This window comes from Mustela putorius, unplaced genomic scaffold (genome assembly GCF_011764305.1).
Source record: "Mustela putorius furo isolate JIRA1106 unplaced genomic scaffold, ASM1176430v1.1 tig00003845_pilon_pilon_pilon, whole genome shotgun sequence".
In the NCBI taxonomy this organism is placed as follows: domain Eukaryota; kingdom Metazoa; phylum Chordata; class Mammalia; order Carnivora; family Mustelidae; genus Mustela; species Mustela putorius.
Window position 1 is genome coordinate 13,965,527 of NW_025421998.1, and position 138,627 is coordinate 14,104,153.

Here is a 138,627-nt window from a genome sequence, read left to right on the forward strand (position 1 = left end):
TACACTGGGATTCCCCATCATCGTAGCTGTGTTTTATTTCAATGGTAACAGTAGTAAGTGGGAAAATACCTAAATAAAGTACATTGGTTTTGTTAACCTTCACAATGAAAACTGCCAGTTATTTCACCAGGAACAGATGGGCTTATTCAGGAGTAAGAGAATTTCAACCCCAGTACAAACACACTGGGCAAAACCCTAAGCAAGTCTGGGAATGAGGAGAAATGGGGTGACTCGGGAGGAGCTGTTATGAGCCCAAAGTGCTTGCGACGAAGGAAGCTGGGAGTGGGAAGTAAGTTGTGGCCCTGGGACGAGGGATGTGTCTCTCACTCCTGCAGGTGTCGCAGCCTTGGGCATGGTCCAGTCCAGGTGAGGGCCCTGCGGGCTCTTTCTGTCGGGACAGCGATGGACCCAGGGGAAGCCCGTGAGCCCCCTGCCGCAGCTCTCCCCTCCATCTCTGGGGGGGTTTACCCCGTACAGACCTGCAGTCACGTTCATTCCAGAATGTGGTGAGGTTATAGTCTGCTGTGCTACAAGCAGAATAAACTGTGGTGGGAAGAGTAGACAACTTTGTCAAGTTGGGATAGAGTTCAAGTCACAAACGTCTCTCTTCTCAGAGGCCCTGGGACCCCTTGGCTCCCCACTACGGGCAACCACAGAGCCAGGCTGGTTGGCCAAATGAACCCAGAGAATTTCGGTGAATGACATGCCTCTACTCCATTGTTCTCAGGCCAGATTCCCATGCCGAGGGGAGTCGGGGGCTGTCCTCCACCCTCTGGCCCTGACTCACCCCCCTGGATCCTGACCCCCAGCCTCTTGCTGATCCAGATTTGTATGTGTTTGTATGAACACCCAGGGCGCTGGGTTTAGGAAGTGGGCCTTGAGACCCAGTAAGGTCACGAGAGTGGAGGCCTCCCAGATGGGATCAGGGCCCTTGTGAAAGAGGTGCCGTTTCTCACCCCTTCTACCCTGTTGGGGACACAGCGGGACGTGTGCAGCTCTCCCCAGCACGGAACCTACAATCCCGGCCTTCTGAACGGTAAGAAGTAAATCTCTGTGGTTTAGAAGCCACCAGTACTGGTGTTCATTATAGCCACCCAAACGGGCCAAGACACCATCCAATCAGCAGCCAACCTTCTCCTCCAAAGGCAGTAAAGCGTGTCTGTATTATACAACCTCCACGCCCTTGGCGAGCCGTAGCCCCTAAGACTAGCACATCTATTCCTGTCAGAAATGAAATCCTGGGGCCCTGATACCTCTTTGCAGATCAGGGACGGTTGGCCGTGGGGCCCACCAGCGGAGTCCCGAGCTGACCCTAGGTCAGAGCACCCTCAGGGGGGAAGGGTGAATGGTGTCCCCCTCCCATTCATGTCCACCTGGAACCTTATTTGGAATAAGGGTCTTTGCAGATGTCATTAAGATAGGAAATTTCAAGAAGCGCCTGGGTGGCTCAGTCGGTGAAGCGTCTGCCTTTGGCTCAAGTCCTGATCTCAGGGTCCTGGGTTCCAGCCCTGCCTCCAGCTCCCTGATTAGTGGGGAGTCTGCTTCTCCCTCTGCCCCTGCTGCTTCCCTGCTTGTGCTCTCTCATTCCTTTTCTCCTTCTCTCTCTCAAGTAAGAAAAATCTTAAAAAATAAAAAATAAAAGAAAGATAAGAAATTTCAAGATGAAGTCATCCTGGGTTAGGGTGATCCTTAAACCCAATGACTGGGACCTTCATAAGAAAAAAGGAAGGGAGGGGGTGAGGCAGCCACCAGCCTAGGCCCACCAGGAGCCCCTGGAAGCTGGAAGAGGCAGGAAGGGTCCTCCCTGGAGCCTCCAGAGGAAGCCTGGCCCTGCTCACCCCTAGATCTTAGAACTCTGGCCTCCAGAATTGGGAGAGAATAAATTCCTGTCATGTGAAGCGACTCGATTTGTTGAGAACTGAAAATGCCAGGTGCTACGGGTAAACTGTCTCCCCCACACCCCTCAAATTCCTACACTGCAGCCCTAACCCCCAGTGGGACTGTATTTGGAGACAGGGCTTTTGGGAAATTATATGGTTAAATGGGGTCATAAGGGTAGGGTCTCGATTCAATGGGATTAGCAGCAGGTGGCAAGGCAGAGATCTCCTCGAGCTCTCTACAGATCACCATCAGGCCCTGTGAGCCCAGAGAGGAAGCCTAGGAACGAAGTCTCCCTGCCTGCACCTTGATGCTGGCCTCCCAGCCTCCTGGCCTCCAGGCTGAGAGAAACGTCTGTCATTCAAGCTTTCACTGCGGTGTTTTGTGATGGCCTGAGCTGACTGAGGCAGCAGGTACCCCATACCCACGGGGTGTGGAGGGAAGCTCAGGAAGGCGCAGGGCCAGCAGCATCAGCAGTCTGACCACGTGCCCTCCGGAATGCTGCCGGCAAGCAGCCTGGAAAGACGGGAACCCAAAGCCAGGGTGGGCCCCAGAGCAGGCAGGGCAGAGGCCTGGCCCCACCGGCCAAGGGCAGGTGCAAAGTGCACCAAAGTGAATTTTTGAGAAGCTGGCCCACAGGGAGGTTTTGTGAAGGTCACCCGCAGGGACCTCTCTGAGCTGGAAATGGAAACAGGAAACAGGATTCATCTTGGAAAAATGCAAACTCACATATCTGGGCAAAACTAATCCATACCATAGGCGGGAGGACTGCAGCCCTTAGGGCGGCCGTGAGGGCCCAGGCAAGGGCCATTGGTGTAGCCTCTCTCTTTGAGGGGCGGTCTCAGCATGGGGAGACGCCCTGAGGCTGGGGACTTAGGCATCTGGGAACCCCAAGGCAGGCTTAGTGGGAGTAGAGGGCTCAGGTTTCTACTTCTCAGTGGGCCAGATGGCAACCTAATGGTCCAGGGAGTGGTGGGCAGAGACAGCACCCCGCCCAGCAGTGCTGTGGCTTTGCTCATGGGGCCCAGGCCTCCACTCAGTGGCACGGGCTCCTTCCCCCTCACAGAACCTCCCTGGGCCTGCAGAAAGCCTCATGCTCCTCAGTTTTGCAAGCTGCCAAGCGTTTGTAAATATAAATGTGTAAATGTGATGGGTCGTTAGAATTTGCCTCTGCCCCCAGGAAGGGACCCAGGTGCCCTGACCAGAGACAGAGGATATTAAGAGGGAAGAAAATGGTTTCAGGAGAGAAATGGCTGCCCCCTGAGGAGAGGCAGGAACCCACAGGTGGGGAACAAGGCTCTGATCCCTTCTATAGCCCCTGGCAGCGCCTCCTTCCCCACTGGCCAGAGAAACGGGCACAGGAAAAGAAAAAGGAGAAAGGAGCTGACGGCCAGGCCACCTTGTGTGCCAGGAGGGCAGGCTGCTGTTGGAGAGGGAAGAGACCTGCCTGAGGCACCTTCCTCCCCCAGCCCTGTGCCCACCATCTGGGACAGGAGACCTCCAGGGAGAGAAGAGGAAGGACAGGGGTGGGAACAGGGTTGCACGTGGCCTGTTGCCCCTGTTCATCTGAGCATGGGCCAAACCAGCTGCAGCAGAAGGAATCCAACATGTAGAGCCTGGAGATGAGAGAGACACTCCATACTGTCGGGATGTCTGCTTTCCCAAACTGATCTACACAATCAAAACAGTCCCGGTGTTGGAAAAGGTTTGGCTGGTGTGATTTTTGTTTTCATTGTGTTGGATATGGTTATCAAGTCAGCTTCCAGAAGTCCTTCCTACAAACTGCCAGCTCCCGCACGCCGACAGGTGCACCGGTCAGACAATCTGGTTCGAGTTTCCAGTAGGGTTCTTCTGCGAAATTCCTACCGTGCTCTTGCCAATTTTTCCATTAAATTATCGTCTTTTTCTTATTTATCTGTGGACAGTTTCACAATTACAGGAATTAGACAATTCCCAAATACACGACACTCACTTTCCCCCCTGCTGGCCTTTTAATTAATTCTTATGGCATTCTCAATTTCAGTATGGTCAAGTTTACTATTCTTTTCTCCCCCTTCCCTAGGTTTATTGTGATAGACATTAGTCGACTTTCCAGGACCTTTTTTGTTTGCTTTTTAGATTTGGACGTTTTATGCATCTGGATTTCATTTTGGTGTTAAGGAGTGACGGAGGAAGCCAACTTCTATTTTTCCAAATGGCCGGCCAAGGGTACCAAGGCCGGGGGGCGGAAACACCTTACTGGGTCTGAAACCCCTCTACCGCACGTTCTGACCTCGCGCCCCGTAGCGCCCCGCCCCGCGCGTCCAGCCCCCACCGCGCTCTCCACCCCACCCCCGTACGCCCCACCCCCACGCCCTGCTCTCCCCGCCCCTACACTCCCGCGCTCCCAGAGCCCTAACCCTAACCCTACCGGCCCCCGCCGCGCATCCCGCCCCCGCCGCTCCCCGCCGGCCTCTCCCGCCGGGCCCCTACCTACAGCGCGTCACCTCGCCCCGCCCCTCCCCAGCGCTCCTCTGACCCCATTACTCCAATCCACCCCAGCGCTCCGCAGCCCCGCCCCCGGCTCCGCTCTCCGCGGCTCCACCTTCGCGCTAGCCCAGGGGCTCGCTGGCCCCACCCCCGCCCCCGCCCCGCCCCGCCCCGCCCCCCCCCCCGCGCTCTCCAGGTCGCTCGGCGGTTTTTTACATAAAAGGCGTGGCCTCTGGTGCTATTTGCATGGAGACCCGGCCGCTGGTGCAAACGCTCGGCGGTGGGGCCCGAGGCGCCCCGAGCCGCCCGGGGTGTGCGGGGCGCGGCCCGCTCGCTCGCTCCGCCGGGTGCCACGTCCCCCGCCAGCCCGCCTCGGGCACCTTTCTTCTGGCTTCCGCGCACCTCTTCCCGGCGGCGGCCCGCGCGGAGCCAGGATGCTACCGCGGCGGCGGCGAGCGCGGACCGGCTCCCCCGGCGGCCCGGCCCTCCCCGGCCCCGCCTGCCCCTGCCCGCCGCACTTCCCCGGGGTCGCCATCCACCTGGCCGAGCCGCGCATGGGCCGCAGCCGCCGCGCCTTCCTCACGCGCCTGGCTCTCTCTAAGGGCTTCCGGGTCCTGGACGCTTACAGGTGCGCGGTCGCGGAGAAGCCTGCGGCCCGGGGCCGCCCTGGGGCGCCTGCCCGCGGCGCCTTCGTGGTTGGAGGGCGCCTGCACCAGGGGCGCGGGGCGGGTGCTGCGCCCTCAGGGCACCGAGGGACGGCTGTGCGCGTATGGCCCGGCCAGCACGGCCCGAGGACGCTGCTGCGTGGTGGGAGCCCTCATGTCGGTGCTCAGACTTCGCCGCGGACCAGCCACTTTCGCGAGCCGCGTTTCTTTTCAGCGGAGGACGTTAAGGTCTAAACCGACTCACCTGGCAGTGAAGGGGCCCGCGGTTTCGGATTCCAGTTGACCACGGCTCTTGGTGCTTTCTTGGCTTTCCCCGAATATCCTCTCCGCAGCGGGTGCTCGCGGTTAGGGCCAGGAGTGCTCTGTGGGACCAGCAGAGGGCGTGTGCCCGGGGCTCTGGAAGGAGCCAGAGGGCCGTTTGGGGTGGTTGAGGGTATCACCGGCTCACCGCCTTCTGCCCTGGGCGAGTGCGTCTTGCTCTGTTAGCCAGGCCGACCTCGCCCCTCAGGCAGAGACAGCGACGCGAGGCTCCGAGATTAGCAAAAATCCTGGGCTGGGTGCGGAGACACTGCTGCGATTAAGGAAATGGGTTCCCGTAGGTTTGAAGTTGACAGAGCAAGCAAACCAGGGGCCAGTCCCCCAGCAGCTTTAGTTCTAGTTTGTTTTGAAGTGATGTAACCATGTAACCTTTCCCAGTGGTTAGACCCGCTCAGAGGAGTTTAGTGTGTGTGTGTGGGGGGGGGCTAAACCTCTAAGCCCTTTGGCTTATGAGTTTGTTTAATCTTTGCAACAACTCTCCGTGGTAGTCACGTTGTTAACGGCTTTAAAGAGGAGGAAATCAGGGCACAGAGAATTGAGATGCAGCGTGTGTGGCCGAGCTGGGGTTCAGACCCAAGCAGCTTGGGTTCAGCAGAGGGAGAGGCTCAGGGCCTGGCCTCCATTCTCAGGGGCTGAGGGAAAGAATGGATGAGTAGACAGAAACTTGGGCTGGGCTGCAGCTCTGTGGGTGGTGGGGTGGCAGATGCCTTCATCGGCTAGGAGGGGCTTTCTGAGGAGGTTGTTGGAAGCAGGAACAGGTGCTTGCCAGACGGAGGGGACTGTGAGCCAAGGCAGAGCAAGGCAGGAAGGACCTCTGGGCGTCAGCTTTGTCCCCTCTCTCTGCCCAGCTCCGAGGTGACGCATGTGGTAATGGAACAGACCTCGGCAGAGGAGGCCAGGTGCTGGCAGGAGCATAGGGCGGCGGCCTCTCCTCCAGAGGGCACCCGCCCGGCGCTGCTGGACATCAGCTGGTTCACGGAAAGCATGGCGGCTGGCCGGCCTGTGCCCGTGGAGCCTCGGCACCGTCTGGAGGTGAGCTGGATGGCCTGGCCTGGGGCCGGCGAGGAATGCTGGTGCAGGCTGTGGCTCGGAGGGGACAGGTGACCTGTCAGCAGCACCGCCGGGCCGACAGATGAGGGGGACAGTGGGGCTCAGTGCAGACCACCAGGGGCCCTGGGAGGCCAGGCCTTCCCAGCTCCTGCTCTCACCATTGCTATGAGCTCTTGGGGTCTAGTCATTTCGAGCATCTTCAGGCCTTTCTTGTTCAAGTATTGAGATGGTCAGTCCCAGTCAGATGACCCAAGGACTCCTGGGTGGGTCCGTGGCTGCTGGCCTGTGCAGTGTTTCCTGGGGGATGCAGGTGTGTGTGGGCTCAGAGTTGGGCGTCCCAAGTTCAGACCTGGGCTCTGCCTGTGGGCCATGAGCTGCCATCCCTGTCTGTGAGGGGGACGATGAGCACTGCTAGCCCACTTGACCGAGAGGGCTTCAGGAGGTGGAGCACTCACCAGGTGCAGTGACAGGAAGCGTAGCCCCTGAGAGCCCACAGGGGCCGTGCCTGCCACTGCGGTGGGTGAGGACCCCCTCCTCGGCCTGCTCTGCCCCTCCTGTCCTTGTTGGGATGGGGCTCCAGGGGCTGCCTCGCCCCGGGAGCCCTCAGCCTCCGCATGGCCTCTGTATCACCCATCCCCAGGCAGCTGTGCCCGGGAAAGGGCCGCCCAGTCCCATGAGGGTGCCACCCTACGCCTGCCAGCGCCCCACGCCACTCACACACCCCAACACCAGCTTCTCGGTGAGCCCTGGGTTCCCAGCCTCCCCAGGGTGGGGCCAGACCTGCTCCCGGGAGCCCTGCTACTGTGCTCTATCCCAGCTTGGGGACAGGTGGGTGGGAGCTGGAGGATGGGGAGCCGGGACCCTTCCCCCCTCACCAAGGGCCTTTCCCGGCAGGAGGCTCTGGAGGTGCTTGCAGAGGCCGCAGGCTTTGAGGGCAGTGAGGGCCGCTTCCTCTCCTTCCGCAGAGCCGCCGCGGTGCTCAAGGCCCTTCCGAGCCAGGTCACGGCCCTGAGCCAGCTGCAGGGGCTGCCCAACTTTGGAGAACACTCCTGCAGGGTCGTCCAGGTGGGTGCTCCACACACTCAGCCTGGTGGAGTCGGGCGTACGGGCAGGTGGGTGAGGTGGCCTGGAGACTGTGAGCGCAGGGATTGGCAGGTGGGTGAGGTGGCCCAGAGACTGTGAGCGTGGGGGTCGGGGGCTAAGGGAAGCAGTGCAGGCCAGCTTCTGGTCCCCGGCAAGCCGCTCTCTACTCACGTTCCTCGTCTGTAAATGGGGCCACACCGTGGGGCTGGGAGGGGCCGGGCAGGACTGGTAGCTGGCATCGCCAGCGGTGGCCTGCTGTCTGGGATGGTGGACTTGACTTGGAGCACCTCCTTTTAACATACAGAGTATGTAAGAACCCAAAATGTTAGGTCCTTCGCGTGTCCCGTGAAGTGCGCCATCTAAGGGGTACACTTGCCCCTGGGAGAACATGTGGGGACCAGACGTACTTTTGAACTCAGTTAAGCTTTTACACAAAGTCCTATTGAATATGTCCCCCGTGTTTGGAAAAGCCGTGGTTTATGTATCTTGGGACCTGCCATTCATCTGAAAGGTGGCCCGTGTTCCCTGGGCCGAGAGCCATGAAGCCAGGAGCACCGATGCCTCCCCAGGCGTGGTCTGTATTTCCAAGTGGGTCCTGATCGGATGAAGCTGCCTTGCTGAGTGTTGGGGTTCTGCCTGGCGCTTGTGCCCCGCCCTTGTCTCCAGTTGGGCTGAGCCTTTTGCTTGGTCCCCCAGGAGCTGCTGGAACATGGGGTGTGTGAGGAGGTGGAGAGGGTCCGGCGGTCAGAGCGGTACCAGACCATGAAGGTACGTGCAGGGTGGACCCCAGCAGGGGCTTGGAGCCCTCCCGGGGAGCACAGCACGGCTCCATCCGTGGACGGGAAGCGAGCAGAGGGCCCACCTCGGAGGAGGTGTCATGGAGGCGGTGGCAGCTGGCTGACACCCCATGTGCATGAGGCAGCCAGGTTGAGCGGGGCGAGGGCAAGCTCGTGCTGAGCGCGGGGCAGTGCATTCATCACTCGGCAGTGCCTGTTCTCATCGGACCGTCCGTGGGACAGTGCCCAGTGTGCCATGTCCACCGGCATCTTGAATGGAGCGTGCTGGACGAAACTAACTTCCTCCCGGAGCCAACTCTACGGGCTTCCCCTCCTCGCATGGTTTCCCTCTTTATGATCTCGCCTGTCGCCCTGCCTGTCGCCCTGCCTGTGTCCATAGCACATCTGCCCCTGTTCCTCCCACCTCCGACAGGATGTGCCCAAGCTCTTGTGGCCGCCTCCATCCCGCTGCTCTGACACCTGTCCAATCAGCGACCAGCTGGGGCAGGGGGCTTCCCTGGCAGGGTGTGCCGTTGGTGCTCTGGGCGTGGCCCCGAATGTGCTAGGGGCTGATGGGGGGCTTCAGAGAGGGAGAGGAGCCATGTTTGAAGGATGGAGGGTCCCAGGTGAGCGCCCAGCAGAGAGGTGGGTCAACAACCAGAAGTTCATTGTTTAAGCAACATGGTTGGGTGGTTCTGAGCATTTTTTCTGTCGGCACTCGGACTCTTGGTTCAGGGAGTCGAGGGAAGGAAGGACTGCCAGCATAGCCCGAGAGGGGCAGGGCTGTAGCCAGAGGAAGCAGGGCTCGGGGACCCAAGGCCACCAGAGTCCTCCTCCTTTCCGCGCACTGGCCCACTTGCCAGCTGAGACGCAGTCACGGAAGCTCCTGCTCCATGGGTTACAGCCGTTGCCATGGCACAGGCCTGACCTTCTGTTTTATTTCCAAAAATTGCCAGAGAGGGGATTGGCTAGAGCAGGTGCCTATCTCCGACCAGTGAGCTGTGGTCAGGAAGGAAAGAGTGACTTGCTAGGGCTGGGGTCCAGGCCCCCCACCCATGTGGAAAGCTCATGTGGTGTCAGCTGCTCCCAACGAGAGGTTGGCCCCCATGCTGTATTTCCTTGTGGCCAGGTAGTGACTCCTGCTTGGTGTGGTTCCCAGTGGGCAGGAGGCTGTAGCCATGACTGGTGTGTGATGCTGGACCTGCATGGGCCCTGGGGAAAGAGGTTGCCAGAGCAGGGGCCCTTGGAGGGAGGTGCAGTGGGGCCTGTCTTGGCTGTTCCCTGTGCAGGCCAGCCTAGGGGTTTGAATCCTGCCTGTGTGTGCACCGTGTGGCCTCGGGCAGGCTGCTGGAACCAGACAGCCGGGCGTGGCTATGGGGCAGCCCAGGGCAGTGCTGCCCTTGCCAACAGTCGTGGCCATCTGTGTTTACTGTCAGGGCTTTGCTCCTGACCACACTGTGCTCGTCTCCCAAACAGCTTTTCACCGGGATCTTTGGGGTTGGGGTAAAGACTGCTGACCGCTGGTACCGAGACGGGCTGCGGACCCTGGACAGCCTCCAGGAACAGCTCCAAAGGCTGACCCAGCAGCAGAGAGCAGGTGAGCCTCTGAGAAGGGCAGAACCCTGGGCTGCCCGCACCTGGAGCCCTCCGCACCGGCCCACGGCGCATGCCGGGGGGCTTCCTGGACGGTAGGGTATGGGGTCAGTGCATGGAGATCCTGGGGCAGGCAGGCCTCTCTGTTTGGTGGGGTGGAGTCTGGATCCATTGCAGCACATCCACAGCAAACTGCGATGGTGACAGTGACTGCTATGATGTCCGCACCTCTTGGCCAAACCAGGAAGGGGAGACTGGGTCTCAGTGGCCAGTGCCCTATGCGCAGCTTGCCGGCACGGGGCTGGTGTCCTGGCGCGCTGGCAGATGGCATGGGGACCTGTGTAGCAGGAGTGGCTCAGGTCAGGGCCCGTGATGGCAGGGGGCCTCATGCCGTGGAATGAGTGTGAGCTTGAGAGTGGGTCAGGCCTGGGCTGGATCCTGCCTTGGCCCTTAGCTGGTGACCATGGCCCTGGGACTTGACTTCTCTGAGCCTCCATTACGTTGTCTATGAAGCGCGTGGTTCCGTGAGCAGCTCTGTGTGAGGCCAGTGGGTTGCAGGGCTTAGACACTCTGTCCTCCCCGCGTGGCTGGGGTTGCGGGCCCTGGCCGAGGTCGTTCAGCAGCCTGGCACCCACCACATCTTGGAATATTTCCCCTGGGCTGGGGGGGTGCTGTATAGGGGACCCCATGCCATGAGACCCAGGGAATCACATGTCTGTGACAGAGGAGCTGTCACTGCTGGTGCCACTCGGCCGCTCGGCCCCCATGATGTTTTCAGGAACCACCTACTGAGAGTCTGTGCCCCCAGGTGCTGTTGCTGCCCCCTGAAACCTCTCCTGACTGTGCAGGAGGTAGCGGTGCCCCCGTTGGTGCCGAGATGGGCCAGGGCTCCAGTGAAGGGGTTCTGTCTCTTTCACGTCCTTATCACCTCTGGCCCATTTTATGGAGAGAAAACTGAGGCCTCAAGGGGTAGGGTCTGCATCATGAGGGCATCCACACCAGCACCCTGATGGGATAGACAGTCATTGCCATGATGGGGAGTGGGTGGGGTACGTGGGGGCTTCTGCCCTTTCGTGCATCTGCCCACGGATTTACCGTTTCCTCTACCTCAAAGTGAGGAGGGTCCGGTGGAGAGTGCGACCGGTGGGGCGGGGACGGTCAGGGGCCCGTGCTTCTGCAGGACTCCAGCACTACCGTGAGCTGAGCATCCCGGTGCAACGGCCAGAAGCCGAGGCCTTGCAGCAGGAGGTGGAGGCTGCCGCGGTGGACATCCTGCCCGGGGCCACTGTGACACTGGTGGGCGGCTTCCGGAGGTGAGGGGGTCTGAAGGCCCTCGGGGAAGGCATGGAGCAGGCCTTGCTCCTGGGACCAGGGAGTGCATGGCTGCCACAGCCCTGCGTGGCCCGAGTCAGACGGGTTGATGGTGCCCCTGCAGGGGTAAGTTGCACGGCCACGATGTGGACTTGCTGCTCAGCCATCCCCAGGAGGGCCTGGTGGCAGGGCTCCTGCCCCACGTGATGCACCGCCTGGAGAGGCAGGTGAGGGGCTGGGGCTGCCTGGGCTGGGAGGACTGTGGGACTCGGGTTTCTGCCCTGGCTCTGCCCCGCGGCGCGGCCCCACCTGCTCGGCCCGCAGGGCCTTGTCCTGTACCACCAGCACCACCGCGGCCACCCCGAAGACGCTGCGCACCGGACCCGGCACAGCAACACCATGGACGCCTTTGAGAGGAGTTTCTGCATTTTCTGCCTTCCACATTCCCCAGGGGCCGCAGCAGGGGGCGCCCACAGGCGGGCCGTGCGCGTGGACCTGGTGGCGGTCCCTGTCAGCCAGCTCCCCTTCGCCCTGCTTGGCTGGACGGGCTCTAAGGTAAGCGTGTGCCATGGGGGCTGGGCCGGGGGCTTCAGGGGGTCGCGGCTCTGCCACAACCTTGCTCTCTCCAGCATTTCGAGCGGGAGCTGCGCCGCTTCAGCCGGAAGGAGAGAGGGCTGTGCCTGAACAGCCATGGGCTCTTTGACCCTGAGCAGGTGTGTCGCTGGGGGGACACCTGGGGGAGGAACCTGCTGGCCTTGGGCTGCCCTTCCACAAGCCCTCCCCACACCCTTCCTGAGGAAGCCCCGCGGAGGCCGTGGGGGGTGTGGGGGTGCTCCCAGGCCATGACGCCCACACTCTTGCTGTAGAAGATGCTGCTCCATGTCGCCTCTGAGGAAGACATATTCAGGCACCTGGGCCTCGAGTACCTTCCTCCAGAGCAGAGAAACGCCTGAACCTGCCTGCCCGGCCCACTCAGCGCTGGCAAGCCAGGCCCCGTGGGCTCCGGGAGAAGCTGCACTGCTGCCCCAGGCCCTTGCCCCTGCCGACCCCTGACCGGAGCCCCACTGTGCAGGGCACTTCTCGCCCCCTCCCCAACTTCCAGTCCAGCATCTAATGAAATGAGCACGTTGTCCAAACCAAGCTCTGTGTTCTGAGCATGCTGCTATGACGGGGGAGCGCGGGGCACCTGGCCCCCATCAGCTATGGGGTAATGGTTGAGGGTTGGGGACAGGGGCCACCATGGCAGGGTGCCACTGGGCCAGTGAGAACATGACTGGTGCTGTCTCCCTGGTGGGGCGGTTGAGGAGCCTGAGGTGGTGGATGGCGGTCTCCCAGGGCTCCGAGCCGGGAGATGAGGGCCTGGAGCACCCCCCGCCCCAAGAGTCTGCTAACATTTGGAGAGGGACAGGACGCAGAGCTGGAGCTGGGGTGGGTGGGGCAGAGACTTTCGGGTGCTGACCCCCACCTCCCAAGCAGGCGTCCCAGCTCTGCCTTTGCTCTCCCAAGCTCTGTCCTCAGGCCTTTAACAGCAGGTCGATCAGCGTCCCCCCTCGTTCCTCACATTCTGTAGCTCCCCTCCTCTGCACACCCCTCCCCCCGCTCTGACTGAGCCGCACACGCCTGTGGGGCCATCATGGAGGGGCACTGAGTGTGCGGAGTCCCCTGCTTGGCCCTCGGGCCTGCTCCCGCTCCAGTGCCCTCGCTGCTGGACTGTCTGCTTGGAACACTGTCCTGACGCACAGGTCTTTGTCAGGTTAGGGCTCCCCGGACCACTCTCTGGAATAAAAAATATTTTTTAAAGTAACTTGCAGTAACCTTGACTTTTTGGTGTACGGTTTGACGACTTGTAACATGTAGACGCGTCCACCTCCACCAGGCCAGCCTTGAAATAAAACAGCCAGTGGTTGTACCAGCAAAATGGGTTTCTTGGGAAAGGTAGAGGAGCCGTGGTCAGAACAGGACCAAGAGGAGGAGGTTGGGAGGGGCTGCTCTGTGCAAGTCCGATGGAGGAAGTCAGGGGCTCTGGTGAAGCCTGGGGGCAGGGCAGGCTCCCTCCCGAGCTGGTGCGGCTTCCAGACTCCTCTAAGAGAGGCAGCCTTCCCTCAGCGTGCTCAGCATCAGGATGCCCCGCACTGTCCCGTCGCCGTCACATGCTCTCACTGTGCTTTCCTGTCCCTGTGGGTGTCCTTCTACAGAATGTCCTGTGAGTGCAGGTAGACTCCCTGTGCACTTCTAAGACCAACCCCTCCAACGGTGCCTCTGAGAGTCGTCTGGGCACCCGCTGTTCCTCCTTCTACCCGCAGAGCCCCCAGAATTGGGCCAAATGCCTGGCGAGAACCTCGTGTCCAGGTTTCAGTGACAAGACACCGAGAAGCAGCACAGACTTGGACATGCAGGTTTTCCTTTGTCTCAGGTACACGGTGAGACGCAGGGTTTCCTGGGCTCATGTGGTGAGGGTGTGCCACTTTCCGAGACTGCGCCAACTTGTCCTGCAGGGCGCCCGCATAGCACCCGCACTGACGTGGTGTCCCCAGAGCCTGGCACCGGGTCCTTGGCTACACTTGCGGTGTCCCGGGGGCGCGTGGCCGTTCTGTGGGCGGGCGAGTGTTCACTCCTCAGTCCGGCACTTCCCAAGCCCACGGTTTACCTTTTATGAGGGCTGCCTTACCCCTGTGTCAGGCTGCTAGTGTCTGTCCTCATGATTTTGGGTCACGTCTCCGACCCAAGGTTACAAACAAACGTTTTTCTGTTTTCTTGTAGAACATGCATTTTACACCTAGGTGTAGGACTCATTTTGAGTTACTTTTGTTGTAAGTCTGAGGCTGAGGTTGGGCATCTGGTATCTGCACGTGGATGTCCAGGGCTCTGGCACCATCTGGCGACAAGATCATCTTTTCCCTCCCAGATTGCCTTCGAGCCCTTCCTGAGACGTCCGTTGGCTGTTTTTGTGCGGGGCCATTGCTGGGTTCTCTTCTGTTACTCCCTCGCTGTGCCTGTCACCTTGAAAGTACCATCCCGACTCGACCGCCCGGAACTGGGGAGCTGGCGAGAGTCCCCCGACTCTGTTCTCCCCACATTGTTCGGCTTCCTCCTCTCCTGACTCCGCAGCGATTTTAGAGTCCGCTTGTCTGTCTACGAAACACTACTTCGGGACTCGCGAACACAGGTTGTCTCTGCTCCTGTCTGCTTGACTGCGACCCTTCCGTCCGGGTTGTACGGTTTCCAACAGAGACCCTGGTGCACTCTGTTGGGTTTGCGCCTGACACCCCCCTGCTTGCTGCTGTGGCAGATGCTCTCGGTTTCCAGTTGGTCACTGCGAGCACTTGCAAACCCACCGACCCTGGTGCGTCGCTGTTGGCCCCGATACCAGACAGAATCACCTTTAGTGTAGATTTCTGGCCATTCCGTCTGTCCACGCCAACAGCCCTGCCGTGTGTGACTGGGAGCGATTTCAGGTCCCCTGCTACTTGCTTGTGTGGCCTTGCTGGCCTGGCCAGAGCCTCCCGGATGCCGCAGGCAGGTGTGGGCCCCTTTGTCCAGCACCCAGTTGTGGGCTTGGCGTTTCCCCACTAAGATGACGTTAGGGGTCTGGCCTCTGTAGGTGCCCTTTGTCTAGTGGAGGAAGTTCAGCTTTATTCCTAGTTTTCTGAGTGTTTTTGTCAGGAAGGGGTGTTGGATTTTGTCAAACACTTTTTTTTTCCATTCAATGAGATGATCGTGAGTCATTTCTATCAAAAAACGTAACGTTCTCCTGATACGGTATATTAACCGGATTTCAGAGTTAACCTCCCAGCATAAATGTCGTGGTGTACAAAGTCCATTTTATTTGCTACTGGAGTCTGTGCTGAAGTTTGTACACAACAGGTCCTGTCTGCAGCTGTCTCTGATGTCTTTGATGAGTGATGGTATCAGGGTCTTTGATACTGTTCACTTTGACCAACGTGCCTTATATTTATGGTGAGTTCCTTGAAGCCAGGAAGGGATTGGGTGATTTTTAAAAGTCCAGAGTATAACGTGTCTTTAATTCACCGTGTTTGCCTGTGATATTGTGATGCACAGGGCACCTGGCTGGCTCAGTCGGTTGGGCGTCCGACTCTTGATTTCAGTTCAGGTCCTGATCTCAGGGTCCAACAAACCGGCCCCGTGTCGGGTACCTACCTGCTCAGTGTGAAGCCTGCTTCTCCTTCTCCCCACTCCTGCTCTCTCTCTTTCTCTCTCAAACAAATAAAAATCTTTTTAAAAATATATTTATAATATTTATATTTATATATTTATATCTGCATGTAATATTTATAGAAAAATATTTAAATAGAATAAAAAATATTTATAAAATATACTTGGTCTTCCCATCCACCTCCTGGCCAGAGTCCTGAATCCCATGCAATGTCTCAGGTGAAAAGAGTGTCTTTTTTCCAGTGAGGCGCTCAGGATGTGGCCAAGATTAGAAGCCCAGCCCCAAGCTCAAGGGAGGGGAGAGGTGCTGGAGATGGCCATAATCAGCCACGCCACGGAAGTCCCTGAAGTGCAGGTCCGGAGAGCTGCTTGAGTGGGGACACGTCCTGTGCCAGAGGCTGGAGCACCCCAGTTCTTCAAGGTTGAGGAGCAGGTGCTGATGCAGTTGGGACCCTTCAAGACCTCACCCTACGCACACCGTCATCTTTTTGAACAGGTCTGTTACCATGTTCTTTATTGTATAATAAACTGGTAAATGAAAGAGTTGTCCTGAGTTCTGGGAGTTGCTGAGCAAAGTATCAACCCAGAGAGGGGCTTGTGGGAAGCCCGATCGGTGGCTGACCTGGCAGAGGTATGGGAGAGCAGCTGGGGCTTGCCGTTGGCATCTGAAGCAGGGGGAGTTTGGGGGGACTGAGCCCTTCCCTGTGGGGTTGAAGCAGTCACCAGGGACATGGTGTTAGAGCCAAGAGAGATGGTGGGACCCCCAGTTCTCCTCGGTGGAGAGCTGCCTGGTACGGTGTGGGCAGTCAGCGGTGTGAGGGGTAGAGTCCGAGAGTAGAAACAGCCTCGTTTCCGTTAGCTGCTGTGCAGACAGTGCCCATGTCTAAGGCCAGACCCTTCCCATTTAATGAAACTATTGCATGGTTTGGGGTTAGGTGAGCAGTTGTTCTCTGTTTCTTCTTTCCTGCCCTGCTGCTCTCTCCCTGACTGCATTTCTTTGTAGATACCATTTTTTATGGGGCTGCCCACATGGCTGTCAGTGAAATGTCAGCCTTCGGCTCAGGTCTTGATCCCGGGGTCCCAAGATCGAGTCCTGCATCAGACTCCTTACTCAGTGGGGAGCCTGCTTCTCCCTCTACCCCTCCCTCATTCTTGTGTGCTCTTGCCTGCTCATTCATTCTCTCAAATAAATAAAATCTTCAAAGAAAAGTATTTAGTGGCTCTAGGAATTATAGACACACTTTTCGTAGCCTGTTTAGGATTGACATCTCACCACTTCATGTGGGATGGAGTGCCCGCAGTGCCGTGCAGGTCTCCTCTCCCTTCCTGTTGTAGTTCGAGTCCCTCTACATACACTGGAACCCCCAGCAGTGTTAGAATGACAAATTCTAAATTTATAATTTATATATATATGCAGTTATAAATTAAGTTTATATTATACATAAAACTCAAGTGTAGGGGATGCCTGGGTGGCTCAGTCGTTAAGCATCTGCCTTCAGCTCAGGTCATGATCCCAGGGTCCTGGGATCGAGCCCCATATCGGGCTCCCTGCTCAGCAGGAAGCCTGCTTCTCCCTCTCCCTCTGCTTGTGCTCTCTCTCTCTCTGTCAAATAAATAAATAAAAATCTTAAAAAAAAAATAAACAAGTGTAGCTATGTGTACATACATATATAGCTAAACTTCACAATGAAAACTGCCAGTTATTTCACCAGGAACAGATGGGCTTATTCAGGAGTAAGAGAATTTCAATCCCAGACAAACACACTGGGCAAAACCCTAAGCAAGTCTGGGAACGAGGAAAAACGGGGTGACTCTGGAGGGGCTGTTATGAGCCCAAAGTGCTTGCGACGAAGGAAGCTGGGAGTGGGAAGTAAGTTGTGGCCCTGGGACGAGGGATGTCTCTCTCCTTCCTGCAGGTGTCGCAGCCTTGGTCCAGTCCAGGTGAGGGCCCTGCGGGCTCTTCCTGTCAGGTCAGCGGTGGGCCCAGGGGAAGGCTGTGAGCGCCCTCTGCTGGAGCTCCCCATCTCTGGGGGGTTTCCCGGTACTGATTTTCACTATATATGTGGTTTCTCCCCATTTTTAAAAAGATTTATTTGAGAGAGAATACAAGCAGAAGGGGCAGAGGGAGAAGGAGAGAGAATCCCAAGCCCGATTCGGGGCTCGCTCTCATGACGCTGAGATCACGACCTGAGCTGAAACCAAGAGTGGGCGCCCCCCAGGCGCCCCCGTATGTGTATCCTAACAATTTATGTTGCTCCTTCTGTATTCTTGATGTTCTCAGTTTCCCTACGACCCCGTTTCTCTTCTGTCTGGAGAACTTTGTTACTATTTTCTTCTAGAGCAGCTGCTCTAGGTGTGAATTCTCTTACTTTTTCTTCATCTGGGGATGTCTTTGTTCCACCTTCGTGCTCCGGGGCATTTCTGTTGGGTATAGAATTCTCAGGCTACAATTTTTGCGTTTTGACAGTTTAAAAATATTGTTCTGCTTCCTTCTAGGCGTGCATGGTTTTTGGTCTGGCAAAGAATGGCTCCCGACATGAAGTGAATCATTTTCCTCTGGCTGATTTTGGAATTTTTTCCTGGTCTTTAGCCTTCGTACGTCTCATGGTGATGCGTCCGCATGAGTTTCAGTTCTACGACACAGTATTATCAGCCATAATCACCATGCTTTGCACTGGGTCTAGACTTTCTTTATTTTCCAGACTCTCCCTATTTCCCCCACCCCCAGTCCCTGAAAATCACTTTTGTGCTCCGTTGCCTTCTGGATCGGACCTTCTTTTTTTAAAGTTCCCCGTGTAAGTCGTACCACACAGTATTTACCTTCATCGGGCTAATGTCCATGAGATAACACACTCGAAGTCCATCCGTGTTGAGGCAGACGGCAGGATTTCCCTTCTCCTGACTGAATAGTATTTAATTGTGTATCACACATACGATACGTGTGTATATGTACGATGATAAGTGTGCATCACACCTTTATCCACTCCTCCATTGATGGACACTCAATTTCCATCTCTCCCTCTTGGCTGTCACAAATGCCACAGTGAACATGGACTGCCGATGTCTCTTTGCAATTCTGTTCTCATTTTCTTCAGCTACATACTCCGAAGTGAGATTTCCAGATCATGGGTATTTTTCATGTTTCGAGGAAACTCTGTACTGTCTTCCAGAGTGGCTGTACCTGCTAGCATTCCCAGCACGGTGCACGGGGGTGTGGATGATTTCAGCAACACTTGTCATCTTTTGTCTTCTCGGTGATGGCCATTTGAACAAGTACAAGGGGATCTCCATTATGGTCTTGATTCACATTTGCCTGGTGATGACTGGCGAGGAGAGTCTCTTCAGCACCTGCCAGGACTTGCTTCCCTGGGGTCAGGATGGGGCCTTGGCTTCCATGTACATGTGGCTGCATGACTTTGCAACTTCTAGGCCCTTCTGTGATGCCCCTGGCATTTCCCAGGCCCACGTTCAGGTCTAAAATCATGATCTAGGAGGCTCCCGAACTCACTTCCTTCTCTAGATACACTAAATCCACAGGCACAGAGAAGCAGTGCCCTCTAAAAAGAAATCCAGAAACCAGTTGAACAATTACTACGAATTGGGCACATGTGAAAGTACACACAGCAATCTGTGTCACTAGTGTCTGCCTGGAAGGAGCTTGTGTGCGTGTTGCCACCCTGGCTCTGACAGCTGCCTTCCAGAGGCCACGTCCCTTGATCACCCATTTCTGGTGGCCCCATGAGGCTCGCATGCACAGGTCCCACAGGACCATTCAAAGAAGATACTGTTCTTAAACAGCTCTCTGTCCAGGGCTCAGCACAGAGTATGCAGACTGAAATCCTATCTCCCAGGTTTTCCATGAAAGAGGACTTTGCTTACTTTAAAAGCTACTGTCTGAGGCTCAGCCTTCTAATTTAGCACACATCCAAGGCTGAGCCTCCCCTTTGGGACACTGGCAGGACCTGGCACACTTTCAACCACTGGGAGCCACTGAGAAGAAAGAAGGTGGCTTGGGCCATTGCGAAGGTTTGAGAGAACCACAAGTTTGGAGTTTGGGCTGGGTTGACTATGACAAGCTTCACCCCCTCATGAGAGCCCTTTGTCAGGGTTCAGAGAGACAGTTGTTGTATCAAAGACACAGAAGCCAACACAGAGAGTCCAGGAAAATGGACAGAAGAATAGGTTCCAAACAAAAGAACAAAACTCCAGAAACAGACCTTCATGAAATGGAGATTAGTGACTTAGCCTGATAAAAAGTTCAAAATAGTGTCATAAAGATGCCCACTGAGCTCAGGAGTATTAGGCATGAACAAATGAGAATTTCATCAAAGACATGGAAACTCTTAAGGAAGTACCACACATAAACCACAGAGATGAAGGCTACAGAAATGGAAACGTATTCAACGGAGGGTTCAGCAACAGACGACGCAGAGCAGACTTGACAGTACAATGGAGCTCATCTGCTCAGAGGAGGAGAAAGAAAAATTGAAAAAGAATAGCTTAAGGGGTTTGTGGGGCACTCCAAAGAACCAGAATGGGTGTTACAGAGTCCCAGAAAGAGGAAAGAGAGTGAAGCTTCTTCGAAGAGATAGTGGCTGAAAACCCCACTACTCTGGGACAAGAACTGCGTGTCCAATCCAGGAAGCCCACAGAGTCCAAATAAGAGGAGTTCAAAAAACCGACACTGAGACCCATTTTTTTTTAAAAGATTTTATTTATTTGACAGAGAGAGATCACAAGTAGGCAGAGAGGCAGGCAGAGAGAGAGGAAGGGAAGCAGGCTCCCTGCTGAGCAGAGAGCCCGATGTGGGACTTGATCCCAGGACCCTGAGATCATGACCTGAGCCGAAGGCAGCGGCTTAACCCACTGAGCCACCCAGGCGCCCCCACTGAGACCCATTTTAATTAAGTTGTCAAGAGTTAAAAATAAGGAGTAGCTTGAAGTGTCTTAGAGTATATTACTATTAAAAGCAGTGAGAGAAAAACAACTTTTTACATGGGAGTGTCATAATACTTTCAAAGTGCTGAAGGAAAAAACAAAAACAAAAAACTGCCAGCCAAGAACACTCCACCTGGCAAAGCTGTCCTTCAGGACTGAAGGAGGGAGAAAGAATTTTCCAGAAAAGCAGAAGTTGATGGAGTTCATCATCACCAGACCAGCCTTATAAGAAATATTGAAAAGGGGCGCCTGAGGGGCGCCTGGGTGGCTCAGTGGGTTAAAGCCTCTGCCTTTGGCTCAGGCCATGATCTCAGGGTCCTGGGATGGAGACCCGCATCAGGCTCTCTGCTTAGACAGGAGCCTTATCCTCCCTCTTCCTCTGACCCACTCATGCTCTCTCACTCTCTCTGTCAAAGAAATAAATGAAACCTTAAAAAAAAATAAGATAGGGGCGACTGGGTGGCTCAGTGAGTTGAGCCTCTGCCTTTTGCTCAGGTCATGATCTCAGGGTCCTGGGATGGAGCCCTGTGTCGGGTTCGGCAGGGAACCTGCTTTCCTCTCTCCCTCTGCCTCTTTCTCTACTTGTGATCTGTTAAAAAAAAAAAAAAAGGATAAAGTTCTTGAAGCTATGCCTCAAGCTTCTCCAGAAATCCGAGTCAGGACGCAGGGCCCACCTGCTTGTGTCCCTCTGCCACACTCTCCTGTGGGGACTGGTTCTTCGCTGCCCCTCTGCCTGTAGTGCTGTCCCCCAGAGCTCGTCCTCCAAGGTGCCATCTCTACCCCCTCCCACTGCCCTCCCGGGACACAGGAAGAAACTTGTTGAGTAGCTTGAATCTTCCTCATCCCCCACTGAACAGGAGCTTCCTGCCTGGCTCTCTGCTGGGCCCCCAGGGCATGACTTGCGGTAGAGGGGACAAAAAGCAGACCACATAGTGGTGTGGCTCTAACAAGGGTAGAGCCGCAAGGCCTGCCTACATGTGGTGCTGCAAGGAGGAGGGTGGCCTCCACCCTCCCAAATCTGAATGTAGAGGTCCGGTCCCCAACACCCACCCTCGGCCCATGCTCCTGTTGGACATGAACCCGACAGCCCGTGGCTCTGTGGGGCATGCCTCTCAGATTTCTTTCTTTGAAAGGTGGTTTCGGTGGGGAGGGGCAAGCCTGAGCCTGGGTGACAGGCGGGTCGGGTGGGAGAGTGTGGCAGCAGCATCCTTAGCTCCCTTCTGGCCCAACCCCTCCATCTCCCCTGGCTGTCCTGGGAATAGTGCTGGCCGGTTCAGCTCAGCCCCCTGCCCGCACTATGGCCTCGTGCCCCTCCTGCAGGGCCCAACTGCTGGCCCCCACCCACTCCCCTGGCTCTGCCCACAGGGACCTGACCTTTCACTCCCTTCTGTTCCTCGAGGAGACTAGTGGAGGTGAGGTCACCAGGCCCACCCCTCGGCCTGGCCATCGGCCACAGGCCCCCTCGGTACTCATCCTGCGGGCAGGGCAGAGGGAGCTGGGGAGGGGGGCCAGAACTCCTGGGGAAAGCAGACCCCATGCCCAGCTGAGCAGAGCAGAGCCACCGGGGGAAGCTCCTGGCCACTCACAGGCTTGCACGTGCACACACATGCAACAAGTGACATGGACACACATGTGTACACATCACACCCAGGCACACTTGTGCCCACGCACGTGTGCACAGACGTGTACATGGGCAGACACAGACTCCTCTTTACACAAGCCAGCTGCCTTGGCGGAATGCAGGCTCGCTTGATCCCAGTTATGGTGATGAGGACCAGCCACTGGGCTTGTGGCCCCCTCCTGCCTGCAGGGAGGAGCGAGTGCTCAGAAACCAGCTGGGTTCCCACCAGCAGCACCTTCCGGGCGTGTGGGGGACTCTGCCCCTCATGCCCTATCCTGCACGCAGCCCCACCCAGCCCCGGCTGCTAGGGTGGCTGCTGGGGCTATTTTAAGGCTGGCTCTCGGCCTGCCCTCCCCCTAGGCTTTGCTACTGGCCACCTGCTGCCGCCCGTCCAGCCTGGAATGCTGACTGGCAGTTGGTGTGGGGGCGGGGGCTGCGGACAGACTGTTATAAAACCGGGTGCACCGGGGAGGCCGCCGTCCCTGCCTGCGGCCCCGGCGCCACCATGTCCACCCACCGCCTTGTGATGGTCCGGCACGGCGAGAGCACCTGGAACCAGGAGAACCGCTTCTGTGGCTGGTTCGATGCGGAGCTGAGCGAGAAGGGGGCCCAGGAGGCCAAGAGGGGTGCCCAGGCCATCAAGGACGCCAAGATGGAGTTTGATGTCTGCTACACGTCAGTGCTGAAGCGGGCCATCCGCACCCTCTGGACCATCCTGGACGGCACAGACCAGATGTGGCTGCCCGTGGTGCGCACCTGGCGCCTCAACGAGAGACACTACGGGGGCCTCACGGGGCTCAACAAGGCTGAGACGGCCGCCAAGCACGGGGAGGAGCAGGTGAAGATCTGGAGACGCTCCTTCGACATCCCACCGCCCCCCATGGATAAGAAGCACCCCTACTACAACTCCATCAGCAAGGTGCGCTGCCTGGGACACCAGGGAAGGGTCTAGGGTGGGCAGGGCCTCAGGGATGGCTCGGGTGGGGATGGGGTGCTGGCCTTCTGAGGAGAGAACAGCAGTGTGGATGACCCCAGGAGCGGCGGTATGCAGGCCTAAAGCCCGGGGAGCTGCCCACTTGCGAGAGCCTCAAGGACACCATTGCCCGGGCCCTACCCTTCTGGAACGAGGAGATCGCCCCCCAGATCAAGGCTGGCAAGAGAGTGCTCATCGCGGCCCACGGGAACAGCCTGCGGGGCATCGTCAAGCACCTGGAAGGTGAGGCCCATCCTTGCATGGGGTGTGGGCAGAGGCAGGTTGGGGGGGCCGACGGGGCACATGCCCTTGAATCACTTGGCTCTCAAGTTCTCATCTCAGCTACGTGCCCCCTGCCAGACAGCTCTGCACACGAGCACTCAGGGTCAGGAGTCAAACTGTGAACTAGGAGGACTAAAAAACCACTTAAAAAGACTACTTAGAAAAATGTTTGTTTTACTCATTTGTGTACTGGGACACTATATACAATGACTTTCCTTCTGGAGATTGAGGGTGGAAATGTCTGCTGCTCCAACCCGGGCCCAGAGGCCTGGGGCTGGCTGGGCTTCCTGGACATGAGCCTGGGAAAGATGATAAGGCCATGCCCAAGGACGCCCAGGCCCTACGGCCAAAGCAGGGCTGTCTGGCCCCAGCTCTACTGCTGTGTGGCCCTGGGCAAGTCACTTCACTTGCTGGATCTCCACCACCTTCTCTGGAGTTGGGGGGGAGCTCATTAGGCCCAGGGCAGGGGAACCCAGGCCCTCAGCTCACACCCACGCAGGGAAAAGGTAAGACCAGTCAAGAAGGTGCAGGGGTGCAGCCGTCCTCGAGCCCAGCCTGTAGCTGGGTTCCCAGTAGGGGGCCCAGTGCGCTCCTCCACTGGGCTCTCTCGGACACTCACAGATCTTTGGCTTAAGTGTGGAAAGGGAAGAAGGCCAGTAGGGTGGGGAGCCCCAAGCCCCCTGCTCTGGAGGTCAACAGGGAGCTGGCCAGAGCACAGACAGGCACGCCTCTGAGGCCTGGCCAGCCCCAGTCCACCCTCAAGACCACCTCGTGTCCCTGCTCTCCAGGGACTGGGTCTGGGAGGAGTACGGAGGCCAGCCTCACTGCAGTCTCCTACCGCCTGGAGAACAGGGAAGTGGGAGCTGGGGTGCCAGAGCCGCAAAGGTCGAGCTGCTATTCCAGGCCAGGGGCTGCAGAGGCCGGCAGGGTCAGGTTTCCCTGGAAAACCTCGCCCTTTCCACCCACAGCCTCCCCTCCGCCCTGGTCACAGGCAGCCCTGCTCGCTGTCCCTCCACCCCTGGTTGTCAGGAGCACCCCTGCTCCTGATGGCTGGAATTTAGAATGTTCTAGAAACCAAACAGAAGAGACCAACAGCACAGCCCCAGGTCTCAGTGGCTTCTGGTTCGGGGCACAAGGTCCTGGTTTACCATGCTATTTCTGCAGGCCACTCAGTCTCGCCGTCTCCAGGGGCATCTGTGTGGGGGGCTTGCTGCGGGGGATGGGAGGGCTGCTGCCTGGCTGACTGGCCAAGAGGATTAAGGACCTGTTCCCCTGGTCCAGGGATGTCGGACCAGGCCATCATGGAGCTGAACCTGCCGACGGGGATCCCCATCGTGTACGAGCTGGACCAGACGCTGAAGCCCACCAAGCCCATGCGGTTCCTGGGGGACGAGGAAACCGTGCGGAAGGCCATGGAGGCTGTGGCCGCCCAGGGCAAGGCCAAATGAAGGGTGGGTTTCTGGCAATAAAGGCACCTGCTCCAACCACCTTGAGTCTGGTGTGGCCCCAGCATGCCCAGCTCCAAGGCCCTGAGCAAAGGGCTCCACAATCCCTGCCCCAGTGCCCTCAGGCCCTGCCGCCCACCCGATTAGGTGGGAGGGGCCCAGAAACCAAGGGCAGGAGTCTCATCCCCGAGCCAGGCTATCAAGTACCTTATAGCAAGCCCTGTATGGTGACGGCCACCTGGTAACCTTGCCCAAGCATTGGGGTGCCTGGGGTAACCCAGCTGTCCCCAGTGAGTGAGTACTGAAGTGAGGACACCACCTCATGGCTAGCTTTCCTCGGGTGGGCTGTCCCTGCCGTCCCTGTAGCCCCAGGCTGGGCAGGGTGAGGTGGTACTGAGCCCCACCCCCTGGGTGTCCCCATAGCTGGGGACATGCCCACCACTGGCCTCTGAGCTGACAACACGGGACTCCTGGTGCCTCCGTAGCTGGGGGCGGAGAATCAGGGCTGGTGAGGCCTGCCTTTGCAGCCTAGGGGACAAGGGGGCCATCTACCAGCACCCGGGGCCATGGGTCCCACTGCAGCCATCACCCTGGCTGCTCCTCCCTGGCAGCTGCCAGAGCACAAGGGGAACGGCAGCTCCAGACACCTCACTCGACACTTGTGCACGCACTCCGTACGGGCAGGGAGGGCGGCCGCCAGCCCCTTCCAGAACATGGAAATGCAACAGGCTGACGTGAGTCACATCTTGACATTTATGCCTCTCCTAGTGGCCACAGTCGGCACACACACCCGCACACACCCCCACGCACCCCAGAAGGGGTCGATTTTCACACGACGGCATTCAGGCCACAGTAGGGCAGTGCTCACTCTGGAAGCAGACACAGGTGACCTGGGATGGATAGTGTGTGACAGCAGGCATCGGCCCTCTGGTCACTCCCCCGGAACCAGAATCCAGTGACAGCATACACCGGGGAAGGACTTGGGTTTGCTGATCACACAGTCAGATGGGGGTTCGGTCATCCCTGCGCCACTTCGCACAGTCTGCAGCCCCGGGTGGAGGAACCGGGAACGGGGACATAGGGCAGGACCGAGAAAGATGACCTGCTGCCCAAACCGTCACGACCCCCCCCAGACTTTGGTCCCAAACGCTAAGGTCACTGTTCCCGAAGATTGCTACCAGCCAAAGCCACCATCCCTTAGGGCCAGGAGGAGAGGAATCACAAGGCAAAGGCCCCTGCTCAGACCGCCCGGCAAGGCCACACCACGGCTTCCTGTCCTCCGCGGGGGTCAAAGGCCAAGCTGTCTGGGAGGGCCCACAGCAGCCAGAGCACGTTTGGGGATCACAGGGTATTGCTGCATCTAGAGTGATAGGCTGAGCACCCTAGTCTGAGAGATCCCAAGGGCTTGTCTTCTTTGCAGGGGGGTCCCATGCCCAGAGGAGTGCCGTGTGGCTCTCGCAGCACGCACGTCACATCCCCGGCAGTAAAAGAAGCACGCATGGGGGGGAAAGGTAGGATGACCTCGGCGCGGCCAGCAGCAGAGGACCCTCACTCAATGAGCTCCACGTAGTTGGCAGGAAACATGCCAAAGTGGCCGTCCGGACCATAGCCACGCCACCAGCCCTCGTCGATCACCTCGATGCCCGTGATGAGATTCTCGGGGTCGAAGGAGATCTCCGTGTCATCAGCTGCGGGATGGGGAGTTGGAGGGTGCACTGGAGGCTGGGGGTCCTTCCTGATGGCCACTTTCCCCCAACACACCTTCTAGCAGGACCTGACTCCAGGCCCCCTGCCTCCGCACAGCAGCCTGCTTCCTGAGCCTCCAGGCAGGTCCCCGGATTCTGGTGCGCAGGGTCCACCCACCCTCTGTTCACACTCCCGGGCTCTAGCACAACGCCGGCAACTGATATTCACGGGCAGCTGCCCAGCATAATGGGAAGGCCCAGGCCGTGCAGGGCATCCACCCCATCCTTCCCCCACCTTCCTTGAGTCCCAAGGGAGCGTCAGAAGCCTGCCTCCTGATGCGGGGCCCTGCAGGATGAGTGGCTGGGCCACTGCACATTACCTGCCTGGTAGTCGTACAGGGCCCGCGCACAGAGCCCTTTGCCGCTCAGCCCCGGGTAGTGGTCCACGTGCTCAGAGCCGGCATCTTGCTGTGGCACCTGTTCCTGCACGGGAAGAAGAGAAATCTGGGCCCCACGTTACAGGCCTACAACGGGCCTGGGGGAAGGGCACAGCACACAAAGGGCAAGGATTGCTGCCATCCTACTGCCCCCAAGATGTCCCCCTGCCCCAGGACCTTCCTGGCCAGCAGATGAGTGCTAGACCATGTACTCCCTGGGGCCACTCCAACATTGAACAAGAGAATCCCCATGCAGCGGCCGCCGGAAAGTCAGGCGTGCCTGGCATGGGTGAAGAGAGTGTTTCTGGGCAGGTGGCCCCTTCACAGCCGTGCCCCGCTGCAGGGAACCCACCATCGGGGGCTCCTCATAGACGGTCTCTTGCTCTGGAGGCTCCTCGTACACAGCCTCCTCTTCTGCCTGCACTGCACACTGTGGAGGGCTAGGCGCCAGGTCCTCAGGGACATCTGCATGGGAGGTTGCGGCCCACGCTGAGCCCGGGGAGGGGTGCAGACGCCTTCCTCCCTCCCACACCCCTACCCCCAGGCCCCCACGGGGCAGCCAAGCGCCTTGCCTGCCCTGGGCCTCGAGGAGGCCTGAGTGGGCTCTGGGCTGCGGAGGGTCTCTGGCTGGGTGAACTGTTTCTGCAGGAAAGGGCTCCTGAGCTTGCCTGCAAACAAAGGTAAACATGCAAGTGCTGGACGCGGGAGAGATGAGCTGGGTATACTGCTTCTGTCCCCTGTGCTGCTTGGAGTAGGGACCTGTCCTGGGACATAGCTGTCACAGGGAGGGGAGAGAGGGTAGGGGAACACACAGCCGCTGTAGAAACACATCACACACACAGTATGCTTCAAGCAGCCCCCCAGTGTGGGAGAGCTGATGGCAGTGCCCATCCCGTGTCCTTGGGGGCAAAGAGGGGAGTGACAGAGGCTCTGGGGCCCGGCCACCATGTGCAAGCTATTCCAAGAGTTAATGGAGTGGGGCTGGCTGGAAAGTCTCTCTCTGAAGCCATACATGGCCCTTCCTTTCCAGGTGGCTGCAGGACGAGGCCATGGGCAGGAAAGGAACACCCAAGGCCCAGCCTCCCCTCCCAGAAGCTACCCTTAGAGAAGTCCAGGCTCTCCTTGCTTCCTTGCCTCTGTCGCTACTTCTGGGGACCCTGCACTGGGACCCCAGCCTCTGCCTCGGCCTGCTCCTGCCTTGTGCCTAGACCCAGAGGAAAGACTCACCTGGCTGGGGGCTTGTGATGGATGTGGTGGACATGGCCCTCTCCTTCTGCCTGAAAATCTCACGTGGGTGTGCTGGCTGGCTGACCGGCTCCTGCAGGGGGGCACATGGGCCCAGCAGTGAAGAGAGGCTCGAGGGCCTCGTCCAGGACCAGGTGGAGGGCCATGCTGCCCACATCTTGCCCTTTACTGCCCTCTCCACCACCACCTCCGGTGCACCCACGTGTCCCAGGTTCCACTGTGCCCCAGCTGGCCGCAGGACCATACCCCCTGGCACATCAGGGACAGCCCCGGCATTACTGCCACAGACCCTCGGGGGGTGGGGGGCACGCAAGTCTCACCTGCTCCTCTCGGCTCCTTGAAACCACTTCCTGCTGCTCACTCTTCCTGCTGGGAGGGGCGGAGGCAGGAGCTGCAGCCCAGCCATGGCCCACTCGGGACCCTCCCTCCCTCTTAACTCTGGGGCCTCACCTCTGGGGCCCGGCCTCGCTGCCCTGCTCCTCCCGATAGCGCTGCTCCCGGAGGGCGGCCTCGCGCAGCTCCCGCTCCCGACGCTCCTGCTCCAGCCGCTGCCGCTCCTCTTCCGCCCGCCGCTTCTCCTCCAGCCTGCGGTTCTCCTCCTCCTTCTGCAGGGACAGCGGCCGACCTGCCCCACTGGGCACCTGCACCCTCCCATTCCTGGGCTACCCGGGCATCTGTGCGGCGCCGCCTAGAAGGGCCGCCCACCGGCCCAGCAACCAGAGCCCGCTCGGCCTTCGCCTGGCCACAGGCACAACCAAGGGCGCGTGTCCCGCGAGCTTATTGTGAGAGAACCTGAGGAACAGTGAGGATGGCGCTGCAGCACCATCTCTGAGGGGCAGCTGTGCTCCATGCGCCCCACGGCACTCACCTCTGCTTTGGCCCAGAAGCTGTCTTTGCCAACTCTTTTGATCTCAGATATGGCGTTGGTCTTCTGGTACACAGAGCCCTGCACACGACAGAGGGTCCTCTGTGGGGCTGCCCTCAGGAGCCCAGGGCTCAAGCAACAGCTGTGGGGACTGCACCGGGTCTGGTGCCCCCTCCAGAGACCAGCCAACACAAGATGGCCTGAGGGCCCTGAGAGCCACCAGACAACGTCAACGAGGGTCTCTGGCTGCACCAGGCCCCTGTGGATGGAAGCCACAGATATCTTGTTCCCTCAGATAGCCAACCACCGTGGCAGTGGCCAGGGAATCTCCACGGACCCCAGCTGTGCCCCAGGAACTGGGCTCCCCACAGCCACGGTACCTGGCGTCTGCCCCCGATGGGGAGGGGCCTGCCTGCCTACCTCACATCCCTCCATGGAGCCCACCACCCAGCACTGTGCAGGACATGTTGGTGCTGTGGCCTTGTGACTGGACTGTCCCTGGGGTATGAGAGGCTCCAGACCAGCCAGTGGAACCAGCAGGCAGCACAGAGGGCTGCTCCTCATGCCCACTAGCGCCTGCCCCACCAGGGGCAGCTCCAGCTTCCGGCTGGCACGGGGTCACCGTCGGCACCGGAATGGGGCCCAGGGACCAAAAGCCAGGCAGGCAGGAGCCCAGATACATGAGGGAGAAACCAGCCCATCTGCTGGCTCCTGCCTGCCACACTTGGGCCCAGGGAGCACTCACCACCGGGGCCTGAGGGCCCATATCCTGGAAACGGCCGCTCTCCTTGTGGAAGGCATAGTTGGCACCCGAGGCTCTGGCCACCTTCTGCATGATACACTCGGGCTCCACATCCTCCTCGGCCCTCGCGTTGATGGTCACGTGGGCCCCCTGTGGCAGGACAGCACACAGGCGTTGCAAGTCCAGGAGAGGACAAGATGCACAGCTCAGGGAGCACAGCGAGGACAACTGTCGTCCCGGGCTCTGGGCTGAGGACCTCAGGGCCGACAAAGCTCCTGAGACAAACACACTGCACTTGTCCCAGCACAGGCACGCAGTCTCTGCCCTCCGTGGCCCTGCTGCAGCTTGTTCCCAGGTGCCGGGCACCCCTGCTGCAGGCCCAGGCATGAGAGAGATCCCTTCTAATTCACAAAAGCGAACTTCAAAAAGAATCTGGAAACGCATTTTCCACAAAACGCAATTTCTTCTTCTTTCTACCCATTTCTTTCTTTTCTGAAGTTCTTTAGGTTTTATTTATTCAAGTATCTCTACACCCAACCGGAGGCTTGAACTCTCAGCCCCGAGACTGCGTGTCACGTGCTCCCCTCACTGAGCCAGCCAGCCCCCGCCACCAATTTCTTTTTGACAAGTCAGATCCATGGCGTCACTTGCTGTTAGTAAACACCCAGCAAGCCTGGGATCCTCTCCTGGCTCCTAGATGGATAAACTGAGGCCTATCTGAAGAAGAGTTGGCAGGCTAGAAATCAAAGTCCTGAGCCTCTCAGACAGGAGCCACAGACACGCGAGGTAACCTGCCAAGCAAACGACAAGCGGTTTTGGAACTGAATGATGTGCGCTGGAAAGGAACGCAGCAGGGCCAGGCAAGGGCAACTTCCCGTCTCCTCCAGCTCTTGACAACACGGCTGAACAAACCCTCACAAAACCAGCAGAAGCCAAGGCCTCGCGCCCCAGGACTAGCCGCACACGATGCTCTCTGTGCTCAAGAAGGACATAGTCATCCATCCTTCCTCCCCGGTGGAGGAAGCTCAGCTCACTGGGGGCTCCAGCCGCAGCGCAGCCTCCTGGGCACTCGCCAAGCGTGAGTGCAGCAGCCTCTGGTAGCACCTGAGTCTGGAGGAAGCATCAGGTGTGGACCCGCTTCCAGCTCTGGCTGCAACCGCACTCACACCCGCCCAGGCGCCGCCGTGGGAGGCCCCGGTGGGGGGGGGGGGCGTCCTCACCTTCAGGAAGCTGGCCATGGTGCTGACGTGGTTGGCGCACGCTCCCTTCCGCACGTCGTTCACACCCTCACCCGTCTGCAACACAACACACCCGGTGTGACTCGCCAGCTCCCTCAGAGCCACCACCCTCCCTGGGGTGCAGCAGAGGATAAGGTGAACCCCACAGCTCCAGGTCAAGGAGGTTCTTGAGGCAGGATGACTGCCTGCTTCCGCTGGGCACGGGCGGCTCCGAGCTTCCCAGTCCTATCCAGGGGTCCCGTTCTCTCTGAGCCTTCTCCAGGCCCAGGCCCCCTGCTCCCTCAGGACGACTCCTCTGATTGGGACAAAGGCAAGGGTGTCATGCGACTGCACTGTGTGCTCTGTTCCGTGGGAATGATTCTGGGCTTGGGGGCAGAGCAGGGGATTCTGCGCTGGTAACACCCTCGCAGTCCTTCAGGCCACACACACTCCAGCCACTCCCGTTCGTTCACTGCCTGTGAGCTGCCCTGAAGGCAAATCCTCCTCTGCTCCCATCACAGAAGGCAGAGGAGGAAAGAAGGCAAAGTTTTCCTGGGTCACACCCAGATGAGAACTTGGGGTCCCCCAGTTCCACATACCCAGTTGATGAGGACAAACTTGGGCAGACCGGAGTTGGGGTCCTTCACCCTGCAGAAGCCGTACATCACCTTCCCGCTGTTGAGCTCCTCCACCATCTCCTCCAGGCCCCCCTCTGCAGCAGGCATAGGGGGTGTCAACGGGCCCTGCGCCCGTGGCTGGCCCTGCACAACGCCCACTGGGAAGGGAAACCCAACCTGCCTCCGAGCCAGGGTTCTCAGGGCCGCCTGCATCAGAATCAGACTCCTGGTCCTTCCCCACTACACGGACTTACAGGAGCTGGCGGGGTGTGGGATCTGCATCTGTGACAAGGACCTCAGGCAATGGTGTACACCCCCCAGTTTTAAAACGATTCCTAGGGGCACCTGGGTGGCTCAGTGGGTTAAGCCTCTGCCTTCAGCTCAGGTCATGATCTCAGGGTCCTGGGATCAAGTCCCTCATCGGGCTCTCTGCTCAGCGGGGAGCCTCCTTCCCCCTCTCTCTCTGCCTGCCTCTCTGCCTACTTGTGATCTCTCTTTCTCTTTCAAATAAATAAATAAAATCTTAAAAAAAAAAAAAAAAGAAAAAAAACCCATTCCTATAAAACCCACAGGGAGTTCCGGGAAAAAAGGGATGTAATTTCTGCTACAAATTAGGTACCAGGCTTTCTTTTTTCAAAAAATTTTTTAAAGGATTTTATTTATTTATTTGACAAAGATTACAAGTAGGCAGAGAGGCAGAGAGAGAGAGAGAGAGAGAGAGAGGAGGAAGCAGGCTCCCTGTGGAGCAGAGAGCAGGATATGGGGCTGGATCCCAGGACTCTGGGATCATGACCTGAGCTGAAGGCAGAGGTTTTAACCCACTGAGCCACCCAGGCGCCCCTAGGCACCAGGCTTTCAAAGGGACAGTCCCTGCAACAGCCTGCCCGCTGTTTGGGGCCCCACGAAGGGCCCTGAGCAGATGGGAATGTCCTGTAGTAACGCTCGGGCTCAGCTCTTAGACCCTCCCCATAAAGAGAGCAGTGAGTGGCTCCCCAGCACTGAGGCTACTGTGGGGACGGTCATGGTAGGCTTGCTACTTGTAGGGGACACCTGCTTGCCTGCGGCTCCCTCCACGCACAGTGAGGGCTGAAATGCCAGCCGCTGGGGACACTGCTGGCTGCGACTCTCTCCCTTCCCCCACAGCTGCCTCCTGGGGCATCCAGCCCCCGTCAGCCCACTGGCATCCTCACTGGGCCATACTCACCCCCAGTGCCGGCCACACGGATGTCATTGCTGTTACCCTCATAGGTGAAGAGAGCCCTGAAACACAACACAAACTAAGCTCTGTGACCGGCGTTCCCGCAGCACCCACCACGAGCGGAGCACGGTTGCCACCGGCCCCACTGGCCCACAAGGCAGGAGCTCGAAAGGCCTCCCAGAGCTGGGGCCTCTCAGGCCTTGGCGCGGCAGCTTCTCCTGAGGGACAAACTTATGCAGGGAGCCCCTGTCTGCCATGAGAAACACCGAGCTGTGAAGGTTGTTTGATCTGAAAGACGCTCCATGTCCAACGTGGGGCTGGAACTCGCCTCTCCAAGATCAAGAGCCGCACGCTCGACTGACTGACTGGCCCGGCACCCAGGGCTGGCGAGCTGTATTGAGGCAACCTTCCACACCTTCCTCAACCCGAGGCACCCAGGGAGAAGTGGGAGCCGGGTGGGCGAATCAGGCACTGGGAAGGTGCCCCATGCCCTTGTGCAGGTCTGCTCTGTCTTCTGAAACCTGAAGATTTTGCACACCAGGTTACTCTGGGCTTGGGACTCTTCTAGAAAACCCAGAAGCCACATGGGCCATGACTCAGCATGAAGTCAGGCTCCTTACAGGACAGACTCCTTGGCTGGGCAAAATCCTCTTTCTGGGAGCCTTAACTTTCCACAGGTGACCCTAGGCTGCCCCTGACTTTTCCTGTGAGACTAACTGTTCCTAAGAACTCTGGGAAAGATGCTTATGAAGGTGACCCCCAGAGAAGTTAAGGAAATATGGCAAATTTTTTTACATCTGGGGCATGGAAAGCCCCTTGACCAGAGCAGAGGTTACCCATGGAGAACATTCTGGAAGAGCTGGCTTATCCACAGCCCACATGGAGCCCAAACATCAATACCAGCTCTGCTGCCATTCAGTTCCAGGCAGAGGGGCAGACCATGGGGTACCGGTGCTGACCCAGCAGACAAGTCAAAGGCAGAACCTGGACCAGCAGGCCATCCCCACGCTCTGTGCCCAGACAGGCTTGCCGAAGAGGGCCAGATAGGGGCTGTGGGGTGACAGTGTGACAGGAACCGGGATGCCCTGATGGCTCAGTTGGTGTGTGACTCTTGATCTTGGGGTTGGGGTTTGAGCCCTACAATGGGTGTAGAGCTCACTTAAAAATAAAATATTGGGGGGAGAAAAAAAAGAATCTGACAGGAACCAAAACAGCCTTCATTCAGCTTCCCCAGGGCCTTGGTATGGCCACCAGGCAGAGCTGCCTAGACTGAGAAGTCGGAAGAAAGGAGACCCAGGCCCTGAAGGTCTAGCTGGCACAGGGGACGCACCTCCGAGGAGAGATACCAAAAGGAACACGCAGACAAACAGCAAAAAGATGTGGGAGTTCGTGGACGTCCGGACGTCCGCCTGGAGGAAAGAAGCCCATACATCTCAAAGCCACCAAGCTCTGAGTGCAGAAGATGGGGACAACAGACAGGCAGCAGGCAGCACAGACTGCTTCCAAGAAGGGACCCAGCAGCTCGTAGGAGCCAAGATCCATGCCTGGCGCCTGCCCTCCCCTCTACCCCGGGCTCTGGCCCAAGCCACCTTCTTGAATGTTTGCAGCTCAGAGACTCAATCCCACATTCAACGGACTCCCATCCCTCTTTCAAATCACCATGGAAGAGGCGCGTGCTGGCCCGGCACAGCACACAAGAGTGTGGCGCACAGAGCGCCTGGGAACTCAAGCATCCCTTCCAAACACACATACTGAGGACCTGCTCCTTCCTGCTCCCGTCATGAAGCGTCCAGTAAATCCCCAGAGGCCCTGACCATGGACCTGACCACGGAGCTTCCTTTCTAACGGGAGACCAAAAAGAAACACACCAACACTAATGTCCTGTCAGGTAGTGAAGAGGGAGCAGGAGGGAAACAAACATGCCTCAATCTAGAACAATCAGGGGAACCACGACCGAGGCCGGTGATGGAGAGCTGATGGGCCTGCTCTCCGGCCCACCTGGCTTCAGGGCCCAGCCGGAAGCTGCCCACTCTGCCTGGGAAACCTTTCATGACCCACCAAACTGGAGACCACTTCCTCCCACTGGTATCCTCTGCCACATCTTCTGTCCCCTTCTCAGGTCGCTGTGCATGCGGGCACTGACCGCACCGGGGACAGAGACAGGGCCCACTGAAGGTGTCTGGTGCGTGTCTAGGCAAAGTCACACAAGGAGCCAGCAGTTGAGCAAGGCCTCTCCAAGAAAGCGGTGTCAGCACTGAGACGTCTGGGGAGCCCTGGGACCATGGGGAAGGTGCTCTAGAATGGGGAAGCAGCCAGAGCAAGGGCTCTGAGGAGGAAGCAGCTTGCACATCTGAGGAAGAGAAAGAAGGCCACAGTGGTGACAAAGAGGTGTGGCCCCAGTGTGGTAAGTGGGAGGAGTAGAAGGAGGGGGTCAGGAGCTGGCCCCACAGGGCCTCACAGCTGAGGTGAGATGACTGGGCTCTACTTACTGTGAAAGAGGAAGCTGCCGAGTTTAAGCACCGAAGTAGCACGATCTAGATACCTGCTCAGCTCATGAGTGGGGGCCCGCCACACATTATCTGCTGAGGTGCTTAATGGCCGTGACAGGGAGATCAAAAGCCGGGGCTCGCACCACTGGGTGTGGACCTGGAGTGCTGCCAGACGGGTAGGCTCGGGCGGGGGTCGGGGGCAGAGGCTCAGCACCCTGGGGGGGGGGGCAGAGAGAAGCTGGGTGGGTGAGTTTCAGACCAAGGTGGTAGCAGACAACTCCGAGAAGCCAAGAAAGAGCCAGAAACTGCCAGCCTGAGCTGCCAGCCTGAGCTGCCAGCAGGACTGTGGGACATCATCCCCAGAGCAGTGGTGATCCCTGAGAACGAAGAGATCGGAAAGAAGGCAGCAGGGGGCCCAGGAGTCTCGCAGGTACATCAGGAAGGGCCAGGCCAGCTACTCAGGAGCACATAAAACAGCAACACCCCAGCCAAACAGGACCGGAGGGGGCCGACATGCTGCCGGCCCAAAGGCACAAGGCCGCAGGTGGATGTGAAATGGCACCCGCCGCGTGTGAGCTGGTCAGCAGGGTTTGGAGTAACAGCAGAGGTATGACAGCCCTCGGAGAGCAGGAGACAGGTAGGGACGGGGGTGGACATTTAGAAACTCCTGGTAAAGTAAGTGCCTAAAGTGTGGGAGACCCTCCTAAGCATTGAGATGGAGAAGGCAGAGAAATCCCACTGCTCCCAGACGCACTCCCTAACTACATGCATGTGTTCCGGACAGAGGAACCACCTGGCTCCCCAGCAACGCAGCACCCAAGTCCCATCAGGGTCAGCGGTGTCCCAGGCAGGAGAGGCCTCTGCACACCCCAGCAGCAGGTGCTCTGAAGCTCTTCCCCAACAGGCCCAGTGCACGACAGCACAGGGTATGAAGCCGGCAGGGAAAGCCACAAGCCAGGAGCACCAGGGCGTGGCGATCCGCCCCGCACAGCATGCCGTCACCCCGAGAGGGCCCTGCCCCTGCCCCGGGAAGAGGCTCCTCACAGCGGGTCACCTTAGTTCACCAAACCCAGTGTATTTCTTGGGGCTGCAAGTGCTCAGAACTGGTCAGTGCAAACAACTGAAGCGAGCGGGAGAGTGACCAGCCGCTGACCCTGCGCGGGGGCTGCCCAGGGCCATCCCAGAGACTTCGGACCCGCTTCCAGAGTTAGAAAGCCGCATCCGGGGCCCGACGGCAGAGTGGAGGGTGTCCCGGGCAGGTTCAGGGATGGTGGGGGCTTCCTCCACACAGCCAGCACCGTTGTGTCACTGGTGTCCGCGCGGCTCGCACAGGAAAGGGAATCCTTGGAGAGAATCCACATTCCCAGAAAACCAGAGACCCAAACCCAGACCTCCTGGCCGTGGGGCAGGGCGCCCGTTGCCGGGCGAGGTCCGGGGCGCCCGCTCAAAGGCCTCTCCCTGAACGCGGCGCTCGGAAGACCCCGGGCCCGGTTCGCGCTCCGTCGGGGAGGGCCGCGGGGAGCCCCGGTGTGCGGGGAAGTCCCGGGGTTGGGAAGGAGAAGCTGGCGGAGCCACCGAGCGACGCCCGCCGCACAATCCGACATGGAGACCAGCCGAGGGGCGGAGCCGCGGCGGTGGTGGGGCCAGCAGCTCGCGCGGCGCCGCTGTGGGGGGAGCGGGGAGCCCCCGGGACCCCCTCCCGCCCTGGCCCGCCCCCCATCCCACCCGGCCCGGCCGGCCCGGCGCCCACCAGTCAGTCGGGGACTTCTCGGTGACCACTCGCACGTAGGCCTCCTGCAGCGCCGGCCCATTCCGGCTCAGGTTCGCAGCCATGACCGGCCCCGCAGTCCCAGCTCCGCCACCGCCGCCGCCGCCGCCGCCGCTTCCGGGCCCCGCCCACCCTGCGACCGGAAGCCCCGCCCCTGCAGCAGGAAGCGGAAGCGCGGCGGGCAGGACCGCGGGGAGAGGGTGCGGCTGGCGGAGAGTGGGCGGGGCCGTCGCGGCTGGCCGCACGGGGGCGTGGAGTGGCGGACGAAGCCGGAGCCGGGCGCTGGGAGCTGCGCTCACCGAGGAGCGCGCGTTTCTCTTTTCTGTCGCCGCAGTCAGCGCACTGGTTCGAGCGTCTGGGGCTCGTGACAGCCTCTGCGCGAACCTTCCACACGCGCCTGAGCGGCGACCGGAGCCTGCACTGGCGAACACGAGCGCTGCGTGCGGGCCGCGCCCGCCCGGGCCAAGGTGCTACCGAGCCTTCTCGCCCGCACCTGCGTTCCCCGCTCTGTTCGTGGAGGACCAGGTGGCGCGGGGAGCCCCGCTCCTTGCCCTGCACGCACGTCCCAGCACTGGTGCATGAGTCCCTGGGATGTCAGAGAGGCGGCCCCGTGCTGACCCTGTGCGCTCCGGGAGCCCTCCCTCAGGGGCCCATCCCTCAGTAGCCCATCCCGCAGGGGCCGTCCCGCAAGGCCCCATCCCGCAGGGCCCGGTCCCGCAGGGCCCCGTCCCGCAGGGGCCCATGTCGCAGTCCGGTGCGCCCACATTTCTGCAGCGACGTCAGTGAGAAATCACCAGGGCGGGCTATGGAAAGACCACAGGGCCTCGGGGCAGGTGGTCAGGGCTTCCCTCCAGATGAGAATGTTGGGTCTGATTGTGCAGATACAGGCTTGGCGGCTCCGTCTGGGCACAGACGTGGCTTACAGGTTATGTGCACGTGTGTGTCATTGCTGTAGGTCTCCGGCAGAAGCCCCGACATCCTCTGGCCAGAGCAGCCACCTCCCCGAACCCGGGAAGTCTAGGGCCTGAACAAAACACTCCTTCCCTTCAGCAGCTTCCGCCTGCGGCCCGTCCCTTCCCCAGTCCTTCCCGGGCCTCTGTGCAAGGTGCAGGTATGTTCTCCGCTCTGATGTCGCTGCTGTGTTTGCATCAGAAAAGTGAGCTCCAGCAACTGCAGGCCTCCTCAGGGCTTTCCCAATCTCTTATCTTTTATTTTCTAATTTAAATTCGCTTAGCCAACATACAGTAGTACATCATCAGTTTCGGATGCAGCACTCAACGATCCATCACTCGACACACAAGGGCCCACATCAGGCGCCCTTCTTAACACTCACCATGCCCTCTTTTTTTCTTCAGTGACTTCTCCTCTGTTCTTGTTTTCCCTCAGACGCCCTCAGACTTTCCTCTCCAGAGTCGGGGAGATTCAGCCTGCCCTCTTACTGTTCTTCAGCCTTCTTTTTGGCCACAGTGCATCTTTGTTTTTTCTCTTTCTCTGGTAATGCCCTCTCTTTGAACACCTCCTGGTCCCCAGTTTCTTCCTTGACCTGGCTGCCACGCGCCAGCTTCTGGTCCCTGGACCCCGAGGAGGTCTGGGAGCACTTTTCCACATTTCAGTCAACTTGGGGAGAAACCACCTTACCTGAATTGGGCTATGCTGCTCTCTCTGTTCTGGAAAAAGATCAACTCTGCGTGGTAGCCAGGTGCATCACACGGATGAGGGAAAGCAGGGAGATCTGGGAGAAGGCTCTTAAGTGGGGGTCCCTGGTGTGGGAAGGTGGGGAGCAGGATTCTGCTTTCTGCTCTAGGGTGTGGGAGTCTGTTTCCACTTGACAGGCTGGGAAAGGCGTCTCCGCAGAGGTAACACTGGAGCAGAGACTGGATGTGGGGTGGGGAGCACGGCTGTGGAAGGTCTGGGCAGACGTGCTCTTGGTGGAGGGAACAAGACGTGTTGGGGTTCTGAAGTGGGGGAGGCAGTCTAGTGACAGACTGACGATTGAGCACAGGGAGAAGGGGAGGGAGGGGAGCTGGATTCTGGAGGACCCTGTAGGTCAGGGAAGGACTTCACACTTTGTTCTAGGTGTAGCCAAGTCCCTGAGGGGCTTTAACCAGAGCAGTGTGATCTGCTGATGTTTTCAAATGGTCCTGCTGGTTGCTCTCCAGACGCCTCCATGACTGTTCCTCCAGCCGCCGCTTGTCTGCTTTCTTGTTTCCTCAAAGCCATCACCCTTTTTGGTCAGCTGCTCCTCCGCTTAAAAGCATGAGATGTGGGGCACCTGGGTGGCTCAGTAGGTTAAAGCCTCTGCCTTTGGCTCAGGTCATGATTTCAGGGTTCTGGGATCAAGCCCCACATTAGACTCTCTGCTCAGCAGGGAGCCTGCTTCTGCCCCCTCTGCCTGCCTCTCTGCCTCCTTGTGATCTTTGTCTAACAAATAAATAAAAATCTTTTAAAAGCATGAGATGTAAAAAACAAACAAACAAACAAAAAACAACAACCCTAAAATAAATAAATAAGTAGGGGCGCCTGGCTGGCTCAGTGCGTTAAGCTGCTGCCTTCCGCTTAGGTCATGATCTCAGGGTCCTGGATCAAGCCCCACATCGGGCTCTCTGCTCGGCAGGGCGCCTGCTTCCTCCTCTCTCTCTGCCTGCCTCTCTGCCTACTTGTGATCTCTCTCTGTCAAATAAATAAATACAATCTTTGAAAACAAATAAATTAATTAAAGCCTGAGATGTCCCCAGAGGTGATGCTAGGACTCCACTGTCTTCTTATCTGACTGACTTCTGTGGCCTTCTTGCAGGAGGGTAAGCACAGAGCTGCTTTTCTCCTGGTGGGTTCAGATTACAGATCTAGGGCACAAAACCAGAGCCAGAGCCAATGTCCTCCACCCCCTGTGGGCAGCTAACCCTGTGCTAAAGGCACCCAAGCCCAAGTGTGGGGGGAGGAGCTTGCCAGCTGACTCCCTCTGGCATGGCCATGCAGGAAGAACTAACAGCATTGAGAAAAATGCCATGACTGCTCAGTTGTGCAAAGGAAGGAAGTCCTGCCATTTGCAAGCACACAGATAGACCTGGAGGGTGCAGGGGTGAGAGGCTGGCTGAGGGGGACAGCCCTATCATTCCCCTCCTGAAGCAGAACCTGGTCCAGCCCCCATGTCTGAAAGCAGCTGGGTGGTGGATAGCCTGTGGGCCTCTCTGAAAGGCATCAAGTGAGGGTCTGGGAGAAGTGGGGAGGGCGGGGAAGGAAGGAGACATTTTTTAGGGAACTCAAGAAGTTGTTCTCTGGTCTGATAGGGTTTTTACAGATTCTCTATAGCCATTTGATTTTTGTTACTCATCAACTCCGCCAGCAGGGAGAAGCTGCTGTCATGGGCATGATGAGGCTGGCAGAACAGCCAGGGAGAGCGCTAGCTACTTCCTCCCCTCCGCAGCAGATAGCACCACACGGTACTGGGCCACCTTTGTGGGAACAGCAGCCACAGCCTCCACGGTTCAGAGGACCAGCCCTCACCCAGCGCTGCTGGGGTGGAAGAGTGTGTCACAGTGAGAAGGGCCAGCGGTGGAGCAGCAGCACAGGAAGGGGTGGGGGTGAGGGCCCATACTGACCTAGAGGCCCTCTCTCACCACCAGGGACAGACCTCAGGCCCAGAGATCTGCAGAGGAGTCCCCCAAGCACCACTGTGGTCCTTAAAGAGGCTTGCTCCTGGATTGCCGAGACAGAAACCTGCCTGTCCTTGAGCATTTGCAGGGCGGTATGTGGAATCCCACGGCAGGGACATAACACGCAGTAGTGAGCTGCTAGGTCTGCTGGATGTCTGCATCCCAGCATTTTAATCCCTTGTCAGGAGATTTTGACCCTGTGCCATATTCCTGGAACTCCTGGGTCTTCCTGGAACCTGACAAAGGACCAAGATCTCAACACCATCCAGCAAACCCAGACACTTCCGGTCAGAGTTAATAGTCATCTGTCCATGGTGGATCAGTTGCTTAAGGTCACGCATCTTCCCAAGCTCTCCGGTCCACAGAGAAGAGTAACACATCACCCCTGCAGTTGGGTTTTTGGATCTGCTCTCCACTTGCTGACCTGGGACTTGCCTTGGAACACGACATCTGAACATAAGTGATACAGGAGTGGCTGGCACCCCGGTGCATCTTGAAAGAAGGTTCTGACCTAAGAAGCCTGTTTTGGGGGCTGACCTGCACCCTGAAAGGCATGTGAGTTCCCTGAGGGAGAGAGTCCGGGGATGTGTAGAGACAGGCCTGTGGAGCAACACCGCCGGGACCTGTCCGCGGGGTGTGGCAGGTACAGAGTGGAACTCAGGCTTGCACAGGGTGAGTGATAACGCACAGTGTAGACTCTAAGGGCTGGGTTCACTCTCTCTGCTCCATCTCTCCAGCACAGAGCACAGGCTTGGGGAAATTCTCCCTGGACTCGGGAAGGTCACCAGCTTCCCGGGTCTCAAAGACCCTCCTGATCCCACCTAACGTCTCTGGGTGTGCTGACCATGCAAGTTACCCCCACCTCTCCGGCTGTCCTGTGCTTCTCCCACGCCTCCCTGCAAATATAGTTGGTTACGGTGAGTATTTGCACCACAGAAACTAGCAAGCATGAAAGTCAGGGCTGCATCTCACCCCCGAGGCTGGTTTTCAGACACCCATCACGACACCACCATTGGTTCTCAGTATCTCCTGTGTCTACATGGATCACACGTGGTCAGCACTCAGGAAGCAGAGCAGTGGTCGTGGAAGCGGTGAATTTGGGGAACTAAGGTCATGTGAGGGTACTGGGGACACATGCAGTGAGGTTCCAGACACTTCCGCAGAGCAATTTCTTTCCTGCTCACTCGGGCTCCCAGGGTCGGAAATGCGTCCTCTGCAATGCTGCATGAATGAGTGAGTTCCTTGTTGCAAGGTCCGTTGGGGCAAGTCCTGGAGAGGCAGTGGGAACCATGGGGGAAGGAGAAGCTGGCCGTTCTGCGGGTTTCCTGATGCCCGCGGCCCACCGGGCTTCTCCCCTGCTCCGGTGGTTTCCTGCCCTGAGGACGCGCGTCTCTCTTCAGGGCGGGGAGGTGGTGAATAGACACCAAGAAGGGACATTGCCTGAGAGGCCAGAAGTGGTCTCTGCCGGGACACTCCAACAAACACCAAGGAGTTTCGAAGGTTGACTGGCGTTTCAAGGGAGCACAGAGTGATTTGCCAGAAACGAATCCGCTCATGTATCGCGTTTCTGTGCCGATTGATCGAAGGCGGTTGGAAGACCCAGGTCTGAGCCGCAGCTCTACGACCAGAAACATCGCCGGGACCTTTCTGGGCCTTCACATAATTATCTGGTGCGTCGTGAGGAGGACACTTGCCTGCCGCCTGGCCAGCACCGTCATGTGGCGGCACATTCTGGGGCGTGGGTGACGTACACAGGTGTGTCCAGCACAGAGCCAAGGATGCTGGCATCAGTGCTGCGAAGGGCGGTCTGGGAAGTGTGGCCTGGAGGAGGGAGCCCCGAGCGCGGGTCACCCTCAAGGGCAACTGGGGGACAGGCGTGGATGCCAGACTCTCCCCGGAGACCCCTTTGTACCTTCTGAATTTTGAACCCATGGGAATTTATTACTTACTCAGTATATATGTAAGTATTTATACGATGACTATTGTCATGGACCCCGCCCCAGGCTCCGCCCCACGGCACATCTGACCCCGCCCACCAGGAGCGCAGTAAAGCTGTCCATCAGGCCCCGCCCCGCCCCGTCGGTCCTCTCCCTCAGGCCCTCCACCCTTCAGAGCACTGCCCATTGGACCCCGCCCCCGCCCCATATGGTCCCGCCCCCCGCTCATCGGACCCCGCCCTCAGGCCCCGCCCCGTGCTACGCAAGCCCCACGTGACTCCGGGACATGGCCCTGCCCTTTTAAGGCCACGCGGCGGCTGTCCCGCCTGGGTTCCTCGCGGCGGTCAGTCTCCGGGTTCGGCGCCTCGCGGAGCGGCGGTCTGCGCGTGCGCGCCGCGGGGCACTGTGGGGCCGGCGCCCACCGGCCGGGCGCTCCCTGTGAGGCGGAGCGGTCGCCCGGTCCAGCGCGTCCGGCCCGTCCCGGCCCTGCGCCCCGGTGTGTGCCCGTCCGCCGGGCTCGCTCCCAGGCCATGGTCCGTGCCCGTCCGCTGGGCTCGCTCCCAGGCCGCGGGGCAGTCCCGAGGGCCGTGGTTCTGTAAGTACCGCCGCCCGCGCGTGTTCTGTGTGGGCGGAGGCGCGCGCGCCGGCGGCCGTGGGCCTCGGAGCCGCTCTCTGGACCCCGCGGGCCCAGCCTCGGTCCTGCCTTCTGCCCGAGCTCGGGCGCGGCGGGGGCGGCGGCGCGGCGCGAGGGCTGCAGCCCACGGCGAGGACCGAGGGAACGCGCCGTGGCAGGACGGACGCGTGGAGGGCGGAGCCGCGCGGAGTCCGGCTCCCCTCCGCACTGGGCGCTTCGCGGGCGCCGCTGGGGTTCAGTCCTGTCCACACCCGCGGCGCGCTCGGACTTGCGCCCGGCCTCCGGAGTTGCGTGCTCGACCACGGCGCCCGCCCGCGCCCTAAACCGAGTTTCGGGTTTAGGACGTGCGGAGCGCTCACCCCGGGACGGGCGTCTCCCTGGTCCCGCAGGACGGGCTCACCCTGCTGGTGTGCGGCGTCAGAACACGGCGTGCCGCAGACCTCGCCCGGCCCCCCAGCTGTGGCTTCCGTTCCTGAACGCGCTCTCCGGTACCGCGCCCGTCTCTCCAAGGCGTGCCTTGCCCGGCCCGCTGCGGGGACCCCGCGAAGCGCACGCCCACTGGCCTCTCAGGTTCTCCAAAATCCGGCATGGTCCCTCTTGGCTCACAGTCGCCAGTTTCCGTCACCGGCCCCGTGCCCTTTACTCCCGGCCACTTTCTGCTCAGAGAGCTCGCTGCCTCCTCTGAGCAGAGCCATCGCTGACCTTCCAAAGCCCGCTCAGGCTTCACCGCCTGAGCAGCCCTGCTTGAGCCCCTGTCCTTGCTGTCTCTACGTAAAGACTTCGTAGTCCGTAAGTTGTTACGTGGCTCTCCTCCTATAAAACAGATGATCCCAAGTGTTCCGTAAATCGTTTCGTATAGCCATGACAACAGTGACTATCTGAATGGTGATTTCACTAATGATCTCAATTACGAAATTTCCTTAGAGGATTTGTATCAATTGTATAATTGGGAAAAAACGATAGTGTTGCATAGCAGTGAGAACAGTACATTTCTGCTGCGTGTTGGTAGTTAAGTGCATAGTGGTTTAGACCTCCTACATAAACTTTCGTACAGCTTATTTTGATTACTATTTTGTGCATTTCTTATTTTTTATTTTTTAATTTTATTTAAAGATTTTATTTATTTACTTGACAGACAGAGATCACAAGTAGGCAGATAGGCAGGGGTGGGGAAGCAGACTCCCCGCTGAGCAGGGAGCCCGATGCGGGGCTAGATCCCAGGACTCTGGGATCATAACCTGAGCTGAAGGCAGAGGCTTTAGCCCCCTGAGCCACCCAGGCGCCCCGTATTTTGTACATCTTTTTATCTTAATCGTTGTTTATTTTGTACCCAGTCTTCCGTATAATTTTCGATGTACAGAAGTGTTGCAAACATAGTAAAAGATTTAAAAATTGATAAATTGGACTGCAGAAAAATTTAAAACTTTGGGGTTGCAAATAGCACCATCAGGAAGCAAAAAGACAACCGACAGAATGAGAGAAAATATTTGCAAATCGTATATTTGATAAGGGTCTGGTGTTCAGAATATATAAGAACTCTTACAACCCAGTAAAAAAGACTAATGAAAAACTGAGCAAAAGCCTTGAATACACATTTCCTCAAAGGGGATAAAGATATGGCCAATAAGCACATAGAGCACAAAGGCTCAGTGTCCTTAGTCATGAGAGAAATGCAGAGTTGCAGACACAGTGCGATGGCCCTTCACACCCTCTGGATGGCTCCAGTCAAAAGGACAAATGGCGACAAATATCAGAGAGGACGTGGAGAAGTTGGAAGCCTCATACAATCCTGGCGGGAATGTAACTGCTTTGGAAAACAGTTTGGCAGTTCCTTAAGAAGTTGAATACGGAACTGTATGACCTAGCATTCCATTCTTATGTGTGTACTCAGGAGGAATGAAAAGAAATAGAATGAATGCCCATGCAGAAACTTGTACACAGATGGTTATAGTAGCATTATTTGTACTAGCCAAAAGGTCAAACAACCCACATGTTGAAGGGATAAAGGCGGTGTGACACATCCACTCCGAGGGATACTTCTGCCGGTAACAAGGACGAAGCACTGATGAATGGTGCCACATGGGTAGATGAGATGCTGAGGTCGCCGTGACAAAGGACCACAAACTGGGCGGCTGGGTAGAGTATATTGGCTCACAGTTTTGGAGCCTAGAAGTCTAAAATCAAGGTATTGGCAGGGTTGTTTCCTTGTCAGGGCTGTGAGGGTTGTGCCTCTCATCCAGCTTCTGATAGCCCCGGGCACTCTTAGCGTGCAGATGGTGTTTTCCTGTGTCTTGATTTTGCTTTAACCTCTCCATGTGTCTGTGTGTCCAAATTGCTCCTTTTTATAAGGAGTCCCCGAGTTTGGGGCCCTCCCGAATGACCTCATCATACCATGACATTGCAGACACCCAGTTTTCAGAGAAGTCACATTCACAGGCACAGGGGATTAGGACTTCCATCTTTTGGAGGGACACAGTTCAAGACACAACAATGGGTGAGGCTTGGAAATATGGTAAATGAGAGACCATTTACAAGAGGCTGCATATCATACGATGCCACTTACCAGTTGTCCAGAATGGGCAGCTCCATAGAGACAGAGCGTCGATCAGTGGTGGCCTAGGGCTGAGGGAGGGCGGAACAGAGAGTGACTGCTAAAATGCATGTGAATTTTAAGTGTAACGTTGATAAGCTGTTTAAAATAGAGTAACAACAACAGTTTGTACTTGTTTACTCATCCAGCCTGCCCTAATGTTTGCACGTCACAGAAGTGATACAATGAGCTAACCCAGAAAAGTAACATCTGCACAGAACTGTTAGCTGATTGACATACATACAGACTTCAGTCAGATTTTGTCAATTGTCCAATTATTGTCTGATGCTTGTCCTATCTCTTAGCCTTCTGCAGAAATTCTAGTCTTTTTTTTTTCATCTCTGATGACCTTGTCATTGTTGGGCAAGTATGGGAAAGTCATTTTGTAGAATGTCCTTCAGTTTAGATTTTCTGATTCATGAGACTCAGGTTATGCATTTTTGGCAAGACAGTTACGGAAGTGCTGCTGTGTCCCCAGTGCGTCATATTGGAGGGTACATGACATTAGTAAGTTTTATTACTAATTAAATCTGATCAGTTAGGTTGATTTTTTTTCCTTAAATTTCTTAATTTATTTTTAAGAAGTAAAAAATCACTCAGTGGTACCATACAAAATCAAATAATTTTTGCACCTAGTATTTTCACCAAAAGTGATCTCATGGTACAGAAATAAAACATAATGAAAAAAAAAACCGTCATTAACTTCACACCTGGCTTTCAAGCTTAGTAGAACTGAACAGAGAGTTAGGTTGATTTTTTAATTGTAAAGTTAACTTTTTTCTTTTTAAAGTAACAAATAGCTTCTGTGGGGGACTGCTGAGACCATGCACATGCATATTCACTACACTCATCCCCAAATTATAGGTTGCAGTCTTGCCTACGGCACTTATTCCTGTGGTGTTTCCCTATGCTTTTATTTCTAGTTCTCTATGCTTATTTTTATTTTCATTTATGTATTTTTTTAAGATTTTATTTATTTATTAGAGAGCATGTGTGAGAGAGCACAAGTGGGGTGCAGGTCAGAAGGAGAAGCAGACTCCCCTTTGAGCAGGGAGCCTGATGCAGGACTCCATCCCAGGACTCCAGGATCATGACCTGAGCCGAAGGCAGATGCCCGACTGAGCCACCCTTGAGGCACCCCTCTTTCAACATTTGTTAAATGGAATTATGCAGTAAGGAAGAGCTGTCTTTTCTCCCCCACTTTTATTATTTGTTTATGTATTTATTTATTATTTTTTATGTTTTATTTTTTAAAGTAATCTCTGCGCCCAGCTTGGGCCTCAAACTCATGATCCCGGGGGTCATATGCTCCACTGACTGAGCCAGACGGGCACCCTCTTTTTTTTCCTCCAGTTTTTAAATTCATTTTTTCAATTCTTTTGTTTATATCAGTATGGACTCATGGATTTTTATTCTGTTGATTTTAGTCCATTAGTGTTATTATTTATTATGTTGCTCAAATTGTCCCTGATTTGGCCATTGAGAGCTTATTGTAGGGAGCCTCTAAGATGGTGCCCAACAATTCCTACCTCCTAGTATTCAGGCCCTTGTGTAATCTCCTCTCCTTGAGTGTGGGCTAGATTAAGTGATGTTTCTGATGAATAGAAAAGGTGATGGGAAGTCATTTCCGAGATTAGGGTAAGAAAAAGACTGGCTTCCGTCTTGGGCAACTTCTTTTGCTGTCTCCTTCTCTTGCTTCCTTACTCCCTCACTCCCTTGTTCTGATGGAAGCCAGCTACCATACTGTGAGCTGTCCTATGGACAGGCCCCTGTGCCAAGGAACTGAGAGAGGCCTTTTGCCAACAGCTAGTGAAAAACTCAGTCTAGTACCCCTGAAGATCACCCTAAAACTTCACTACTATCCAGTGTTGTACTGGATGTTCTAGCCATTTCTATAAAGAAAGGAAAAGAAGTAAAATCCAGGCAGTGGAAAGAAAAACATTTTTACTCGCAGACAGCATGCTTGTCTGTCCAGAAAATTGGAGATTACAGAAAGCTTCTGGAACTATTAATGCTTTAACTGTTAACAGGTGCAAAATCATCTACAGACATTAATTTTATTTCTGTGTGCTAGCAACAATCAGAAATTGAAAAAAAAATGCCATATATGGTACAATGAAAATATTAAATGCTTCTGAATAAACTTAAGATATGGAAGACCTTCACACTGAAAACTACCAAACATTGCTCAGAGAAATTGAAGATCAAAGTAATTGCAAGATAGCCTGTGTTCATGGGTTGGAAGACTCAGTGTTGTTAAGATATCAGTTCTTCCTGAATTAATCAGTATATTCAATGTAATCAAAATAAAAATCCCAGCTGGGGCACCTGGGTGGCTCAGTCAGTTAAACATCTGACTTCAGCTCAGATCATGATCTCAGGATCCTGGGATCCAGCCACACATCACGCTCCCTGCTCAGTGGTGAGTCTGCCTCCTCAACTCCCCCTCCCCTTGCTTATGCTCTCTCAAATAAATAAATAAAATATTTAAGAAAAAAAAATCCCAGCAAGTTTTTTTGGTAGAAATTTGCAAATTAATTCTAGCCTTTATATGGATATGGTGAGGACTCAGAATGGACAGACTAACTTTGAAGAGAAACAAAGTGGGAGGACTCAAGCCATATGATTACAAAATATAAAGCTATGCAATGAAGAAGATGTGTTGGCATAAAGATAGCCAAGTTATCTTGAAAAAAATGAAAGAATAGAAAATGAAATGTGAAAATGAAAAAAGAAGAGAGAATACATAAATAAACCCACATGTTGATTTTAAAAAAGGTGCTGCCATAGACTGAATGTGTCCACCTAAATGTCATATGTTAAATCCTAATCTCTAAGGCATTAGGATGTGGGGCACTTTTCAATTAATTAGGTCATGAGAGCAGAGCCCTCATGAATGGGATTAGAGCCAGTTTAACTTTCCTCTTATAAAAAAGAAACCCTAGGGAGTTCCTTTGTCCCTCCTATCATGTCAGTACATAGCAAAAAACAGTCATCTATAAATTAAGAAGAGGACCCTACCAGATACCAAATCTGCTTGTGCCTTGATTTGGGACTTCCCAGCCTCTGGAATTGTGAGAAATAAAATCTCTGTTGTTTATAAGGTCCCCAGTCTATGGTTTTCTGTTATAGCAACCCAGATGGACTACAATGGACGTCAGAGCCATTCAATGGAGAACAGCTCTGGAACAATCAGATGTATAAAAAATAACAGCTTTACACACATAAAAAAGGATCATAGACTTAACTGTTAAATTAGTTTAGAACTATAAAACTTCTAGAAAAAAAAACCAAAATCTTTGTGACCTTGGGTTGAACAAAGATACTCTAACTATAACTTTGGCATGCGCCATACAAAAATAAAATAAAATAAAATAAATTGGGCTTTATCAAACCATGAGGAAACTCAAGTATGAAGAGAAGATGGCAGACATGGGAAGGGATCATGGGATCTGAAAATGACATGACAGTGAGTTCTCTTTTTGCTCAGTATATCCTGGGTTTGATGCTGGAGAAGCCAACAACCTGGAAATATCAAGGGGAGTTGTGGGGTGGGGAGGAGCCCCAACAGAAGCCTGTTCTTTTTCACCCAGGGACCAGGAAAGGGGCAGTTCAGCAAGACAGAGAACTTACAGGAAATAACTGCTTTACTATAGCCAAACACCATGGAACAAAATAAGGCCCCATCTGCATTATTGAAGGTTCAGTGAGGAGTCTAGACTTTGATGATAGCTGTGTTGTAAAGAGGTCATCCTCCTTCCTTGCTGGGCTGCTGTCAGAGAAGGCCCAGAGGAGATGGGATTGTCATGCCCCCCCCCCCACAGTGATGGTACTTTTTCTCTCTCACAGGGAAGGCCACATGGGGAGCAGTTACAAGGTGTTCTTAAACCTCTGTATTGGTGTTCTCTAGAGAAACTAGGGGTGGGAGTGGGGAAAGGGAGATATGTTTATTATAAGATACTGGGTTATGGGAATCCCATAACTGGCTCTGTACAAACGAGACCCAGGAGAGCTCGTGGTGTGGATTGAAGCCTGAGCGCTGGGGAACTGATGGTGTATCTGCCAGTCTGTATCTGAAAGCCTGAGAACCAGGAGCCCTGAGTACAGAAGATTGATGTCTTAGTTCAAGCATTGAGGCAGAGAGCCAGTTTAACTTTACTCCACTTTTTTGTTCTGTTCAGGCCCTCAACAGGTTGGGTATTACCATCCACATTGGGGAGGTTCTCTGTTTTATTCAGTCTATCAATTCAAAGAGTAATTTCTGAAAACACCGTTAAGAGATGCATTCAGAAATAATCTTTAACCAGCTACCTGGGCATTTTGTGGCCCAGTCAAGTTGATGTAAAAGTTGACCATCACATTCTTGTAGCCTGGTTGGTGAACTCTCATCTTCACTTGGCAGTAAAAGGTGGGGTCTTCCTTTTTGTGCTTGTGTGATGTCAGAGGAGGCCAACAACCTGGAACTGTGAGAAATAAATCTCTGTTGTTTATAAGTTATCCAGTCTATGGTAACCAAATAGGATATACTTCAAAAAAGACCATGCCAAGATGCTTCATAATCAAAATTCTGAAAACCAAAGACAAGATACCTTGAAAAAAGAAACAATACGTGGAAAACAACCCAAATTATAGCAGAATTTTTACTAGAAACCAAGAAGCACAGAAGAAAGTGGCATGGCATTTTCAAGTGTGAAGACAAAGAACTGTAACTCAGAGTTCTCTATCCAGTGAAAATATTTTTTTGGAATAAAGTGAGAATCAAGACATTGTCTGATGAAGGAAAACTAAGAAGATTTGTCAGCAGAAGATCTGTCCATTCAAAAAAAAAAAAAGGCTAAAGGAGTTTCTTCATTTTCAAAGGAAATGATAAAAGAAGGAATCTTGAAACATCAGGAAGGGATATAAAACAGTAGAAAGAGTAAATATGTAAGTTAACACGATGGGTTTTTTTTTTCTCTTGTTGAGTTTTCTAAATTAAATTTGGTGATTGAGACAAAAATTGTAACATTGTCTGATACGGATCTCAAAGCATGCAGGAGGAATCTTTAGGACAACTGTATTATAAACAACAGAGTCATTGTGCACGCCTACAGAAAGTCTCCGGAAGACATTACATTTACACCTCAGGTGATTTCTGGCACAGAGACACTCTACAACAATAAAACAAAGGCACAAACAAAAACAAAACCCAAAAGAAAATCCTAGGGAAAGAGGAGAATCTGATCTCCAGGCTTACTGTATTATTAGATTCAAACATCCAAGTTTCCAAGAAAAAAAAAAATCACAAGACACTTAAGGAAACAGGAAAGTATGACAGTCAAAGAAAAAGACAACATAAAATGTCCAGTGACAAAGGCCAGATGGCAAGGCTACTAGAGAATGACTTTGAAAAAACTGTGTTAAAGATGCTCGAAAAACTAAAGGACACATAGAAAGTCAAGAAAATGATGTATGAGCAAAGTGGAAATATCAACATATCACAAAGAAATTCTGGAGCTGAGAAATAAAAGAACTTAAGTGAGAAACTCACTAGAGAGATTCAAAGGTAGATTGGAGCATGCAGAAGAAAGAATCAGTGAACTGGAAAAGATAATTGAAATGATCGAGTCTGAAAAAAGGAAAGAATGAAGATTGAGGAATAATGAACAAAGCCAAAGGAAACTGTAGGACACCTTCTAGAAGATGATTGTACATTGTGGAAGTCCCAGAAGAAGAGTGAGCGAGAGAGAGAAATTGTTTGAAGAAATAGTGCCTGAAGACTTACCAAATTTGATGAAAGACTTGAATATAAGCATCCAACAACCTTAAACTCAAAATAAGATGAATTCAAGGAGACCCACATGGAGGCACATAAATTGTTGAAAACAAAAACAGAATCTTGGAAGCAGCAAGACAGAAGTGACTTATTACATAAAAAGGATGTTCAGCAAGACTCCCACCAGATTCCTCAGATGAAACTTTGTAGGCCAGAAGTGAGTGGGCTAGCATATTCAAAGTAGCGAAAGGAAAAAAACAAAAACAACCCCCCCCCCAAAAAAACCTGTCAGCCAAGAATCCTGTATCCACCAAAACTGTCCTTCAGAAGTGGAGAAATTAAACTAAAGCCAGTAGAGGGAAAGAAATAGTAAAGATGAGAGATGAACAAAATATAGAATAGAAAAGCAAGGTTTTGAAATCATTTCTTATTTTTTTTTAAGATTTTATTTATTTATTTGACAGAGAGAAATCACAAGTAGATGGAGAGGCAGGCAGAGAGAAAGAGAGGGAAGCAGGCTCCCTGCTGAGCAGAGAGCCCGATGCTGGACTCGATCCCAGGACTCTGAGATCACGACCTGAGCCGAAGGCAGCGACTTAACCCACTGAGCCACCCAGGCGCCCCTTGAAATCATTTCTTGAAAAGACAACCACCACTAACAACAAAAGACTAATGAGGATTCTAGGAATATGGTGGAATCAAAAGCACCAGGAATTTGTTTCTCTGCCTGGACAACAATTGTACTGGCAAAATCATCTGATGTAACTACTTTGGAACTCTGGAAACTGTTGAAGGCTTGCAACTTTCAGGGGAAGGTTTGGATAGGAAATTTCACTTGATTTCAGTTCTAGGATGGTAATAGCTACACATGCCAACCCCTAGCCACTTGGCAGGCAGCCATGTTCCTGGACCAACTTGCACACTGCTTGTGGGAGCCAAGCAAGCAAGAAGATTCTGCCCTCCAAATATCAGGGATCTTTCATCTGATCACTGATTGCTGCTTCTAAACATAGAGATGCAAAAAGGCAGGGAGCCATTATCATTGCACCTTCCCCATCTGGCTCAAGTGTCTTACAGGATATTTAAAGGGCAAGTGTACCCCCTCCTCCCATCATTCATCCCTTCATTTTTTGCTATGTTGTTGTGTGTGTGTGTGTATGTGTGTGTGTGGTGGGGAACTAGGCATTAAACACTAACATATTCAGGGGCACCTGGGTGGTTCAGTGGGTTAAGCCTCTGCTTTTGGCTCAGGTCATGATCACAGCGTCCTGGGATAGAGCCCCACATCGGGCTCTCTGCTCTCCAATGAGCCTGCTTCCCCCTCTCTCCCTGCCTGCCTCTCTCCCTACTTGTGATCTTTCCCTGTCAAGTAAATAAATAAAATCTTAAAAAAGAAAAACAATGAACATATTCAAAAACACCTGCATACACAGGGAAAATTAGAAAGTGATTGTGTATGCATAAGGAAAAAAAGAAAATGTTGTATCTATACCTTGGGCTGATCCTGAGCACAGAATGAATATAATAAAAAATAAACAAAAATAACAAAAAGCATCCAACCATGGGGGGGGGGAGAATCTGATTTTCAGAGTTATCACATTATTAGAAACAAATGTCCAGTGTTCAACAAAATATCACAAGGCAAAAAGACAGGAAAGTACTACTCATTCAAAGGAAAAAAAAATACAACAGAATCTGTTCCTGAAAAAGACTTGTTGGAAGATATAGTAGGCGAAGACCTTAAAATAATGTTCTTAAAGATGCTAAAAGAACTAAAGGAAGGGGCACCTGTGTGGCTCAGTGGGTTAAAGTCTCTGCTTTCGGCTCAGGTCATGATCTCAGGGTCCTGGGATTGAGCCCTGCATCAGGATCTCTGCTCAGCGGGGAGCCTGCTTCCTCCTCTCTCTCTGCCTGCCTCTCTGCCTACTTGTGATCTCTGTCAAATAAATAAGTAAAAATCTTTCAAAAAATTTAAAAAATACTTTTAAAAAAGAACTAAAGGGAAATGTAGAGAAAGTCAAGAAAACGATGTGAGAAAAAAATGCAATATCAATTAAGAAATGGAAAATCTAAAATGAAACCAAAATGAAATTCTGGAGCTTAAAGTTACAGTAACTGAAATTTTTAAAAAAATCGCAAGGAGTCAAAGGCAGAATTTGAGCTGGCAGAACATAAGTCAGTACTTTAAGAAAAGACAATGGAAATTATTGAGGTTCAGGAATAGATAAAGTTGAAAAATAGCAAACACAACCTGGATGTTTATGGGAAATCACCCAAAGCACCAACATATGCATTATGGGAGTTTCAAAGAAGAAGAAGAAAGAGGCAGAGGGAATATTTAATGAAATGATTGCTGAAAGCTTCCCAGACTTGAAGAAAGACATGAATATGAACATCCAAGAAGCTCAACCATCTCCAACCAAGATGAACTCCAAAAGACCCACTCCAAGACACATTATAATAAGACTTTCAAAAGCTAAATAAAAAGGGCAAACCTTGAAAGCAGCAAGAAAGAAGACAATTGTAAAAAACAAGTGATCATCAGGGATCATCTGCACATTTTTAAAAATCAGAATGTTGGAAGCTAGAAGACAATGGATATCCATTCTAAGTGCTCAAAGGAAAAAAAGAACTCTCAAACAAGAATCCTATATACAGCACTATATTTGGGCACTGTAAAACACATCTTTCAGAAGTGAGGGAGAAATAAAACAAAAATTGAGGGGGTTTGTACCACTAGATGTGCCCTGCAAGAAATGTTTAAGGGAGTCCTGGAAAATGAAAGACACTGGATATTAACCTGAAGCCATGAGGAGAAATAAGATTTCAGTAAAAATAAATACATGGAAAATTATAAATGTAGGACTATTGTAATAGCTTGTAGTTGTACGTTTTCTTTTTCTAGGGGATTTATGGTACTAATGCATTTAAATGGAAAAAAAACCTAGTTACTAGTATAATTATTACTGTAATTTTGACTTACAACTCCGGATTGTATTTTCTACATGATTTAAGAGACTAATGCATTTAAAGCAGTAATTTATATTTTGGAGCATACAGTGTATAAAGATGTGATTTGGTGACACCAACTAAAAGGGTTTGAGACAGTTTAAATTACTGAAGTTAAGCTGCTATAAATTCAATTTAGAATAAATGGGGTGCCTGAGTGGCTCAGTGGGTTAAGCCTCTGCCTTCTGCTCAGGTCATGATCTCAGGGTCCTGGGATCGAGCCCCGCTCTGCTTGGCGGGGCACCTGCTTCCCCCCTCTGCTTGCTGCTCTGCCTACTTATGATTTCTCTCTCTGTCAAATAAATAAATAAAATCTTAAAAAAAAAAAAAAAGAATGTTACCACTTTAGGATATTAAGTGTCGATCACCATGGCAGCCACAAGAAAATGACTGTAGAGGGTGCCTGGGTGGCTCAGTGGGTTAAGCCACTGCCTTCGGCTCAGGTCATGATCTCAGGGTCCTGGGATTGAGTCCCACATTGGGCTCTCTGCTCAGCAGGGAGCCTGCTTCCCTCTCTCTGCCTGCCTCTCTGTCTACTTGTGATCTCTCTCTCTGTAAAATAAATAAATAAAATCTTAAAAAAAAAAAAGAAATAATGACTAGAATATACACAAAAGGAAAGTAAGAAGGAACTTAAACATTTTGCTACAAAAAAAATCAAATACAAAAAAAGACAGGGATGCAGGAAAAGGGAGAGAAAAGCAATAGGGCATATAGAAAATAAACAGCACAATGACAGTAATATGTCCCTTCATATCAATAATTACTTTAAATGTAAATGGATTAAACTCTCCAGCTAAAAAACAGAGATTGGCAGATCAAACTCTGTGTACAAGAGACTCACTTGAGATTTCAAGATACAGACCACTTGAAAGTGAAAAGAGAGAAAGATATTCCATGCAAATAAGTAGCCAAAAGAGAGCACAAAGGACTATACTAACTTCAGAAAAAAATAGACTTAAAATAGAAAAAAGCTTACAAGAGGAAAAAAAAAAAAAGACATTACGTGTTAATAAACACTTTAACAGCAGGAAGGTAATTATAAATATTTACGCACCTAATCACAGACAATCAAAATATGTAAAACAAAAAGTGATAGAATTGAACTGAGAAACAGTTTTTTTTTTTTAAAGATTTTTATTTATTTGTCACAGAGAGAGTCAGCACAGGCAGACAGAATGGCAGGCAGAGGCAGAGGGAGAAGCAGGCTCGCTGCTGAGCAAGGAGCCCGATGTGGGACTCGATCCCAGGATGCTGGGATCATGACCTGAGCTGAAGGCAGCCGCTTAACCAGCTGAGCCACCCAGGCGTCCCAAACTGAGAAACAGTTTTACAACAACATTTGGAAACTTAAGAAACCCACTCAAAGTAATAGAACAAGACAGAAGATAAAGAAATATGGACTTAAGCAATACAACAAACCAGGTATTTCTAACAGACACAGAGCACTCCACCTAACCACACATCATACACATTCTTCTCAAGTGTATGTGGGAGATTTTCCAAGATTGACCATATGGAGGGCCACAAATTAACTCAATAGATTTTAAGAGTTAGTTGTATTCCAAGGCGTATTCTCTAACCACAATGGATAAAGTTAGAAGCCAATAACGAACTAAAATGCACAAAATTTTGGGCACTATAAAACCCACTTAAAAAAAAAGTTTTATTTATTTATTTGAGAGAGAGACAGTGAAAGGGAGCCATGAGAGTGGAGAAGCAGACTCCACTGGGAGTGGAGCTGGGAGCCCTATGCAGGACTCGATCCTGGTACTCTAGGATCATGACCTGAGCCGAAGGCAGTTGTCCAACCAACTGAGCCCCCCAGGCACCCTATAAAACACACTTTTAGGGATGCATGGGTGAATCAGTCCATTGAGCACCTGCCTTTGGCTCAGGTGATGAGCCAAAGGGATTAAGTCGTGCATTAGGTTCCTTCAGTGGAGAAGCCTCAGTGGCGAGCCTGCTTCTCCCTCTCCTTGCCACTTGCCCTGTTTGTGCTTACTTTCTCTCAAATACATAAACAAAATCTTAAAAACAAACAAAAAGAACCCCACACTTATAAACAACCAACAGATTGAAGAAGAAATCACAAGGGAACTTTGAAAATACTTAGACAAATGAAAACAAAAACAATATGTAAAACTCATGAGATGCATTGAAAGTAGTGCTAAGAGGGAAATTTTATAGCTATAAATGTCTACATTAGAAACAAGAAAGATCTCAAAACAACAACTTGAGGAACTAGAAAAAGAAGAATATACTAAAGCCACAGCTAGCAAAAGGAAAGAAACAATAAAGATTAGAGCAGAGATCAATGAAATAGTGTAGAAAAATAGAAGAGAAAGTCAACGAAACCAAAAGTTGGTTTTTTTAAAACCTTTAGCTAGATGAAGTAAGAGAAAAGGAAGTCTCAAATTACTAAAATCACAAATAAAAGTGGGGACATTACTATTGATTGTACAGAAATTTAAAAAGATTATAAGAGAGTACATGAACAATTGTATGCTGAAAAGTGAATAATATAGTTGAAACGGACAAATTTATAAGATTTATTTATTTTTATTTATTTGATAGGTAGAGATCACAAGTAGGCAGAGAGGCAGGCAGAGAGAGAAAGGGGGAAGCGGCTCCCTGCTGAGCAGAGAGCCCGATGTGGGGCTCGATCCCAGGACCCTGGGAACATGACCCGAGCCGAAGGCAGAGGCTTTAACCCACTGAGCCATCCAGGCGCCCCAAATCGACAAATTTCTAGATGCACAAAATCTACCAAGACTAAATCGTGAAGAAATAGGCAATCTGATTAGACCTCTTATTAGTAAGGAGATTGAGTAAGTAATAAAAAAAATCTCCCAACGAAGAAAGGTGCTGGTCCTGATGGTTTCACTGGTGAATTCTACCAGACATTTAAAGAAGAATACCTTTTCAAACATGTCTGAAAAATTGAAGTGTATACTTTGTAAATCATTCTATGAGGCTGACTTACTCTGTTGGCCAGACAAAGCTAGACAAAAACTATAAGAACAGAAAACTACAGACCAGTGTTCCTTATGAACATTGATGTAGAAATCCTCGACAAAATGCTAGTAAACAATTTAGCAGCATTTTAAGAGGATTTTGTAATCACAACCAAGTGGGATTTATCCCTGGTACGCACAGATGGTTCAAATTATGCAAATCAATCAATGTGATGCAACACATAAATAAAATGAAGGCAAAACACACATGATCATCTCATTTGATACAGAGAAAACATTTGTCAAATTCAACATCATTTTATGATACGACAAGAAGAGTAGGAAACTATGCAAAAATCTAAAAAATGCCATGTAATAAAAGCCATACATGAAAAACACAACAAACTTAACATTCAATGGTGAAAGACTGAAAACTTCTCTAAGATCAGGAATAAGACAAGGATGCCCACTTTCACTCCTTCTATACAACATAGTAATAGAAGTTCTAATTAGAGCTGTTAGGCAAGACAAAAGGCATCCAAAATGGAAAGGAAAAAGTAAAATCTCTGTTTGCAGATAATATGATCTTATATGAAGATCCTAAAGAGGCTGCAAAACTACTTAAGTGAATTCAGCAAAGCAGCAGGATAAAAAGTTAATACAGAAACCAGCTGCAATTCCTTACACTAACAATGAGCAAACTGAAAAGGAAATTATGAGAGCAATTATTGAGGTGCCTGAATGGCTCAGTCAGTTAAGCATCCAACTCTTGATTTGGGTTCAGGTCATGATCTCAGGGGTCATGAGATGGAACCCCATGTTGGACTTTGTGCTGGGCTTGGATCCTGCTTGGGATTCTTTCTCTCCCTCTCCCTCTGTCCCTCCCCAATACTCCCACACTCTCTATAAATAAATAAATAAATCATACCAAAATAAAAGCAATTCTATTTATAATAGCATAAAAAAGAATGAAATACTTAAGAACTAACTTAACCAAGGAGATGGAAGACTTACACCATGAGAATTTCAGAACGCTGCTGAAAGAAATAAGACATAAATAAATGGAAACCTATCCCCTGTTTGTGGACTGGAAGATGATATCGTTGAGATGTATTACTTACAGTGATCTACGTATTCAGTGTAATCCCTAACAAAATCCCAGTGACTTTTTTTTTTCCAGTCCATTCTAAAATTTATGTGGAATCTCAAGGGACAGTGAATAGCCGAGACAATCTTGAAAAATACCAAATCTGGAGGACTCAGTGTCTGATTTCAAAACTTACTACAAAGCTACAGTAGTCAAAATGGTGTGGTGTTGGTATATGATAGACATATAGACCAATGGAATAGAATAGCTCAGAAATAAACCTGTATATCTTTGTTGATAAGTGATGATGAGCATCATTTCATGTGTCTGTTGGCCATCTGTCTATGTTCTTTGAAGAAATGTCTGTTTGTGTCTTTTGCTCATTTTGAAAAATTGGATTATTTGTTTTTTGGGTGTTGAGCTGTGTAATTTCTTTATATGTTTTGGATACTAACCCTTTATTGAAATAAGTCAGTGAGTTAAAGACAAATACCAAATGATTTCACTCATATGTTGAATTTAAGAAATAAACAAGGGGAAAATAAGAAAGAGAAAAACCAAGAAACAGGTTTTTATATAGAGAACAACCTGATGGTTACCAGAGGGGAAGGGGATTAGGGGATGGGTGTTACATGAGCACTTGAAAGAATGTGTATTCTATAGATATGGAGTGTAATATTCTGTATATGTATGTTAGGTCAATTTCTTTTTTTTTCATGTATTTATGCTTATGAGTTTTGTTTTTTCTTTTGGTGTTTGTTTCTCAAGTACTGGATGATGGCAAAGAAAAATTAAGGTTGAAGATGGAATTAAGGTTGGTAATTGGTTGACTTTATTATTTTTTTAATAATGGTTGTGATTTTAAAGATTTATTTATTTATTTGACAGAGAGATCACAAGTTGGCAGAGAGGCAGGCAGAGAGAGAGGGGGGATGCAGGCTCCCCGCTGAGCAGAGAGCCCAATGTGGGGCTCGATCCCAGGACCCTGGGACCATGACCCGAACAGAAGGCATTGGCTTAACCCACTGAGCCACCCAGGCACCCCAACTGGCTGGCTTTAATATGAAACAATAATCTGCATTAGGGGAAGGGGCATTGTCATTGCCAGAGTTCATGAAGGTAGACAGGAGGCAGAAGAAAATATGAGGAGATGCAAGGTTGCTCAGTTTGAAGAATGAGGAGTGGGTTATGAAATGAGATCAACAGGCCACCTCTAGAAACTGGGAAAGGTCAGGGAATAGAATTTTCCCCAGGGGTCTTTGGCAAGAAACACAGCCTTTCCAACACCTTCTAACCTACAGAACTGGAAGATGATGATTTTTGCTCTTTTGCCATGTTACATGATGTATTCATAGGTGACAGGAATGAGGATGTGGGCATCTTTGGGAGACCATTACTTTCCCTATAATTCTTGCTTTAAAATTTTTAAAAATTTAACCCACAATACACTATTATTGTTTCTAAAGCCAGTGTTTGTTTAGATTTCTATTTTCTAGGGTGCCTGGGTGGCTCAGTGGGTTGAGCCTCTGCCTTCTGCTCGGGTCATGATCTTAGGGTCCTGAGATCGAGCCCTGTGTCGGGCTCTCTGCTTAGCAGGGAGCCTGCTTCACCTCTCTCTCTGCCTGCCTCTCTGCTGCTTGTGATCTGTGTCTGTCAAATAAAAAATAAACAAACAAATAAATAGATTTCTATTTTCTAAGCCTTTATTTCTTCATGCAGCCCAGATCTTCCATCTGCCAATTTCCTCTTGTCTAGAGTACACTCTCTTAGTTTTATGCATTTCTCTCTTATGTAACCAGGAGTTACATAACTAATTTATTTAGGGCTAATTTGTTGCTTCTCCATTTTCCCTATTATCCCATCTGGGTCCATAATTACATATATATTAGACCTTCTGACTTTATCTGCTGATTTTCTTAACCCTTCATATTTTCCTTCTCTTTGAATTTTTGCTCCATTACTGATAATCTTTTCAGTTCTATTTTCCATTTCACTAGTTTCAGGGTGTCTAATTTGCTATGAGACCCATCCATTACACTTGTAATTTCAGTTATATTTTATTTAAATTTTGATTGTTTTTAAAATCTCATCCTTTTTTGTATGTATTTCAAGGTTATCTTTATCTGTTTTAAAGTATTAAATATAGTTACTCTAAAACCTGTGTCTAATAATTCCATTTATCTGAAATTCTTTTTTTTTTTTAAAGATTTTATTTATTTATCGGGGGGCGGGGAGAGTGAGCACAGGCAGACAGAATGGCAGGCAGAGGCAGAGGGAGAAGCAGGCTCCCCGCCGAGCAAGGAGCCCGATGCGGGACTCGATCCCAAGACGCTGGGATCATGACCCGAGCTGAAGGCAGCTGCTTAACCAACTGAGCCACCCAGGCGTCCCAATTTATCTGAAATTCTTAAAGGTCTGTTCTGATTTCTTTTTTTTCTCATCCATGGTGCCTTGTTTCTGTTTGTGTTATTTTTGACTTTCAAAATTTATTTGGAATTATTATTTGGAATTTTATTTTCCTTGGAATTTTATTTCATAAATTCTCTGATGCCCAGGATAATTGTGGATCCTTCCACGATTTGAGGAAATTTGTGTTTGTGTCTGCCAGACTTTAGAAGGACTCCCAACCCAGGATCACTCTAAAGCTGCTTCTCAATTTTCAGATCACCCAGGTGGTGTGAATTCATGCTGCCCAGCCATGAAAGGGCCACTAGTGGTTCCCATATTCTCGGAGGTAATAATCTCCTAAGCCGAACTGGAGACACTCAACTCTTCTCTGGGGTGGAGGCCAGTAATTTCTATTTCACTGTCAAAACCATGGGTATGACCCTCTGGAATCCCAGCCCAAGGGAGGGAGGCTGCTCTTTTATAGCACCTGCCTTGTTTGAGTCCTGAAGGTTATTTTCTGTTTCTTAAACACCTGTGGCTGTGAAATCCCAAATGCAGGTTCTCTGGTCTGGTGAAGGCCCCCCAAGAGAAAGAAACGACTGTCGTCTCTAAGTTCACCTCTTTGCTCCTGTCACCTGACGAAGATTCCCAGCTTTCTTACCTACTGATTAGACAATTTAATTTTAAAGTAATTATCCAGAGTTTTAAATTGTTTTTAGGATTAGGGTCCATTAGGTATATAGCCTGCATTTTCTGATAATTAAAATGTAGTGAAAAGAAGGGCCATCTGTACCCCAATGTTTATAGCAGCAATGGCCAAAGTCACTAAAGTGTGGAAAGAACCAAGATGCTCTTCAACGGATGAATGGATAAGGAAGATGTGGTCCATATACACTATGGAGTATTATGCCTCCATCAGAAAGGATGAATACCCAACTTTTGTAGCAACATAGACGGGACTGGAAGAGATTATGCTGAGTGAAATAAGTCAAGCAGAGAGAGTCAATTATCATATGGTTTACTTATTTGTGGAGCATAACAAATAACATGGAGGACATAGGGAGATGGAGAGAGGAAGGGAGTTGAGGGAAATTGGAAGAGGAGATGAACTATGAGAGACTATGGACTCTGAAAAACAATCTAAGGTTTTGAAGGGGCGGGGGCTGGAAGGTTGGAGGATCCTTGTGGTGGGTATTATGGAGGGCACGTATTGCATGAAGCACTGGGTGTGGTGCATAAACAATGAATTGTTACGCTGAAAATAAATAAAAAAATTTAAAAAGTTCACTCTTTCAGACCTTTTATTTTGACAATATATTTTTAAAATTTCTGAGATTTCAAAATAGTTTTTTTTTTTTTTTTAAGATTTTATTTATTTATTTGACAAAGAGAAATCACAAGCAGACGGAGAGGCAGGTAGAGAGAGAGGAAGGGAAGCAGGCTCCCTGCTGAGCAGAAAGCCCAATGCGGGACTCGATCCCAGGACCCTGAGATCATGACCTGAGCCGAAGGCAGCGGCTTAACCCACTGAGCCACCCAGGCGCCCCTCTAAATAGTTTCTTTTCAAATTTTTTTTGTCTTGGCAAATTATTCAAAATAAAACTTACCATTGTAATCATTTTAAGTGTACAATTCTGTGGCATTCATTACATTCCCATGTTGTCCAACCATGACGTCACTATATCTAAAACTTTATCATTCCAGAGACTCTATAACTACTAGGCAGTAATTCCCCATTTCCCCATCTCTGGCCCCTGGTAACCCCTAATTCTCTTTCTGTATCTGTTGGTTTGCCTTCTCTATCTTCCTCATTTAAGTTGAGTCCCAGAATATCCCTTTGTATCTGGGTGATTTCACGTAGTGTGTTTTCTAGGCTTATCTGTGTTGTGGTGTGCGTCAGAACTCCACTTCTTATGAACAAATAATGTTCCATCTTATGTTTATGCATATTTCATTTATCTGTTCAGTTGTTGATGGTCATTTGGGTGGTTTCTGCCTGTTCACTGTTATGAATACCTACTACTGTGAGCCTTGGTGCACAAGTATCTGTATGAGTTCCCGCCTTCACTTCTTTGGGATCTGTATACCCAGAAGCAGAACAGCTGGCTCATATGGTATTTCTAATGTTTAGCATTTCTAGCAACTGTGGAACTGTTTTCCACAGTGGTTGAACCATCCTACATTCCACTAATGATATACAAGGGTCCCAGTTTCTCCACGTCATCATCATCAATACTTGATATTTTCTTTTGTTTGGTGATTGCCACTTCAGTATGTGGGAAGAGGTATCTCACTGTGCTTTTTGTTTGCATCTCTTTAATGACTAAGGATGTTGAGCATATTTTCATTTACTACAAGTATATCTTCCTTGGAGAAATGTCTGTTCAAGCCCTTTGCCCATTTTTAAATTGTGTTGTTTGGGGTTTTTTTTGTGTGTGGCTGAGTTGTATGGGTTCCTTATTTTAATCTCCTTATCAGGTATATGATTTGCAAATATCTTCTTCCATCCTGTGGGTTGTCTTTTCACTCTTCTGATAATGGCCTTTGATACAATTAAAAAAAATTTTTTTGATGAAGTCCGATTGATCAAGTTTTTTCTTTTGTTGCCAGAGCTTTTGGTATCATATCCAAAAGAATCATGGCCAAATACAATGTCATGAAGCTTTTCCCCTGTTTGTTTGTTTGTTTCACAAGAGTTTTATTGTTTTAATGTTTAGGTCTTTGATAATTTTAAGTAATTTTTTAAAAAATATTTATGTATTTATTTTAGAGAGAGAGAGAGAATGCACATGCAGGGAAGAGGGGCAGATGGAGCAGGGAGAGTGTCTCAAACAGATTCCATGCTGAGCACAAAGCCTGAGGCAGGGCTCGATCCTACAACCCTGAGATCATGACATGAGCTGAAACCAAGAGTTGGACACTTAACTGACTGTGCCACCCAGGCACCCCAAGTAATTTTTTTTTAAGATTTTATTTATTTGACACAGAGAGAGGGAGAGCACAAGTAGGCAGAGTGGCAGGCAGAGGGAGAAGGAGAAGCAGGCTCCCTGCCAAGCAGAGAATCTCATGTTGGACTCGATTCCAGGACCCTGGGATCATGACCTGAGCCGAAGGCAGACGCTTCACCGACTGAGCCACCAATGTGCCCCCCAAGTAATTTTTGCCTGTGATACAAGGTATGAGTCCAACCTCACTCTTCTATCCAGTTTTCTCAGCACCGTTTGTTGAAAAGACTATCCTTTTCACATTAACTGGTCTTAGCAATTAAGTAAAAAATATATTGGACCACATATGTGAGAATTTATTTCTGGGACCAATATTCTATTCCATTGGTCTATATGTCTGTCTTTATGTACTACACTATTTTGATTACTATAGTTTTATAGTTAGTTTTGAAATTGAGATGTATGAGTACTCCAACTCTGTTCTTTTTTTTTTTTTTTTAAAGACTTTATTATTTATTTGACAGAGAGACACAGTGAGAGAGGGAACACAAGCAGGGGGCATGGGAGAGGGAGAAGAAGGCTTCCTACTGAGCAGGGAGCCCGACATGGGGCTCAATCCCAGGATCAATCCCAGGATCATGATCTGAACTGAAGGCAGATGCTTAACAAATGAGCCAGCCAGGTGCCCCTATTCTTTATTTTTAGGAGTATTCTGGTTATTCAGTGTTCTTGAGATTCCATATGAATTTTAGGATGAATTCTTCTATCCTTTAAAAAAATGTCTTGAGATTTTGATCATGATTCCATTGAATTTGTAAATCGCTTTGGGTTGCATTGACATCCTAACAATATTAAGATTTTGAATCTGTGAATATGGAATATCTTTTCACTTATTTCTATCTTCATTAATTTTTTCAACATTGTTTTGTAGTTTTCCATTACATCTTCTGTCCATTTGTATAAATTCTTTTAAAGGATTTATTTATTCATTTTAGAGAGCACACGAACAGGGGAGGGGCAGGAAGAGAGGGAGAGAGGATGTCAAGCAGACTCCTCACTGAGTGTGGGGCCTGATGTGAGGCTCAGTCTCACCACCCTGAGATCATGACCTAAGCCAAGATCAAGAGTGGGCTGCTTCACGGGATGCCTGGGTGGCTCAGTTGATTAAGCGGCTGCCTTTGGCTCAGGTCATGATCCCAGCATCCTGGGATCGAGTCCCACATCCCTCGGCAGGGAGCCTGCTTCTCCCTCTGCCTCTGCCTGTCATTCTGTCTGCTTATGCTCGCTCTCTCTCCCTCTCTCTCTGACAAATAAATAAATAAAATCTTAAAAAAAAAAAAAAGAGTGGGCTGCTTCAGTGACTGAGCTACCCAGGAGGCCATTATTTCTACATATTTTTTTCTTTCTGGTGCTAATGTCAATAGAACTGTTTCCTCAATTTCTTTTTTTTTAATATTTCTTATTGTTAGTGAATGGAAATGCAACTGACTTTTCTTACTCTCTTTCTTATTCTCTTACTCTCTTAATTGAGTATGACTGATATTCAAAAAGCTCTACATATCTAATGTAGACAATTTGATGAGCTTGAAGATCAGAATATCCCTGTGAAGACATTACTACAATGAAGGTCATAAACCCTCTATCACCTGAAAAGTTTCTTCTCACTCTCTTTATGTATTTTATTATTTTTGTTTGTTTAGTTATTATAGGTAGTTTTTCTTTTGTGTTTAAGAGCACTTAACATAAGATCTACCTTCTTGGCATATTTTAAAAAGATTTTATTTATTTATTTGACAGACAGCAATCACAGGTAGGCAGAGAGAGAAAGAAAGGGAAGCAGGCTCCCTGCTGAGCAGAGAGCCCGATGCGGGGCTCTATCCCAGGACCCCGGGATCATGACTTGAGCCGAAGGCAGAGGCTTAACCCACTGAGCGCCTAGGCACCCCCCTTCTTGGCATATTTTTAAGTGTGCTGTACAGTGTTGTTAACTGTGGGCCCTATGCTGTCCATTAGATCTCTGGAACTTACTCATTTTGCATAACTGGAACTTCGTACCCTTTGACTAGCCAATACCTCTATTCTTCCCTCCTCCCAGCCTCCACAGCCCATGCTGTGGTTCTCAATTTTCCTATTTTAGATTCCTCTTAATAATGGGGTCACGCAGAATTTGTCCTTTGTCTGGTTTATTTCACTTAGCATGAGTACATTCATGTTGTTGCAAACGTCAGGATTTTCTGCTTTTGAAAGGCTGACCAATATTCTACTGTATTTATACACCACGTTTTTCTCTATCCATTCATGCCTTGATGGACAATTAGTTTGTTTCCATATCTTGATTATTGTGAATAATGCTGCAAGGAACATCAGAGTACAGGTATCTCTTTGAGATACCGGCTTCAGTACTTTGGGGTATATGCTCAGATGTGTGACTTTGGATCATATGGTATTTCTATGTTTAGCTTTTTGAGGAACCTCCATGTTGTTTTCCACAGGAGCTGCCCCAGTTTGCATTCCCAGCATCAGGGTACAAGGCTTTCTGTTTCTCAGCCTTCTCACCAACTTGATAATGGCCGTACTAACCGCTGTGAGCAGGTATCTTATCGTGGTTTCATTCACATTTCCCGGATGATTAGTTATGCTGAGCACCATTCCATATACCTGTTGGCCAATTTATGTCTTCTTTTGAGAAATGTCTCTTGAGGTCTTTTGCCCATTTTTATTTATTTGTTTTTTATTTATTTATTTTTAATTATATATATATATTTTTAAAGATTTATTTATTTATTTATTTGACAGACAGAGATCACAAGTAGGCAAAGAGGCAGATGGAGTGGGGGTGGAAAGCAGGCTCCCTGCCGAGCAGGGAGCCCGATGCGGGGCTCGATTCCAGGACCCTGGGACCATGACCTGAGCTGAAGGCAGAGGCTTTAACCCACTGAGCCACCCAGGCGCCCTCTTTTGCCCATTTTACAATCAGTTTTTCTAAAATAAATTACTGTTGAGTTGAAGGAGTTCCTTCTGTATTTCGAATATTCACCTCATCAGATTTGTGGTTTGCAAATAACGTCTCCCATTCTGTAGTTTGTCTTTTCATTCAGTTGATTGTTCCTTTGCTGGGGATAGTCCCACTCGTCTGTTTTTTGTTTTTGTTGCCTGTGCTTTTGATGTCTTACCCAAGAATTCATTGCCAAGTGCAATATTTAGCTTTCCCCTATGTTTTCTCCTAAGAGTTTTATAGTTTCAGGTTATAAGATTATGTCTTCTATCCATTTTGAGTCGATGTGTGTAGATGATGTGAGGAAAGTGTCCAGTGTCATCCTTTTGTACGTGGATGTCCAGTTTCCCATAACCATTTGTTGAAGAGACCATCCTTTCCTCATTTAGTGTTCTTGGCACCCTTCTCTGAGATCAGGTGACTGCAGATGCATGGACTGACTTCTGGTCTCTCCAGTCTGTTCCACTGCTGGTCCCCCCCTTATCAGTGGGGGATGTGTCCCCCTAGTGGATACCTGAAACTGGAATAATACAGAACTCTATATACACTCTTGTTTCCTGTATGTGCATACCTGTGATAAGGTTTAATTTTTTGAAAAGATTTTATTTGCTTATTTGACAGAGAGATAGAGAAAGAGCACAAGTAGGCAGAGCAGCAGGCAGAGGTAGAGGGAGAAGCAGGCTCTCCAATGAGCAGGGAGCCCAACGCAGGGCTCAATCCCAGGACCGCGGGATCATTGTCCTGAGCGGAAGGCAGACGCTTAATCTACTGAGTCACCCAGGTGCCCTGTATATTTGTTTTCATGCCAGTATCTTGCTGTTTTGATTATTGTAGCTCTATAATATATTTTTAAATCAGGAAGTGTGATGCCTCCAGCTTTTTTCTTACTCAAAATTTGCTTTGGCCACTCAAGGTCTTTTGTGGTTCCAAATGAATTCTAGGTTTGGTTTTTCTACTTCAATAAAGAATGCCATTTTGTATTTTTTTGGGGTTGAATTGAAATTGTAGATCACTTTGAGTAATTAACTTTAACAATATTAATTCTTTTGTTCAATGAACATGAAATGTCGTTCCACTTATTCGTGTCTAATTTCTGTCATCACTATTTTATACATTTCTATGTATAAGTCTCTTAACACTTTAGTTTATTCCTAAGTGTTTTATTGTTTTTGACGCTATTGTAAATGAGACTATTTTCTTAAATTCCTGTTTGGAAATATTGTTTGTGTATAGAAATGCAACTGATTTTTGTATGTGGATTTTTACTGCATCCATTTATTTTAATAGGGGTGTGTGTGTGTGTGTGTGTGTGGTCTTTAGTCTTTCTACGTAGAAGATCATGTCTTCTGTAAACAGAGATAATTTTACTTCTTTCTGATTTGGATATCTTTTATTTATTTATTTTTTCTTACTTAATTATCCTGTCTTGGACTTACAGTACTATGTTGAATAGGAGAAGCAAGAGTGGGCCTTCTTGCCTTGTTTCACACGCTAGAGGCCAAGCTTTTTCATCACTGAGCACAGTGTTACTGTGGGCTTCTTGTCGACAGCTTCTCTAGTGTTGAGGTGACTTCCTTCTGTACTTATTTTGTTGAGAGTTTTTACCATGAAAGGGTGTTGAGTTTTGTAAACTGCTTTTCAGAAGCTATTTCAGTGATCGTGTGATTTTTATCCTCCTGTCTGCTAGTAGGGTGAATCACATGGATTGATTTGCACAATTTGAACCATCCTTGCACCCAGGGATGAGTCTTCCCTAGTCATGGTGTACTTTTAATGTGCTGTTTAAACCAGCTCGCTGGAGTTTTGTTGAGGATTTATCATTCAAGTTCATCAGGGATAATTATTTTTGTTCTCTCACTTAGCTTCTTTAAGAAAATTATTTTGAGTTCTTCATTAAGTAGTTCATGGGTTTCTGCTTCCTCAGCTTTATTAGGCTTCTCTGTGGTGAAGCCTAATTATTATATCTTCTCATTATTCATGATCTTTCTAGCTTAGTGTTGGTGTCTGCACATTTGAAGCCGTTACCCCTTCCTGTTCTTATTGGCTGCCTCGAGGAGGGAACACCTGTCCGAGAGTGTGGCTGGAGATTCGGAGTGTGCTGGCCGATGGGTCTCTGGACCCACCTACTGCTCAGGTCTTCGGACATGCCAGCTGCAGGCATCTGCAGGAGCATGGCCTGCTGTTGCCGTCCCAACGGGTTTTGCATGGTGACTTTTCACATGCAACTTTTCTGAATTTGCCTATCAGGTATTATAGGGGTTTTATTGTTGGTGCTCTTTTTTTTGGGTGTGGAATTTTGGGGACTTTGTACATATATGATCATGTTACCTACAGAGATAATTTTACTTTTTCTTTTCGTTTGGGAGCCCTTTATTTCTTTTCCTAGCCTAATTGATCTGACTAGGACTTCCGGTACTGTGTTGAACAGAAGTGGCAAAAGTGAGCCTTTTCTTGTTTCTAATTTTTGGGAACAACTTACAGGCTTTCACCATCGAGTATGGTGTTAACTCTGGGGTGTTAAATGTGGTCTTTATTGTGTTGAAGAGTTTTCCAGCTGCTCCTGGTTTGAGTGTTTTTGTCATGAAGGTTGTTGAATTTTGTCAAATGCCTTTTCTACATATAATGAGATAATTATGTACTTTTTCTAAACCCTTCATTGTGTTAATGTAATATATTACACTGATCACATCGCATGTGTGGCATCATCCTTGCATCCCAGGAATAAATCCCGCTCGGTCATTGTATATAGTCCTTTTTCTGGATTCCTTTTGCTAGTATTTTGTTGAGGAATTTCGTATTGGGGGGAACTAAGGGAGACTGGTCTGTCGCCTTCTCGTAGGGTCTTAGGCTTTAGTATCAGGAGTGATGTTGATCTCATGCTCTTTAATGTTTTCGAAGAGTTAGAGAATTAATGTTATTATTTAAATGTTTTGTAGAATTCACCACTGAGGCCGTCTGGTCCATGCTTTTCCTTGTTGGAAGGTTTTTTGTTTACTATGTCAATGTCTAGTTATCAACCTCTTCAGATTTTTCTATTTCTTCATTCTGTAGTTGACTGTGTTTCCAGGAAATCAGTTTTTTCACTTAGGTGATGCAGTTTGTTGGTGTACAATCATCTGTAGTATTCTCTTATAGTTATTTTTATTTCGGTAAAATCAGTAGTAATGTCCCTAATTTCATTTCTGTTTTAGTGATTTAGGTCTTCTGTTCTTTTCTGTGAGTTTAGCTGAAAGTTTGTTAATTTTGATCTTTTCAAAGAAGCAGCTTTTATTCCATTGTTTTTTTTCTATTTTGCTCTTCTTCATTTTATTTTTCTCTTTTCTAGTCTTTATTATTTCCTTGCTGTTGCTAGCTTTCGGATGGTGTTCTCTGCATTTTCTCCCCCCTTGGCGCATACTGTTACGTTATTGATTTGAGATTTTTCTTCTTTTATGACAGAGATTTACACGTATACAATTCCCTCTTAGCTCTGTTTTCATTGTATCACATGTTCTACTCTTCCTATTTTTGTTGAAGTATTTCCTAGTTTCCCTTGATTTATTCTTTAATTTGTCAGTTGTTTATGGTGTGTTGCTTAATTTCCACATACTTGTGAATTTTCCTGTTTTATATTTTTGACGTCAGTTTCATTCTGTTGTGATAAGAAAAGATATTTTGAATAATTAATCTAGCATTGTTTAAATTATTTAAGACTTGTTTTGTGGCCTCACACGTGGTCTCTCGGGGAGGATGTTCCGTGCGCACTTGAGAAGGATGTGTGTCCTGCCGCTGCGGAGCGCGGTGTTCGGTGCGTCTGCGGGCATCCGGTCTGCGGGATGGCTCAGGTTCTCTGTTTGCTTCCTGATCTTTTGCCGGCTGTCCTGTCTCCTGCAGGAGGTGACTAGTGAAGTATCCGAGTATTATTACAGAACTAGTTTTCCCCTCAGTTCTGTGAATATCTGCTTCCTATATTTTGGGGCTCTTTATTTGGTGCATGTATGTTTATACTTGCTGTTTTGGTGAATTGACTATTTTAAAAAATATCACGTTTTCATCTCTTGTAACAGTTTAACAAAGTCTGTTTTGTCTTGGTAGCTTGCCCAGCTTTCTTGGTTACTGTGTACACGGAACACCTTTTACCATCCTTCCACTGCCAGTCCTTTTCTGTCTGTAGACTCAAGGTGAGTCTCTTATAAACAGTGTGTATTTGGGTTATTTTTAAAAACCTGTTCTGCCAATCTCTGCCTTTTAATTGGACAACTTAATCCATTCACATTTAAAATAGTTACTGATAAGGAGGAATTTACTACTGCCATTTTGCCTTTGTAAAAAAAATTATTATTTCTTTTTCTTAAAGCATTGTCTCTCTTCTCTTACTGCCTTATTTATGGTTAGCTGACTTTTTGTAATGACATGTTTTGATTCCCTTCAAATATAGACTCTTCTATATATTGTATAGAGATTTTCTTTGTGGATACCAGGGGGATTACAGATAACACCCTAAAGTTACAACAGTCCAATTTTATAATATTTTAAAAAGCTTTTATTTATTTATTTATTTATTTGTCAGTGAGAGAGAGAGCACGCACAAGCAGGCAGAGGCGGAGAGAGCAGCAGGCTCCCTGAGGAGCAACGAGCCCGATGTGGGACTCGGTCCCAGAACCCTGGGATCATGGCCTGAGCCAAAGGCAGTGGCTTAAGCAACTGAGCCACCCAGGCATCCCACGACAGTCCAATTTTAATGATTTGAACACCTCAACTACATACCAAAACTCTACAGTCATTTCTCCTTCAAGTTATTAATATCACAAATTAAATTTTTATACCTTGGCCCAATAATGTACTTTTTTTTAAAAAAAAAATTTTATTTATTTGTCAGAGAGAGAGAGCACACACAATCAGGCAGAGTGGCAGGCAGAGGTAGAGAGAGAAGCAGGCTCCCTAAGGAGCAATGAGCCCAATGTGGAACTCGATCCCAGGACCCTGGGATCATAACCTGAGCCAAAGGCAGACGATTCACTGACTAAGCCACCCAGGTGCCCCCCAGTAATATATATTTATAACATAATTATTTGTATGCATTTGTCTTTTAAGCCCCATTAAAAATAAAAAGTGGAGTTACTACTAAAATTAAAATTTTGGTTTTTGTATTCACCCATATCTTTATATTTATGATGGATCTTTACACCGTCATCCTGCTGTGAGTTATGGTCTAGAATTACGTCGTTTCAATCTGATGGACTCCCTTATACAGCCTGTCCAAGGCAGTAAGTCTGTGTGGCCTGGGAAACAGGGTCCTATCTGCTGAAGGCCAAGACTACCGCTGTCCTGGGGAAGGGGAAGGGCAATGCACATAAAAACGCCAGAAACTTTCCTGCAATCTTGGATACGTCTGTTTCCTGCTGGAGCGTTTTTGGTGTTCAGAGCAGCTACAGAATTAGTTCAGGCAGGTTCAGGCTGTTTTCTTCACTTTTCTGTGGGGAAATGAGAGCTTGGAACTTCCTAGTTTGCCATTTTGCCAAAATACTGGTTTTTAACCTATCAAATTGGCAACAAAAGAAACTGTTAAATTTATAGAACAAGTTTTGGGAAACTGGTACTATCAGTGTTGGAGAGTGTGCTGGGAGAGTAATCTGTGTGTATGAATGTGCGGATACGTGCATGTAGCATTTGCAAGTGTGTGTGTGTGTATGTATGTGTGTATTATATACTATCTGAAAAGACTTAAAATGCTGATGTCATCTGACCTAGAAATTCAACTCCTACAAACGGCCTAAAGAAATAATCATAGATGAATACTGGATGACATCATCACGGATGGGGGTATTTGCTGTCCGCATTTCGTATAATTATGGCTACTGGCAGCAATATTTGTGTCCAACAGTTGGGGCTGGTTAAAACATGATCATCCACCGGGCACAGAATGGCATATACGCACTAAAATTCATGTTGAGGAAGAATATTTCAGTGAACTTACATTTCGTTATTTTTTAGAAATATATTTTAAAATCAATTAAGTTGATTAAAAAAAAATTATCACTCCAGTAGCAATCATTACTGCCTTGAAGCAGGCCATTTAGCAGTTTCCCTTCCCCAAATTTTACCTAACCCTGGTTTCTTGGATTTATTCCCAATTTGGGTCTCACAGCCCTGTGGCTTTACTTAGCAGACTTTACAGAGCTGAGCTTAATGCAGCAATTTCTTTTTTTTTTTTTCTCAAGCATTTTTTATTTTTATTTATATTTATTTATTTTTTTTTTCAGTGTTCCAAGGTTCATTGTTTATGCACCACACCCAGTGCTCCATGCAATCCCTGTCCTCCTTAACACCCACCACCAGGGTCACCCATCCCCCCACCTCCCTCCCCTCGGAAACCCTCCGTTTGTTTCTCAGAGTCCACAGTCTTCTCATGCTTCATCTCCCTCTGATTTTCCCCAACTCACTTATCCTCTCCATCTCCCCATGTCCTCCGTGTTATTCCTTATACTCCACAAGTAAGTGAAACCCCCTAGGAGCCCCGACTCCTGACTACTGCTGAATAACACAACGTAAGGGGGATCCAAGTGCCACACAGTGCTTGGGGCTGAACAGTATTAATTTTATCTACATTTTACAAGAGGGTGACTGGCCAGCGACTCGTGCAAGACAGCACAGCAATAGCACGGTTACCGCCGGCTGCGGAGCAGTGACCACGCCTCGCTCTCCTGGACTAAAGGAAAGGCTTTTCTCAGGGAAATCAAACTCCTTCGGTAGGGAGTGTCGACTTCACCCGGTCCCGCCGCGGATCCGTGGCCCCGGGGCAGGTTTTCGGCCGGTTTGGCCCCGTGGCTCCTCTCCCGGAGTCCTGGCCTGCGGGCACCTGGGCAGGTGGGCCGGCGGGCGGGTCCGGGCAGCAGCCCGCCGCGGCCGCCCCCGCTCCCAGGGCCAACGCTGCCCGGCCTGCGCCCCGCCTCCCCTCACTTCGGCCGCTCGGGGCAACGCCGGTTCTTCTCCGCGCCCCAGCCGCCCCGGGCCCCTCCCCGGGCGCCCCCAAGTCCGCGTCCCCGCCCCGCCGGCCCGGGTCCCTCCCCGAGCAAGGCCCCCGCCCCGCGCCCCCGCCGCCCGTAGCGGCCCGGGCGGGTGGCCGTGGCCGGCGCGAGGCCCCTCCCCGGCGGAGGCGCTCGGCGCGGAGGAAGCGGAGGCGGCGGTAGCGCCGAGACCTCGCCGCGCTGATGGCGTCGCCCGGGTGAGTGCGGCTCTCGGGCCGCGCCGGAGAGGGGGCTGCGGGCCGCGCGGCGGGGGCCTTCGGATGCAGGTGCGGCCGCCGTCCCCCGACCCCCGCCGCAGGCCCCCGTCCGGACCCCCGCCCGCCGGGCCCCGCGGCCCTCCCGCCGACCTTGGGCGGGCGCGGCCGGGCGGGGGGCGCGGGGGGCGCGGGCCGAGGCGTCGGGGCCGGGGCCGGGGGCGGGGAGCGCGGGCGCGACCCGGGGGCCTGGGAGCCGCTGGGCCGCGAGCGCCCGGTGCCCGGCCGGCGCCCCCGCCCTGCACTGCGCAGCTGTTTTCCACTTGCTCGCAGGGGAGCGGACCCTGGGCTCTCCCCCGGGGGCACAGCCCGAGGGTCCCCGAAGGTCTCGCGCGAGGGCAGGGGGAGGCCGCGCGCCCACCAGGCCGGGGCTGCGGGTCGGGACACGGGCCGGCCCGGCCGCGGGCCGCTAGGGGGGCAGCCCCGGTCTGACATCACCGTCTTCCACAGCCTCGGCCTGGGCGCTAAAATGTGCTTTCTTCAGGAAAACATGCTGACACGCGCCGAGCTTGTCACTTTTGAAAAAATCCTTTCTTGCAAAATAAAACCTCAGCCATTAATTATAATTAGTTTTTGCTTCCATAATCTAACTAGTCATGCGAGCTGGAAACACAGAGGAGGGAAATGCGTCTCAAGGTCATTGCTTCAGCCGGTGAGATTCTTGTGGCACCACTGCCTGTCCGGAGGGTCTCGCAGGTGGTGGCTGTGGGAGCAGGCCCTCTGGGGTGGAGAGGGCCGCAGCCAGGCCTCTGGCTGGGGAGACTCGGCTGGGCCCCCCCCCCATCCCCCCACCCCCCAGCTGGCGCTGCCTACGGCCTTCATGACCCCAGCCAAGTCATGGGCATTCCCACCTGCCTGCAGGCTTTCCAGTCTGGGGAGCTCTGGTCACTAAGTACCCAGTACTTTGAGCTCATAAATAGAATAAACACCTGGCCCATCCCTCAGAAGGCTAGACTGACTGAACAGGAGTTCAAGGTCCCACCCTGTCCCTGCCCCTCTTGTCAGGAAAGGGGGAGGGGGGTGGCCCTGCAGCCGCCAGATGTCTGAGCCCGTGTGGGGCTGCCCTGAGGCCTGTCCAATGTGATGGTGCCTTTTGTCCAGACACACGACTTAGTAGACCTGGCTCAGAGGTGGCCTTATGGTGGGCTGCTATGAGCCCGCAGGCCTACGCCGCGTCCCCGTAATAGGTGGCATCCGTGGCAATTTGGTATCGTTCTGTTGTGAGTGACCCCATGTGTCTGCAGGTGGTGGTCAGCTGTGACGCTGTGATGCGTGCTCACAGGAAAGCTGAGGTCACAGAACTTTCAGTGTCCTCTGCTCTGTTTTACAGAGAGAACTGTGCACTGTGGCATATGACCAAGGCACGTATGCATTTGGGGACAGTCCATAGGTCCACGTGTAACCCTGACCTGTCTACACTGCAGGTTTCACCGGTAGGGCAGAGTCCAGCCAGGAAGACCCAACTTCCTGCGACTTTCTGGCCTGTCTCCGATGACCCGCAGATGCTTGGCCTCCCGGACTTGCACTGCGGGAGCAAGGCTGAGCTTCGGGGCGGGGATCGGGTGGGTTCTGTGATTTCTGCGGGGCCGGAGGAGCACGGAGGAGCCTCTAACTCTGGTTTTCTTTCCCCTGTGAATCACTGTGGGGGAGCTGGGACAGGGGAGGCCCTGACTGATTATGCTGGCCATTAGGCACACGGGCCTGGTAAGGAGCAAGGCCTCAAAGGGAAAGATACGGTGCAGGTGACCCACAGTCCAGTGGAGTTTGGGGCTACATAGAGACAAGGCTGCTGGGCCAGACTGTGGACCTGGCCCGCTGTGTGGGCTCCCTGCCCGCCACTCCTGGAGGGGTAGTCCCTATGAGAGCAGCCTGGAGGGGCAGGAGAGACAGAGCTGGGGGACCTGCTTTTGTCAGCCACGTCCTGTGAGTCTCCAGGCTTGTCTCCTGTGCTCTGTGCCTCCATGTTAGGGCTGCGCGGCTTCTGCGGCACGTGTGTGCTCATCCCAGCCCCTGTTCCCTGCCCCATGGCTTTTCCATGGCTTGAAATGTTGTTTGAGTCAGAGGTTCTTAACCCTGAGGGCCATGGCTCACTAGTGGGCTTCTGGTGTTCCTATGTCCCCTGAAATGGTGCACGGTATAGGGGGTTGGCGTGTGTGTTGCTGGGATCGGATCCGCAGCCCATCTGGAGGGGCTCAACCTCAGCGTCCTCACCGCCTCCATCCACACCCTCCTGGAGTATGGGTCGCAAGCCTGGAGTACCTGGGCTCAATAAGTACATTTTTCAGATCGTTTTTTAAGATTTATTTATTTATTTATTTGAGAGAGAGAGAGTGCGTGCGCGCGTGCGCGCACGTGTGTGCCCATGAACTGGGGGGGGGGTGCAGCAGAGGGACAGGGATGAGCAGGCCCCCTGCCCAGCAGGGAACCTGAACGAGGACTCGACCCCGGACACTGGGATCCTGACCTGAGCCGAAGGCGGACACCTGACTGACCAGCTGAGCCACCCAGGTGCCCCCATTTTTCAGATTGTTAATGGTAGGTAATTTAAAAAACAAAAAACCGTAAAACAAAATAAAAACCAAATGTAATCTGATTTCCCACAGATCCCACTTCTGCAGTCGTGGTATATTTCTAGTTGGGCTGTACTCTGACAGAGGGAGCCTTCCAGACACAGCTGGGGTGTCCCCCCCCACCGCCCGTCTCAGCCAGGCAAGCAGTCTGACATTTTCCTTTGCATTTACAGGTTCTGTTTGTTCTTTGCTCTGTCCCGCACCCCAGTTTTTTTCTTTGTTCTGGTCAGATAGACATCGTGAGGTTTGCCATCCGCACAACGTTGTTCGGGTTTTACTGGAATGCTGTCATGCAGCTCCTCAGCTTGCTTGCTTCATGCGGTGGGGCGGTTTCCGTTCTCCCCGTGGCAGAACGAGGACCAGCTCTCCCTAACTTTTGACATTTATGGACTATTGTGTAGCACGGCCCCATTACGTAGCCACAGCGTTTCTAGTTTTCTCTGTGAGATAATGCAGCACATTGCGCTCTCCCTTTGGACGTGCGCAAGAATTGGATGTTGGGGCTAGGGGCCTGTCTCTTTTAGTTGATCCTACTGAAGTGTCCTCACGGGGGGTTAGGGGGGTGTCGCACTGCCTCCCCCCCACCAGACTTGAAGGGGTCTCTGTGCCTCCCAACACCCGACGTTAGACTTGAAAAGACTCGCTCGTCTGATGGAATTATTGAGGTAAGAACTAGGAATCCTCACTCCCCTCATCTTTAAAGATGGGCACTTCCTGCCTGACCTCTTGTGTTCCCTCAGCCAAGTCTGTCCTAGGGTCTTTGATCCCGTGGTTGCCGTCAGGGCCTCACCATTGCCATCCCCTCAGGTTTTTGTTTCTGGAAGGAACCCAGTGAGGCCTGCCCTCCAACAAGCCGGGGCTGCCCCCGCCATGCACCAGACATTTACGAGTACTGAGGACCGTCTTTTTTTTTTTTTTTTTTTTTTAAAGATTTTGTTTATTTATTTGACAGAGAGAGAGATCACAAGCAGGCAGAGGGACAGGCAGAGAGAGAGGAAGGGAAGCAGGCTTCCCGCTGAGCAGAGAGCCTGATGCGGGGCTCGATCCCAGGACCTTGAGATCATGACCTGAGCCGAAGGCAGAGGCTTTAACCCACTGAGCCACCCAGGCGACCCCCGAGGACCGTCTTAACCGTGTTTGACCTTCCTGCCCATGAGGACGCTCTCCTGACCCTGTCATTTGGTGGCGAAGGAAGGGATCTTGGCCTTTGCCTCCTGGGAAGGGATAGGCTCTCCTGCCAGAGCCTGGCCTGGTCCGAGTGGGCTCCTCACACTGGCTGGAGGCCCAGAGGACGGGAGGGGATGGGTGGGGTGGAGACGCTGGGGTTCTCAGACCAGGGAACCACCCCATCAGCCATGACTGCAGTTGTGTTAAATGTGGTTACTGAGACAGAAATCTTGGTTCTCTGTGTGTGCTGTCATGTGTCCAGGGCGCGCTCCGAGTGGAGCCCACATCAGGACGAGCTCACACGGTTTGCTGGAGGAGGAAGCTGGATTCTCAGGTTGTCTGAGGCTCCGATTAGTGTTTCACAGGGACGCCTGGAGATGGAGCATCGCGGGGCTCCCACCTGGGGTTCCAGACCTGCTTGCCTGGTTCACTGGGCTCAGGATCTCCGCGTTGTGACGTTTTGTGAAATTGTTAGTTGCCGTATTTATTTTTATTTCTTAAAAGGTTGTATTTATTTATTTGAGACATTGAGTGAGAGAGAGAGGGAGCACGAGCAGGCAGAGAGAGAGAGGGGGAAGCAGGCTCGCCGTGGAGCGGAGAGGCCGGTGCAGGGCTTGATCCCAGGACCCTGAGATCGTGACCTGAGCTGAAGGCAGAGGCTTAACCTACTGAGCCACCTAGGTGTCCCCAGTTGCCTATTTTTAAAAACGAGTTATATGCACATGGTACAGATTTCAAAAGGCAGAAAAGGGACTTAGGTGGAGATGCGGGCCGGTCACAGTCTGGGCACGGCAGGGCGCTGTGTCTCCTCATTTGTTTTAAGCCCAGGAAGTGTTTTGGAGAGGCCTTTTCTTGGCGTTTTCTCATGGATTTGTAGTTCCTTGTATGTGGAAGAAATGAGCCCTTGTCATTTGTGTTATGAATACTTTTCCTCAGCCTTGCGCTTGCCTTGTGATTCTGAAGCCTTCCTGACTCTGAGTTTTAGGCTTTGACAGCTCCTTTCAGGGCATGTTTCCTTTTCCAGTCTGCACTATAAGCCCAGTCGGTACTCATTTTGGAGAAGCGAGTGGCCAGGATCTGCCTTTATTTTCCAGGTTCTTTTTTTTTTTTTTTAAGGATTTTATTTATTTATTTGAGATAGAGAGTGTACAAGTGCAGGGGGGTGGGTGGCAGGCAGAGGGAGAGGGAGAAGCAGGCTCCCCTCTGAGCAGGGAGCCCGATGTGGACTCCATCTGAGGAGACTGAGACCATGACCTGAGCCGAAGGCAGACGCTTCACTGACGGAGGCCCCCAGACGACCCCGTTTTCCCAGGTTCTTATGCCTGAATGACCCTAGACACTGAGCCCCTGGGCTGGAGACGAGGTTCCTGGCTGACAGGGGAGCATGTCTGACTGTGACAGAGCTTCATCTCGTGAGCCAGGCCCACAGCCTTGATTTCTGGCCACCTGTCCTGTGTTCTCTTCTCCACAGGCTTTGTCCTCTTTCTGTTCTGTTTCAGTATTTTCCTGATTGTTGTTATACACATATTTCTCCACAGAGTCATCTTACCTGTTTTTCAGCGTGGATGCATCTGTAAGAGCCTTCCCCGGCCTCTCTAACCTTCTGCTAGTCTACGGGGTGGCAGCAGGGTTTTGATAGTTTTATTTGCAAATAGACCTGGAAAACCACCTGCCATAATGAGGAGAATTTGGGGAGCCGGGGACACACAAGTAGTCCCTTTACGTCGGCTCCCAGCCCAGCCGCGCCAGCCGCGGGGTCGCCCGCCTGCAACCTTCCTACCTCTCGCTTTCTCACACCTGCCCGCGGCTTCCACACCACGCTGTGTGGGTGCCTCAGGGCTGCCACCCTTCACCCCGGCCCCCCAGGCTGCCATCCCCTGGGGCTGACCCTGCCACCTTCGCTGTCCCAGTGCCAGACAAGCCTGTCATCTGCACTCAGCTCACCCTCAGAGCGGAAGTGAGTCTTGCCTGAGGCCGGGAAGGCTCCATCTTACCCGTCCTGTCTGCTGCCTGGGCCCTGCCTCCCACCAGTGTGGACCCTTGGCCCCCAGCTGTGCCCGTGCTCTCCAGTGGTGTCCCCTGCTCCGGGAGCCCCCCACCTCATACCCGCAGCAGTCCGTTCCCCTGCGCCCCGGCCCAGGCTCTGGTTAAAACTTGGGTGGTGGTGTGCTTCTCGGAGCTCTCCTGGACTCCTAGGGAGTTTCCTAGCAGGGAGTAACGTGCACGTAAAACCGCGAACACTGGCTGCCTTGTATGAACCCGCTTCCCCTGCTCATCATTCCAAACGCTTACGGTGACCCAAGGAGGTGTGCGGGGTGGGGTGGGGAGGGTGGGGGGTGGGGACAGCCAGCCTTGGCCCAGAGATCGTCTGGGTGTGCTCCACGGGTGTGACCAGCTCTAGTGGAGGCTCCCGGAGATCAGGCAGAGTTTTAGGCCGCCTCCCCTTGCTCAGTGGCCCACACAGTGGGAGCCCATGCCCACACAGTGGGCACATGCCATTCCTGTCCTGGGAAGACGCTCAGCTTGCCGTGCTGGGCTGAGGTTGCCCCGGGCCCACAGCGGAGACAGCAGTGTCTGATGCCAGGGGCTGTCCTGGGGGATGTGTGTCTTTCTCAAGGTGCAGGCTCCCCTGTGCTGCGGTGGGGTTCCACTGCAGAAGAGCAGGAGGGCAGCAGGAGGCGCTCTGGCCAGTGATCTCCCTGCATGCTCCAGCACGTGTGTGGGGGCGACACTGCCAGGCTGCAGAGTCCTTGTGTCCTACCTGTGCTGTATCATCTGACCTTCTCTTGTGTCCGCCACCGCTGCCCCGGTGCCTTGTGGGGCAGCCTTGTCGCCGACATGTTTTCTCAGCCAGGCCTGCCACTGTGAAGTCACCCTGCCGCCGCCGTGGGACAGCCTCTAGTTTGGGCTTGGCTGTTGTTCCCGGTTGACTCCTGTCCCCTCCCAAACGAATGTTGAAGTCCTAACCCCGGTACCTGTGAATGTGACCATTTCTGGAAGTAGGCCCTTTGCAGATGTGATGAGGTAAAATGAGGCCAAACTGGGTTGGGTGGGCCCTCCCCTTCCCCAGTGCCCGGTGTCCATACCAGAAGCAGAGAAGAGACGCAGACAGAGGCAGGGGCGAATCCCCCTGCCTGGAGCCCACGCGCCGTGTCCGTGGCTGGAGATGCGGCTGGACGGTGTGAGGACCCCCTCAGTTCCGGGTACTGGGAGTCGCAGATGTGGGCCAGTGGTGCCTCCCGGAGCCTCTGAGAGCCAGTGTGCTCCTGCCTCTCTGCTGGCTTCTGGTGGCTGCCGGAGATCCTGGGCGATCCTGGGACTGGAGAGGCCGTGACTCTGCTGTCCTGTGTTTTTCTCCCTGCACATCTGCCCACACTTGCCTCTGCCCGTGATACCAGCAGTTGGATCAGGGGCCCAGCCTGCCCACCATCATCTGATCTTAATTTAACTAATCACATCTACAAAGACCCTATTTCCAAACGAGACTGTGTTCGCTGTACTGGGGTTAGGACTTGGACATATCTTTTCAGGGGTCACGTTTCAACCCGCAGCACACACCAGGCCGGTTTAAAAAGGTCAGTACCGTCTGGTAGGCTTTCTGGGCAGAGCACTTGGCTGCAGGCCTTGTTTTGTTTCGGGGTGGTAATGGGACGGGGGTCCCGCCAGTGCTGAAGGAGGGGTCCCCAGGCTCTCTCGTCGGCTGGCATAGGCACGGGGCAGGAGGGTAAGTGGTGGGTCTTTGAAGCTGTCGGCATCAAACAGCAAACATCCGGTCAGACCTTTTATTACTCAGAGCAATTCCTCGTCTGTCCCCGGCTGCATGACGGTCAGGGCCAGTGCCCTGTTTGTCCTGCATCCTCCTGTCTGGGGTGGTTTTCTCTGTGTCCTCAGCACCAGCTGCTGAAGGAGCTAGGTCTGTCGCCAGGCATCAGCCCCGCTCACGAGGGTCGGATGGTTTGTTCTGGTCCGGCGGCCCTGAGCTCTGCGGGGGCCGGTGTCTCTGTGGTCCAAGTCCGGAACATCGAGGTCCCTGGAATCGGAATCCCCAGGTGTAGGTGGAAAAGTCCCGCAGGCCGACCTGCTGGGCGAACGGATGAGGACAGGATGCCCGGCCACGCACCCTGGGAGACATGGCCAGTGAGGCCGCCAAGTTGCCCGGGCCCCCCTTGCCCCTGCAGACCCGAAGGGAGCCTTCGAAGGGTGCAGGCCGTAACGTGCGCTCACTGACTTAGTGAGGAAGAGCCGTTAGAAGCTCGGGGCACTTGGGGCTGTGGGCAGGTCACCCCTTGTCCGTGCGCGGAGACCCCCAGGTCTGGTCAGCATCATGGTGGGTCTCTGTGACCCCAGAGTCTGGCAGGACTGAGCTGGGCTCCATGTCTGGCTCCGCACCGTGCTCGCATCGCATGAGAAGACTGACCCCTCCACAGGGCTCCCTTCAGCCTAGGGGATGGAGGGCCTTAGGGAAGCCGGAGGCTAGAGTCAGTGGCCAGAAGGAGTGACAGCAACGTGACTGGACAAGATGGGGAGAGGATTGATTAACATTGTGAGTCATTTTCAAAATGGCAAAGGCATTTTCTTGCTACTTTTCTGTATTTTGTATTTGTCTTATTTGGGGATCAGAAAAGATACTAATGATAGTAGTGGTTCTGCAGGCCTGCTTTGCGGAAAGTCCCCGGGGCTGCGTCTGGGGCTCCGGCGATTGATCGCACTTGGCCCCCCCAGGCTTGGCTGCAGGCTGGGAGCTGGGCTGGGAGCTGGTGGACAGTCTGATTGTCAGGAGTTTTGTGATTACTGGCTACAAGTGCAAGTCCCCTAAAATCTCTCCGAATCTTAGAAGTAACGGGCCTGGAGGGAACCAGAAGACTCACGTGTGGGTCTGGCAGGGCGGTGTCGGACAAAGACTGTTTGGGTTTCACCTTCATCTGCTCAGGGCGCCATCAACAGGCCCGCCGGCCAGTTGTCACTTCAGTGACAGGAGGTGGTTTCCCACTGTTCTGGAGCCTGGATACCCCCATGGCTGTGTGGGCAGCTTTGGGTTCTCCTGAGGCCTCTGTCAGTCCTGTAGGACCCCCTCCCACTGACTCCCACCCCCACTATACATGCTGCCGTGCTGTGGCTGCCGGCGACAGATGGGGGTGGGGGTCCCGTGAGCAGCTCCAGCCTAGCATTCCAGTGGCAAGAGTCTGGGTCACCACCTGCCTGTGGGGCCAACTGGCTGTAAATCACAGGTTCCCGTGACCCCTCCTTGGGTTCCATGAATTTGCTGGCGTGACCCACAGAACTCAGGGAAATATTTTCATTACCAGATGACCCTTCTAACAGGATGTGGCTTGGGAATGGCCCAAGGGGAGCTGTGCATGGGGCCAGTCTGTCGGAAGGGGCAGGGGGCCTCCGAGCCCTCTCAGAGCCCGCTACTCACCGGCTCTCGCGTGCTCCGACCGGAAGCTTCAGAGGCCTGTCCCCCTGGGATCTGATGGGGGCTTCGTGACACGGGCATGCTTTCTTGACTCATTGGCCACCAGTGACTGGTGATTGATGCCCGGACATGGGGGGAGGTGGGACTGAAAATGCCAAGCGCACAGTTGGCTCCCCGGGCAGTGTGCCCCGTCCTTCGGTACTTGCACAACTCACGTTTAAGAGCTGTGTGCCAGAAAGGGGGATGAGGGCCCGATGTCACAGGCCCCCTCTCCAGATCCGAGATATCGGGGGCCAGGGTTTCCACACTGGGGTCTGGGCACAGTTCCGGCCGTGCGAGTGTAGCAGGTGGAGTCATCATCAAGCAGACAGCACAGGACAAAGCTGGGCCTCTGCTGTCCACTGCCAGGCTGGGCCCTGCCCGGGGCTCACAGCTCAGGGACGCGATTATGCCTGGCCTTTGCTGCTGCCGGGCAGAATTCTGTGTGCATGTCGATGAGCTCGCGCAAGTTCAGCCCGTCCCTGTGACACTGTCACCTGCGTGCTCTCCTGCGTGGGAAACAGTGGGTTGGGTTTCAGCTCCCGTCCAGGGAGCCCATGTGCTGGGGTGTGGGTGGCTAGTGATGTGTGTGCGGCTGCCAGGCCGGGCAGCTTCTGCTCTGGGGCTAGTTTTAACCTTTTGTCCTGTTGTCTCTTTTTAAGGGTTTTTTTCTTACTACAAAAGCGATGAGTATTTCTCATTTTTTAATCAGCGTCAGGGTCTGAGTGCTGCTTAGTGTTGTGCACTGGACAGGGGCTGAAAGCCCGAGCACAGGGACCGCGGCAGGCGGAGGACGAGGCACCCAGAGAACATGCTGGAAGAGCCAGCGGGGGTTCTGGGGTTTCCCCCCAGGAGGGTGGATTTCTTATGTTTTGCTGCAGAATTAAAGGGGAGCTGGGTCGCTGTGTCCATGTGGGTCCTTGCATGAGGTTCGGAGTCTGCGCGGTGCAAGAGGCCGTGGAGAACCTGGTGTTCTCGGGGCACCTGCATGTTTCTCTCTGACCCAGACCCTGCTCCCTGCATCCTTCTTGTTGCTCTTTGGGTCTTAATCAGTCAACGCTTCCTTCTGCATGAAGAAACGCAAATAGGATAGAATAAGCGCATGTGCCTGCCGCCCACTGTTACACTTCTACAATTTTTATGAAAATAATTGGCACCTAGAGCTGAATTATAAAAACAACAGGCTTCCTATGCAGAGTGCATCTTGCTGGTGCTGTCACTCACAGTCTCACTTCCCGTCCCCCACCTCGCAGTGTTTGTGTTTCTGTGGTGCACGCTCGTGCGTCACGATTCTCTAAACCAGTAGAGGGTATGTGTGCGCATGAGTGGCCCACACCTATCCGTGTCCTCCTGCCCCGACGGCGGCGCCCATAGCACCTGTGCCTCAGTTCTATCCCTGGACCCCCCTTGCGTTGGGGGACCCAGTGTGGGCTTGGGGACGGCAGCATCCTCATACGCGGAGTCCGGAGCATCTCCCCCATCCTTGGCTGCTCCTTGGTGACATTTGTCCTTGGGGATCATGTGTAACTTTCCATGTTGGATTTGCCCCCGTGGTCAGAGCAGGGCCGGGGGACGCTGTGTCCACTCTCCAGGCGGGGCAGCTGGGTCATACAGTGGCCGTCTGCGTCACCCGTCCCTGATGCGGCTCCCCAAGGGCCTGCGTTACCATTGCTAGGGCTCTTCTCCCAGCACCAGAGGAGCTTCCACGAGGGGCCGTGTTGGAACTGGGCAGCACCTTGCTTCCGGTCCACACGGTCTTCTCAGAGTTGGCGTTTGTTGGCGTTTCTGGCTTGAGCCAACCTCCACTGAGGTTGGAAGGGTTGCAGAATGACGCAGTCCTACGGCGGCGCTGCCACACGTCACATGGTCATAAGCCCCCTGCCCCCAGCTTGCCTATTTATCACCCGTGTGGACTCCCTTGTTCCTGTCTCTTGGCGGGTTCTCACTAACTGCTGTATTTATTGTGTCTGACCCGATGGCCCTGGACTTGCCAGCTCCTGTGTTCCTAGGCATGCCCTAGCTTTTTTTTTGGAGCACTTCCTTCTTTTCTTTATTTTTCTTTAAAGATTTTATTTATTTATTTGACAGAGAAGGAAAGATCACAAGTAGGCAGAGAGGCAGAGGGAGAGGGAGAAGCAGGCTCCCCGCTGAGCAGAGAGCCCAATGCTGGGCTTGATCCCAGGACCCTGAGATCATGACCTGAGCCAAAGGCAGAAGCTTTACTTGCTGAGCCCCCAGGCGCCCCGAGCACTTCCTTCTGTTCTAAAATCAGATGCTCAGACCCCTCTTACTCTCTCCCTGCCCCAGATCTGGCACCTGCCATTTCTCCAAGGAGACCTGGTGTCTCTTAGTGTGCAAGGGGTTAAAGGGCACTTGGTGTGCTCATCGCTCCTCTGTAGTGTCTTTGGTTTTTGGCCCATTCAGTGGGCGGAGCTGGAAGGCATGCGTGTAGACGCCAGTATGCACACTCATGGGCTTGTACACTAGCACGTGTGTGGAATTCGTGTGTTCACGCTGCGCCTCTGGTTCCAGCTTGGCCCTGGGAGTCCCCTCTTACTTCTTTCCATATTTGTTTTGCTCTTTTTAAAGATTTTAAAAGATTTTATTTATTTATTTGACAGAGAGACAGAAAGAGCGCAAGCAGTGGAGGGGAGTGGGAGAGGGAGAAGCAGGCTTCCCGTTCAGCAGGGAGCCCTATGCTGCAGGACTCTCTCCCAGGACCCTGGGATCGTGACTTGAGCTAAAGTCCGATGCTTCACCGCGTGAGCCCCTGGGTGCCCCACCTTCTCCCACATTCGTAGGTCCTTCTTCAACAGTGATGTGTGGCTCCTGATAAAATCAACACGTTTACTCATTCCTATAATAAACCTAAAATAGTTTATTCTTAAATGGACTACATTTACCAAATCTGCTTAAAAGAATTCAGGATCGCCCCTCCCTGCCCACACTATTAACTTTTGATGAGCCGTCCTTTTAGATCTCCTTAAAAACCTATAGACAAATACATAAATACACGCAATTTCATTAAAACGTCATCATACTGTACATTTTCTCACTGTAAATACTCATGTACTTCTTCCCACTCATATACATGCCATTAACAGCATTCCATAACGTCATCCAGCATCTTTCTGTCCACAAAATGAATCGATATGCTGTTTTCTAATGGCTGCAGGCCGAGACTCTGCCGTACTTCTCCGTAATTGGGCTTTGATTTTAAAAGGCACCCAGTTTTTCGCTATTATGTGTAAAGCTGACATCAACACCTTTGTAACTAAATCTTAATTATTTCCTTAGGGTAGAAGTGGAATTACTGGTCAAAGGGTATGTATATTTTTATATCTCTTTGAATGGCGAGTTGTGCCCAGGCCTGCAGGGGTGGCGGGTGCCGGTCTGTCCAGATTGGCGCTTCTCAGTGGCGGCTGCACATAGGAATGCTCGGGGTGCTCCTCGGAGCCGTTTTTTATGCCCAGGCCTGCCCCCCCCCCCCGCTGGTGTGGTTTCGGTGGTCTGGGGTGTAGCCAGGATTTGTAGTTTTTAAAGCTCTCCAAGAGATTCTGATATGCAGCTAACTTAATAGGTAGATTCAACTTGTAGCATTACTTCATTATTTTAATTACAACTTTCTTTTGCAATTGTTTCAGACGTGCAGATTTGGGAGAAGTGGCCCCAGAAATAAAAGCATCTGAGAGACGAACAGCAGTGGCCATCGCAGGTAGCGTGGGGCTGCCGCCCATCCTGCAGCTCTAGGGCGGGTTCTGGGTTCTGGAACGCCCGGGGTAGGGGAGCACACGCCACAGACATACAGGACTGAAGGCTGTGGTTTTTCCTAAGAGGATTCATTTCACACCGGTGATTATCCCACAGTTTACCAGGGACATATCGTCCCAATCCGAGCACGTCACAACTGCCACCTCGGGTCTGGCTTAGGGTGACTGTCTAGTTTCTGACCTGGGCACTCCTGAGTGTTGGCTTGGGACAAAGGCTGTGAACTGGGCCTGTCCCGGGCAGGCTGGGGCGTGTGCTCTTCCTGCCTGTGGTTCGTGGGGGCTCAGTGTCCGTGCACCTGGGGGCCGGGTCTGTGGCTGCTCCTCATGACTTCAGCTTTAACGTGTTCTGGGCACACTTCACACATCTTTCCTCTTAGAAACTCGTTTTGGATTTATCATTAATTCGGCACTTTGGAAAATAAGTAAGTCCTATTGGATTTAATAGTGTCTTGCAAAACACAGTCTACAAAAATAGGCAAAGGTGTTTGGATTAACCAAATTTTGTTTTATTTTATTCACTTAAACAAATATTTACTGAACAGTTAATAAGCAGGCGTTGTAGTAGGTGCTATGAGTATAGTAAACAATGGTGAGCAAAGTGGCCCCGATGCCTCATCTTCCTGGAACTTAACGTTCTAGAATGTGGGCGCTGGGGGGATTAATGGCTAGGGCAAGCCTCACAGCAAAATTGGGGTCCAGTGGCAGTAATTGGCTAAAGCCCTGCAGTGTCTCAGGATGTGTAGTATAGTAGCCACTGGGCATACGGTGCAAATTTGAGCAGTGCTAACCATTGCACTGCCGAGCCACAATCGCAGTATTTCCGCAGCTGAGGAACAAGGCACACTGTGCTCATTGGCCAGCGCATCAGAGAATGTGTCCTTTCTTACAGGCAGTTCTGTGGGAGTGAGAGTGTTGCTCTAGGGAGACTGGGGGGGACAGCTCGTGTGGCCTTAGGGGACACGGTTGCCTCCCTGGATGCTGCTGTGGGGTTAGTTATTGGGGTCCTTCATTCTACTTGGGGAAACTGAGGCTCAGACACACTCTGGTGCTTCCCCAGGTTCGTCTTCATTATGTCTCCAGTGAAGAAGCCTCCCATAATTGTTATTATTTTTTTAAGAGTTTATTTATTTATTAGACACATAGAGAGAGATCACAAGTAGGCAGAGAGGCAGGCAGAGAGAGAGGGGGAAGCACGCTCCCCGCTGAGCAGAGAGCCCGACGTGGGCTTGATCCCAGGACCCTGGGATCATGACCTGAGCCAAAGGCAGATGCTTAACCCATTGAGCCACCCAGGCGCCCACCCATAATTATTTTTTAAAAATTTTCTTCTTGAGGTAGGTGACTTCCTCTGCGGCGTGTTTTGTTAGTAAGACTGAAAGCAAACCTTTCAAAAAGAAAAGTTATACTGACGCTTGATATGCAAGTGGAAAAGTGCCCATCTTACCAGTGTGTAGCTTGATGCATTTCACAAGCAGGAATGGACCTGTTTGGAGAGCACCTGGACAAGGAAGCCGAGCATGTCATCCCCCAGGCGGCCTCTCTTCACCTGCCTCTGCCGAGGAGAAGCTCGCGTTTCCGGAAAGCATAGATGAGTGGTGCTGTGTATAGTCATCCTACGGAGTGTATTATCTTCTCTCAAGTCTGAGAATGCCAGTTACCTCATAGCTCATTCTTTCTTTCTTTTTTTTTTTTTTAAATATCCTATTAATTTATTTGACAGACAGAGATCCCAAATAGGCAGAGAGACAGGCAGAGACAGAGATGGGGGGAAGCAGGGTCCCTGCTGAGCAGAGAGCCCGAAGTGAGGCTCGATCCCAGGATCCTGAGATCATAACCCGAGCTGAAGGCAGAAGCTTAACCCACTGAGCCACCCAGGCATCCCATAGCTCATTCTTGAAAGGAGGTTTTAGAAAGCTACGATGAGGATTCTGGAGAGATGACAGAATGGGAAGCACCAGGACCCTGGCTCCCAAGCTAGACAGTTGCTCCGGCCGGAAGGTTCTATGAACTGTGCTGTGCCTTTGGAATCGGTTGGAGCTCTGCAGCTTTCAGGGGAAACCGTGGAGAATAAGTTTCCAGCTAATTCAGTCGACTTTATCTTTCAGCATGGTATCAGCGCCCGGTATCCCATTCCTGGATGAGCAGCAGGCAGCCTTGCACACACGGCGGGTGGGAATGAGCCAGAGTGGGCAGAGAGAACCCTTTCCAGGTACCAGGAGCTCTGCTGTGCTGCTTCTGGTCACGGAGGTGCAGACGCAGAGGGCCTCATGGTTGCCAGCCCCTCCTTCTCCAGCTGAAGTGACTTCCAGGGCATTTCCAGGCCAGCATCCTGCCTTTCATGAACTTTTTGCTCTGTGACTGTGTGTTCCCAAAGAAAGTCTCAGAAAAGACCTCGGAGGACCTAACTTGTACACCTCCGTTTGATCCCGGGCACAGAGATAGCCTCCGATGATCCCGCAGACAAAGACAGTAACAAAAAGCAGTAAGCCCTGGGAGAGGTGGGAGGAACCTGGTTTCCAGAGTTACCACACTATTAGATTCAGATGTCCAGTGTGCAGCAGCAGAATCCCAGGAGAAGCACGGGATAGGGAAGTCCAGCCCGCTCAGGGAGGGAGCGTAACTGATCCATGGCTGTCTCTGAAGAGATGCAGCGGCAGACGTATCAGACGAAGACTTTACAACAGTCCTGAAGATGTGGCACATCTAGAGGAAGGTGTGCAGGAAGGTAAGAACGCAACGTGTGAACAAAACCGTAGCATCGGTAAAGAGCTGGAAAGCCCAAGAGACCGAAGGAAAGGTACAGTAGCCAGAATGAAAACCTCAGTCGTGGGGTTCGGAGGCAGAAAGAGGCAGTGGGGGAAGGAATCAGTGACCTTAAAGACAGGAAAATGGGGCGTCTGGAGGCTGAGGACCAGAGAGAGGAAAGATTGAAGAAAAGCGAACAGAGCCTCGAGCCCGTTGGCTGCCATCAGTAGGTGCTTGTTGTGGGCGTCCCAGAGGGAGAAGAGAGAGACAGGAAGGGGCAAGAGAAAATTGAAGAAATATTGTCTGAGAACAACAACTTTTTTTAAAAAAAGATTTTATTTATCTGACAGACATAGAGAGGGAGCACAAGCAGGGGGCGTGGCAGAGGGTGAAGCGGGGAGCCCGATGCGGGGCTGGATCCCAGGACCCTGGGACCATGACCTGAACCGAAGACAGATGCTTAACACTGAACCATCTGGGCGCCCCGCCCCCCGGCTGAGAACTTACACAGAGATGAGTACAAAGTGCAGGAAGCTCAGCAGACCCCAAGTAGGATGAATTTGAAGAGACCTGCACGGAGACGCGTCGAAGCTCATCTTCAGAGGACAAAGCATGAGTCTAGAAAGCAGCGGAGCAGCAGGTCATCCACACCCACGGTCCTCTGAGATCATCTCTCGATTTCTCAGTCAGAAACTTTGGAGGCCGCAGACAGCCAGATATATTTAAAGTGCTAAACCAAAGAAGAAATTGTGAGTTAAGAATCCTATATCCAGCAAATATGTCCTTCCAGAATGAGGGAGAAACAAACATTCCCAGGGGAACAAAAGCTGAGGGAGACCCATGTACCCGCTCCAGCAAGACCTGAGGGAGACCCGTGCACCTGCAGGAGGTGCTCCAGTGAGACCCGAGGGCAGAAGGAAAGGGTCCTAGAGAAGGACTTGAAGCCGTTTCAAGAAGCAAAGATCTCAGTAAGGGGAAATTCCTGGCAGTTTTAATAGTTAATTTAACAATTTTAATGATGGCTCATAACTGTGCTTCCTGATTTCTTAATGATTGAAAAGATGAATTCATTTAAAGAAAAATTAAAAAATGTAGATCTAGTATCACTGGAACTTTGGTTTGTAACTCTAGATCTTGTTTTCTCTAACTTCTGAGACTAATGCCTTTGACAGAATTGTTAGTTTATGTTCTGGGCAGTCAGTGTATGAAGCTGTGATTTGTGATGTCAGCACCCAAAGAGGTGGCGACAGAATGTCAGGGGACAGAGTTTTGCATGTAAACAGGGCATAGGAAAACCAATAGCTCAATGACAGAGCAATGCCTCCTTATCAGCGATTACTTCAAATGGAAAGGGATTGCTGTCTCCAGGGCAAAGACAGAGATGGGCAGAACGGATCTCACTATGTGCTGTCTATGGAGACTCACTCGAGAGCTGAAGATACAAATGGGTTAAGAGTGGGAGGATGGAGAAAGGTCCCTCCATGCAGATAGTAACCCTTGGGTAGTAGAGAGCGGCTGTACTAATACCAGACAGAATGGAGTGCACATAAAGATGTTTTCAAGACAGCCAAGGATTTTGTGTATTAATAGAGGTCTCAGTACAGCATGAAGATATAATTAAACATTTGCACATCCAGTGACAGACCATCAAAATATTTGAAGCAAAAAGTGATAGAATTGAAGGGAGTAATAGCTCTATAGCTTTAGTTGGGAACCTTAATACCTACTCACAATAATGGCAGAACAACCAGTTGGAAGACGAGAAAGGAACAGAGGATTGAAACAACACAGTAACCCACCCTCATTGAACAGACACAGCGCTTCACCCTGGCACGCACGTTCTTCTCAAGTGTACACAGGACACTTTCCAGCGTGGATCCACCAGGTCCACAGATGAAGTCTGCATAGATGTCAGGAGACAGATGTCAGACAAAGTGAGCACAGTGGGAAGTAATTAGAAATCAATAGCATAAAACAAAAAATGTTTTTAAATTGTGGACACTAAACACAGATTTCTAACTAGTATATCAAAGAGGAAATCTCAAGAGAGTTAGAAAATAATTAGAGACAAATGAGAACAACAACACAATTTTACAACTTAAGGAACTAGAAGAAGAACAAATGAAACCCACAGCTGGCAAACAGAGGAAATAATAAAGTTTAGAGCAGAGATCAATGAGACAGAGTAGAAAAGCAGTACAGAACATCAACAAAACCAGAAGTGGGTTATTGGACAAGATCAACAACACTGACACACTTTTAGCTATGTTGACAAAAAAGGAGAGAGTACTCAAATCACTAAAATTGGATGTGGACATGGGACATTACTACCAATTCTACAGAAGTAAGAGGGATCATAATAGAGTACTGTGAGTAATTGTATGCCAAAATATTGCTTAGCCGGATGGAAAGGACAAATCCCCAGGAACATAAAACCTACTAAGATTCAATCACATAGAAATGAGCAGTCTGAGTAAATCCGTAACTAGTAAGGAGACTGAATCTGTGATAAAGCATTTCCTGACAAGGAGGAACCCTGGTCCTGAAGACTTCACTGGTGACAAATGTTTCTGCTTCTCACACTTCTTCAACAACTGAAGGGAGGGAAAACTTCCTAACTCACTCTTGACGCTAGTACAACCCTGATAACCAAAGTTGGATGAAGGAAAGGAAACTATAGACCAACATCCTTTAGGACCATTGATGCAAAACTCCTCAGTGGTGTCAACGAGATGAAGGGGAAGATAAATGATGATCTCAGTTGACACAGAAAAAGCATTTGATCAAATTCCCTACCCCCTTATTTTGATTAAAAAAAAAATGCTCTACCAAGTAGGTACCAACTAGGAGTAGATGGAAACCACCTCCACATGATAAAACCACACATGGACAACCCCCAGCAGTGTGAGACTGAGCTTTTCCTCTAAGATCAGGAATGAGAGAGGGAGGCCGCCATCACTGCTCCCATCCAGCCTCATACAGGAAGCCCCAGGCAGAGCAGCTGGGGAAGAAGAATCAATAAAAGTCATCTGAACTAGAAAGGAAGAGTTGAAATGATCTCTGTTGGCAGGTGATGTCATCTTGTGTAGAAAGTCCCAAAGATTTCACAAAAATCTGTTAAAGCTAATAATTAAATTCAGCCAAGGGAGGATACAAAGCCAACACACAAAAATCAGTTACATTTCTATAGACACTGAAGAGGAAATCACAAAAAACGTCCCACTTCCAGTAGCATCAAAAAGAATAAAACACTTAGGAATTAATCAAGGAGCAGAAAGACTCATACGATGAAAGTACAGAAGGTTGCTGCCAGAAATTAAAATAAACAAAAGCAAATGGAAACACATCCCATGTTCATGGATGGGACACCCAACTGTCCCATGTCAGTGACACCCAACGTGATGTGCAGACTGATTGCAGTGCCTGTCAACAAGCCAGTGACATTTTGCAGAAAAGGAAAAGCCCATCCTTCACATGGAATCTTAAGGGCTGGCGAAGAGCCAAGACAGTCTTAAGGAAGGAGAAACGAAACGGAACTCATGCTTGCTTCGGCAGCATGTACTGAACCAGAGGACTTACCGCTCCTGCCATCAAAGCCTACTGCAGAGCGACAGTGGTCAAAACAGTGTGGTGCTGGCATCCAGACACGCATCCAGACCTGTGAAATAGTCCAGAAACTGACCCTCAGGTGTGTGGTCAAGTGATTTTGGACCAGAGCGCCAAGAACACTCACCAGGTACAGGACGGTTTTTTCAGCACATAGTGTTGGGAAAGCTGGATGTTCACATGTGAAATATTGAAGTCAAACCCTTACCCAACACTATGGACAAGAGTTAAGGCAAAAATGGATCAGAGTCATCGTAAATATAAGCCCTAAAACAACAAAACACTTGGAAGAACACACCGGACAGAAGCTTCACGCATTTGGACACGCGGTGACTTCCGGGAGGTGATGCCTCAGAGAAGTCCACAAGAACAGAATGGGACAAACGGGACCATGTGGAAGGTAAACATTTTGGCCACAGAGGGCACTCTCCATGGCACAGAAAGGGCACCTGCAGAATGGGACACAGTGTTTGCCAACCATGTGTCTGACGAGGGATTAATATCCAGAGTATCCAGAGAGCTCCTGAAAGCCTGCCACGAAACCAATGTGATTTACAAATGGGCAAAGTACCTGAATGAACATTTCTCTGGAGGTGGTGTTTGCATGGGCAGTGAGCACCTGCAAGCCACAGTCCCCCCACGGTCCCCCCACCACTCACCCCGCTGCATGGCCACTGTCACGTGGAGTGAGACCCACCTGAAATCCTGCTGTGTCCTCTGCTGCCCACCGGTGCCAACCCAGGCTCCCAGCCGTCTCTGCCCATGGACCACGATGCTCTCCCGCCCCTAGGTGATTCCTGCAGTTCAAGAGGCGGAACCTCTGGCCACGGGCCTCCTTGCCATTATCTGTAATCTGTCCGGTCCCATCAGGGCTGTGTCCCATCCCTAACGAGGCCAGGCCTCGACCTCCGTGGGTCTGAGGTTTACTCCCTGACCCCTGCTCACAGCTGCTCTCAGGGTTCCCTGCAGCCCGTTTTGGGCTTTTCTCCCTGTCTTGTCCCCTCCTTTAACTGCTGTATTTTCTTGGAGGGCATTTTGAATTCCTTGAAAAAATTCTTCTGATGTCTTTTCTGCACTTTAGATAAAATAATCTTTTATTGCTCGATGTTGCAGTTTGATGTGTGTGAATCATCTCTTGTGATTTCCTGTTTCTCTCCCTTGTTCCTCCTGTTGGTCTCCAGAGACCCCGTCAAAGGAGACTGTTTGAAACATCTGTTTATCTGCCTGACTATATGGAAATCATGAGAGGAATTAATCTGAAAATATCAGAATCTTTTCTCGATTCATAAGCTTTAAAAATGTAATTTTCATTTTGGATTAGATGATAGTTTTACTTGGATCAGAAGTCAGAACAATATAAAAGTGCACAATGGGGCAGCTGGGTGGCTTGGTCAGCCGAGCATCCAACTCTTTGTGTCAGCTCAGGTCATGATCTCAGGGTCCTGGAATCAAAACCCATGTTGGGCCCCACGCTCAGCACAGAGTCTTGCTTGTCCCCCTCCCTCTGTGCCTCCCTGTGCTCGCTAGCTCTCTGCCCTCAAATAAATAAATAAGTAATTTTTTAAAAAAGTAAAAATTATGTTTTAATTTTGAAACTGAACCAAGGAATTTACATTGACTTATGTTTTAAATAGTTTCTAAAAATCCAAGATTAATCAACGTAAGTGTCATGAACTTATTTATATCTTATTTTCAGAAACTTCAGTAAATTCTTACAGGAGTATGTTCTGGAGAAAATTGCTGTCCTGCATGTAGCTGTCGCTACTCTGTATTGTGTTTGGGTTTGGAAAACAGAAATTTTTGTAGGAAGAACTGAAGCCAGTCCCCACACTAAAAGTAAACTTGAGACTTTAGGAAGAGAGGTCTTAGCTTGTTGACAAAATCAATGTGTGTGTGCTTTCTTGCAGATTTGGAATGGAGAGACATGGACGCAGATGACTGTGAGTCCTGTGGAGGCAGCAGGGCGGGGACCAGCTGGGTCGGGGGCAGGAAGGGGGGCGTGACTGGGGGGTGCATATTGTGAGCCGTTGGGAGAAGTTCCTGCCTTAGAAGAAGGAGCTGTGAGTTTAGCCTTCATTGTGTTGACCTCGGGCGCTGACTTGGTTGACTCGCCATATTCCTTTGCTTTTTTCAGATGGTGCAAATGAGGCTCAGGACAGTGACTTCCCAGCAGGTACGCATTTTCTCCGCTCCTGCTCCCTGTCCTGTCACAGGAGGACCAGCCCTGTGAGATTCCCTCTCGTCCCTGGCCCCATGCGCCACCCCGACCCCCCAGGGAGGAGATGGAGACTATCGTCTTTGCAGGAGCACATGCAGGACCCTGATTTTTGATGCATTCCCAGAGCGGGCGGGTTTCGGCAGCCCTGGCCTGTTCCCCGCGGGTCACTCACCGGGTGGGAGCACACGACAGGTTCCTTGGTCTGGCTCTTCCCCTCGTGTGTCACTGCCGCTGCTGAAAGGACGAAACCAGCTGTCCCTGTGTAGGTGGAGGAACCCATCATTCAGGCCACGCCCGTCATCCTGGCCACACCCGGAACTGGAGCAGTGGCGGGAAGGGTTTCCTTCTGCCCCCGGTGTCCCCGCACCGCTCCCATCTCTGCAGCAGGTTCCGCAGCCCTGCGCCGGGTGGCACGCGCTGCCCGCAGGGCCCTTGGGGAGGAGACTCCTGTGCCCAGCACTGGCTCCTGCTCGGGGGCTGTGCCCCACTGCTCATGCACCTGTGCCCCAGGGCCGGGTCCTGCTGTGGGGGGGAGGGCGTCCCGCGACTCCTCTCTGGTTTATGGGAGTGTGCACGCAGCTTCATAATGGAGACGATCCTGAACCTCCATGGGATTTGAATTTTAAACCACTCGTGTAGGCGACAGGGAGAGTATACTAACTGTGCAGTGTGACCATGGCCAGAACGGGGATCCTGGGCGAAACCTAGTGCCCGTAGGAACTTGTACTGTGTGGACGATGCTGGAAGGCCTCCGATCACGGCTGCCACAACCGTTGCCACAGCAACACTGAAAACCACATGATGGGCTTCCGATTTGTTAAAGGGTTGTGTAGCTATGATTTCTCTGACTGGATTTAATAATAACTTACAGTTCCCTTTTAAAATCCTCCCAACTTATTTATAAAAAAGAAGAGAAGATTATCTAGAAAATCCAAGTGACTCAGGGACCGTGTCCCCTGTGGGACATTCCTGGTGACAGCGTGGGGAAACCCGCTGCCGGGTCTAGGATGTAGGGACAGGCCACGGGGTCACGGGAGGGGCGGGCATCCCACATGAGGGTGAACAGTTGCACACTGCATACGGTTACAATGAGCCTGGTGGAGCTGGTCTCACAGGCTCCAAGAGAACCCAGGCATGTAGACCTTTTCACAGCATCTCCCAATCCTTAAACACAGCCCCTAGGTGTCCTCTGCTCTCTCTTTTCTAACGTCTCCCGGGTCTGGCTGCTTTTGCCTCTGTTGGCCTCAGGCAGGCCCGGGGCACCCACACCCTGCTTTCTGAAGGATGCTGTCTCCTTCCCCACCTCCAGCCGGGGCGCGACGCACAGGGTGAGTGCTGACATCTTCTGTTCTTCCCACAGTGGAGAGGAGCAGGCTGCGGGAGATGTTGTCGCTTCTGGGCCTGGACACCTACCAGGCCCACAAGCTCAGCCTCCAGGACTTCTTGCAGATCAGCAGCGACAGCATGAAGAACCGGGCCCCTCAGGCCCCCAGGGACTTGCCCTGGAATTTCCTCAGGAAGCTGCAGGCTCTCAGCTCCGAAGCCCGGAGCACCACCATGGTGCTGGACGCGCCCCCAGATGCCAGGCCCGCAGAGAAGGAGAGCCAGATGGAGGAGGAGATCATCTACTGGGACGCGGCCGACGACCTCGCCGCCGACATCTACTCCTTCTCTGAGCTGCCAACGCCCGACACGCCTGTGAACCCCTTGGACCTTCTCTGTGCCCTTCTGCTGTCCTCAGACAGTTTCCTGCAACAAGAAATCGTGCACAAGATGTCCCTCTGTCAGTTTGCCCTCCCCCTTGTCCTGCCTGACTCGGAGAACCACTACCACACGTTTCTGCTGTGGGCCCTGAGGGGTGTCGTGCGGACATGGTGGGCGCAGCCCCCACGGGGGGTGGGCAGCCTTCGCGAAGACAGCGCGGTCCTGTCGCGGGCACCTGCTGTCGCCTTCGTGCGCATGGAGGTCAGCAGCAACTCCAAGTCCCAGCTCCTCAACGCTGTGCTGGGCCCAGGCCACAGGCCACGGGACTGCTTCTGGCACCGTGATCTGAACGTGGGCACCAACCCTCGGGAGATCGCAGACGGGCTGGTGGAGGTCTCCTGGTTTCTTCCCAGCGGCCGGGAGGACCTGGACGTTTTCCCGGAGCCCGTGGCCTTCCTGAACCTGCGGGGCGACATCGGGTCTCACTGGCTGCAGTTCAAGCTGTTGACCGAAGTGTCCTCCGCTGTGTTCATCTTGACGGACAACATCAGCAAGAAGGAGTACAAGCTGCTGTACTCCATGAAGGGGTCGGCCACGAAGTACTACTTCATCCTGAGCCCGTACCGCGGGAAGCGCAACGCCAATCTGCGGTTCCTCAACAGGCTCATCCCGGTGCTCAGGATGGACCACTCACACGTGCTGGTGAAGGTCAGCAGCACCGATGGCGCTGGCTTCGTGCGCAGGGTGCGCGCCATCGTGGCTCATGTGGCGCGGGCCCCCTGCCGGAGGCTGTCCGTGGAGGAGATGGCGCACGCGGCGCGCAAGCTTGGCTTGCGCGTGGATGAGGACTGCGAGGAGTGCCAGCGGGCGCGCGGCCGGGCGGAACGCATCACCCGGAGGGTCAAGGACGCGGACGCCTACCGCAGGGATGAGCTACGGCTGCAGGGCGACGCCTGGAGGAAGGCGGCCCAGGTGGAGAAGGAGCTGTGCCGGGCCCAGTGGGCCGGGGACCCCCCGGACAAGGAGCTGAGGCAGCGGCTGCTGGAGCTGCGGGCGCAGCAGCTCGGGCACGAGCCCACCGGGGGCCTGCAGGAGTTCATCTCGGGCATCAGTGGCCCAGCCCCAGGCGAGAAGCTGTACTTCCTGAGGTGGATGGAGTGGGGGCTGGCCCGGGTGGCCCCGCCGAGGCCGCGGCAGCCACCGGAGACCATCCTTGCGCTGAGACCGAAGCACTGTGGGGCTACGGAGTCCAGCGAGCCCCTGGGCGTGGAGCACTTCCTGCGGGAGATGGGGCAGTTTTACGAGGCGGAGAGCTGCCTGGTGGAGGCGGGGAAGCTGCTGGCCGCGCAGAGGCGCTTCGCCCACTTCCCGGGCTTGGCCTCGGAGCTGCTGCTGAAGGGGCTGCCGGTGGAGCTGATAGATGGGAGCGCGCGGAGCACCCCGCTGCGCTGGGTCTCTGGGCTCCTCCGGGAGCTGCACGCGCGCCTGGAGCGGAGGCCGCGGCTGGTGGTCCTGTCGGCGCTGGGCCTGCCGGGCACGGGCAAGTCCACACTGCTCAACACCATGTTCGGGCTGCGCTTTGCCACGGGGCGGGGCCGGGGGCCTCGAGGGGCCTTCATGCAGCTCGTCTCGGTGGCCGAGAGCTTCAGCCAGGACCTGGGCTGCGACCACATCCTGGTGATAGACTCCGGGGGCCTGATTGGCGGGGCCCTGGCCTCGGCTGGGGAGCGGTTCGAGCAGGAGGCCTCCCTGGCCACACAGCTCCTGGGGCTGAGCAATGTCACCGTGGTCAGCTTAGCCGAGACTAGGGACATACCGCCAGCCATTGTGCATGCATTTCTGAGGTTGGAGAAGACGGGGCGCGTGCCCAACTGTCAGTTCGTGTGCCAGAACCTTCATGATGCGTGTGCCCCTGGGCCCAGGCCGCGAGAGAGGAGGCCGCTCCTGGATCCACCCGGTGAGGCGGGCAGGGCCTCGGTGCACATGGAGAGACCGGGTGGCAGCATGCGGACTCTGGCAGGCCTGGCCTTCTGTGACCCCGGAAAGCAGCATATTTGGCACATCCCAGGCCTGTGGCACGGGGTGCCTCCTATGGCCGCAGTAAGCCTGGCATACAGTGAGGCCATTTTTGAGTTAAAGCGATGCCTTCTGGAGAACATCCGGAATGGCCTGTCCAACCCCAACAAAAACATCCAGCAGCTCATTGAGCTTGTCAGGCGGCTCTGAGTGTCCGGGGGGAGGCCTGTTCCAGGGCCGGGGTCCTCATGGGGCCGTGCCCGGAGCCTGAACGGGGCTGGCGGCCCACCTGTGCGAGAAGGGAGAGAAGCAGAAGCTGGGAGCCTGGAGTTTCCTACACAGTGTTGAGGAAAGAGGTGACCTCACAGCCTGGGTCGGAGGTGCTCTCAGGAGCAGAGTGGCCCTTGGAGGGGGGGTGGGGGGGATGACGCAGCAGTGCTCTGTGTCCAGGCTCCCTCTCTGTGCCCCTGGAGCGCAGCCTAGACGTTGTCCCGAGGAAGCGGGGGCAGGCCTTTGGCGACTCCGTCCTGCCAGTTCGACTGCCCTGTCCCCCACGGCCGTCTGTTTACACTGTCCCCCTGCAGCCATCTGTTTACACCTCCACCACACACCACACTCAGCCCAGCACTCCCTCCTGCCCAGCTCCTGAGTCTGCACCCCCCAGGCTGTGAGCTCCTTGAGGGGAGGGCTGTGTGTGACTCCACTCTGTCCCCTGGGGCCTGGCAAGGGGCCTGGCACACTGTAGGCACTTAATAAATGTTTGTTAAAAGAATGGAATGAATGAATGTGTAAATGATGGTGACGGGCAGGTTCCTCTCTCTGTTGATTTTCCTGTTTCCTCCAAGAGGATCACAGTGTCCAAGGAGGGGTGCAGGACGGAAGGTCGGGAATGGCAGACGCCTGGGGCTAAGGTCTCACAAATGCCCCACCCCCACCCCACTTCAAGCAGAGCACCGCCCTGCAGGTGTTCCTGGGAGCAGGACTCCGCATCTTCACAGTAATACTGGGCATGGCCTTGGCCATCCCACCGTGCAGACCAGAAGGGAGGCCTAGAGCAGTGAAGCCCCCACCCATATGCCTCTGGGGGCCGGGGGGGCTGATGGGCAGGCTGTGGCCATCAGCCTTGCCTTTGTCTGGCCCATGGCTCACCCCCAGACCCCTACAACTGCCGGGCCAAACCCAGCTGGCCCATGGCGTGCCCTTCAGGGCCAGGCTATCTTCCTGATGGCGTCCATGGCCTCTGGCCACATACGAGCTCCTCCCTGGATGCTGTGACTGAATCCTGGCCGGTGCTGGCCTCACAGAGCCTGGGGGGCACCCCGCGGTCCCTGGAGCCCAACCCCAACTCTGCGAGGTCTGGAAACCTGGGGGCTCCTTCCATCTGTATGTTGTGGCTTTGGGGAAACCGGCCCTCCATGGTGATCAGGACCCTCTCCATAGTCCTGTCCCCTCTTTGCCAGACTCGGCGAGGCAGCCCTCTGGATGGGAGCCCTTTCTTGAGCCGTGAGCCCCTGGGCCGCTTTCCTGGAGCCCTGGGTCGCCACAGCTGCTGCTTCCCTGATGTTCAGAGTGTTGTTCCTGAGTCCTGGGAGCCTGGCTCAGGACGGACAAGATGCATGCTGAATGCAGTACGGGGCTCAGAAACCCTGACCTTCCACTGATGAAGCTGGGAAAACCTTCCTTCTGAGACACAGAAAGAATCTCTAACCCTTGGGCACCAGAAACTCCTCTCTTTGGGATCATTAAATCACACAGATTTTAAGATGTTGGTTCACCTGGAAATACCAAAGCCTCTCCTGCCTTCCCCCCTTCCCGCAGAGCCGGGGCTACCCAGTTGCTTCTCCAGCACCATGGGAGCATCGCCTGGGACTCTCACGGGCCCAAGGTTTGGGGAAAGCTCCCTTACGCTTGTTGAATGTCAATTCGCTTACAAACTGATGCAAGCTCTTCTTGAACCTGAACCAGGCAAGTCATCCCTAGTGGCTCTGTCCGTCACCTGGAGACGAGGGTCAATCACCGAACTCCAGAGAATTATGTGTGGCCTCTTCCCTCCCTCTGTGGAAAAAGTCTGACGCTTTCAGAAGGACGCAGGACCCGGATGGGACTAACTGCCTCACCATCAGGAAAATCACTGTATGCGAAGTTGCATCCAGCATTTGCCGAAAGTGTTTAAACTTTTGGAAACAAACCCATCTAAAGACTGGGTGTAACAGAATCTGACCACGAGGGTGCTCTGGCAGGACAGAGTGGGGGTGGCAGTGGGGGACTTGCCGTCTGACTGAGTGGGAGCAGACCACCGCCGCTCGGGTGCAGGGACTGGAGAGGCTGCCCTGGTGCCTTGGAGAGCGTCCCTCGCGGAGTTCCCCTCACCCTGTTTTAGGCGATGGTCAGTCCCAGGAGGGCTCCTTCAGACCCTGAAGTCAGCGTTGCTCTGTGATTCCAATTTCCAGAAACCCAGGTCTTGCCTGAAGCAGACCCTGAGGTTCCAAACCCTCGGCATGAGTTTGCCCTGCCCGTCCCCTCCCTATGGCCTGAGGGCCCTGCCTTGGGCCTGAAGACCTCAGGGGTTGATGATGCTTCTCGGGGGCACTGAGGGAAGAGGCCCAGGCCACCGATAGTGGAGCTGACCCGGGCTTGGACCTGCTGAAACTCCCCCTTCTTGCTGTGCCTCAGCAGAAGGAGAGCAGGGGCGGGGGAATGCAGGAATGGCATCCCTCTGGCTGCCTGTGCAAAAATGAGGGATAATTCAAGACTCAGTTCTAACTGGACTTCTTGGTGGTTTGGCTTAGTTCCCTGAATAGAGCTGATAGCCTCTGGGATTTTTTGGTGAATGGCTGTGGTCATCAGGAGAGAATGAATCACCAGGAGTACGAAGCATCAGATTTAGCAGAGGTTCACGAAATGCAAAACGTCAGCAGTTCTGAGTTAGGAGAATAAGGTTGTCTTGGCTAATCCTGCCTCCAACAGGAAGGCAGCCCTCTCTGGCTAAGGGATCCCTCCCTGAGGCTAGATTCTGGTGAGTTCCAAGGAAATACAGCACAGTCCAGGCTGGACTGCTTTCCGCAAATTCGGCTGGGCCCACAGTGTCCGACTCACGCAGGGTCGCACCCGCAGCCTGGCCAGCACTCCTTCATCTGAGACCGGTGCGCCCTGGAGCCGCGCTGGAACCTACTGGACTGTCTCCGAGAAGTCCAGACGAGCCCATACGTGCCCGCGGGCCCCTCCTCTGCCTTGTGGCCCAAGAGCAGCAGTAATGGACTAAGGCCAGGCCTCTTGGAGGTGGAGCTGCCGCAGTCTTATAGGACCAGTGGTAGAAAAGAGGCGTGAGGAGCAGCCAACAGCCCTCTCCCCAAGAAAGATCGCTACAAGTCAGGTTCTGGGAGTTGCCCACGTAAACCCATCAGTCCTGTCCTTGTGGTGGGGGCCCTCTGACTCTAAATGAGCAGAAGCCAGCATCGTGCAAGCATGAAGGCAACTCCAGCTCCTCCTGGTTATCATGGAGGGCAAAGAGGCTCTCGTCAGTGAAGAAACAGGTGTGTGTCCTCATCTTCCCACCATTCTGGCGTGGGAACCCCGTGGGCCCTTCATGTGGGTCTCTTGTTCCAACCTGTGGTCGCTCCGTCGCTAAGCCAGTCCTTAGCTTTTTGCATCCACCTCCAGAAACCCAGGCTATTCCCCCATCCCACAAGGTTCTAAATGCTCACCCTGAGACACAGGGGGTCCCCGGACAAGGAACATGCTTTGGAACAAGGAGGCTTGCTACCACTGGCTAGTTCTGTGACTCCAGGTGACTTGCTGAGCCTCCATTTTTTGTTCTGCAAAACTGCCTCCTTTACAGAGTTGAGGGGAGAAGCAAAGCGCATCATACACTAACAGGGCTGCCTGGGGGCTCAGTCGGTGAAGCGTCTGCCCTGGGCTCAGGTCCTGATCTCAGGATCCTGGGATGGGGCCCTGCATCCCGGTTCCTTGCTCAGCAGGGAGCCTGCTTCTCCCTCTGCCTCTGCTGCTCCCTCCCCCATTCTTGCTTTCTCTGTCTCCTTCTCTGGCCAAGCAAACAAAATCATGAACAAATGGAAATGACAGAAAAATGAAACATCCCATTAAACTGTTTCCACTGTGGTTTAAAACAACCTAACAATCCATACTAATGTTTAAGAAACGATTTTTCCTTTATTTTAATCACCGCAAACACACTTACATGCAACCTCCGCTCCCCCACCCCTCATCACAAAGGCACCAGCTGGAACCCCTTTTGCAACAAGGCAGGGCAGAAAGAGAGTTAGGTTAGCAGGCTGTTAGCCACTCGAAAGACCTAGGGCTGTCTGGATTTCCCTGGAGACACCTCAGACCTAAGGGAGAGAGACAGGAATGAAGACAAACCCAAATCTGCTGGTGGCATTTACCAAAGCGTTGAGGGTAGATCTGCTCGCGAGGCCATGCCTCCTGGGGCTCCAACAGAAGTTGAGTCACCTTTGCTGGAATGAGAGGTTCTTCCTTGCTCTCTTGAGGGGTCCTGTGAGTTCTTATATCTCTCCAAGAGGAGGTGCATGTCAGGCATGACAGGCAGGTTTGTTTTGTTTTGTTTTTTTAAACTCTAAACCCAACTTGGGACTCAAGCTCACCATCCTGAGATCAAGAGTCTGACTGGGCAGCCGGGCGCTCCTGGCTTTATTCTTTTTAAAGACACATTTATTAGCTGCTCACTCTGCTCTGCATTTTACAATGTAATTTTCACAACAACTGTCATTGTTCCCATCTTACAGATTAGAAAAACAAGCCTGGGAAGGTCCAGTCACTTGGCCGGAAGCTGTAATTCATATACCAGCTCCCATATTCCTCACCACTTATCTTAGAAAACTTATCAAATTATGAAATTATCAAACTTTAGGGAACCTTTAAAAAGAGAAAATACTATCAGTTTTAAAGGGTCCTTTGGGAAAAGTTGAGAGTTCTTACATTTGGAAACTATTGTGATCTCACACTCCTTCTGTCCCCTTATCTGATATGCAGAACAGTTGGAGACCATAAACATTTGGAAGTAAAACATTCTTAGTATTAGGAATATGTCTTACGGCATGAAGGATGCTGTCCCTTTATTAAGGATTTTCTGAGGACCTAGCTTCCAGTGGTCAGAGGAATCTTGACCATGGAAAATACAGTGGCCTGCAGTCAGGATCCGTGTCTTGGTCCCTCTCTGCACCCGCCTCCTGCTCCCTGGGACCTTGGGCAACTCACCAGCACCCCCCCACTTCCCCTCCACATAGATGACAATCCAGTCCTCCCTACCACCGGCAGCACAGACTTTGCAAGCAGTGTTAGGGTAGATGATGTAGGTCAAAACCAGCCCAGCCTTGGCAATTCCGTATCATTCAGCTGAACACAGCGATGAGAGCTATTTATCTGAACAGCCCTAGAGCTAGCAGAACTAATAAACCCATCTTATCGATTATGGAGCTGAGGCTCAGTTGTCCAAAGACTGTGACACCTGGGGCCGACTCCAGAGTCCATGCTTTTTCTGTTTCTGTGATGAGCTGTGAAGTAAGATACCCAGGGCTGGTACTTTTCCCTCCGACAATAATTACTGGATACCGATGACTACGACAAGTTTGGTTTGAGTATGAATTTCCCTATCATCCAGCCCTTTCTCTTACTTAAAAATTTCCTTCCCTAATGACCAGACACTAGGGTATGGTCCCATGGGAAATGAACTATTTCTCTGCCTAAGGCATCCTCAAAGAACTGGATGAAATTTTAACCAAACGAATTTCTTCTTTGTGGATAAAAGCCAGGTTCTGGGGCGCCTGGGGGTTTCAGTGGGTTAAGCCTCTGCCTTGGCTCAGGTCACGATCTCAGGGTCCTGGGATCCAGCCCCGCATTGGCGTCTCTGCTCAGCAGGGAGCCTGCTTCCCCGCCCCCCCGCCCTCCCCCGCGTCTCTCTCTGCCTGCTTCTCTGCCTACTTGTGATCTCTGTCAAATAAACAAATAAAATTAAAAACAAAAAAACCAGGTTCGTTTGTTTTCTTTCCTTCTTAAAGACTTATTTTGAGGCAGAACTCAGCAGCCCGCTTTCTAGATGGTGGGAACGCGGTCCGCTCGCAGCTGAGCACCGAGGGTCCGGGTCCGGGGTGGAGCTCAGCGGGCGCACGGAACCCACGCTGATCCGCTGTCTCCGTCGCTGCGAGCTCCCAGACAGCGAGACTTCATCTCTGCACCACCTGCATCCCGGACGTGAACCACCACACACCCCAACCGTGGCAGGTGGAGACGTGCACAGCTGGGGGCCCCGCTGCGCTGCGGGGGGGCGGGAAGGACCCGCTGCCTGCACCGCCTGGACGTGCACTGCACTACCTCTACCCACTGAGCCCACGGACCCGCCCCAGCAGGCAAGCCCCGCCCACCCACCGGAGACCCCCGCCCACCCACTCCAGACTCCCGCCCACTGCGGACCCGCTCCGACTGACACTCCGCCCGCCGATGCCTCGCGGGGTTGAGAGGCCTCCTCCCGACGGAGGCTCTGCCCCGGCCTGGAGGCCCCACCCCTCCTCGGCCCCACCCCCGTAAGCGCCCAGCGCACCTGCGCCGGTTCTGATTTCGTCTAATCCGCCGCCGGGGTATCCTGGGGGTTGACCTTTGCCCCGAGGCCGCCCCGCCTCGTTTCCCCTCGCGGCGCCGCGGTACGTACTTCCGGCGCGCGGCGCCGGGCCCAAGATGGCGGCGGCCGTGTCCTGCCGGGTCCTCGGGCCCCGGGTGAGTGAGCGGGCGACGCTGCCGGGGGCCTGCGGTCTGCGGTGGGGGCCTCAGTGCCCTTCTCACGTCCCCTCCTCCCGCAGGTGCTGTCCTGGAGCCGAGAGCTGCCGTGCTTCTCGCGCGCCCTGCACACGTCTGCTGTTTGCGCCAAGGTAAGCGCGACGGGACCTGGGGGCGGGGGGCCTGGGGTCGGGCGGCCGGGGCTGGGGGGCCTGGGGGCGGAGGGTCGGGCGGCCGGGGGTCTGGGGGCGGAGGGTCCGGAGGTCCTGGGTCGGGCGGCCGGGGCTCTGGGGTTGGGGGCCCGGGGGTCGGGGAACCCAGGGACGGAGGGGCGCGGGACCCGAGGGCCCGGCAGCGGAGGGGCCTGAGGGCGGGAAACCGAGGGCCGGGGGCGCAGAGGTCGGAGGGCGCACCGCAGCTTGGGTCGGTGGGCGCGTAGCATCACGGCCCGTCTGTCCTCCTAGAACCGGGCGGCCCGAGTCAGAGTGGGCAAGGGGGACAAGCCGGTGACCTACGAGGAGGCGCACGCGCCGCACTACATAGCCCACCGCAAGGGCTGGCTGTCGCTGCACACAGGTGAGGGGTCGCGGTGCTGGGAGCCTCGCGGATGAAGTTCTGGGTCGTGGCGTCGCAGAGACATCCGGCAAACACGGGCGAGAGGCCCGGTTCAACTCTTGCTCATTTAGAGGTTTTCATTCTCAGATTTCATATTCCCGCATCAGCACGCGACCAGGGCGGAGCCGCCGCCCACACGTGCCTCCCCCCTAGGGCACTGCTTCTCGTTTCTGTCCGGGCTGTGAGTAGGTGTCTCTCCGAGGCGCATTAGTGCCGCTCGTCTGCAGTTTGTGCTCTTGTCATGATTTCTCTGCCTTAATGGAGCCTGCTGCTGACGTGGGACGCACAGGAAAGGTGTGACCTCCGTTGGGGAGAAGATACACATGTTAATAAGCTTCCTTCCCCGCGGGGTCTAATGCCGTGGGCCGAGAGTTCATGGTTAAGCCCTGATGTGTATTAAACAGGGGTCTTTACGCAGAAACACGCAGGAAACAAGGTTATATACTGATGTGTTGACCAAACTGTCTTAGTCCAGGGCGAGCAGAAACCTAACCCCTTGAGTCCCCTAGGAGCGAGGGTTCAGTGTTCCTAACTCTTTGCTCGTGCTGACTTCATAGAACAGAACTACCGGGAACTAATGGGAATTGGCTGTCTTTCGTCCAGTATGAGGCTTCTCAGCTTGGGCGTTTTGAGATCTGTCTGTCTAGAGAACTCAAAATAATGGATTCCTGTCCCCCACCCTTTCCAGGTTCTGGTTCTAGGGTCCGGGGCTGGGTGTGGAGACTCCAGAGGCATACTGCAGCAGGTGGAGGGGGGTTTCAGGGTCTGCACTGAGAATCCGCTGGCTGAGGCCATGGCCCTGGCTGGTGACAGAGCTCATGTCCCCAGTCTCAGAAGTAGCTGGTGGCCTCATCTCTCTGGGCCAAGGGGTGGTCAGTGCTTCTATAAATGGCCCAGAAAGAGTGGGAAGGGGCTAGACAGGAAAGGGTCATACGAATTTTATGCCCTGCTAAGGCCTCAGTCTTCCCTTCCCTAAAATCAGGGTAACTATGATAATACCGACTTCACAGGATTTGGAATGCAGTGAAATAATGTATTTGAACTTTATTTATTTATTTAAAGATTTTTTTTGTTTATTTGACAGCGAGAGGGAGAGCACAAGCAGGGGGAGGAGCAGTAGAGAGAGAGGGAGAAGCAGGCTCCTGCTGAGCAGAGCCTGATGCGGGACTCGTTCCCAGGACCCCGGGATCACGACCTGAGCCAAAGGAAGTCACTCAACCAACTGAGCCACTCAAGTGCTGTGTATTTTGAACTTTACAGTGTATTCCTTTTATTCCACTTGTAGAAGAAGAGAGAAGCCAGGGTTGGGGTGGAATTGAGTAACAGGCTCCTGGAGTTTCTGCTGAGTCTTCGACGTCCCTTCTCCTTTCAGGTAACCTGGATGGGGAGGACCACGCTGCAGAGCGAACGGTGGAGGATGTTTTCCTCCGGAAGTTCATGCTGGGCACCTTCCCAGGGTGCCTGGCCGACCAGCTGGTCCTGAAGCGCCGGGCTAACCAGCTGGAGATCTGTGCCCTGGTCCTGAGGCAGCTGCCTGCACACAAGTTCTACTTCCTGGTCGGCTACAGTGAGACTCTGCTGTCCCACTTTTACAAATGTCCCGTCCGTCTGCACCTCCAGACTGTGCCCTCCAAGGTGGTGTATAAGTACATCTAAGACAGTCACCTTGTCTGCATCAGGCTCCAGCCTGCGAAGGACAGAGGCGTGTGGGAGAGGAGTGAAGCAAAGACGGGGAAGTACATCCCCTCACTGTCTGGAGGATTCCTTTCCGAAGCTGCTATTGAATAAATGGACCTTCCGTGTTGTCTTGCCTCTTCGTTTATCTTCCCTCCTTAGAGAAGAGCGCTAGGGCAGGGTTCCTTTGAGGGTGCTCCAGGGCTTCCCAAAGGCTGCCAGTTGTTTGAGGCTTGGGTAATAGCTATGGTGCAGTGAGTGTCTTGTCACTTTACCAGGAACTTTACCTGGAGCTCTTTTTCTCTCAAAGTGGAAAAATCCATTTTTAGTGATTATAAAATAATCAACATTAATTTTAAGAAATTTTAAACAGCATGGACATGCGTCAAATGAACCATGATGTTTTTTGTAATTCTTCCACAGAGAGAACTACTGTGGACAGTTTATAGCCAGATGCACTTTTCCCTCCAGAAATAAAATACCTTTATGGACACTCATCGCTTATTAAAAGCTTCAGTGAAGCACCTGCCCTGTGCCCCCCGTTCTGAGGGCTTGGAGTCCGTCCATGTACGAAACACTGTTCCGAGACCCCTGCCTTCATGACACTTAAGTCCCCATGGAGGTGGACAGGGAGGGTCAGGCAGGGCTGAGGATTCCAGGCAGGTGAGGGAGGTAGACCCACAGCTCGGTGGGAGAGCGTTTCAGGAGGTGGTGTTTGTAAAAGCTGCATGTGGTGCTGGGCAGTGGGGCAGGGATTGGTGGCCAACTTCACTGTGACACTGACCGTGACCCTGTTAGACTTAACCCTGAACCTCAACCTCACACACTCTAATTCCAGCCCTGACCTTGACTTACTACCCTGATTCTACCCTAAGCTTTACCCTCACTCTAACAGACATGCTGTCCCGATTTCTGCCCACAGCTTGATCTTCCCTTGTCCTCACCCTTACCTGACTGTCTCCCCTGGACCCTCCCTGGATCATGTCTGACTGACTACATTCCTCATGTAACCCTGACTTTCACTTAGAACTTTACTCTGGAAATACCCTCATGCTGTCTGACCCGTATCACGATGGTGACAACCTAATTCTAACATTGACCATGATCCTCCGCCAAAGTCTTATCATGACTTTGTCCATAAAACTGACAGTCCTTTAAATTTGACCCTAGCCCTGATCTTCTCTTACTGATAAACCAGACTCTGACCTTGACCCTTAAACCCAACTGTCACCCAGACTCTGTCCCCCACACAGATCTGAGCCTACTCTAAGATTTCATTTGTTTATTTGACAGTCGCAGTGAAAGGGAACACAAGAGGGGCAGTGGCAGCAGAGGGAGAAGCAGGCTTCCCGCTTACGCAGGGAGCCCAAGGCATGGCTCAATCCCAGGACGCTGGGACCATGACCTGAGCCGAAGGCAGACATTTAACAACTGAACCACCCAGGCACCCACCCTGAGTCAGACACTTAACCAAGTCACCCAGGCACCCCAGATCTGAGCCTCCTCTTATCTCTGATTCCAACACTCGGCAACCCTGGGTTGTTTGGACTGATTGTCATTCAGGCCTTGAGACAACCACACACTTCGCTGACAACACTCAACCTGACCCTGACCCTTCTGACCACTCTGGCAGTGACCCCGACCCTGGACTTATGTGAATTTGACTCTTACCCTCTTCTTGATTCTCACCTTAACACTGACCTTGACCCTTCCACCTGCAGTGATCTGACTGAACCTCAGCTGACTTGATCCTGTTCCTGACCCTCATGACCCTGCTCCAGTTACTGATCATGAAACTTCACCTAACCCCAACCTTAACCCTGAACCTTACTTGAATCCTTAACTGACAGAGGTGCTTCTCCTGTCCCAGACTGTGACCCTCGTGCACAGCCTTGCCTTGATAGTCACCCCATAGTCTCACCGGATCGTGACCTTGACCCATTTTTAAATATATTTGACATACAACATTGTGTAAGTTTCAGGTGTACATGTTGATGCATTTATGTATCTTACTGTGTTATATATCATAATGTGCTTGGACAATTAGCGCCTTTATCATAATTACATAATTCTGTCTTTTTAGTCATTAGAATAATTAAGTTCTAGGTTCCTAGCAAGTTTGTTGATAATAACACAATATTGTTGTCTGTGCTCCCTATTCATTATAAATTTATACCCTCAGGCAACAGCTGCCCTGTCCCTTCTACTCCCTGATACCTGGTAACCACCATTTTAGTCTGTTTGGGGGAGTTTTGCCTTTATAGATTACACATGTAAGTGATTTCATACAGTATTTGTCTTTCTCTGTCTGACTTACTTCACTGAGCATAACTTCCACAAGGTCCATCATGTTGGAAACGGTAGGAGTCCTCTTTTCTCATGGCTGTATCATATTCCGTTGTATTTATATACCACATCTCTATCCTTTCATCTGTTGACGGGCACGGACTGGCTGTTGAGAATGACGTTGCAGTAAATGCCGGAGTGCACATCTCTCTTCAAAGTCCTGTTTTTATTTCCTTTGTGTACGAATCCAGAAGTGGAATCACACGGGATCCTTGGTGGGTCTATGTTTAATTTTGTGAGAAGCCTTCATGTTGTTTCCCACTGCGGTTGAGTCAGTGTGCACGCATGTGGGAGGGTTCCTTTTCTCCACACCCTTGCCAGCAATTTTTTTTCTGTTTTTCTCCTAAGCATTGATTTAAAAGATGCACATGAAAGATACCTATCTCACAGCAAAGCTCCCAGTTATGTTACCCAGATTGTCCTCTGTTCTTTTTCATAAGCTAATACAACTCTGAGGGGTTTTTTGGTTTGTTTTGTTTTTTGAGTGCATACGTTTGCCCCACGGTGTGTGTTCCGCTTAATATAACTTCTTTTGTGCTTAAGCATTTGTTTGCATGACTACGAGTGCTTTGAGGTCAATTTTAAAAAATGCACAAGTTATAAATACAGAAGAGAGAGCATCCCTACCGAACCTGACCTAACAAGAACCCCCTCACCCTCCAGTTTTCCTGTCTCTTGTCTTCTTGGTAATCGGCCTTCTGAAAGGTGTGATGTCATATCTCATTGTGGTTTTGATTCGCATTTCTTTGACGGTCAGTGATGTGGAGCATCTTTTCATGTGTCTCCTGGCTGTTGCAATGTGTTCTTTGGAGAAAGGTCTAGTTCTACCCATTTTTCAGTTGTATTGTTTGTTTTTGATTTTGAGTTGTATGACTTCTTTATATGTTTTCAGTATTAACTCCTTACCCAGTTATGGCTTACAAAAATTTTCTTCCATTCTGCAGAGCTTTTTCAGTCTGTTAACGTTTCCCTTTACTGTGCAGAAGGTGCTAAGTTTCGTGGAGCCCTATGTGTTCATTTTCATGTTGGTCTTTGGTGCTGCTGGTGTCATATTGTCATATTCAAGGTTAAGGAGCTTCATCCTGACATTTATTTCTAGGAGTTTTGTTGTTCCAGGTCCTTCTGTCTCAGTCTTTAATCTGTTTGAGTGAATTTTTGTGACTGGTGTAAGACAGGGTCTAATTTCATTGCATGTGCTCATCCAGTTTTCCCCGCTCACTGGTTGGCAAGTCTGTCCTTTCCCCGTTGTGTGTTTGGCTTCCTTGTTGAATATTTTCTTGACTGTTCAAGAACAGAGCGTTCTCACTGCTCTGCCTTCTGTCTTGTTCCATTGGTCTGTGTGTCTGTTTTTGTCTGTCTGTGCAGTAACATACTGTTTTTATTACTAAGGCTTTGTAGTACATTTTGAAGTCAGGAAGTGTGATTTCTCTGGCTTTGTTCTTTTTTTTCCTCAAGAAGGACATTTTAACAATATTAATTCTTCTGACCCATGAACACAAGATATCTTTCCATTTGTTTATCTTTCCATTTCTTTGATCTCTTTCAACGAAGTCTTGTAGTTCATTGTACAGGACTTTTACATCCTTGGTTACATTTATTTCTAGCATTTTGTTGTTTTTGATGCTATTGTGAATGGGATAGTTTTCTATATTTTTTTTTTCCCGATGTTTCATTCTTAGTGATTTCTGAGTGATTTCTAAGTGATTTCTGAGTGGATTCTGTATTCTGTATTCTGTATTCTGCAACTTGACTGAAATCTAACAGCCTTTCAGATTTGCTCTATACCACATCCTGTTACATACAAATAATGATGGGACTTCTAATACCAGACTGAGGAAGAGTGCTGTGTGTGGCCACCCGTGTCTTATTCCTGCTCCTCGAGGAAAAGCTTTCAGTGTTGCCACAGTGCATATACTGTGCTGTGGGCTCCTAATGTAGGCCTCTAATATATTGAGATACGTTCCTTCTATACCCGATCTGCTGAGGGTTTTTATGAAGTGATGTATTTTGTTAGATGCTTTTTCTGCATGTCAGGATGATCATGTGATTTTTTTCCCTTTCATTTTATTAATGTAATGGATCACATGTATTGATTTATGTGTGTCTAATGATCCTTGCTTCCAGGGATAAAGCCCACTTGCTCACAATGTGCCTTTTTACTTGTTCTTGAGTTCAGTTTGCTAATATGTTGTTGAGAGCGTCTGCATTTGGATTCATCAGAGATACTGGTCTGTAGGTTTCTTTTCTTCTGGTGTCCTTCTCTGGCTTTCATATCCGGGCAATGGCAGCCCCACAAGATGATGTTTAGAAATAGTTCCTCCTCCCCCATTTTTTGGAAGAGTTTGAGAAGAATTGGTGTTAATTCTTTGACTGTCTAGTAGAATCTCCAGTGAAGCTGTATGGCCCTGGAGGAGGTTCTGTGTTGGGAGGTTTTTGAGTCGTGATTCAATCTCTTTAGTCTCTGATCTGTTCAGATTTTCTGTTTCTTCCTCATTCAGTCTGGTAGGTTGCTTGTTTCTAGGAATCAGTCTGTTTCTTCTAAGTTATCTGAGTTTTTGGCTTGTAATTTTTCAGTCTCACAGTCTGTTTCTCTGCAGTCTCAGTTGTAACATCTCCTTTATCTTTTCCTTTTCTAAAGATCTTATTTATTTATTTGAGAGGCAGAGAGAGCACAAACAGGGGAGGAACAGAAGGAGAGGGAGAGAGACAAGCAGACTCCACACTGAGCAAGAGCTCCATGCGGGGCTCGATCCCAGGGCCCCGAGATCCGGACCTGAGCCGAAGGCAGATGCTTTACCGACTGAGCCCGCAGTCGCACTTAATGTCTCCTTTATCACTCTTAATTTTATTTGAGTCTTTTCATGTTTTTTCTTAGTCCAGCTAAAGGTTTGTTGACTTTATCTTTTTCATAGAACCAGTTCTCAGTTTCATCAGTCCTTTCTGTGGTTTTTATTGTTCCTATTTAATTTCTGTCTGCTCCTACCTCTGTTTTTTACTTTGTTCTGCTAACTTTGGGCTTAATTTGTTGTTGTTGTTGTTTTCTAGTTCCTTGAGGTGTAAAGATAGGTTGCTTACATGAGGTCTCCCCATTTTCATTTTTCTTTTTAAAGAAAATTTGTATTTAATAAATACAAATAAAGATTGTATTTATTTATTTGACAGAGAGAGACACAGTGAGGGAGGGAGCACAAGCAGGGGGAGCTGGAAAGGGGGAAGCAGGCTTCCTGCTGAGCAGAGACCCCAATGCGGGGGCTCCATTCCAGGACCCTGGGACCATGACCTGAGCCGAAGGCAGAGCCTCAACCCCCTGAGCCACCCAGGTGCCCTGGAGTGATTATTGATATGTACCAACTAAATGCTGCCACCTTACATCTTGCTTCTGATTGTTTTGTAGCTCCTTTGTTATATCCCCAGTTTCTGTCTACCTTTGTGAAGTTCTGGTTTTCTACAGTGCGTCTGGTCTCGCCCTTTCCTTGTTTTGTGACTCTAGGGTTTTGCTTTGCTGTTACCATGTGGATTACAAACAACATCTGTTAGGTAAAATAGTCCTTTTGATGCTGTTAGCACCTTATTTTCATTCCCTGTAAAGTTTCTGAGCTTTTACTCTTCCCCTTTAGTTTCGATGTTAAAATGTACCTCTTTTTATGCTGCAAATTCACTGAGAAGTGGGAGTGACTTCGGTTATTTTTCATGCCCTTTTCCTTTAGTCTCCGAACTGTAATTAAGTGTTAACACAACTTCCTCCTCCTCCTCCTTCTTCTTTTAAAGACTTTATTTATTTGACAGAGAGATAGAGAGAGAAAGAGCACAAGCAGGAGGAGTGGGAGGGGGAGAAGCAGACTGCCTGCTGAGCAGGGAGCCCGTTGTAGGGCTCAAGCCAGGACCCTGGGATCATGAACCCAGCTGAAGGCAGACGTTTAACAACTGACTCACCCATGCACCTCTTAACACACCCTTCTAATATAGAGTTTCCCGTTGTAATTGTGTTCATCTTTTGCCTTTGCTAGTGTTTTATGTACTTTCATCTGCATTTATGTCACTAATAGTGCCTTTTCATTTCAGCTGAAGAAACTTTGAGCATTTCCTTCAAGGCTGGTCAAGGGGCAATGAGCTCCCTTGGTTTTGGCATGTCTGGCAAAGGCTCTGTTGCGCCTCTGTATCCGAAGGGGAGCTTCATTTCAGGGAGTACTCTGGGCTGGCACTTTCTGTCATTTAACTCTGAGTAGGTCCTTCCACTCTCTCTTGGCCTGTGGCGTTCCTTCTGAGAGATCTGCTGATAGCCAAACAGGGGCTGCATTGTAGCTGACCCTCCTTTGTTTCCTGGTGGCCTTTTCTATGATAGACTGTAGTCAGTGTCATCACAATGTCAAATATGATGAATGACCTTCCTTGAAGAATGTCTTTCTGCTTTGGGGGTGCCCACACCCAGGAGGCATGTCCTGCAATGAGGGGACTCCCGGACTCCCACAGGCTCATCTCTTGCAGAAGTCTTGAAGCGGACAGCAACAACATGTTCCTTGGTTGTTCTTGTCTGCCTCTTTCCCTTTCCTCCAGCTCCCGTCACGCCCTCACTCACTCGCCACTTTGGCTTTCCATCTGCCTTGAAGGGCAGGCTGTCATCAGGGTTGCCCTGGGGAGGGACCAACTCAAATTCTTCCTTCTCCTCTGACTCCAAGCCCATCTCTACCCTGCTTCGGTGGTGGGCCTGGTTTCCTCTGCTGGCTGGGCTTCTGCAAACTCTCTGTCTTCAGTGAGTGTCGCCCAGTTGTGCTTCCCCCAGTCCCGGCAAGTCAGGCTGTGGCAGGCTCATCCTCTTCCTGGGATCTGCAGCCCCCTTCACGGCCCTGTCCGCCTCCTTTCTGATGCACAGGTGTGTAGAAATCTGGGTGCCCTGGTGTGATGATCAGAGGCACTTTTGTTTGATTATGAATATCTAAGTAGTTATAAATAAAAGGGGAGAGGAAGAAAGGGAAGACTCTTGCAGCCACCATGCTGATGTCACACTTGACCCTGATCCTGACCCTACATTCACCTTATTGTTGGTCCTGAACATGACCCTCACCTTGGAAATGACCTGACTCTGACCTTGCAGTGTACTGTTAACCTGATTCTGAAACTGGCATTCACCGTGGTGCTGACCCAGAACTGACCCTTACCTTCACTCTGACTCTGATGTTGACTTTGACCTGAAACCTGCTCTCACCCGGAACCTGAATTGGACCCAACTCTCCCAGTAATCTGATGCTGCTGTTCACACTGAGTCATAACTTGACACCCATTCTGACCACCATTCACCTAAAACTGACCTTAACATTAACCCTGAGGCACTGATTATGACCCAGATCCTGCTCACCCTGATGCTTACTTTCACACTAACTTTGACCTTCGGGTGACCTTGATCCTCATCCCAACCCTGACCCTGCACCTAACCTCAACAGGATTCTGACCCTAATAGCCCTCACCTCCATGCTGAATTCATTCCTGCATTTGACCCTCATCTTCATTCCTGTGTGGATCAGTGTAGTGGCTTAAAGTAATTCAGGTGTATTCATCATAGTTTCGTAGGCTTTAAGACAAAACTGGGTCTTGCTGAGTTAAAAGCAAGGTTTCAGCAGAGCCACAAGCCTTTCTAGAAGCTTTGGAGATGCAGGAAGGGATTGTGAGCCGTGGATTGTAGGAATGTAGGAGTCGTCGTCCTCCACGAGGTGGAAAAGGCCTGAGAAGGGATTCTCCCCTGGAGCCTGCAGAAGGGCTACATCCCTGTTCCCCGCACTAGACCCCCGAGCTGCACAGCTCTGAGATAGTAAGTTTCTGTTGTTTAGGCCATGAAGTTTGTAGAAATTTGTTCAAGCTCCAGTAAAAAACTAATACAGTACTCAGTCTCTAGGTTAGGGTTAAGGGTTAGCTTGGGTTAATTTATTTGCCTCTTAATTAAAGATGTCAATGCTTAAATAGGACATTTTTCTTATACCATTTTATAGTGAGGAAAGGTAAGTGTGTATCCCTAAAAGTTAGAAGAACCAGTGCTCCCAAAGCAACACCTAAATGAAAACATCTCAGCATTTCTCTTTTATCTTTAAAGTTAGTAAGAAATGTCCTTGCTCTGTTGCCCTCTGCACAGATGGATTCGCTCCCCCTTTCATTAAAGTCTTGGCTTGAATGCCACCTTTGCAGAGGGGGTTCCTGGAGGGCCTCTGAATGAGAAGGCCCCCTTAGTCTTCACTGTTCTCCTGGCCAGCACTCCTTCCTACCGTTGATCCGTGGATTGTATCCTCTGCTGTTTGTAAGCTCCCAGGAGGGACTAGAGCTATACATTTGCACTAAGGAGATCCTCAATAAATACTTATTAATTGAACCAGTTTACTCTATGACATGTATGGCTTTCTTTTTAATTAAAACTGTTAATGTTTTATTAGTGATTTTTTTTTTTTTAACATTTCAGGATATATTTGGAGAAAGCTGTTGCTCCATGACTATACATCTGTCAAGGCTGTGGCTTCACTGTGTCCTGTGTCCTGCTGCCCTGAGCTGGCCGGGATGCTCATGACCCGTGTATGAGCTCAACTTCATACCTTAGGGTGAGCTCTGTGAAGGCGCTGGGGAGCATTTGGGGGGCTTGTCCTGCTGGACACCGCTATGACATCTGGGGCCAGATAGGATGTGAGCACCCCCTCTTTCCTAGCTTTTCCATCTTCTATCCTCTGTCAGCCTGTGGGTTTTCCCACCAACTGTATCTTTGCAGATGAACTCTGAGATGGCCCATGGCTTGGGACTCCACTGACATCCCAGATTCTTGTTACAACCAGTGTCAGAGGTTTCTGTGGCCCTGGCGTGACCCTTGTTCCCAGAATAGGCCCCATGAAGAGTCCCACGTGAGTTGGGGAGTGCAGGGAAGATAAGTGTGTGATTGCGGCTCTAGCTGAAGCTGCTCTGGGGTATCCCACTGGAGGCTGTCTCCAGGCTCAGTCAGGCTCTTCTGCTGATGTCCAGTACGACCCAGGAGAGTCATGTCATTGGAGCCTGAGGCCCATGCTTTCTAAAGTGAGGACATGGTTTTAGAGGCATTGATTCGTGCGAGACGATGGAATGAACTCCCAGGAAGTTCCGGGCAGTCTCTAAGGTGGATTCCATCTCAGGAGTTCGACTCCCATCATCCCCGCTCCTACCGAATTCCCCCACTGGACACAATGGCTATTGCATGGAAATTCCCCAGGATGACACTGGACTAGCATGTGTCTTCAGGGCGTGCCCCCATACCATCCAATGTGTCTGAGGGGCCATGAGCCATTCTGATCCCAAACCCAGGTTTTGGCTGTGCTTTCGTTTTGCACGAAAGCAGCAGTGCCTGGGTCAGGCCTTCACTGCAACTGCTGGGTCGGCTTAGTGAGGACCTCACCCTGGACACTAGCCCCGTGACACTGTGAGGGCATTCGGGGTCCACAGTGGAGTCAGGCAATGCAACAAGGGATTCTACATCAGGGTAGATAATGCAAGGGTTAGTTTTAGAGCAACCATGACAAAAAAAGATTTAAATGACAGAATAGAAAGTAGTTCAATGTACTCTGTATTATGGCCATGACGGGAAAAGTGAAGGATGGGGTCAGAAAGGGGAATGGGAGTTCCAAGAAGCAGGCTGGAGTCGTCAGAGGGTAGAGGTGTCTCGGGGAGGAAGGGACCAGGAGACTAGTCACGGGTTCCAACAGTGCAGCATCAGGGTGTGCGCTGGGCCTGACCCACGACCCCGGGGCTAGACTGGGGGCAGTCTAGCTCCAGAGGCTCTCCAGAAATGCAAACTGGCCTGCACAGAGCCTTCCTGGTCTGTCTTCTTGGTTCCTGGGTGTGGCTCTTTCTCTGCTTCTGGAGGCTGAGGATTCTCCTTTGTTTTCTTCTGAGCTGCACTATTTTGTGTGGATTCAGTGCTGTGAACGGACACAGACTCTTCCTGCAAAGAAGTGGAGTAGAAGTCGTCCTTGTGTCCTAGGTAGACCTGAAGATTCAACAGTAATAGACTTTTCCCAGGTCCCTGGGCCTTCCTCTGCTAGCCAACTCTGAGAATTTAGAAAACATCTTATATTCTGAACAGGTTGAAAGAATTTGTTTGGTTTTAAAAAATTCAGCAAGGTCAGACCTTTCATAATCTCTACCATGATCTGTAAACATTGAATGAACAAAATTTGACAGGATGAAGGGAGAACTGGTTTTGCAGTGGGGTTTGGGGCACTGTGGACTCCCTGTTGCCCCCGTGTGGCCACTCTCCAGAGAGCAGGTGGCCAAAAGTGTTCCCATTTACCAGCTTCTAGGGGGAAGACAGAAGAGGGTTGGTCCCTGAATTCCTTAGCTCCTAAGAACCATCCTCTAATTGGTGAGAAGTTTTCTAAATCGAGTGTCTCTTCACTAGATATTAGGGTCTGGGACGAGTTACATGCATTAACTAGGGATGACTTTGTGTATGTCAGTGTTAATGCCTAAGGCGTTTTTAAAAAATACAATGGGAGAGGATATAGTCACGAAAGCACTGAGCACATGCCCTGTCCCCAGAAATAAGTCATCACACATAATGATGGTTTCATCTTAGCTGAGGACTGGGAGCTGGTCCTACAGGTCCTCAGCAGGTAGCATCTGTAGCCAGTTGGCCATCTTCCCCCAACACCCACACCCAGCTCAGCCCATCCTCTACTCTGCTCCAGGGCAGCAAACAGACAGACCCGGTGCAGGAGGGGCTCCCTCCTGTCAGGCATGGCTCGCTTCCAACAGGTAGAGAAGTGGGCCAGCTAACATGCACATGCCGTGTTCTTTTGGTTCCGTGCTCTCGGCCTCCCCTCTCCATCATCCTGGTCCTGAACCTTTAGCTCCTGTGAGAACTTGGGTTTGCAGATTTCTGTTGACATTTGAAGTGTAGATCTGTGTTGCCTTTGTACCCTGTGCTTCGGTTGGAGATGAAGGCAGGAAGTCATCATACTCTGAAAGCAGGGTATGAAATATCCAGTGTGCTCTGTCCCTAGCACCTCAGGCTTGAAAGCGATGGCCAGCTATATACTTGATGTTCCACACAGTCAGCTTTAGGGACTCACAGATGCATGTGATGGGAAATCGTACTGAAATGACTCTCGTTACCGAACTTTTGCCTTGTAGAAGACAGTTTAGGGACACCGCACCTCGCCCCCGATGTCATTTCCGTCTGGCCAATGCCCAGTCACACTGACATGTGTAGCCACACAAGGGCACAGCTGCCACACCTTCCCGGAGCACTCCTGGTCCCCCTGCCACCCCGATCTGGCCAACCCGGCACACCCCCAGTCCTCCTCAGTCTCCCCTGTCATGGCACATGTCACACAAGGCTGTCAGTTGTGTCTCGGTCTGTCCTTCCTGCTTGGAGTAGGTCTCTCTCCTAGATTGCTGGGCTGGATGACGGACCCATGAATAGTTTTGGGATCTTCTGTCCCAGAACAGCAGGCATCCTTCAAAAAACCCTGGGCAGTGGAATTATCTGTCCCTCTGAGTGCCCCCAGCCTCAGTGGAACCTAGTGTCCAGGGCAAAGGACTTGGGAGTCCTCCCAGATGAAGTATGTTCTATGAAGGTGGCTTCCTTCCGAGATCACTGTACAACCACAGGCCTGGCCAGCCATTCCGTGGGACAGAAAGCATGTTACTATATTGTATTCTCTGTGCACACTGTGACTAACAAAGAGAAAACACATGCTCACCCTCACACGTTCACACTTACACTTCCGTTTCTGAGCATCACTACCATGAAATCGACAGTGAAGTCCCGTTGGGCTGCGGATCTGTAGATGTGCCATTCTAGCTGTCAGTAGAGGAGGATGGAGATGGACTTCTGGCTAAAAGGATGGAAGTCCTTGCCTCTGGAGGTGAAGCAATTAGATTTTACCAGAAAGCACTAGGTTCTACTCAAAGAAGGGGCATGATCCTGGGATCTTTGAGACCAGGGATCAGCACAGACTTTTCTGTAAAGCATTTGTGAAGATTTTCTGTTAGGTCTTGCAGTCCATGTGGTGTCTCTGACAATGACTCCTTTCTTGCATTGTGGCTTGATGGCAGCCAAAGACCATCCATAACTCACATTCCTGCCACACTTGATTTAGAGAATATGGGGGGAGTTCCATTTGGCCCATGGGTGGTAGTTTCCCATACCCTGGGTCTGCAACATGATGGATGATGGGGGAGAGGGCTCTTCTTTTCCAGTGGCAGAGTGGGAAGACACTGGAATCTATCCTGCCTGACCATGGCTCCTCCTCTTGAAAGTTAAAAAAAATGATAGTGTGATTGACCGAAAATTAAGTCCTCAGGATCTCCTACCTTTCTTTGTAGACCTCGAGCTTCCCCCAACATGTTTGTCTGAGGTTGAATTCCATGTAGGTACTATTTGGCAGTGTAAGGCCCCATTATCAGGCGGGTATATCTTGCGGCTTATATACCACACAGGCAGTCATCTTGTTCAGGCCAAGACCATGAGCACATTGGGGTTTCTCCTGAGATAGCAGAGAATCAATCCTGTGTGGGCTTCAGGATGAGTCTAATCCAGTCATCAGCAATATTACGGAGCACCTGGCTTCCTGGGCCCTCTGTGACACTGGTACGGGCCTCGCCTGCTGCTTCTGCAGTCCTGATGGAAAAGCCCCTGGCCTGGGTGGCCCACCCCATCCCTCAGTTCTGCAGGCTGAGACCCAAGGTTCCTCCCACCTCATTGGCTGGGACCAGGTCACATGCCCATGAATGAGCCAATCCCTGGAGCCAGGGAGTGGAGCCATGGAGATTGGCAGAGATTGGCAGAGGTTGTTAGGACCTCTGTTGTAATGACTTTTCTAATGGCCGTGGCGGCAAGATCTTCTGGAGCTCATCTGTTAATAAAACAAATCTTAATTTCTGATAGTAAATTCGTCCAAGGTTCTGGTTTAGCACCCAGAACTTCAGTTCCAGAACCTCAGTGCTACTGTACTTCTCTGCAGAGACAATGGCTGGAAATGAACAAGGTGAATGAAAACTCATTTGGAGTGCACAAAGGGAGGATGTGTGTGTGTGTAGAGTGTTGGGGATAATAGCTCTGGCCAAGCTGTATCTCTGATTCACCTAGGTTCAAGAAGGTGCGGGGAATCCATGGTGTTTCACTGTCCATCATTTTGCAGATGAAGAACGTTCCTGTGCATGGAGTTTGGCAAGACTCTTTCCAAGTCTTCTCTAGCTGGTGCAGAAGTCGGAGAGAGCAGCGCCCTCCATCTGCTAGGATCATTGTGAGAGGCGGAGTGCTCTCAAGAAGGTGTCTGGCTTTTGCAGGGCTCACTGTGAGCCTGCACACAGGACTGACAAGGACAGTTCGCAGTTTTGCTCTGAGGATGGCATCTTGGAAGAATGTGGTGCCCCGTGTGATCCCAGGCAGGGGACAGACCTGGAATCCACTGTAGAGCTACTTTGTGGGATGTGGGTAATCTGCAGCCTCCACTTCATGAGGTCTGTCCTTTATTGAGTTCTGGGTGTGGTTTTTGCGACTTTATCCTAATTGCTGGGATTCCAAGGGGAGGGATTTTTTGGTTTCACGGTAAGAGTTGGTCCAGAAGGAGAGGGCAAGTCCCCTTCTGCTGCAGAGAAGTGAGTCTCTAGCGTGGAGTGTGTATTACAAGCCTAGAGGTCAATGGTGAGGTGGTTACAGCGGTCAGCAGGCTATTGTTATTGATGATTTTTATGGGTGAATTCCACAGGATGAGATGTTAGATCTCATGGTTAGGGATCCTCATTAAGTACCCATCAAGGGTGCTTGTTCTGAGGTTCATATTCAATATCTTTTTATTACTCCTAATAGCCCTTCTTGCACTCGGTATTCCAATGAGCAGTGCATTACAATGTTGCCTGCATTTTACCCATGTGTTGATGAGGATTTGAGAGAGGAAAATGTTGTCAGTGCTTCCACAAATTGTACAGTGGAACAGCCAAATAATAAAATTTTATTTTTGACACAAAGTAGGAAATATCCTGCTGTGATTCCTAGTTTAAAGCAGGGAAGGGGGCCCTCTTTCAGTACAGGTAATGAGGACCATAGTACTTCCTAGGGGACATTATCAGATTCTATGGGAAACTTGGTCTTTGCTATTGTGGAAGAATTAGGAGTCGACCAATTATTCGTCTCCTGTTTCATTTTCTACGAACAGGTCCACAATATTTGGATTCGCACCGCTACCATAGTGAAATTATCCAAACTTTGGGAGCCGCTCACCCTTCTCTGCCAAGGATTTGTTTGAACCAAGACAAAAGCGATTTCTGGGTGACTGGGAGACCCTGGTATGTTTGCTGTCGGTACGGAGTTACTGAGATCTTAAATTCTAAACGAGCTCCTGACACCCAGATGAAGTGCATTTCAGATTTAGAAACTTCAGATAGAAATTTTGGATCCATGATGACAACTGAAGAAAATGTTTCATCCCTAAACCTAACCTTAACCCCTAACTTTAATGCTGAAACCTAACCTGACCTTAAAGCCCAGTCTGGAGCTCTCAAACCCAAACCTAAAATTGAACCCAAAGCTTTGACTCTGAACCTGAGCCCTGGATCCAAGCCCTGAATCACGAACCCATACCCTAAACCAGAACGCTGATGCATGAACCTGAACCCAAATCCCAGCATGAATCCAAACCCCAAATTTGACCTTAGACTTTATCCCAGAAGTCCTGAGTCTTAAACTCTAAATCATAAACCTAAAGCCCTAAACTCTAACTGTTCCCTCGCCCCTCACTCTGAATCCTCACCCTGACCCTAAACCCAAACCCTGATCTAGAACTCTGGCTGAAACCTGACCATGAACCCAGACCCAAACCCTTCACCAGAGTTCATTTATGCACGCACCACGGATGGGTATTTGCAGTTTCTACCTTCGGTTCTTGTGAACATTGTTTGGGTTGGGGGCTGGGATTAAGCTCTTGGATTGGGTCAGGCCCAGGCTTGAGTGCAAATTGAGGTCAGAATGTGGGTCTGGTCAGGGCCAGGGTCATGATTGGTGCCACCGTTTGGGTCAGGGACTGTTGTCATTCCACACTGTTTCCAATTCATTGCTCCTTAGGTATTTTTGGAGAAGTCGGGGCATACTGGGCTCCATGCAGCTGCAGTTTCCAGAATGAAATGGCTTCAGGGGGACCCAGGTGGGAGCAGGTGCTTCCAAGGAAGGGTGAGCCCCCCCAGTCCTGCACTGCCCTACACCGCCTGCAGAGGGCGCCAGACCGCAGCTCCGCCCCGAGCCTGGCCCGCGCAGCAGCAGCTGGGACCGGTGCCCGCCTCCTCAGGACCAGCTGTGGAGGCTCCTGGAGCACATGCGGCTGCTCCCACGCTGACAGGACCAGCTGTGGGGGACGTGGGTCCGCGTCCACGCCGACAGCCGTCCAGCCCCCTCAGGACCGGCCTCTGGAGCAGGAGGTGAGCAGAAGCCGCCGGAGCGGGCACTGCCGAGGGGGCGAGTGGTCTCAGGACCCCCGGGGGAAGGGCGCGCGGTGTAGACCGTGGGCTTCCGCGGTTTTGTGTGCGGCGCTGGCGGCCTCCCGCGGGGCTGAGCGCGGGGCTGTGGGGTCCCCCCTGTCCGGGCTCGGATGTGTCCCGGGTCGAGGCTGTGTCCGTGCGCCGCGGACGCGGCTCCTGCGGCTCCTCAGACGGTCCGCGGTCCGGGCTCGGCCGCCCCCTCGGGGCTCGCGCTCCCCCCGCCCCGCCCGCCTCGGCCCGGCGCGTCCTTCCTGCGTCCGCACCTGCCGCAGGGCCGGCGGGAGTCCCGGCGTCCGGGAGCGAGGGCGGACTGTGTAGACGGCGGCGGGTACCGTGGGTGTTTCCTGAGCCCCGAGCTTCTCCGTCTCCGCGCGTCCCCGCCGTGTCCGTGGTCAGCGGCAGCGGCTGTGAGAGGACCAGCCTGCACCCCCCGGGTCGGGGCTCCCAGTGTCTCGATCTTGCGGACGCGGTGGCGGACGAGGCTGCCCCGAGGTTCTCCCCGCCGGTCGCTCCGGGCCGCGGACACGCCGCGGGTCGCGGACGCTGAGGCGTGAGTATGTCCGCTCGTCGCCTCGCGCTGCGGCCCCGGCTCCGGGCGGCTCCGCGGGCGCGTCTGGGGGCGGCGGGCGGCGCTGGGAGCGCGGACCGACCGCGACCTCACGGAGGAGACGGCGGCCGGGAAGGCCGGTCCCGGGAGGACGACAGGCCGGGCTCGAGGTCGGGGAGGCTCACCGGCGGCGGGACGGCGACTAGCTGCGGGACGTGAACCGCCGCTTCCCGGCGGACCGGGACGGGGGCGTCTCTCTCGCGGCGGCTCCTGACGCGGGTCCGGGGCGGACGGTCGCTCCCGGGACGGACGCCGAGCGCCAGCCGCCCCCTTCCCGCCGCCGCTCTGGCTCCCCCGGCCGCCGTCCCGAGGCCCGACCAGCTTCCTCACGGCTCCGACCGGGCTATTGGGGCGCCGCGGTGACGAGGGACCCCGAGTCCCGCCGCGTCTGACTCGGGCCCCGACTCAGTCCTCCCGCGAGTCTCGGGCCGGCCGCGGCCTCCTGCAAGGGCGAGTGGCCAGTCCACGCGGGGGACCTTGACCCGGCGGGCTCGGCCTCCCTCCCGGAGTCCTACGTCGTTTCTGCTCCTGTGACGTGGTGCCGCGGGGGTGCCGGGAAGCGCCGCGTCCTCTGCGGTGACCTCGGATCTGCGGAACCGGGTCGCCGCCGCACAGACCGCGTCATCCCCACACGGGTCACTTCCGAACCACGTCTGCGCGTCGCAGGGGCTGCTTCGGGGCGTCTGACCCCACACAGGGACACCGTCCCGCGGAACCCCCACGGAACCCCAGGTGAGGAATGGCTGACAGCGCCCGCAGTGGCCCCCAGACCGCAGGCCCACGTCAGCGGCCACCGCCTGCCGCCCTGTCCGCTACGTATTCCTGCTCTCGGCCAGTTTCTCCTTCTGGAGCTACGTCCAGCACGTTCCGTACTTGGGATCCGGACGGACTTGCGGGGCGCGGAGGACGCCGTCCGAGCGTGGTTTCCATATGGCTCAGTCCCCGGGCTGTCTTCAGTGTCCGTCCGCGCTGTGACACGCGTCCGTCCCTCACTCGCTTTCCACGGTGATAAACAGAAGAACATCGGCCCCTTAAGTCCCTTCAGGTGCGCAGTTCTCGGCCTTCGCTGAGTGCCCCGTTTGCACCTCGTTCTCCAGAACGTGCCCGGTCCCGCGAGGGGGTCGGCGCGCACGAAACACCCGCTCCCCGCTGTCCTGTCCCCTCAGCCGCAGCCCCGTCCAGCTTTGTGTCCTGGACGCGCCCTCCGAGTGGGATCATCCAGCATCTGTCCTCCGCGACGGGCTAATTTCACTCAGCCCAAAGACTTCCGGTTCTGCCGCGCTGTGGCCCGCGTCAGAACCAGCTTTGCTCTTAGGGCTGAATCGGGTTCCGCGGTGCAGGCGCTGCAGTTCCTTTGTCCGCGGTCTGTCCGTGGTCACTGGGGTGGCTTCCCCCCTTCGGCTGCTGTGGGAAATGCTGCTCTGAACAAGGCAGTTCTACTTTCTGTTTGGGGGCATATAGGCTGCAGTGGAAGTCTGTGTTTAATATTTTAAGGAACCACCATAGTTTTTCCCACAAATGAGGCATTTTACTTCATCCCTTCATAGTGCAGAACAAGATGGCCGTTTATGGATCTACCTCCTTCTGTTTGTCCTTTTCCCCATGGATGGACATTTGCATCGTTTCTGGGTTTTACCGCTTGTGAACACAGCTGCTTGAATATTCCTGCACATTTTTGTTTGTTTGAACCCGTGTTTTCGTATTGGGGGGGGGGATACATCTAGGAGTGCAGTTGTTGAACCATATGGTAGTTCTGCTTTGATCTCTTTGAGTAAATGACAAACTGTTTTATACCCGGACTGCACCATTTTTCACAAGCGAGGTATAAGGGTTTCCGTTTCTCAACATCCTTTTATTATTTTTAGTTTTCTTGATCATAGTGATTCTGTGTAAAAGGACATCTAACTGGTTTGAATCCTCATTTCCGTAAAGACTAATGATGTTTAACATCTATTCATGTGCTTTTCACCATTTCTATGATTTCTCTGGAAAAGGGTCTACCCAAGTCCTTCGTCCATTTTATTTTTATTTTTTAAAAGATTTTATTTATTTGACAGAGATCACAAGTAGGCAGAGAGGCAGGCAGAGAGAGAGAGAGAGAAGCAGGCTCCCCACTGAGCAGAGAGCCCGACACAAGGCTCGATCCCAGGACCCCAGGATCATGACCCAAGCCAAAGGCAGAGGCTTAACCCACTGAGCCACCCAGGAGCCCCTTGAGTTAATGTGTATATGTGGTGTGAGGTAAGGGTCCAGTTCCATTCCTCCATACATGGATAGCCAATTTTCTAGCACCCTTCGTTGAAAAGACCATTCTGTCTCCCCAGTGTAATGTTGTCCCTCCTTGTCAAAATTCAGAGGACCATAAATGAAGGGCTGTATTTCTGGGCTTGCAGTTAAATCCCACTGAACTGTATGCATACTTGAAAAAAATTATTTTATTTATTTAAAAATTTTTGTAAATTTAGTTTCAGGGTGTATACATACCTTTACAACTATATCATAATGTTTTATTTACTGTTGCTTTGTATTAAGATTGAATTTTGGAAGTATGACCTTTCCCCTTTGATTTTCTTTTCCAGAATGGTTTTGGTTATCTTGTGGACCCTTAAAATTCCATTTAACTATTACAATTAGCTTGTGCATTTCTTCCCAAAAGTGAAATTTCTTGGGAGCGCATTCAGTATCCACATTGCATTGTGTACTGTTGCCGTCTTATCAATAGTACATCAGGACACTGGGGGTGTCCTCAGATTGATTTAGGTTTCCCTTGCTTGCTTTCAGCAATGTTTTGTAACTTTTGGTGTACAAGATGTACACCTTGATGACATCTGTTCTTAAGTTTTGGTCAGTGTTGATCCCTAAAACAAAATTGTTTAGTTCATTTTGGACAGTTCACTGCTAGTGTATACAAACAAGAGAGATTTCTGTGTATTGATATTTAGTCCTGTAACTTTGCAGAATTAGGGAACTGGCTGTGATCGTTTTTTGTTGATTCTTAAGGAAGCTCTGTGTATAAGATGCTGCCGTCTCTGGTCTCTGAATAGACCTAGTTCTACTATTTCCTTTCACATGTGGATTCCCTATTTCCTGCTTTACTGTTCTGGGCAGAGCTTTCAGTACAATACTGAGCAAGGAGAGGAAGCGAGCATGATGAACTCGTTAGTGATTTCAGAAATGTCAGTCCTCAAAACTGAGCGTGATGTTTGATTAGGGTTAGGGTTAGGTTTAGGGTTAATGCTTAGGGTTAGGGTCTCCCTGTCCTCCGCTTCTTCTCCCGTAACCAGAATGATCTTTTCAGAACATAACCTTTGATCCTCTCTGTGATCTGCTCCCCAGCTGCCTGTCCTCTCCAGCCTCACCTCTCCCACCATATTCACCCCTCCCCCATGGGCCTCCCAGGTGTGTGTGATCCCACATGTGCCTTGGGCCTGACTCTGAGCCTTGACCTTCTCTTTGCCCTCTGCCAGGAGCACTCTCCTCTTCCCCTGCTTCATGTCTGGCTTGTTCCCCCATTGGCTGGACCTGGATTTGCCCCCCCCCCCACCCGTCACCTAACTTTTCTCTGCTGGGTGTGTGTGGCCTTGTCCCTTATTTAAATGTAGTGCCCCACTTTCCCTGTGGGAGTGATTTACTAAGATGCCAAGTATGGGGCAGGCACAGGGAAGTAGCCTTAATGCATATGTGAAAAAATCAGTCTCAGGGTGCCTGGGTGGCTCAGTCATTGAGCATCTGCCATCGGCTCAGGCCATGATCCTCCTGTTCTGGTATTGAACCCCACCATGTCAGGCTCCCTGCTCAGTGGGGAGCATGCTTCTTCCTCTCCCACTCCCCCAGCTTGTGTTCCCTCTCTAGCTCTCTCTCTCTCTCCATCAAATAAATAAATAAAACCTTTAAAAAATCAGTCTCAGAGGGGGCTCACCACCTTGCTGAAAATGGGGGACCTGCTGTCCCCACAGGCAGTCCCCTCAGAGAGACAAGACTTCCAACTTCTTGGGGCTGGGGAGATGTACACCTGGACCTGGAAGCTTCCACCCTCGGATTCATGGCTGCGGCCAAAGCAAGCCCCCTCTTCTTCCAGCGGTGCTCCTTCCCCTTCCCTGCCCATGTGCTGGACCTGGTTTCTGATCTGGGGGAGTTTGAGGGTGGCCCTAGGAATAGCAGTGGTTGACTGATGGACCGTGTCAGCAAGAGGCCCTGTAGCCTTCATGGGAGGGCCCTATGGGGGTGGAGACAGCTCTGCGACAGCCCACTCCAAGCCAAGTGGGGCAGGAGGCCAGCCGTGCTGATGCTAGCCAGTTTGTAGGCCACAGAAAGGAGGGCTGTGCCCAAAGGTGCTCCTCTCCTGGCAGGGGCTTGGCCAGGGGAGGGCACCTGCAGGGTTTGCCTGGGAACTTGGCATAGGGAGAGTGTTCCTGGCTCCAGCATGCTGACTGTGGGGTTGGTTTCCTGACTCTGAAGCCTCAGGCTACCCTTTGTATGATGGGGTGCCGATGGCCCCCATCTCTGGGAGCAGAAGGTAGGGAGGCCCCATGAGCAGACTTGCTCGGGACAGGCTGGGAGAGTGGCTATTGCTTAAAGCAGCACAGGACCTGCCCCTGTGAAGAAGGTGCACACGTCCATGGGCCCCAGCTCTGGGGTCCTGCCGCCAGCCTCTGACAGTGACCTCTAGCCTTGTCCCTTGTCCCTGAGGGTAGGTGGTCTTCTTGGACCTGTTCCTGCAGAGGGCACAGAAGCCCATCATGGTGGGACACAGGGTCACCTGCTAGGTCTTCACGGACCAGTGGGCTGCCAGGCCCATGTGCCCTCACCCCCTGGGAGGGCTGGAGGGTGGTGGTCCTCGAGGTCCCCGGTGTGCCGCACTACAGGATGTCCGTGCAGTGCATGGTGATGGTCAGCTGCCTCTGTAAGCAGCGCTTCCTCGGTGTGGTGGACGACCTGGTGTGTGCGGATGTGGACATGAAGTTCTGGGACCGTGTGGGTGTGGAGATCCTGTCCCCCTCTTTGGCACCCTGCACCCCGGTTTCCATCGGGTGTCCCGTGAAGACTTCAGCTACCAGTGTTGGCTACTGTCCCAGGCCCATACCCCCAGGGACCAGGACAACATTTACTACATGGGGCCCTTTTGGGGGGGGGGTTGGTGGTGGAGGTTTACCAACTGACCTTGGCCTGTCACCAGGCGATGGGGGTCGACCTGGCCGAGGGGATTGAGGTTGTGTGGTGTGACGAGAGCCATTGAACAGGTACCTGCTGGGCCATAAGCCCAGCTATCCCCGGAGGACCTGTGGGACCCACAGCAGCCAGGCTGCCCTCCACGCACCCCACCCCACCATGAAGAAGCTGCGATTCAGGCCATGCCCAAGAATCAGCTGGACATCTGGGACTCATGAGGGGCTGTCCTGTCTCCTTCGTAGGGTGCTGTCTTGAGCAGAGCTGTCAGAGCAGGTTCCTACTCCTGTCCCCTTGAGGGAGACTGTGGAGCCCAGCCCTGCGCACACGGACATGTCCAGGGCACCAGCTGCACCCGCACACAGGAGGCCCGCCTGGGGACACAAGGTCTTCTCTTTGTGGCCACTATGATCTGATAACTTCTGGGTCATTTGCAGCTGTGAACGGCTCAAGTTTATGGCAGATGTTTTTCTGTGTCAAGACTGAGCAACCATCTTTAAAAAGAACAATCGAGGGAAAAGGTTTCCTCCCTGGTTCTAGACAGACACTGCCTGGTGGTTGGGAGTGGTCTTGCAGCAGCCCTGAGCCAGGATGGCCTCTGGCCGGGTCTTCCCTCCCAGTCCCTGCACCTTGCCATGGCCATGGGGCTTGGGGGTGAGGGCTGTGCAGAGCTACCTGTCAGATCCCCAGTCCCTTGACCACCGTGGCCAGTAGCTCAGCCTCCAGGAGCACGGAGCCCTCTGGGTTATGTATGGTTTCTGCCTTGGTTTTATTTTTTTTTTTAATTTAATTTAATTTTTAAAGTTTAAATTCTTTGCCAATATGTAGTACATCAGTAGATTTTAATGTGTTCAGTGATTCATTAGTTGCCTATAACACCCAGCGCTCATCACAGCACGTGCCCTCCCTAATACCTGCCAGCCAGCTACCCCATCCCCCAACCCCCTCCCTTCTGTGACCCTCAGTTTGGTTCCCAGAGTCCAGAGTCTCTCATGGTTTGTCTCCCTCTCTGATTTCTTCTCATTCAGTTTTCCCTCCCTTTCCCTATGGTCCTCCACACTATTCTTTATGTTCCATGTATGAGTGAAACCATATGATAATTGTCTTTCTCCGCTTGACTTACTTCATTCAGCCTAATCTCCTCTAGTTCCATCCGTGTCGATGCAAATGGTGGGGATTCATCCCTTCTGATGGCTGAGGAATGTTCCACTGTATATATGGACCATATTTTCTTTATCCATTCGTTTGTTGAAGGACATCTAAGCTCTTTCCACAGTGTGGCTATTGTGGACATTGCTGCTATGAATATTGGGGTGCAGGTGGCCCTTCTTTTCACTACATCTGTATCACTGGATAATTATCCAGGCGTGCAATTGCTGGGCCATAGGGTAGCTCTATTTTCAATTCATTGAGGAAGATCCACACTGTTTTCCAGAGTGGCTGCTCCAGCTTGCATTCCTGCCAACAACGTAGGAAGGTTCTCTTTTCTCCACAACCTTGCCAACACTTGTTGTTTCCTGTCTTGTTAATTTTAGACATTCTGATGAAGTTCTAGAATCTAGGAGAGGTTCGGTGGGGTGAGGTCCAGAGCCGATGACCAAGAAATAATTCTTGAGACATCTTTGGTGCAAAATGGTGGTTTATTAAAGCACGGGGACAGGACACATGGGCAGAAAGAGCTGCTGCTCTGGGGATGTGATGAGTGGCTGGTTATATACACAGGAGTTGGGTAGGTGAGGATAAAGGGGTATTCAGAAGGGCTATTGGGGTAAAGAAGACTGTCAGGATATTGAAGGCCTGGTTACTATCAAGCCAAGGCCACTTTCCCTCTAATGAGACACTAACATAAAGACAGTTGGGAGTCTCCTGCTGGAATGTCACATTCCTGCTATCAAGCATCCTTGTTAGTGAGATTTAGGTTTAGAAGAAATTTAATTTGATTTACTTTTCCTTCTACCTCAGCCTCCCTCAGTTTTGTTTATGGAGGGGAGGGTGACATTAGGGCTTGAGGAACTGAGTTATGTGCCTCTGGAAATTGGGCTGTTGATAAGGTAACTTCTTTGTTGTAAATCTCAAGGACATTTGTAAACCAAGGGAGACTCCTGCCTTGCAAGATTGTGATCTCTACAAGTTAACTATTTGTTTTTCTTTTAGGGCAGTCAGGGGTGCCTGAGGAATGTGATGCATATTACCGAGGGGAACTGATGGAGCTTTTGCTTTGTCCTCAGCCAGCCTCCTGCTCCCTCATCAATTCTAACTGGTGTGAGGTGGTACCTCATAGTTTTAACTTGTATTTCCTCATGTTGAGGGCTGATGAGCACGTTTTTATATGTCTGTTGGCCATTTGGATGTCTTCTTTGGAGAAATGTCTGTTCATGTCTTCGCCCTATCTCTTGATTGAATTATTTGTTCTGTGGGTGTTGAGTTTGGTAAGTTCTCTCTAGATTTTGGATATGAGCCCTTTATCTGATATGTCATTTGAAAATATCTTCTCTCCTTTTTGTTGTCTTTTGGTTTTGTTGACTGTTTCATTTGCTGTGTTTAAAGCTTGCTATCTTGATGAAATCCCAATAGTTAATTTTTGCTTTTGTTTCCCTTGCCTTGGAGACGTGTCTAGCAAGAAATTGCTGTGGCTGAGGTCAAAGAGGTTCCTGCCTGAGTTCTTCTCAAGGATTTGGATGGATTCCTGTCTCACCTTGAGGTCTTTCATCCATTTGGATTCTATTTTTGTATACAGGGTAAGGAAATGGTCCAGTTTCATTCTTCTGCATGTGGCTGTCCTGTGTTCCCAGCACCATTTACTGAGGAGACAGTCTTTTTTCCATTGGACATTCTTTCCTGCTTTGTTGAAGATTAGTTGACCATAAAGTTGAGGGTCCATTTCTGGGTTCTCTATTCTGTTCCTTTGATCTATGCATCTGTTTTTGTGCTGATACCATACTGTCTTGATGGTCACAGCTTTGTAATACAGCTTATGGTCACCTGCCTTGGTTTTAAATGGCTATTTCTGTGCTGGTGCTTGTGAAATGTGGACACTCACTCAGTCTGGATGCATGTCCCATTGAGATTCCTCAGCGCCCACCGGTGGGTCTGCACTTGTGCCCTCAATCTGCCTGCATGGAGTCTTACCGAGCATTCACTGAGTGCCAGCTGTGAGCTCCAACAAGGCACAGAGTATGAGTGAGAACTAAGATACAGGATCCCTGCCCTCCTGGGACTTGCGATGGCCCTGTCCTCCTGACTCACGCCATCCTCCTGCCTCACCCTGTCCTCCTGCCTCACTTCTTTCCTATTGTGCTATGACTGATGTACAACTGATATCGTTAAGCACATTTCAGGGTCCAATTCAGTGGCGATAAATACACTCACTGTTCTGCACCTGCCACCTCCGTCCATCACCACCACTTCTTCATCATCCCAAGCTGAACCTCTGCCCAGGAGACCCGAATCCCCATTCCCCTCCCCAGCCCCGGCCCCCAGCAGCTCCTTCCACCTCTATGAGCTGGAGCGCTCTCTGTCCCTCACTAGTGGCCTCCTCCAGTATCAGTCGTTTAGGGACTAGCTTATTTCACAGAGCACAGTGGGCCCAAGTTCTGTCCACATGAGCCTGGAACTGACACACTTTCCCCCCAAAGAATTGGCTCAGCTCTTTCCTGTCTAAGCCGAGCCTCCTCAGTCCTCTCTGCTCCCCTCATTTTTCTCCTCAGCCTGAAGATGATCCCAACCAATCTGCAGCTTAGAAGACCAGTTCAGCCCAGATGCAGGAACATACCCTGGGGGGCTCGGCCTTACCTACCCCATCTGTCCTGTCCACACCAGGTGCCTGCACCCCCCCCCACCAGCTGGCCACCTGCTCTTCTCACAGATGTCCCCACCTCAGGAGAGGGACACTAGTCCAGACCCTTGGATTCCTCTGTGACTTGTTGCTTTCCACCAACTCTCCCAGTAGTGAGGTGGCTACTGGAGGACATTCAGGGTCCAAACCATTTAAAGGCATATGAGAGTCTCTGCTGCCTAAGGCTATGGATAAGAGTTGGGGCAAAGAGAAACCAAGCAGAATCACTGGAAGAAAGGCTGAGTGATGAGGAGCTTTAGGGAGGAAGGGCCTGGAAGCTCTGACTTATTCCCGAGCCCCTGGGACACTGCATGCGTGGGCTGGGTGTCTGCTCAGGACCGACCTGAGAAGGCCCTAGGCTCTGCCCTCTGGCGATTGTCAGACTTGGCAAGTAGAAAGCGAAGGCCAAGGCAGGGTGCTAGGAGGCCTGGCTGGTGCTGAAGGTGCATCCCGACACCCACGCACCCAGAGCCCTCCTCCCCATCTGCAAGGACCAGAAGGTTTTTTTTTTTTTCTTTCCCAGAAGGAGGGAAGTTTCCAGATGTTTAAGGAAATCTCACCCAGTCAACAGCTGACCACTACATTCACAGACCAGACACTTCCGTGGCCACACATGACGAGGGATACAGATTCGACAAAATCAGTTGAGAACTGTCACTAAGCCACAGCAGAACTGCAGCGAGAGCAGCAGGGGTGGTGAACCCTGGGGAGGGGCAGGACTGGGATTTGATTTGCTACATTGCACTGTCCACAGTGTCCCAGATCCAAAGGCAGAGAGACGAGTGGTGGTGACACGAGAAAGGAATGTATTTTAGTGCAGTGGACACCAGAAGGTAGAGGACTGGCATGGTCTCAAGGTGCTGAAAACACTCCTGGGCTTTTATAAGACAAAAATCTAGGACAAAGGTCGGTGGGCAGGTGTAGGAGGTCAGTAATGTTGCGGTCAATCATTGTCTTCGGATCTTGCTGGTGTCTTGCTGGTGTTAGGCAGTGGCTATTATTTGAGGGGTCGTTTTGGTGCCTGCCAGGTCTTTGACTTGAGTTAACAGATGAGCTGGAAGGAGGGACATCATCAGTTTGGAAGTACAGATGAAGGTCAGAGTGCAGGTGGGTAAAGGCCTTTTTCCCTCCGAGAGTAGGGGAGCTCTGAGCCTCTGCTACACACCTTGCCCTGCTCATCGCTTCCAGCTGCCTGGTCCTGAGTTGCGTCCTCTGAATGAACAGATCGTCTAGTAAGTAACGTGTTTCCCTGAGTTCCGTGAGCCGCTCAAGCAGACTATTTGAACCTGAGGAGGAGGCTGTGGGGCCCTCCAGTCTGTAAACATAACTCGGAAACACGGGTGACCCCTCTGCCCAGCCCCTGGCTGACCACGAAGTTAACAGCTGACCAGAAGTTAACAGGGGGTTCAGTGGCCACACACAGCACAGAACACAGACTAGACAAAGTTAGCTCAGAAAAGCCACTAAGCCAACAGCAGCAGCCACAATAATGAAGCCTGGGATGGGGAAGTTCTGATATTCGGGAAGCTTCCATTATAATATTCATCATCACACCCTGGACTTGTCAGTGGGGCCATGTCCCCTGGCTGGGGGTCAGGGAGCTTCCTACATGTTCCACCTGACTCTCCGGGGCTCCCCCAGCCACCCGCAGCCCTGTGCTGTTTCCCAGCAGGGGGTGGCTTTGACCAAGGTCAGGAAGACGGGATGGGTTTTCCTGACTCCCCCTGCCACCACCCCCGGCCCACGGCTATAAGAGAGGAAAGTTTTCTTTGACTCCTCTTAAGGTCTCTGCTGGGTCTGGAAACTGACAAAGACAGATGAACAGGAGAAAAGCTGGCAGAGTGTATTAACTTTTCTGGTGGGAGCCTCCCAGGAACATGGATACCAGCAGAGGCGATTGGAGCAGACAGTTCTATGTTTTAGGCAAAGAAACAATCAATGCATGAAGAATTGAGACACAGGAGTTTGAGCTAGGGCTGGTAAATGGTAAAAAAGTAACTAGGAAGATAAAGGTTAGTTTAACCAGGTTTGTTCCTACAGCCTTTGTGGCCCTAAATTCCTTGACTTAGGTGATCAGCACGTCCTCCCTGCAGTCTGGGGAGAGAAATTCCCCAGGGGAGTAGTATTCCGTCCGACCTGCTTCAGGGAAGGAGGGCTGACTGCTGAGCATCAGAGGGACCTTCCTGCTTCTGCTCTATGCACAGTTCTCTCAGTTTTTGTATTTAATTTGCCACAGTGCCATATTTGGGCAGTGTGTCCTGACGCTCACTGGCCTGGTGCTGTACTCCGTCTCCTCCTAGTATCCAGGACATTGGGTGCGCTGCTGTGGAGACGGCCCAGCCCTGGGGCAGCCCTTTGTCCAGGCAGCCCTTTGTCCCTCCCCCGGAGGCAGGGTTGCCTACGACTTCCCACATGGGTGCCCTGTTGCTAAGGGTGGCCGCCCCTCCTTCAGGACATTGGGTGAGAGTGTGGGGATCTTCCTTTGAGAAACTGACTTCATTTCCCACAAATGTCTACCCAGTAGTGGGATCATACAGGAGTTCTATTTTTAGTATTTGGGTAAAACTCTATATTTTTCCCAGCATGACGGTTGTGCCAACCAAGGTCAATTCTGGATGGTTTTACCTATAAACCAGAGATTTTTCAAGCGCCTCTCCAGCAGAGAACATGAGGAACACATTTTCAAGGCCCCACATAGTACGCTAACCATAGGAACAAACCGGTGACTCAGAAACTATTGAAATGGAGAACTTCTTCTTCTTCTTCCGTTTCTGGCTAGTGTGCTAGTCTGTGCCTCGATCCCACCTCAGGGAGCTGAAGGTGACCTCCCAGGTCGGCTGCCACTGAGATGGCTACTCTTCCCAGAAATTCTGTGGGGTGTGGCTGGGTTTCCCCACCTGTGCACAGATCGAGTTGATGACCTCTGACAGTGGAGCTGCGGGTCCTCCAGGCATGGTCCCTTCCCCATCCCGTGGTGGAGCCATCACAGGTTTTAGGGGGATGGGAGCTGCCCCCAGGCAAAACCACCTGAGATTCCCACTGTCCGTACCTGACCTTCAGATGCTCCTCAGTTTCTCCTGAGCCTCTGATGTCTTCCTGGGACCTGGACCTGGCTGTTTCCAGATAGCTCGTCCAGCAGCACCCTCACTTTCTGGGAGGGGATTAGCTGGAATCTGCAGTGTGTCTTGCTGGCCCACCTGGATCGCTGTTTGAAGGCACATCGTCTGGGCTGTCCGAGGACCAGAGACCATGGGTCTGTGGCCTGGAGGGCTTCTGAGCAGAGCTGATGGGATGAGAGGGTTACAAGGCACAGAGGCAGGTTTTCAGAAAGCTGTCTGGGGTCCCCAGCATTCTACCATTTTTGAATCAAAGCCCTGACATCTTTAAAATGCCAGCAATGTTAGAGCATGGGCCAGAAAAATCACATCTCTGTGCGCCCACCACCACCTCAACAACTGGCCATTTCTTGCGCATGAGCTGAGTACAAAGGATTGGCAGTTGGAGTTTGAGGGAAGGTCCCAGGCCAGACTTTGTGTTTGGGGGCACAGGCCATCCAGAGAAGCTTGTACTGAGCCTCAGGAGAAGGCCTGTGTGGAGACCCCAGCTGCAGACACTGCTGTCCACTGATGCCCCCCAACCCTAGTCCACCCCAGTGCACCTGCTGCTGGGGGAGGGCCTGCCCCCTCTTCTCTGCCTGAGGGCTCTCCTCTACACCAGCCGTGCCCCTCCCTGCCAGTCACAGCCAGCCTGCAGCCTGGGAGGGTGGATACCCCAGCGACCTCCAGCCCTGGAGGACAGATCTAGTAGGTGGGATGTGGTCTCCCAGCAGGCCTGAGCACCAGACTTCCACGATGCTCACTCTCCTCCTGGGGGTTCATTGTGCCACGTCCTTCCTCAGGCTCCCTGGGCCCAACTCCTTCTCTGCTCAGGGACCACTCTTGGCCCAGGATCCACACACACACTGGGACTGGGAGCAGGTCGTCTGGAGCTTCTGCACTTGCGCTTCCATGCCAATGACATGGGTGCAGGCAGGCCTCACAGACTCGTCAGAGGAGACCCAGTGCAGGGAGATGCAGGCCGCTGCAAGGGAGATGCCAGGTGACCCCAGAGGGAGCGCACAGGCCTTGCACAAAACATAGGGCTCATGGAGCCCAGTGTGGGATGTGGGCACCGGGCCAGGGGCATGGGAATCCTGACGAGGGTGGCCCTGGTGGGGGAAGGGGAGACTACAGAAGCATCACAGTAAAGGCAGGAGACAAGGAGGACGACAGGACAGAGCTTCCCCAGGAGGTCGATGGAAGAGTTAGAGGATCACAGAGACCCTTGGGAAAATTCGGAGGCCCTGGAGATGTTGGCTGAAATGCTGTCATTTGGACAGAAAAGTTGTCACAAGCCCCCAGTTGACACATTGCATGAAGTCTAGGATATATTTAGTTTTCATCACTTTTAAGAACTAGATTTTTCTAGAGGAAGTGCTAAGCATGGGTCCCTCCATTCTTTTCTTTGTGCAACCGGCCTCTGTTTTTGGGAGCAGATTCCTGGTGCTCATCACCACTGCTAGCCCCCCTCCCATCACCTCCCACAATGGACATGACCACGTGGCTTGCGGGGTTACTCACTGATGAAGCCCCAATGCTCAGTACAGAGCAGGGACCCCAGACCTTCTGCTGAATGAAGGAAGGCATGAGGGAGGGAGGGAGTGGAGGGAGAGAGGGAAAAGAGGGGAGGAAGGGAGGGGAAGAGGGAGGGATTGGTGTGGGGGAGGGATTGAGGGAGAAAGTGAGGGGAGAGAGGGAGAATGCCAGGGTGGGCATGAGGGAGGATGAGAGGGAGAGAGGAGGAGGAGGAAGGGGAAGGAGGG

General features: G+C 51.9%; 5 protein-coding genes, 1 long non-coding RNA gene and 1 pseudogene across 21 annotated transcripts; 5 read left to right on the forward strand and 2 right to left on the reverse strand.

Moving 5' to 3' along the window:
• Positions 1-3,590: 3,590 nt before the first annotated feature.
• On the reverse strand, positions 3,591-5,387 carry LOC123394856. Its single transcript, XR_006609578.1, has 2 exons — positions 5,257-5,387; positions 3,591-3,793 (listed from the first exon to the last, which is right to left on the reverse strand). It is a non-coding gene; the product is annotated as an uncharacterized LOC123394856 (long non-coding RNA).
• Positions 4,575-12,947, forward strand: POLM (DNA polymerase mu). 8 transcript variants are annotated; one of them, XM_045089624.1, is made up of 12 exons: positions 4,840-4,975; positions 5,227-5,307; positions 6,179-6,362; positions 7,021-7,119; positions 7,275-7,445; positions 8,160-8,231; positions 9,716-9,836; positions 11,013-11,145; positions 11,268-11,370; positions 11,468-11,698; positions 11,773-11,856; positions 12,010-12,947. In XM_045089624.1, exons 3-12 carry the CDS (start codon positions 6,201-6,203, stop codon positions 12,094-12,096), a joined length of 1,263 nt encoding a protein of 420 aa, XP_044945559.1. In that variant the 5' UTR covers positions 4,840-4,975; positions 5,227-5,307; positions 6,179-6,200; the 3' UTR covers positions 12,097-12,947. The 8 variants fall into 8 exon arrangements, with proteins under 8 accessions (XP_044945560.1, XP_044945561.1, XP_044945562.1 ...); XM_045089627.1 differs by lacking the exon at positions 5,227-5,307 and having other exon boundaries at positions 4,576-4,975; positions 11,595-11,698; XM_045089621.1 differs by lacking the exon at positions 5,227-5,307 and having other exon boundaries at positions 4,577-4,975; positions 12,013-12,947.
• A 9,346-nt stretch (positions 12,948-22,293) lies between these two features.
• Positions 22,294-24,617, forward strand: PGAM2 (phosphoglycerate mutase 2). The gene is made up of 3 exons (XM_004739479.3): positions 22,294-22,794; positions 22,911-23,091; positions 24,412-24,617. The coding sequence occupies exons 1-3, from the start codon at positions 22,381-22,383 to the stop codon at positions 24,576-24,578; spliced, it is 762 nt and encodes a 253-aa protein (XP_004739536.1). The 5' UTR covers positions 22,294-22,380; the 3' UTR covers positions 24,579-24,617.
• A 688-nt stretch (positions 24,618-25,305) lies between these two features.
• DBNL (drebrin like) lies at positions 25,306-36,978 on the reverse strand. 4 transcript variants are annotated; one of them, XM_013059853.2, is made up of 13 exons: positions 36,821-36,976; positions 32,588-32,643; positions 31,366-31,478; positions 30,770-30,844; positions 29,553-29,699; positions 28,811-28,888; positions 28,393-28,547; positions 28,263-28,308; positions 27,925-28,015; positions 27,270-27,365; positions 27,050-27,162; positions 26,641-26,743; positions 25,306-26,263 (listed from the first exon to the last, which is right to left on the reverse strand). In XM_013059853.2, exons 1-13 carry the CDS (start codon positions 36,901-36,903, stop codon positions 26,124-26,126), a joined length of 1,296 nt encoding a protein of 431 aa, XP_012915307.2. In that variant the 5' UTR covers positions 36,904-36,976; the 3' UTR covers positions 25,306-26,123. The 4 variants fall into 4 exon arrangements, with proteins under 4 accessions (XP_012915307.2, XP_012915306.2, XP_044945563.1 ...); XM_013059852.2 differs by having other exon boundaries at positions 28,263-28,311; XM_045089629.1 differs by lacking the exon at positions 28,263-28,308 and having other exon boundaries at positions 26,125-26,263; positions 36,821-36,977.
• Positions 36,979-42,738: 5,760 nt separating this feature from the next.
• Positions 42,739-100,077, forward strand: LOC101688693 (up-regulator of cell proliferation). Of its 6 annotated transcripts, none has more exons than XM_045089630.1 (6): positions 42,739-43,023; positions 86,539-86,565; positions 86,886-86,956; positions 95,270-95,302; positions 95,497-95,535; positions 96,941-100,077. In XM_045089630.1, exons 1-6 carry the CDS (start codon positions 42,959-42,961, stop codon positions 99,508-99,510), a joined length of 2,805 nt encoding a protein of 934 aa, XP_044945565.1. In that variant the 5' UTR covers positions 42,739-42,958; the 3' UTR covers positions 99,511-100,077. The 6 variants fall into 6 exon arrangements, with proteins under 6 accessions (XP_044945565.1, XP_044945567.1, XP_044945566.1 ...); XM_045089631.1 differs by lacking the exon at positions 42,739-43,023 and adding an exon at positions 73,398-73,992; XM_045089633.1 differs by lacking the exon at positions 42,739-43,023 and adding an exon at positions 73,879-73,992 and having other exon boundaries at positions 86,544-86,565.
• Positions 100,078-105,900: 5,823 nt separating this feature from the next.
• Positions 105,901-108,466, forward strand: MRPS24 (mitochondrial ribosomal protein S24). Its single transcript, XM_004739485.3, has 4 exons — positions 105,901-106,047; positions 106,131-106,199; positions 106,512-106,623; positions 108,035-108,466. Exons 1-4 carry the CDS (start codon positions 106,009-106,011, stop codon positions 108,316-108,318), a joined length of 504 nt encoding a protein of 167 aa, XP_004739542.1. The 5' UTR covers positions 105,901-106,008; the 3' UTR covers positions 108,319-108,466.
• Positions 108,467-128,807: 20,341 nt separating this feature from the next.
• LOC101681463 lies at positions 128,808-130,152 on the forward strand (annotated as a pseudogene).
• The last annotated feature ends 8,475 nt before the right edge of the window (positions 130,153-138,627 follow it).

What these genes read in the sequence shown, in the direction of transcription:
- MRPS24 (XM_004739485.3), top strand. Translation starts at nt 106,009, where the DNA reads ATGGCGGCGGCCGTGTCCTGCCGGGTCCTCGGGCCCCGG. An exon ending in CGTCTGCTGTTTGCGCCAAG is followed by an intron (nt 106,200 to 106,511) that starts GTAAGCGCGACG and finishes CTGTCCTCCTAG; the next exon opens with AACCGGGCGGCCCGAGTCAG. An exon ending in CTGGCTGTCGCTGCACACAG is followed by an intron (nt 106,624 to 108,034) that starts GTGAGGGGTCGC and finishes TTCTCCTTTCAG; the next exon opens with GTAACCTGGATGGGGAGGAC.
- PGAM2 (XM_004739479.3), top strand. Translation starts at nt 22,381, where the DNA reads ATGTCCACCCACCGCCTTGTGATGGTCCGGCACGGCGAGAGCACCTGG. An exon ending in ACTACAACTCCATCAGCAAG is followed by an intron (nt 22,795 to 22,910) that starts GTGCGCTGCCTG and finishes GGATGACCCCAG; the next exon opens with GAGCGGCGGTATGCAGGCCT. An exon ending in CATCGTCAAGCACCTGGAAG is followed by an intron (nt 23,092 to 24,411) that starts GTGAGGCCCATC and finishes CCCCTGGTCCAG; the next exon opens with GGATGTCGGACCAGGCCATC.
- LOC101688693 (XM_013059862.2), top strand. Translation starts at nt 89,460, where the DNA reads ATGATCCCGCAGACAAAGACAGTAACAAAAAGCAGTAAGCCCTGGGAG. An exon ending in AGAGGAAGGTGTGCAGGAAG is followed by an intron (nt 89,737 to 95,269) that starts GTAAGAACGCAA and finishes GCTTTCTTGCAG; the next exon opens with ATTTGGAATGGAGAGACATG. An exon ending in GGACAGTGACTTCCCAGCAG is followed by an intron (nt 95,536 to 96,940) that starts GTACGCATTTTC and finishes TTCTTCCCACAG; the next exon opens with TGGAGAGGAGCAGGCTGCGG.
- POLM (XM_013058973.2), top strand. Translation starts at nt 4,782, where the DNA reads ATGCTACCGCGGCGGCGGCGAGCGCGGACCGGCTCCCCCGGCGGCCCG. An exon ending in CGGGTCCTGGACGCTTACAG is followed by an intron (nt 4,976 to 6,178) that starts GTGCGCGGTCGC and finishes CTCTCTGCCCAG; the next exon opens with CTCCGAGGTGACGCATGTGG. An exon ending in GGCTCTTTGACCCTGAGCAG is followed by an intron (nt 11,857 to 12,009) that starts GTGTGTCGCTGG and finishes CTCTTGCTGTAG; the next exon opens with AAGATGCTGCTCCATGTCGC.
- DBNL (XM_013059852.2), bottom strand. Translation starts at nt 36,903, where the DNA reads ATGGCTGCGAACCTGAGCCGGAATGGGCCGGCGCTGCAGGAGGCCTAC. An exon ending in AGCGAGGCCGGGCCCCAGAG is followed by an intron (nt 28,312 to 28,392) that starts GTGAGGCCCCAG and finishes CGCCCCTCCCAG; the next exon opens with CAGGAAGAGTGAGCAGCAGG. An exon ending in CCTGTACGACTACCAGGCAG is followed by an intron (nt 26,264 to 26,640) that starts GTAATGTGCAGT and finishes CCCATCCCGCAG; the next exon opens with CTGATGACACGGAGATCTCC.